This window comes from Camelus bactrianus, chromosome 18 (genome assembly GCF_048773025.1).
Source record: "Camelus bactrianus isolate YW-2024 breed Bactrian camel chromosome 18, ASM4877302v1, whole genome shotgun sequence".
Taxonomy (NCBI): domain Eukaryota; kingdom Metazoa; phylum Chordata; class Mammalia; order Artiodactyla; family Camelidae; genus Camelus; species Camelus bactrianus.
The window spans coordinates 36669998-36814176 of NC_133556.1; the positions used below are offsets into that span (position 1 = coordinate 36669998).

The 144179-nt window shown below is 41.3% G+C and overlaps 2 protein-coding genes across 16 annotated transcripts; both read left to right on the top strand.

The window, feature by feature from the left end:
• Positions 1 to 3661: 3661 nt before the first annotated feature.
• Positions 3662 to 19245, top strand: LOC141573277 (uncharacterized). Of its 3 annotated transcripts, none has more exons than XM_074346846.1 (7): positions 3662 to 4104; positions 5710 to 5804; positions 5908 to 6051; positions 11073 to 11168; positions 16846 to 17045; positions 17520 to 17700; positions 19107 to 19245. In XM_074346846.1, the coding sequence occupies exons 1-5, from the start codon at positions 3752 to 3754 to the stop codon at positions 17007 to 17009; spliced, it is 852 nt and encodes a 283-aa protein (XP_074202947.1). In that variant the 5' UTR covers positions 3662 to 3751; the 3' UTR covers positions 17010 to 17045; positions 17520 to 17700; positions 19107 to 19245. The 3 variants fall into 3 exon arrangements, with proteins under 3 accessions (XP_074202947.1, XP_074202949.1, XP_074202948.1); XM_074346848.1 differs by lacking the exons at positions 17520 to 17700; positions 19107 to 19245 and adding exons at positions 6958 to 7014; positions 8430 to 8553 and having other exon boundaries at positions 3664 to 4104; positions 16846 to 16864; XM_074346847.1 differs by lacking the exon at positions 16846 to 17045 and adding an exon at positions 17089 to 17207 and having other exon boundaries at positions 3684 to 4104; positions 17520 to 17652; positions 19107 to 19244.
• A 4806-nt stretch (positions 19246 to 24051) lies between these two features.
• LOC123617864 (ankyrin repeat domain-containing protein 26) lies at positions 24052 to 119843 on the top strand. Of its 13 annotated transcripts, none has more exons than XM_074346832.1 (37): positions 24052 to 24375; positions 25899 to 26003; positions 37008 to 37079; positions 50140 to 50229; positions 51505 to 51635; positions 52420 to 52543; positions 55180 to 55256; positions 58264 to 58350; positions 66677 to 66791; positions 66954 to 67127; positions 70685 to 70791; positions 72096 to 72233; positions 73684 to 73766; positions 75847 to 75966; positions 76576 to 76627; positions 76997 to 77066; positions 79712 to 79772; positions 79860 to 80047; positions 81329 to 81458; positions 81865 to 81926; positions 84410 to 84503; positions 86643 to 86897; positions 88493 to 88566; positions 92517 to 92671; positions 93166 to 93336; positions 95709 to 95742; positions 96016 to 96157; positions 98310 to 98520; positions 99670 to 99853; positions 100691 to 100825; positions 102262 to 102774; positions 104224 to 104376; positions 110692 to 111054; positions 111635 to 111837; positions 113434 to 113647; positions 118368 to 118413; positions 119570 to 119843. In XM_074346832.1, exons 11-37 carry the CDS (start codon positions 70733 to 70735, stop codon positions 119662 to 119664), a joined length of 4005 nt encoding a protein of 1334 aa, XP_074202933.1. In that variant the 5' UTR covers positions 24052 to 24375; positions 25899 to 26003; positions 37008 to 37079; positions 50140 to 50229; positions 51505 to 51635; positions 52420 to 52543; positions 55180 to 55256; positions 58264 to 58350; positions 66677 to 66791; positions 66954 to 67127; positions 70685 to 70732; the 3' UTR covers positions 119665 to 119843. The 13 variants fall into 13 exon arrangements, with proteins under 13 accessions (XP_074202933.1, XP_074202944.1, XP_074202945.1 ...); XM_074346843.1 differs by having other exon boundaries at positions 93169 to 93336; XM_074346844.1 differs by having other exon boundaries at positions 88496 to 88566.
• Positions 119844 to 144179: the final 24336 nt, after the last annotated feature.

Below are 144179 nucleotides of genomic sequence, written 5' to 3' on the forward strand. Positions count from 1 at the left end.
GGCCTGGCCCGGAGCTGGTCGCGGTTTAGGTTGGGTGCCAGGACGGGTAGGTGACGGGATGGGGGTGTTAAGGATGGAGACCCGGTGGGGCGGGTAAAGGGATGGGCCCCCCGCCCCACTGCCAGGCCCTTGCCCCCAGCCCCCAGCCCGGCACCAGTCCCCACCTCCCGAACAGCAGGTGGTTCCAGCCCGAGCGTCCGCGCTGCGTGCGGGAGGAGGAGGGGCGCGCATGCGCGTGTACGCACAAAGTCGCCTACCGGACCCGCCCGGAGCGTGTGAAAGCCGGGCGGGAGCCGAGTGCTCCCGGACCAGCTCCTGGAGGAGGAACGCGGCCTGGGGTCTGGGCCGCCGCCCGCTGCCGCCGCCGAGCCGTTAAGGGGGCGCTTGGTGGGGGCGCGCAGGTCGGGAGCCGGCGGTTGAAGCCTGGGCTGCGCTCGCGTCTAGCGGTGCGTAGGTGAGGCCCGGGCCTCGCGACCCGTTAGGACCCTGAGGTGGTTCGTGGGCCACCGCGTGTTTCGTGGTGCCCGCTTCTCCTTCCCGCTCATTAGTACGGGCGCCTCTTCTTTGCCGCTTATACCCGGGGGATAGCGTATACCGCCGCCCCAGGAGGTGGGAGGGCACGGGACGGCCAGGGAGCACGTCCGACTGGCCCTCAGGCCATGGCCTGTTCCAGGAGGCGGGTGCGGTGCGGTCAGGGTGCGGGAGGGGGGCGGCGGCGGCGGCGGGAGAGGGGTCTGCCCTTGGGAGCCTGTGAATTTGCCCCCATCTCTCCTGCGTCCTGTCCTGGGGGCAGCTTTTGGTGTTCAGATTTGCAGGGCCTATGTTGCAGGTCATTTCTGCCCCTGGGAGACGAGGAGGTGCTGTCAGGGTGCAGGAGCGGCGGCAGCGACAGCGGGAAATGGGAGCAAATCCCCGCTCTAGCATGGGGTAGACCAAATGCTGCCATTGCTGCTGCTGCTGCTTCGCCCCCCCCCCACACCCCGCCTACCTCGCAGGAGCAGGCTGACAGGGAGAGATTGTTTCCAGGAAGCCAGGGCAGCAGAGGCTGCCCCCCAGGCCAGGCATCCGGGGGAGTTGGGAGGAAGTTGAGTGGCTCTCCCCGGGCAGCCCCCCTCCCCGCCTCTGCGTCTGCTGCTGCCTGCTGTCCATTCTGGGCGGGGCTGCCCCCTCCCTGCCGGCAGCACCATGAACCACCCAAGGCCCACTGGCGAGTGGTGGGCACCCTGGTACCACCATGACTCATCAGCTCAGACGAGGCTCTGGGTGTGTGGGGGGGGGAAGTGGGGTGGCGTAGGGGTGGGGGCAGGGCGCCCGGGCGAGAATTGGAAGTGCCTCCAAGCCCCGCCCGGGCCCAGGAGCCTGGGACACAGGGCTGTGTGCCAGCACTCTGCCCGGGATCCCTGGCTGGCTGGCTGGCTGGCTGTCGCCATGGTGATGGGAGCCCAGAGCATCCTGCCCCCGCTGGTTGAGGGGTGAGGGGTTGAGCTGGGGTAAGGTTGCACTCCGGGTGTGGGGGGATCGCGTGGTGAGTGGGCACAGGCTGTGAGGGGTGAGGAATCGCTGGGAGTGGAATTGACCCGGCTGAGGGGTGAGGGGGACCATCTTGGGATGCTGGGGGTCCTGCAGTGAGGCATGAGGGGTGAGCTTGTGGCGTGGGGGCCATAGGGTACTAGCGTGGTGGAGTGTCGTTGCGGGGACCTCGGTGTGAGAGGAAGTCCCATTTCGGGGGTCCGTTGGGAGGCTTGGGGGCTTGGCTGTACGTGGGGGGGGGCGGTCACGGGGTATGGGAGGGAAGGCGAGCAAGGGGAGAGGGTCTAGGGGGTGTGGCCTGGCCCGGAGCTGGTCGCGGTTTAGGTTGGGTGCCAGGACGGGTAGGTGACGGGATGGGGGTGTTAAGGATGGAGACCCGGTGGGGCGGGTAAAGGGATGGGCCCCCCGCCCCACTGCCAGGCCCTTGCCCCCAGCCCCCAGCTCGGCACCAGTCCCCACCTCCCGAACAGCAGGGGGTTCCAGCCCGAGCGTCCGCGCTGCGTGCGGGAGGAGGAGGGGCGCGCATGCGCGTGTACGCACAAAGTCGCCTACCGGACCCGCCCGGAGCGTGTGAAAGCCGGGCGGGAGCCGAGTGCTCCCGGACCAGCTCCTGGAGGAGGAACGCGGCCTGGGGTCTGGGCCGCCGCCCGCTGCCGCCGCCGAGCCGTTAAGGGGGCGCTTGGTGGGGGCGCGCAGGTCGGGAGCCGGCGGTTGAAGCCTGGGCTGCGCTCGCGTCTAGCGGTGCGTAGGTGAGGCCCGGGCCTCGCGACCCGTTAGGACCCTGAGGTGGTTCGTGGGCCACCGCGTGTTTCGTGGTGCCCGCTTCTCCTTCCCGCTCATTAGTACGGGCGCCTCTTCTTTGCCGCTTATACCCGGGGGATAGCGTATACCGCCGCCCCAGGAGGTGGGAGGGCACGGGACGGCCAGGGAGCACGTCCGACTGGCCCTCAGGCCATGGCCTGTTCCAGGAGGCGGGTGCGGTGCGGTCAGGGTGCGGGAGGGGGGCGGCGGCGGCGGCGGGAGAGGGGTCTGCCCTTGGGAGCCTGTGAATTTGCCCCCATCTCTCCTGCGTCCTGTCCTGGGGGCAGCTTTTGGTGTTCAGATTTGCAGGGCCTATGTTGCAGGTCATTTCTGCCCCTGGGAGACGAGGAGGTGCTGTCAGGGTGCAGGAGCGGCGGCAGCGACAGCGGGAAATGGGAGCAAATCCCCGCTCTAGCATGGGGTAGACCAAATGCTGCCATTGCTGCTGCTGCTGCTTCGCCCCCCCCCCACACCCCGCCTACCTCCCAGGAGCAGGCTGACAGGGAGAGATTGTTTCCAGGAAGCCAGGGCAGCAGAGGCTGCCCCCCAGGCCAGGCATCGGGGGAGTTGGGAGGAAGTTGAGTGGCTCTCCCCGGGCAGCCCCCCTCCCCGCCTCTGCGTCTGCTGCTGCCTGCTGTCCATTCTGGGCGGGGCTGCCCCCTCCCTGCCGGCAGCACCATGAACCACCCAAGGCCCACTGGCGAGTGGTGGGCACCCTGGTACCACCCTGACTCATCAGCTCAGACGAGGCTCTGGGTGTGTGGGGGGGAGAAGTGGGGTGGCGTAGGGGTGGGGGCAGGGCGCCCGGGCGAGAATTGGAAGTGCCTCCAAGCCCCGCCCGGGCCCAGGAGCCTGGGACACAGGGCTGTGTGCCAGCACTCTGCCCGGGATCCCTGGCTGGCTGGCTGGCTGGCTGTCGCCATGGTGATGGGAGCCCAGAGCATCCTGCCCCCGCTGGTTGAGGGGTGAGGGGTTGAGCTGGGGTAAGGTTGCACTCCGGGTGTGGGGGGATCGCGTGGTGAGTGGGCACAGGCTGTGAGGGGTGAGGAATCGCTGGGAGTGGAATTGACCCGGCTGAGGGGTGAGGGGGACCATCTTGGGATGCTGGGGGTCCTGCAGTGAGGCATGAGGGGTGAGCTTGTGGCGTGGGGGCCATAGGGTACTAGCGTGGTGGAGTGTCGTTGCGGGGACCTCGGTGTGAGAGGAAGTCCCATTTCGGGGGTCCGTTGGGAGGCTTGGGGGCTTGGCTGTACGTGGGGGGGGGGCGGTCACGGGGTATGGGAGGGAAGGCGAGCAGGGGGAGAGGGTCTAGGGGGTGTGGCCTGGCCCGGAGCTGGTCGCGGTTTAGGTTGGGTGCCAGGACGGGTAGGTGACGGGATGGGGGTGTTAAGGATGGAGACCCGGTGGGGCGGTTAAAGGGATGGGCCCCCCGCCCCACTGCCAGGCCCTTGCCCCCAGCCCCCAGCTCGGCACCAGTCCCCACCTCCCGAACAGCAGGGGGTTCCAGCCCGAGCTTCCGCGCTGCGTGCGGGAGGAGGAGGGGCGCGCATGCGCGTGTACGCACAAAGTCGCCTACCGGACCCGCCCGGAGCGTGTGAAAGCCGGGCGGGAGCCGAGTGCTCCCGGACCAGCTCCTGGAGGAGGAACGCGGCCTGGGGTCTGGGCCGCCGCCCGCTGCCGCCGCCGAGCCGTTAAGGGGGCGCTTGGTGGGGGCGCGCAGGTCGGGAGCCGGCGGTTGAAGCCTGGGCTGCGCTCGCGTCTAGCGGTGCGTAGGTGAGGCCCGGGCCTCGCGACCCGTTAGGACCCTGAGGTGGTTCGTGGGCCACCGCGTGTTTCGTGGTGCCCGCTTCTCCTTCCCGCTCATTAGTACGGGCGCCTCTTCTTTGCCGCTTATACCCGGGGGATAGCGTATACCGCCGCCCCAGGAGGTGGGAGGGCACGGGACGGCCAGGGAGCACGTCCGACTGGCCCTCAGGCCATGGCCTGTTCCCAGGAGGCGTGTGCGGTGCGGTCAGGTTGCGGGGGGGGCGGCGGCGGCGGGAGAGGGGTCTGCCCTTGGGAGCCTGTGAATTTGCTCCCATCTCTCCTGCGTCCTGTCCTGGGGGCAGCTTTTGGTGTTCAGATTTGCAGGGCCTATGTTGCAGGTCATTTCTGCCCCTGGGAGACGAGGAGGTGCTGTCAGGGTGCAGGAGCGGCGGCAGCGACAGCGGGAAATGGGAGCAAATCCCCGCTCTAGCATGGGGTAGACCAAATGCTGCCATTGCTGCTGCTGCTGCTTCGCCCCCCCCCCCCCACACCCCGCCTACCTCCCAGGAGCAGGCTGACAGGGAGAGATTGTTTCCAGGAAGCCAGGGCAGCAGAGGCTGCCCCCCAGGCCAGGCATCGGGGGAGTTGGGAGGAAGTTGAGTGGCTCTCCCCGGGCAGCCCCCCTCCCCGCCTCTGCGTCTGCTGCTGCCTGCTGTCCATTCTGGGCGGGGCTGCCCCCTCCCTGCCGGCAGCACCATGAACCACCCAAGGCCCACTGGCGAGTGGTGGGCACCCTGGTACCACCCTGACCCATCAGCTCAGACGAGGCTCTGGGTGTGTGGGGGGGAGAAGTGGGGTGGCGTAGGGGTGGGGGCAGGGCGCCCGGGCGAGAATTGGAAGTGCCTCCAAGCCCCGCCCGGGCCCAGGAGCCTGGGACACAGGGCTGTGTGCCAGCACTCTGCCCGGGATCCCTGGCTGGCTGGCTGGCTGTCGCCATGGTGATGGGAGCCCAGAGCATCCTGCCCCCGCTGGTTGAGGGGTGAGGGGTTGAGCTGGGGTAAGGTTGCACTCCGGGTGTGGGGGGATCCCGTGGTGAGTGGGCACAGGCTGAGGGGTGAGGAATCGCTGGGAGTGATTTGACCCGGCTAAGCGGTTAGGGGCAATTGTAATGTTAAGGTTGAGGGAATCTCAGGTGAGGTAGGCGGGGACAGGTTGGTTTGTGGGGGCTGTAGCTTAGTAGGTAGTGGGGTGCAGTCTGCTGGTGGTAACTTATGTGTGAGGAGGAGCCTTGTCTTGTGGGGTCCCATCGATCCAGTACCGGATCAGGGCGTGGGGTGTGGAGGTAGTGACTGGGTTGGGTTCAGCGAGCAGAGGGAGTTCTGCTGGGGGTGTGGCCTGGCTCAGGCTTGTTGGCGGTTCTAGTGGGTGCCATTATACTTATGTTAGAGAACTGTAAGTCGTGAGTATTTCACAAAATTTTGTTGTAGGAGTCTTGGCAAGAAAAGGTGAAAGTCTGTTTTTTATGACATGTATCTGAATGGAAATTTCAGCAACTTGGGAAACTCTTGATTATACTTGGCAGTAGCTAATATGACCCTTTGTTAAACCGTTACATTCTCGCCCCAACTCGAGGCAGCACGTGGAAGGGGAGACCTCAAGGTGGAGGAGGATGCTCACCCATAGCCCGGGAAAGGGCGATCCCTTCATCACTGCCAGGCTTTGGCAAGGTGAGATGTGTCCCTCTGGGCAGCACCCTCCCCAAGGCCGGAGCTGTGCTGAGGGGAGAGCCCAAGCAGCCTGTGCCCTTCCTGCTGAGGCTTTCTCCTCCAGGACAAGGAGAGCTGGACGTGCTGAGGGGCCAGCAGCTGACGCTGTGCATCCTGAAGGCGGGCCACGCACTGCTTTCTCTCCAGGACCAGCTCAGGCAGCTCTTGTCTCAGCCAGCTGTTCAGGAAGCTGCAGCTGCTCACACGGGTGACTTTCTAGGATCCTTTATAGACCTGTAAGAAAGGCAGAAACTCCAGTAGAAAACAGCTAAGGGACATGTATGGGTGGCCCATAAAAGGAGAAGGAGAGATGGCTGACCCTACAGAGATGCTCTCTCCTCAGGACCCATGGGAAAACACTCATGCCATTGTTGGCCAATGTAATCATGCCAGCCAATCCACCCAAAGTGTTACTGACCTGAGTCCCTGGACTCTAGAAACTTAAGAGACCAGAGAAGGAATATAAGTGAGGCTTTATTAAGTCAGAGTTGAAGCCACAAGAGCATGAGACACAGGGATGTTATGATGCTGATAAGTGCAGAATATTTTTTAAACAATAATAATTTTTTGGTTAACTGCCACATGACTTGCATTTTGTATTCTGACTGGATAAAAGTTTAAAGATTTAATGAGTTATTTAACATTATAGAATGTTGGTTCAGTGAACTAGCACTTCCTTTGTAAGAGCTTAATTCAAAATGTTTTTGTCGTCTTGAAGTTGGACTGCACCTAACCACTGATCTTCTTGTTCCGTAAGAGACTGGATACTATTTATTCATTAAGAAATAACATGCCTTCGATTTTCAGACAGTGTGCAAAGGTGTAATAAAAAGTGTCAGATCTAAATGAGCTTAAAATAGGCTAGAAGAAGACCTGCAAAGCATAGTATTATATTCACATTTTATTCAAGCTCATGTTTACAGTGCCAACCCTAGTGCCTAATGCATTTACATTAATATTTCTTAAAGTGAAGAAAAATAGAATGGCGAGTGTAAGGTCTTGCTAACTCTTCAAGGCCAATTAGCCAGCAATTACAGAGTATTTTAGGGTATGGCATTCTTGTCGGGCATTGAGGAAACAACATTTGTCTTGAATTTGTTTATGAACCTTGAAGCACCACCTGAAGTTGCCACTGGCATGTTGAGAAGTCTGAGAGCAACTGCCGCTGTAGGTACTGAAGCTGCTTTTCCTTTCTCTTTTTAAAAAGAAAGTAGCTGTAGTATTTAATTTTGAGGGGGTGGGGTAATTAGGTTTATTTATGTATTTATTTTAGTTGTGGTACTGGGGATTGAACTCAGGATCTCGCGCATGCTACTAAGGAGCACGCGCTCTACCACTGAGCTGTACCCATCCCCCCTTATTATTTAACTTTAAAATTAATACATCTTCATTATAAAAATTTAGATAATAAAAAAGAAGGTAGAAACAATTTTTAAATGTAACCACTCTTTTTAGTGTATAACCTTGAAAAATGTTTCTTTGAATTTAAATATAACATTAAATACATGCAAACTGTTTCACACGCCCACATGCACACACATACACTAGCATCGTGCGTGCCTGTGCAGATCCCTGTCCTGCTAAGACATCAGTCGTGGCCTGATCCCCTAAGGCTTTAGTTAGCTCTGTCCAAGTTCCAGTGTCATGGACAGGGACAGGCTTCAGCCTTTCCCTTGGTGTCTGTACATTTTGGGGAGTTGTTCGGTTACACTGTTTCCTGCTTTCATGCTTCTTTGTGATTGTCTGTTGTTCCTCTGAGGTTACATAATATCTTGGCCGCAAAATGTCACCTCTTCACAGGTTCTTACTGAGCATTTGTGATTGATTTACTTATTTTACAGAATTTATGTGGCTTCAGGTGGTCTGTGTGCACAGTCGTATCACCGAGCATGCCCCTCTTTCCTCCTTACTCCCCTCAGCTCCCCGTTTCTGAAGAAGAAAATTTCCCCTTTTGGCTCAGGGAGAGCCGTCTCATCCTTATCAAAGTTCTTGAGGGTGTGTTTCTATCCCAGGCATTTCTCAGGACACATTTCTCAAAAAGTCAGCTCTCGTTATCTTAAGAAATACTCCAAAAACACAGTTTCTTCATTCTGTGCGTATACTTACGTGGAGTATATACATTTACTTCACAAAAATGGGGCCATATTCTCAGTATTCCTTTGTAGTATTTGTTACACTGACCTCTGTATTGGGCATCGTTCCTTGGCCGTAACTGCAGACCCTCCCCAGGTTTCAGTGAATGTGCACCACCCTGCTGCAGGGATGTGCCATCAGTTACTCAGCCCACACGCACGATGTTCCCAGTAGTTTGCTGTGATAAATGGCGTCGTGATGAGCTCCCGTGTATTTCTCTCTATACTCTTCTAATACTTGAGAAACTTGCTTAACTGATTTCTTCATGACTAACTTGCTGAATTATAAGTCACATACCCCATTTATCTGTAAGATATCCTCTGCACGTGCACACATACATTCATAATGTTCACAAGGCATTCTGTTTTACTGAGTTAAAATTTTTTGGTAAAAAATACATACATTTTTAAAGTTTGTCGAGATAATCATGTTTCATCTTTGACTTATTAACAGATTTCCTAATGGATTTCTGTCTTACTGGAATAATGAACCCTCACTTGAGTTAATGCTGCCAGCTCACTGCTGAATGATTTGTCAATACCATCCTTGTATAAGATTTCTGGATCTGTATTCATAGGTGAGCGTTCCCTCTGGTTTTCTTATATGCACACTGTCTCTGTTAGGCATTGACATCAAAGGTATACAGTCTGTAAAATAAGTAGGGAGGTTTTCTTAGTTTCTTTACTTTGGAACACTTTAGTATAGAAATGACTTCTTTCTTAAACAGAAAAAAGTGTTTGGTCTTTGAGATACTTCTCAGTACCACCCATGGTTTGTTATTCTGTTCAGATTTTCTCCTTGGGGTTAATTCTGGGTGAAAAAATACATATTTGGAGACCATCCTTTTTCCTAAACGTTCAAAAATCCAGTATAGAGATATATAAAGTGGCACTTTGTAATTCCTTTTTCTCTTAATTTTGTTCTTTTTCTCTTCTTGGTTAAAATCGTTGGTTCTTAGCTCATATTTAAACAGAGTCCTTGACTATGTTGATCAGTCCTACTATTTCATCTTACTACATAGATCACTTCTACCATTTCCAGTGTATTAATTTCTACTTTTATTGCTATTTATTTTTTCCAATTCTACTTATTTTTTATATTTTCCCCTGTAGTTTGAAAGGATGTTTAGTTAACATTTCTCACCCTTTTGCTTAGCACTCAAAGTGTTAATTTTTCTCTGACTACAGTTTTGACCATCTACCATTGTTTGTGTAAGGCAGCATTCCTATTTTTTTATATTTTCTAGGTATTCTGTAAAGGTGATGTTGATTCCCTCATTCACTAAAAAATTAATTAGGAGAGATTTTAAATGTTTATGTGCTCAAGTTTTATTTTTGTTTCTGCTTTTCTTACTAATCTCAAGTTTCATTACTTTGTTGTCAGAAAGCATAGCCTAGGTACCATTTCTGTTTGTGGTAAATTTAGTGTTTTCTTTGTGACCTACTGTGTGGTTTTCTTAAATATTCCATGGTTTATTAAAACAGCTTATTTGTGCATTATTAGTTTCCTTCAAGAATTACCTTTTCTCTAACATTTGACCTCTAGAAAATATTTAATATCTTGCATTTTAAAATAAAAAGGTAAAGTTAAAGGAATGGGTTAAATTTTAAACAAATGAAATTCAGTGAAGATACCAAAACATCATGTACTTTACCCCAGTTGCTGTTGTTCTAAGTCAGGAACAGATACTTACATGTTAAAATTAGAAATCCCGCTGAGCATATAGGACTCCTCATTCCTCCACTACGCCTCATCCTTGACGTGTGTGTGTGTGTGTGTGTGTGTGTGTGTCTGTGTGTCTGTCTGTCTGTCTGTCTGTCTGTCTGGCTTTTGTTGGGGGCTGCTGGAGAGCCAAAGTAATTCAGTGCATCATCTTTTAATATTTGTACAGATGTTGCAGGGACTCTGTTTACCAAAGAGCTTTTCTTACGCTGTTATAAGAACCGAAACCTTCCTGTCCTTTCTGTCGTTATTTCTTTTCTTCCTCTCAGGTCAGATAACAACTTTTTGGGGAGGAAGGAGGAAATGTGAAAGGAGTCTTTAAGCCTGATTGAACTCCGTAGCTATTGGGTCTCTTCTGTTTTGCTGTTAACGAGATAAACGGGGTATTCTCAAATCTCAGGTTTTCAAACTGCTCCCTAGCACCAGCAGATTTTAAATGGCGATTTTTCTTACAGCAACAGCTTTTTCACATTAAGCATCATATTATATAAAATCTCACCAGCCTTTTATAAACAATTATATTGTTTCTGGACAATCTTGTGGATGTACAAGTAGAATTTATGTAAGATATCACATTTGCTTTGAAAGAATGGAATGATTTAGAAACAAGTTTTAACTGTAGTGTATTAGTTGGATTGAAAGATCAGAAGGGTCACATAGGAATTTCACGTAAGATGGGTTCTTTGGTCAAAGAAGTGCAGGAAACACTAGGTTAAGCAAAGTTTAAAGGAGGTGGCTTGACTACAGGAGTTACTTCTTAGAGTCTTTAGTGTGCATTGTGAATTTCTACATGGAAAAAAGAGATACAAGGGGAAAAGGTTTTCACACTTGTTAGTCACTGGCCCTCCCAGCCTCTTTCCCCTGTAACATTTAATTACATCTCTTTATATGTCTGTTATAGTTACTAGTCATACCTAGTAGTATTTTATGCTGCATGTTCAGGAGAAGTGGTGTTCCCTTAACTTCTTCATTACACAGGTGAGAAAATTGAGCTCTAGGGAAATTAAATAATTTAGTCTCCCAGCTGATTAAAAGCCGTGTGACGACCCAAGTGAGGAAATCCCCAGTGCACTGGCTCCCACTGCCCTGGCTCCCACTGCCCGTCAGTATTTCTTCCCAGTATGGAGTGTAGCTTTCTCAAAGCACATTCCTTCTAATAAGCAATATTTTTTCAGTTCTCAGTAATGAATACCAATTCTTTTTTTTAAATGTCTCAATTGTGTGTATGTATGTATGTGTGTATTTGTATAAATGTTTCAGGTATAAAGTAAAGGTATTTTGTTTTTGAACCAACACTTTCCAGCTACTACTAGCTTACCTTGCATTTTGAACTAGAAAGTTATGGAACTGAAATCTGCTTTTTTCCTTTTGCAGCGGCTCTAATTAGAGGAAATCGTAAAAACTGTGCTCAGTTTTCTGGCTCCCTCGACTGGTTGATCAGCCAATTGGAAAGACTGGAAGCTTCTTCCGGTATGTTTTCCAGTTACCTCCTTATTATGATATATTATTTCTGTTTTCTTCTGTTTTGTGTCCTTTCAGACATAAAAACAAACAGATTTAGTGCAGTATGAATGTTTTCCCTTTAATAGGTTAAAAAGTTTATTGACTGATAAAATCATTGGCACTTTCCTGAGGTGTTTCTAGCAATCTGACCATATCCTCTTCATTTGCATTTAAAAAAGAATGAAGTCCTGAAATCCACTACCAGGTCAGAATTCCCATTCTTTTTCAAATCAGTTACTCTGAATGCAGTATGAATGCACTATACAAATGAAAGGATTGGTCTGGGTGAAATGTTTTTGCTTTTGTTTTAGTTTTAGTTTTAGTTTAAGTAAATGGAATTTTTTTTTTAAAGGATTGATTTGAAATTCCCATTTTTAACTTGTGTTCAAATGATTACTTCGCCTGATTTTGGAAAAAAAATTTATCTTTCCAAATCATATATAGCACAGTAGTTTATTTTGAAGGGGTTTAGTAAATACTAATAAACATCGTTACGAAATATCTAAAGGCAACAGGTCTGATGCGTCTGTGTCTAACAAGCAGTATTACTTTATGCCGGCGTTGTAGGGACGTGCAGGTGACTACCAAGCCTGCCTGAGCTCTGGGGCTCTGCAGGTGCCTCGGGGGTGCCCCAGGCTTTGTTAGTTGCTCCCCCATCTGTCTGCATAACATTCCACAGCGCACTTCCACAGCACTGATGTCTTTTCAGTTGCTTACTTTTCCTTTCCGTCTCCTGCACTGGTAATGAATTCCTTGAAGGTAGGGGTCTGGTTTTATTCATCTTCGTAGTCTCTGGACATGCCATACCATCCGGCACCTAGTAGGTGCTTCATGGCATTTGCTGAATGAGTGCAGTAATGAGTGTTTGAATTCACTTCAGAAAATACCTGTCAGTACAGAAATAATTCCATTATTTTCACAAAAAGACCCAGTTAGGGGCAGATTTGTTGGAATCAAATGAAGATGGAAAGAAGAACAGATGGTTGTGGTCAAAGGAGTTTACTTTTAAGTCACAGCGAAATTTCAGAGTTTAAGATGTTAGGAACCTAAAGTTAAGAGAAATTTGAGTAACAATGAGTTCTAAGGCATTGCTGGGTTGTTGGGAGGCAAGAGGAGAAAAGGAGATTGTTGAGATAAAAAAGCTCAGGAATTAAGAGATGAGGATTCTTAGGGCATCACAGTGTGACTGAGACAACTGAATCAATATATAATGCACTGAATAAGGAAAAACTGAGTAGCTATTGGAAGGAAGTGATCAGATTAGTGCTAGCAGGATGACGGTAGAGATGCAAAAATGGATCAGTTCTTGGGTCAAAGCATCTAGAATTGTTGGCAAGCTCCAGTAGATATAAAAAAAGTATGCTGGTCCCTTTCCCTGGCCCAGGAAGTATCTAGAAAGAGAGAGGAAAAGAGCAGCCTTCAGAATGGACAAACGCTGGACAAATCAGCTGCTTCACTTAAAAAAAAAAGCACAGCAAAAATGCTTAAAGTGTGAAGGAAAAACGGCTGGTCTAACAAGATAACTCACAAGTCTAGGAATGTGAAGGAGAGGCTGGGCCGGGCTAACAAGATACCTCACAAATCTAAGTATTGGAATACTGATCTGAGTTCTGCTGGACCAACTTGTATATCTAAGTTAATTAGTGTTGGTTTGCTGTTCATGTTTTTTGCTAGGCAGCTGGGTTTTCAAAGATACATATCTGGCTTTGGAATGTTGGTTTGCTGCCTCCCCGCCCCCACTTTTGTGATGATAATGCTGCTAAAGCTGTTCCATGCCTATTGGCCGAATACCCCAAGCTTGTACTTTACCCTGTAAAACCTCATGTGCACATCTTGGAGGTGCTCAGAGCTTCGGAGCAGAAGCCCCTCTGAGCCGGCTGGCGTAATACATCTGAGTACTCTGACCCTCCGAGTGGTGCTTGTTTCTTGACTGGCCCGTCTTTTCCGTAACAAAAGGAGAAGAGGAGAGAGAGAAGGAAAGAGTAGAGCTGAGTGTTCTTCAGGCTCAGCCACTCAGAGTCCAGAGTTTAGTCAGAAGCACAATTCCACTGGCTGCAAATCGCTACCTGCTGTCATCCTGTCTCCATCCAGCTGCCGCCCAGGCATTTCTACCTCAATTAGCAGCCCTGTGCTTGGAGGAAGCAGAGTGAAATTCTGAGTAGAAAGGACCCTTAGAGGATGCTTAAACTAACGTTCTCACTGACAGAGGAATAAATCGAGGCGTAGAACATTGAAATCACCGCTTTGAGATGCTAGAATTAACTTCCGTAGCCAAGACGAAAACCAGCTCCCTCGTGTCAGGCTTGAAATATGTCCACTGTACCTTGTAGCCTCCTAGTTTTTAAGTATTTAAAGTATTTTTCACCGAACAGTTTTCTTTACTGTAGTTACATTTATGCTTTTTGTGAATGGCTTTTTATCCTAGAGGAAGTAGAATGTTGTTTAGTTCTTAAAAGAGACAGTATCAGTAATGATAGGCATCTATAATGCACACACACAGTAAAAGTGAAAATGTATTTCAGTCGTGCTTCACTGTTTACTTAGCGCTTCCATAGGCATCATCTGATCTGTCTGATCTGAGGCTGTGGACCACACCCTCCTCTGCTCAGTCCCCCAGCTGTGTGAGTAGCTTGGATGTGTCTGAGCAGCAGAGCAGAGGGGGGCTCTACAGACTCTCAGTGCCCTTGGAAAAGGGCAGTGGGCACAGCTCAAAATAAAGCCCTGCAGACTTAGGGAGAGATCAACGAGGGTGTGAAGACAGTCAGCAGAGGGGTGTGCTGATTAGGCAGCTCACCTCACCTTGGGGTCCACCAGAAGTAGAAGGGTGGGCTGATTCAGGACCTGAGTGGACATGAGACAAGGTGGAGGAGGAAGGGTCCAGACAGGGTATGTTTATAAGTTACCCCACAGTGTCTGGAGCTATTTTATTGGGGGAAATTCTGCAGAGAACACGTGCCTTAGTGACATCCCACCTGCAGGGTGAGGGAGTCGGAAGTGTTTGTAACCAACTTCCCTTCTGTCGTTGGGGTGGTGCTGCTCCCAGGGGCTTTCATTCTAGGACTCCTCCAGCTGCCACTGTGGGCAGAGCAAATCCTGAAGCAAAGGGATGCAGGAGCTGGTGGTCGGGAGTCTGCAGTGACCCTTGCCAGGGGCGGGAATGGGAGTTACAGCAGGGCCCGGCAGTGTCTGCACCCCGCCAGCTGCTGGTTCACTACATGACAGAGAGCCTCAGAATGGGCAGCTGGGTTTCCTTTCCACATTCTGCATCATCTGAAGTCGACTGTATATATCACCACTGCATGAGGCCTTTTTAGATTCTCTGACCAGTTTAGAAGAGCAGCCACTGTGGATTTCTTGGGAGGGAAAAGGGGAAGTTAGACATTGTCCCAGACTTCATGTGGACTATGTCTGGGCCAAATTTAACTGAAAAGACAAAAGAGTTGTATGAGCAAGAACCGTTGATTGAGTTGATGTATTTCTGAAGACTGGGTGTTTCCTTAGGATGGTTTTAGCCAAGCTTTAAAAATGCAAGCTTAAACTTTTTTCTTTGAGAATCTGACCATAAGTGTTACGTACTGTTGCAATTTCAAGGTCTTAGTGAATTTATAATTTAATTTTCAAATCATCTCTAATCAGCTGTTGCCCTTATAATGTTAAACACTTTCTCTGTCTCACTTTTCACCTAAGGTTTTGAGCATACATCAGGATAATTTAAATATACACACAATGTGGTAGATCTAGCAAGTCTTTATTGTTTGAAAATGACTCTTTGGGCATTTCCAATTTGTTTTCCTTTAGGAATTTCTTACTATAAAAAATAAAAGCAGTTTATTCCAACAGCTAAAATTAAAAATAGTTTTCTCTGACTTTTTATTGTCAGAATTAGAGTTCTTTTCAACTAAGTGTTTATTTGTTGGATCTGACCTGGTCCCATTGAAAAAAAGTTTTAATGTTAAACCCCAAACTCTGAAAGCCTTCTATTGCAATAGGCTGAATATGAGAAAAATCAAGAGGTATATTTTTGTATTGCCATTATTAACAATTTACAGTCTCCATTGTTCTTTCCAAAAGTCTAATTTTTAATTTTTCCTAATTCATTGAGGTTAATGAATATTTATTTATGAATGTTTATTTACAAAAAGAATGTATTTTTCTTGATCTTCTACCTGTTTTCTTGGTAATGATTATATGTTATAGCAGAGATTGGCAAACGTTTCCTGTAAAAGGCCAGATAATAAATATCTTAGGCCCTGTGGACCAGAGGGCTTTGCTGCTGCAACCACTCAGCTCTGACTTTTTAATGCAAAAGCACCATTCCTAGATTCCTCTTGTTTTGCTAAGAAACATTTTCTACTGTGAACTCCAGGAGAGTGTGTAATGATCTCTACTGGTTAGGATGCAGTGTTGCAGGGTCATACTTTTAGTGGCTAGAAGATACGTGAGCGAGCGGGCATGTACGCACAGTACAGCTTTAATTATAAATACAGGTGTCCGTGTGTTCTGTAGTGATAAGTTCGGGGAGAAAACAAACAGAAATCCCACATCAGGATAACATAGGATGTTGTCTGTGAAAATGCTTTTCCCTTTCTGTTATTTTAGTTTATTAGCTTGGAATGAATGAGTCTATTTTATTGCTTAACTTCTTAATCATAGCAGAAATAGTTTCCTTACCTTTATATAAAAGTCATCTTTAACTTACCCATCAGTCTCTAGTATTATTATCATTATCTGCTATCTTTAATTTTTAATGGACACAAATTGTTGAAACACAGCAACATATTTCGAACCACACCAGAAACTTACCTTTATACATTTGTATTTCAAAGAATTAAGTCATTGGTTAAGAAAGTAACATTAACAGCTCTTGTCTTGTAACGGGGTGGGGTCTGGATGAAGCGTGGACTGTGACAGCTGAAGCGAATTACCTCTGTGCTCTGCCGTCTGTAAGCCTGAGCGCTTTACACTTACCTGCTAAGAAAGTGAGCTCCGTTTGGAAGGTGTAAACCTTTCTGCAAGGTTCCTCTGGGCCCCTTCTCAATACAGCACTCTCCGACAGACATTGTGTTTTATGAATGTTACGTTTAATTGATACACATGAACTCCATTCTCATTGCTGACAAGGCAGGCTTGCTCTGAAAAAATACACACGTACCCATTTAGCTTTCCAAGTTCACACTAAAAATTCAGATAATGAGATTTATTTTCTAATCTCTTTTTTAAACTTTAAAAAAGGATCTGTTCCATTTTATCTTCTCTGATAGCTGATACCTAGGAATATCACCATTCTTACTCAGTTTCATATATTGTATATTTCTACTTATTTTTGTGTTGTTTTGTGTATTTCTTTTGTTCTGCAAACCAAGAAACATTTCCTACTATAACCCTCCAGGAGAATGTCGTGATCTCCATGGGTTGGGATGCATTGTTGCAGGGTTAGACTTTCGGTGTCCAGAAGCTTCATAAGTGGCCCTATGCCACCTGTCCCAGCCCATATTTGGTCTGGACCCCAGGCACATCAGGTGTGCCTGCCATTCAAGACTTCGCTCAGCACTTTAGCACCCTACTTTGCTGTCTGGAGAAAATCACGAAAGAGTTCTCTAAGGCCCCACTTAATTGCTGCTTTCTTTCATATGTCTACCTGCAGAATTACCTGCTCACTCAGCTGAACTGTGTCTTTGCCTTGTCCTCATTCATACCATCATCTCTGATCATCAGCCCTGCCTGCCAAACACCACCAGCCCTATCACAGTGTCCTATGACAAATGCATCGAGCGTGTGAGAATTGTACTATGTTCACTCAACACCTGAACAAATGCATAAAGAAGAGGAAAGACACTGTTGTAGGTGCTTAATTATATTCTTCCCCTCTTTTTCTTTTCTTCTTTAGGTATTCTTGAATTTGTACACTGTGTGTTAGTAGAAAGTCCAGAAGCTCTAAATATTATTAAAGAAGGGCATATTAAATCCATTATCTCACTTTTAGACAAGCATGGAAGAAATCACAAGGTAAGGGAACTATTTTATGGCCAGAAATGAATTCCGGAATAATTTAAAAAATATTTTTGAAAAAAATCATTTTTAAAAGGGGTGTCAAATTTTGGGGGAGTGTTATCTACCTTTTAACTTCAGTCAGGTCACACTGCTTCGTGTCTGTTCATGTCATCAGTGGGAGGACGAGCGGTCCCCGATCTGTGTGTGAAGGAGAGGCATGAACGCAGTGGGCGCTGCTGCTGTGTGTGAAATGACTGGGCCAGCGGTACCTGGAGGGGATTGTTTGTGTCTGTGGGAGTTTTACCTGAAAGCAGTTTCTCTTTTCAGGTCCTTGATGTCTTACGCTCTCTCTGTGTTTGCCATGGGTAGCAGTCCATTCTAACCAGCATCTCATCTGTGACAATCTCCTGCCAGGAAGAGACCTGCTGTTGCAGACCCGCCTCGTGAACCATGTCAGCAGGTCGGTTCAGATAGATGACATCACCAGATTGGTAACGTAACAAACAATGTATGTTCCAGCTTTGTAGCAGAAACTTCTTATGGTCTATTTTGTTTTATTAGTGTCTTTTACGTATTTCCCCAGTGAATGGTATAAGAATTTTTCTACCAAATAGATGAACAAAGCGAAATGCACATGTGTTACCAAAAAATGTCTAAGAGCTCTCCTTCACATTCTTGTGTAGCTGAGGTACCACTGTTGTCTTCAGGAGCAGACTGACCGTCGTACAGGGGTACACTTGTGTAGACTTACATTTTACACCTGCTTAGAATGTAACTGAAAATGCTTCAGTGCCAATGACGAAGTGCCTGCTACGTATAATAAAGGTCTTGAATTCAAATATCCACAATATAATAAATTCCACAAGTAAGCAGTGGAACTATTTTCAGGTAGGTCTACCTTCCAGGTGTCAGACATTTGTTGAGTACACATGCCAGCCACAGTGCTCAGGGCTTGACAAGCATTCTACACTGTGTCTGCACAGACTGTTACTGGGAGCCATACTTAACAGATTACGGTGTGGAACTGGAAACGAAACTCATGTCTAACTCTGAAGATGGAGCTCTTCACCACCATGTCACAGTGCCTTCTGGGAACAAGATCATCAGCATAGAATGCAGCTTATGATTAAGAAAATGTTGTGTGTGATAGTGATAACTTTGATATACAGTGTTTGGCAGCTGTTCAGGAAATACTTCCTACTTCACTCTGTTTCAAACAAAAATGTACGGTTTGGTGTATATTTTTATGATGTGTTTTTTAAACAGGATTGATTTGATTTCCTTCGTGGTTCCTTGTATAATAGACCTGCTATTTATGAGCTTTATTTCCTGAGACCTTCACACATTCTTGATATTAACTCAAAGTCCCTTCATAAAATGCAATTAAATATAACTAGCTAGAAATCCTTCTTTAGAAATCCTTCTTTTCACAGCAAGTCATAGAGAACAACAAAGGTTACTGATCACCTTGGTTTTGTCACTGAGAATATGGCTTTCTTCAGCCTTCTACCCTGTGGGACACAAAGTTTAGCTTAGAAGGTGCCTCTGTGTCCTTGATTGACAATAACTGCATTGATTCTCAGGGTCTGCTCTGCCGTCCTGAGTGCCTCACCTTAACCATGATTAATGTTTAAAAGAAGCAGAAGTGCAATTAAGAAAAAATAGTATCAGATCCTTGAGTGATGTCGCTAAGTAATCCAGAAAGCAGACACCACTCCCTGAACGTTGCCTGTAAGTCTGGCTGTCATGCATCCTGCCTCGGTGATCGTTTCAATAATTTGTTTTACTTAAGGAAACACACATTTTACTTGTATCTTTGCAAAGCAGGACTCCTGTTCAGAATAGCACAATGTAGATTAAAATGATGAAAGATTTATTTGGACTTTCTCACATGCTGTTCCCATCTCTTTAAAGCATGAGGCCCAATATTTTTCTGGGTGTCAGTGAAGGGTCTGCCCAGTATAAGAAGTGGTACTATGAGTTGATGGTCAACCACACCAAGCCGTTCGTAACCGCTGAAGCCACTCATCTGTGCATGGGCTGGGCTTCCACAGAAGGCTGCTCCCCCTACCCTGGAGGGGGCGAAGAGTGGGGAGGCAATGGTGTTGGAGATGATCTCTTTTCCTGTGGATTTGATGGCCTTCACCTCTGGTCAGGTAAGTGTATCTGGCTTCTTTTACAGTGTTCTGGAAGGTAATCTTACGCCCTCACCTTCCAGTCCTGAAAGTGCTTGATGTTGCTTGTATCAGATGCATTTGTGATTCAGAAATCTAACACTGACGTGATGAGTGAGAGGGTGGAGTGAAAAGCAGAATTTCACTAGGGGAGAAAGAAACCTCATACAATTATAGTACATTTCCAGAAGACTTGAGTTTGATTGCCGATGAGCGGTATGTTTCAGAAGTAGTGTTCTGATCCGTGAATCAACCGGAAAAACATAAGCATTTACTACTTACTTTAATTCATATGTACGAAGCTTAACTTTCGATATAAAAAGGAATCAAAAACAAATCCTGGAAAATAATTGGAATGAATAGACTTAGTTCCACCTCCTGGTAGATAATATAATGTCAAGAATTGGTAATTTGTAAAGTGTATTGTGAGGAGTCAGTTCGTAATCAGATGATGCTTTGTTTCACAAGTGTGGAACTGTTTAAAAATAAATGTATGGGGGGAAGGTGGAGCTCAGTAGTAGAACTCATGCTTAGCATGCATGAGGTCGTGGGCTTAATTCCCAGTCCCTCCATTAAAAAAAAAAATGTATAGTTCATTTCACTAGCTACCAACACTAAGCTTTGATGGTTGAGCACACATTTAAAATGAGTAATATATAAAAATAAAAATAATACTCTTTTCTGATTTATTAAAAGGTGGGTTTTGATTGGCTCTATTTTAAAGTGTGGCTGTTGATTATGTAGATACTGGAATTCATCTGGATTCTGCAGACATGTGCTCTATTCACAGAGCTGCATTAGAATGAACCTGATGTTTATAACACATTTATGACACATTTAGCATATAGAAAATACAGAGAGGTTCCTTGCATTCCAGAATGCTGAACCTTGCCTATTATGGGCAAATCAGGTGACATTCATTTATTATTGCTTTATAGGTCTTATAAATTATGAAAATAAATTTTAAAACTAAATTAAACCTAAGAGTTTGAGCTACTGAGTTTATAAATAAAAGCACTCCAGTTAGTTGTATCTAACAGTAATACCTACTAAATTTTTCCTTTGTTCATTGTTCAGTGCCAGTAGCTCAGTAGCCTGGAAGAGATGCAGGTACATTTTGGATATTTCATGTCACCTGTGGGGCACTGGTTGGAGCTCAGGTCTTAGGGTAGCATGTTTTACACACAGGTGTGCTGTGCTGGTCACAGGAGAGTCACAGTGTCCATTCCAAAATTTTCTTAGGGCTCTTTGCCTTTATTGGTTAGTAAGAAAATTTTGGAACTTCAGAAGACCTGACCAACAAAAAGTAGGGTTAATGTCTGTTTTTTCTCATGATGCATTTTAATTATTATCCTCTCTCTCTACTTTTGAGTATCACCCCACACAAAATGGAGTGAATGAATGAGGTATGTTCACTTGTTTTCCCCTTACAGAGAGATTAGGTGGAAAAGAAAACAAAACAAAACATTACTCTGATAAAACAGTGCTGATTGCTTCTAATTGTTTTAGCCACATAGCACTGCGTCACCATTCTCATTTTAGCATTTAGTTTGAAACTTTTTACATCAACACAGAGAAAGAGCCCAGGGCTTATGGAGTGGAACTGTATGCAATATGCCTTTCAGGACAAGGGATTTGTTAGTAGAACAGCGAGAACAACAAAACTGTTTGGTGAATCTGTGCACTTACCACAGAAAGGAGAATCGGATGGGGAGTTTCAGGAGAAAGTCATCTTGAAACTTTATATCACGAGAAAATGTCTGTTTTTTCAAATGGCAAGGAAATATACACACTCTCTTGCCTGTAGCTAAAATCTGTGTTCCCTCCAGCCACTGGGATCTTTTGCAGATTTTAGATTCTTGATCAATAAAGACATCTAAATTAATTGGCTTTTGACTGGCTGACCATGGTAGAATTAATTGGAATTCGCACAATCTTCTTGGGTTCATTCTCCTATTCTTTTTCTTTTTAATAGTTGAAGTAGAATTTAAAATACCAGATATCTGTGATTTCTGGGCTAGGGCACATTCTCTGCCATTTAACTCTTTGTGATTGGAGAGCAGGTATGTTCCAGAGGGACCAGCATTGGGCTCGTCAGCAAACATTTTGAGCTCTTCTTCACTTATTCTTCCCAACTTCGTCTCTGCCCAGTGTTGCTTTGTTTCTCCTCTGTGAATGAGAATTGAATTTGGGGCATCCACATGCCATGTTTGTAAGGGCCAAAAGTGTGAAAAATCTTTTTTAAAAACATTTTTATCAGCTACAGATCTTGTGACAAACAGGGATATAGACCTTTATCTGTGAGTTGTATTGCTTTTGCATGATTTTTTGGTATTTTTTTTTAAACAAGCTGCCTTTATTATATTCAGGGAATTCTCGAAGAATCACTTGGTAATGAATTTATTACTTGCAGATTTGAATATTGATAAAATAAAAAGTGTACACATTTTAAAAAGTGGCTGTGCTCCACTATTGGTATTTCAAATATGCTATTGATGAAAATCTTGGCATACTAGAAATTTTTTAAAGGTGCTATAAAAATGCAAAGCCTGTGTAATCAAATCTATTTTTGTCCAGCTCAAACTGAGAAATTTTGTATGTTTGCATTTGTGGGCATGTGTGTTTGGGAGAACCTTACCGTCTGGTCTTCCAGTGTGCCCGTGGAACTAACCAGGACAGGAGTTCTGACATAGCCAAGCATGGGTGTAGGTCACAGGTATGACAGGACAAGGTATGACATGTATCAGGTATCATTTTCATGCCTCGCTGGTGTCCTTCTGTGTCCTACTTAAGAAGCCAAGATCCTGTGTGAAAGAAATCATAAAATAACAAATCAGTTGACATGTGTGGTCTCTCAGTAAATGTGCAAATGATCACATTTTCTGCTTTCATTATCTTTTTACATTTGTATTTTATAAAGTAAAGGGGACTTAATCTTTAAAAAAGGGTCTGAGATAAATACCTGCTATGTCTGATTCTCTTCTTTTAAACCATTAATTTAATCATTGTAATAGCTCTACAAGGTGTTGCTATTTGGTTTATAAGAAATCAAGATTTATAGAGGTTAAGTAATTTGCTGATGGTCATACAAGTAGTGGGTGATAAAGTTACCATTTCGCTTCAAGTCCTTCCCTAGGGACTTCCCCTGACATTATATTATCATCAGCTCTAAAGTGGTATCTTCTTCAACCAGCATTCTCCTGCATGCACAGACCTCTACACGTCAGAGGTTCATTTTACAACAAAGATAGCTGCATGGCTTCTGGAAAAAGCAGCACTGTTTTGACAAAGGATGTAACATAAACCATTACTGTGCATTCAGGATTTATTCTGGTCCAGTCACTACCTATTCAGATCTGGGACTTTGGCTCTGAAGGTGATTCTCTGAGATAAGAACGCATGACCCTCCTTAATGTCTCTCTCCATAGGGTGTATTGCTCGCACTGTCAGCTCACCAAACCAGCATCTGCTGAGAACTGAGGACGTCATCAGTTGCTGTTTAGATCTAAGTGCCCCAAGCATCTCATTTCGAATTAACGGACAACCTGTTCAAGGAATGTTAGAGAATTTCAACATTGACAGACTCTTCTTTCCAGTCGTCGGTTTCTCCGCAGGAATAAAGTTAGTATTTCTGTATTTTTGGTCTGTTTGCCTTCTCACATCTCGTACGTTCACAGTGGACTTGGCACTGCCACCACCCCTGCTCCACCCACCTCCTGTCTCACTCCTGGGCATCTGTCTGCTGGGCATTTTGTCTGTTCCTTGAAGGATGGAGGTGAGAGTCACCCAAGAGGGGACTCTCAGGAGGCTGAATGCTTTGTACACGTATCCAGCCATTTACACGTACTCAGTCAGCTAACTCTCCGTGTCCAGTGTCCTGACATATTCCAAGTCCATATAAGTCCACTTTTTTGTTTTATCAGGATAATTCAGCAAGGTTGTATCAAAGAACCAGTTATTTTCTCATGTTTATTTTCATTAATTTTTCTTTCCTCTTCATGGTATTATGCCACCCTACTCCAGACCCCCTCATTTCGACAGAAACTGCATGTTTTTTGGCTTCTTCACATGTCACCGTCTACCTGTTCCACTTGTAACTCGGCTCTGGTTCTCAGCTGGGCCAGCATGGTTTCTTCTAACCCTTCACTTTTTTTGCCACTACCAGGTGGAAAGAGAAATTAAAATAACAGTTCAGCAGATGGAAGTATCATTCAATCCCCTTTAAGGGATTTCACTGGGAAACTGGACACCGGTAAGTGACTTTTTTGTTTTTTTGTTTTTTTTTTAATCAAATCTCATCCAGCTCCGTACTTATAAGTTCATAGATACTTAGATCATGTCTGTTCTTTCTCTGTTGATTATTTGGGCATCTCAGGACATTAAATGACCAAACACTACAGACAGGTATTTCGTTCCCATAGGAATATGATGCATGTGCTTTTGTTATTTCTCCAGAGAGTGGTAGGTTTTTGCTGAGCCATTAATTTAATCAGGTTTTACTTTTATGATTAGAGGCTTGTAAAACTAAAGTACTGACAATAATGTTACTTAGGCCAAAAAAATGGGGCATCAGGTAATGTTAACTTTGTATTAGTAATTTATTCCTTATATTTTGTTGATTAGGAAACTTTCCTGTACACCAGAGATATAACTGCCCTCCTCGATGTGCATTTTTTTTAGGGTACGCTTCCTGCTTGGGGGGAGACATGGAGAATTTAAATTCCTCCCCCCGCCTGGCTATGCTCTGTGTTATGAAGCCTTTCTGCCAAAAGAAAAGTTGAAAGCGGAACACAGCCGAGAGTATAAGCAAGAGAGAACTTACACACGGGACCTGCTGGGCTCCACGGTCTCGCTGACACAAGCCGCCTTCACCCTGATCCCTGTGGATACCAGCCAGTACCCGGATCAGCCAGGGTGGCAGCAGCTGCATTGAGGTCCTCCTGAGAAGCGGGCTGCAGGCTGTTGGCCGAGACCCGCAGGGATGCATTTCGCAGTAATGCAGTTTACAAGTAAGACACGTTTCACAAAATAGTGCTCCTCTTTACCACGTCTGCTTACCCACCTGCTAGTCTGTTCTGTTTTATTTTCTAAGTGTGGTTTCAGGCCACTAAATTGGTTTTATAACATCTAAATGGGCCACAGCCTGAGGTGATGCGTACTAATTTCAGAGTGTTTTTCACACAGGGTAGTGGTGGAGTTTTCAGTTTCTTCTCCCATCTAGATACACTTAGTGTGCTGAAGTGACTTCGCTGACTTTTATCTTGGGTAGAGGTTGAGATCATGGGCTCCAGACCAGATGTCTGCTGTGGGACCTGAGAGAATTACTCATTATGTTGACTGGGGTTGACGCGGTCGGTAAATAGCACACCGGCACAGTGCTTCGCAAATTGGCACCCACGCAATGTTAGCCATTATTCTTGCTTTCCTCTTGCGTAGATTTGGAGATAGCCGTAACATTGACAGTGAATTCAGTATTGGTTTATTTTGGTGGTGAAGTAACTGTAGTCAGGTTGGTTAGATATTCATAGTGTGTCCATTTGTTTTTAAAGATCAAAGGCATTGCTTCCAAAGTCTGAAGCAGAATTAATACTGAGCCTCAGAAGCCTCAGTTCTTAAGTTCCTTAAACCATATTTCTGGTCTCTCCATGCTGGCTGTTTATAGTATGAAGTAAAACAAGCAGATGAGCTTTCTTGGTGGCTGAAATTCAGTTTGTGTTGTTGGTTGGTGGGACATGGCAGGATGGGTGTGGTGCCACCACGGTTGAGCAGTGAATGCGATTGGAGGACAGAAATGGGCTAGGTGGACAGTGGGGTTCTGCAGCATAACTAGCACATTTAGGGTTCCAGAGACCTGGATAACCTCTGCTGTCTGGAGGGCAGGTGGCAGTGCTGGCCTGCTCTGGTGGAAGCCCTGCCGTCCAAGGGCGTTGTGGGCAGTTGTGGGCTCTACGTGGGGAGGACTAGTTGTGGGGGGACATCCCAGATGTGCACAACCAACCGCTCCCCTCGAAAACCGCTTTGTGTTCTCTATGAGGAGAACATGTGCAGATTCCCCCAGCCCCCGAGGCTTATATTTGGAAACCACCAAAGTGACACAGCTAAGGGAAAATGCAAAGCACTGCCGTCAGGTATTTATAGGCTCAGAGAGCTGATGGCTTATCTCTGGGCACTGAGCCGTCTGCGCTCTGGTTGTGGATGCTGGCCGGGCTGGCTCAGGAATGTGGGGGTGAGTTCTCTAGTGAATGGTGTGTGCTCATCTGTTCGACCTCTTTCTTCAGGAAAGAGCGCTGTCCTCACCAGTACTCTTTTCTTGCTCTCTGACTTTTGCTCGTAAATGCCCCGAATTTACCTAACAAATGTTTCCGTACCCAGCCATCCAAGCTGAGAGTAGATGGGTTGGAGCCTAGTTACACAATTACATTTTAATGGTTGATGAGATGGCTTTATTTTGTTCAATTCACAGTGAGGACAGTTAGCACCCTGTTTTATTACATTTGTTTCTGATGTGTTTTCTTTCTCTCTTAAATTTTAGATCGTGTTGCCTCCGCATCTAGAGAGGATAAGAGAAAAACTGGTGGAGAATATCCACGAACTCTGGGTCATGAATAAGATTGAACTCGGCTGGCAGTATGGCCCGGTACATAACTGTATAATTTATTTTCAGATTCTGTTAATGCATCTTTCTGAAAACATACCTTTTTCCCCCTCATCGTGCTGTGTGGTGACAGGAATGGGTCAGATTGATTTTTCCCTACACATTAGTGCTCGTGCGGTTCTTCTCTACAAGAGGGAATGACATTGGTGGGTTCATTGAAGGATGGCTTTGTGGCCTAGACAATTGAAAAGCTATCGCTCTTCAGGCTGAAAGTTACATTTTAAAATCAAGGTTCCCATATAGAGACAATAGGCATTGGCTTCTAAGGCACTTAGGAAAAAAGTCTTTGAAATTGAAAGTGAAAAGTGAAAATGGGAAGAAGTCAGTGTGCTTCCCCCACTGACGTTTCCCTTCTCTCAGTTCCGGGTGTCCGTCCTCTGGGCAGAGGCTCGCAGTTGGCCTCCTGAGTGGAGGGTCAGCTGAGGAATAATGATTGTGTGTATTTCCAAGTGACTGTATTTTAGAGAACTTAGTTTACAGTTTCTCACTAGAATTTAGATGAACTAAAACCAAGATGACTTCCCATGTAATCACAGTGTATCATATACCTTTTTTTAAGCAGGACTGTGGCAATGCTTTCAGTTTTTAAAAATGTTGTTAGTCGGCAATGCTTTCAGTTTTTAAAAATGTTGTTAGTCTGTGTATCCCAAAGGTTGTAACACCCTCTTATATTTGACTGTATGTAGAAGTGAGTGTATTCACCCCAGTCATAGTTTACTGCACTGAGCTTTGAATAATGACATTTATTACTAGTGTTAATGGTAATGTGCTATGATACTTTATACTAATTAGTATATTACTACGTTTATTGAGAGCTTTGCCTTTTACATGTATCCTCACTCACAGGCATAGGTTAACTGTTCACAACAGCACAATGGGCTGTGCTGTTACTGCAGTTTACTAGTGATGACAGGGCTGAGGGTCCTCAGCTGTGAGATGCCTGGGCTGCTGGTCAGTAACTGTGTGGGGCTGGGGCCAGGCTTTCTAGCGTCTAGTCTAGACCCAATTCTCACTGTAAGACTTGCTGATGCCTCATCAGAGAGTGGGATCCTGTCATTATCTCAGTAATGGTTAGACAGAGTCAAATCAGGAAATACCTATGAAGTACCCAGTTTTGTGCTACATTCATTGACTTTCAGAAATCAAGGAAAGGAAGAAATGCTAAATACAAGATTGAACCATCAGTTAAAGTCAGTAAGAGGAGAGATGTTATAAGGGGAGGAGTGACAGACAACATTTACTAAAACATTCAAGATGAGGGAAAGATGATGGGCAGGATTCATCATACATTTCAAGATGAGAGGAAGGGTAACGGCAAGCTAGGAAGATTTAAAAAGATCTCACACAAACAAAAGCCCTTCAGAAACCCCGTATAGTAACAGGAGCTGTCTGGTGGGATTACACACAGGAAGGTGGTCTCTCTGCCAGCGTCTAAGGTTACCTCATAGATTACGTTCCATGGTGAACTCTTAGTTATGCTTCTTCTTTAAAAGGGAGGAAGATAGGAGGTCTCATTATTATCTGTTCTCCCGGTAAAAGTCAGTTCATCTCAATACCAGACCTGCTGTGTTCAAAGCACCCTTGAGTTTCCAGATACTGAGAGTGCGGTGCCTCAGAGCCGTCTTTCCCACAGTTGCTGCCAGTTATCCTTTACCTGCTCCAAGGCTGAGAGTAAAGCAACATTGGGCTTTGTGTGCCTTAAGGGTGTCAGGATGCTGACAGTGAAGGAGGAATATTTACCTCTGTCCTGGTAAAATCAGAGAAGGCTTCCAGGAAGTGCTAAATATTTTGATCTGAGCTCTGCAGTTAGTGTGGAAGAGCAGCGAGCCTGGGGACAGAAAAAGGGTCAGGGAGAGGACTCAGGTGGCCCAGGTGAGTTTCCCCACGGTGTGCCAACCGTGGGGATGGAGAGACGGGACTGCAGGAGATGTTTGAAGCTTAAGTATGGGATGTGGTAAGAAAGGGAAGGAAACCTGGACAGATTTCTGGCTTTAGCTTGGACACCCACACTGGAGGGTGTGGTGTCAGTTACTCATGGGTTTAGAGAATACGAGGGGGAGGGACAGTTACATGAATGCAGAGTGAGTGACCTCAGGGCTTGGACACAGTCATGTTTACTTTTATGTTTAGAATCAGGATTAAATTTTATAACCCTAGATTTCATTTCCAAAGTTAGGTACTCAAATAAGGAAAAAACAACTGTAAGCTTTTATGTAAGTCCTGTTTGTTTGTAATGATCACCAAAAAGAGAAAAATAGATACCTTGTTTTTAACTTGGTGACTCCTGAAGACTTTAAAAAAATCATGCGGGTGTTTGCATACTTTTTGTGTGGCATTTATAAAACCTGGTAATTATCCCCATGGGGTGATTTGTTCCCTGACAGCATGTGACTGCCTTCCAGGTGCCAGCGTGGCAGCACTGCCAGTGCACTTCAGGTCTCCAAGAAGGTAGAAAGCTAATCACTAGTGCAGGGGTGAGGAGCATCCTTCTCATTAATTCATTCCTAAAAATCTTGAATTCAGTTTATTCTGATCGCTGATACACATTTTCAAGGACGAATATGAAAAAATGCCTGTCTCATGTTAACTGACTTCGTTAAGGCAGTGGAGTGATTTGTGAGAGCAGGAAGTCATGTCCAGCAGGTGAGATGAACAGCTGGAACCACCTCAAAGAGTTTCTGCCAGTCTGTTCTGATGCCAGTTGAGGTCTCCAACGTGTTTGGCTCTAAACACGTATAAATTACTACATGTCAAAATTAAGTCATTCCTACACCTTCTTACCTAGAACTCATTTCAATTTACAAAGCGTTGGTCGTGCGGCTGCCACGTGCCAGGTGTGTTCTAGGTGCTGGGGACACATCATCAAAGAGCAGAAGAAGCCAGTCCCTGTCCCCTTGGTCTTACATTGTGTTGCCACATTGGGCAGGTGGGCAGTATGAGCCTCATTGAGAAAGTAAGGATTAAGCCAGTGCCGTAAGTTGCTGAGAGAGTGAGCGTGTGGGGTTTGGGTGGGGCTGGCTCGGAGGTTGGAGGTTTGAGGAGTTAATTCAAAATGGCAGGGTAGACAGGAGACTGAGAGGGACTGCAGTGTGCTCTGGGAATGGCATTATTCCAGAGGGACAAGGGGCAGGATGGAAGAGGGTTGGGGACTGGACAGGAGGGCGTGGCTTGGTCGGCTTTTGAAGCGGCTGTTGTTCCTTTCCCATGGGCTGCCTTCTACTCTGAGGTGGTTAGCTAGGAGTGTGGGGATGGGGGTAAAGTGATCAGATCTCTTTGAAAAGACAAGTTCTAATGAACCAGAGGAGCTTAGACAAGAGGTGGAGATTTTGGATCAGGGAAACCAGCTGGGAGAAGGCCGATGTGGTCATCCATGTGAGACAGAATGAGAAGCTTACCCTGGGGAGTAGCCATTGAAATAGGATTGCCTGGCCCAGAGACATTTCAGGCAGGTGCACTGGCTTAGGAATGACTAGATACAGCCTGGGAGACAATGTGTCACATTTAAGGGGAAGAGGGATGGTGTTCCAAGATTGTAGATGTACAAATTTGGTACCAAGGACTGAGTTAAATTTTGGACACTGGTGAGAACAGAAGGTCTCTGGGACATCAAGCAGGAATTGAAATTTTTGAGTCTTAAACTTAGACACAGTGTGGATTGGATATAAATCACAAGTGCACGGGGAAGGGTTGAAGTAATGGCAGCCCTGGATAGAGAGGGAGGAGCTGTGCTTAGGGGCATGTGTGTCTCAGTTGATAACAGCCGCAGAGCCTTGGAATAGACCAACCAGGGAGGAGACTGAGGAAGGGACCTTGGGAAAGCTGGTATTTAGGACATGGGCAGGCAAGGAAGAGTCACAGGAGATCCAGAGTGGTAGTTAAATGGAGAACCAGGGACGTCAGCTGTGGAACCCAAAGGAGGATCAGGGTGTGGATGTGTTAAATGTATAAGGTGTTCTGAGAGACTTAGGATCAAAAGAGGCCTTGTCATAGGCTTTTGGGTCTTTGTTCTGTGATTTGTTAAATGAAACACTTCAACCAAGTGATTCTTTGAGCCTTTCTACTCTTTCTACAGAAACTCTAGGCGTTTGTAATGAAGGGACTAGGCTCTAGAACTAGACAGACTTGGGTTGGGTCATCACCTCTGCCACTTATGGGTTGTGTGACTTGTGCAGGGGACTTAATTTCTTTAAACATTTTTCTCCTCTGTAAAATGCAGCTTAGATATTAGCTGCTGCTTCATGGGATTGTTGTGAAGATTCAATACAAAAATGCACGTAAAGTACTGGATGCAATTAAGGGATCAACAAATTTATTGTTGTTTCATCATTGCTATTTGGATAGAAGAGCAGCATTTAGTCAGATATGGAAAAATCTGAGGGACCGTGGGCATGTGGGTGGAAGTGTGGTGAAGCATAGACTTGGGAGGAAGAGAGGCTGAACTATATCAAAGAAATTCTCTCCTCTGTTGAACTGAGTGAGGTGGGGAGGGGCTACTCATGCTTGCTAAGTAAGCTCTATGTGCTAGGAACGGATGAGCATGGTTTTTGAATAGTTGGATGTTTTCATTTTCAAGTGAGAATATTCGGCATCAGATAGATCCCATATCTCCTCGACTGAGCTCACTGGCACTGACTGCAGGTTTCCACCTCTCCTGGGCATTCTGTATGTTAAGTAGGTGTTTTATTAAACATGACACTTGAGATCAGGTTTCCTGCTAATTCTTTAGGTAGCTGGTTATTATTACAGAGAAAACTAGGGGAAATTTCAAATACACTTTAATATTCTGGGTCTACTCTCCCATTGCATGCATATTGAAGACTGCTCCATCCCCAATATAATTTCTGATTTAATGTTGATAGTTTGTCTGTCAAATTAGTCTCAGAATGTGTTCAGGTCAGCATACCGTTGCTCTTTCAGGTAGTCATGTCAGTAAGAACATCCTGGTTCGTGCCCCTTGTATGGCGTGTTCGACGGGTGGAATTAGATTTAAATGGTTGTCAGATCATGACTTGAGGAAGAACATGAGTCAGAAACAGGCAGCAGGAGCCTGAGGGATGCTACTGAAGAAAGAACAGTTGTTTACATCTGTTACATTGTGAGATGGAGCAATCATTTGCATATAATGATAGAAATAGTTCCTTAAATTTTATATGTATAGAACACTATTCTTTCAAGACTTGTTAATATCACTGTGTAGAAATGTCTTCATCTCCATCTGTTCTCACCCTAAGACATTTCAGAGCCTTAGAGAGCAAGGGGAAGGCAAGGGAATGACAGGACAGCCAGGAGGCAGCCTTTCTTTCATTGATATGAATCTGTCCTGGAGAGAGACACATTATGATAACCTAAAAATACATTCATTTTTGAAAAAGGAGTAAAAATAATTTGACTTTTGGACAGTGATTTGAAAGCTGCAGAAGTTCCAGGGAAATACGTTAACATTTCTTCTGTCTCATAGTTCTTTGCTGTAATTATGATGTGACTGTCCTCAGTTACATTGTTACTATAGTGAAATAACTAAAGTCAGATCAGGTTGGTTATAAGAAGTAGTGGAATTGATTAAGGACATGGCCAGAAGTGACAGTTACTTCTGAGTAATTTAGGAGCATTTTGGTCATAAATATTCCTAAATGGATTTGTCAATCTGCTCATGCCTCATTCCATTGACAGTTTTTGGATATATGTAATTATAATTGTAGCAATTGAAAATGCAGTTCATTGATGGGTCCTGTAATTCGAGGTACCAGTGGAGTGATGGAGTGATCTTTAACTTCCCCTTCCCACTTAGATGTGTATGCGTAGGTGATTTCCAGTGCATTCTTATGAGAGTATTAGTCAAACTCCCAGGATGAAGAGTGTATAGTGTCCCATTCAATTGGAGAGAGAGCCTACCGAAGTTAAACTAAGTATATTCTTCCCCCACACATCCTGCTCATGTTGCTTTTATGGATTGAATTCTGACATGTTCGTGAAATAAAGCATTGCTGTTGTTTTATTTTAAATTTCTTGAGATTCTTCCAGAATGAGGTATGGCTCTAAAACTACCAGTATACAGCTTGTGTACACAACACCAGAAGGAGTGAGAATGTGGTCTGCAGAAGTTGTGAGCAGTCAGGTGAGAGGGAGAAGTGTGCTGAGCATTAACTGCAGGATTATGCTTTCTTAGTTCTTACACTCTTCAATAGTGAGACAGAATAAATTAAGGAGAGAGGTTTTGGTAGTTGGCAGATTTGTCAGATGCAACATAGTTTTTAAATTATTGCTTTAAAGATGTGATTTCATTCTGGAGGCTTACAGTTTGATTACCAATTTTCTTTCAACCCTGAAATCTTTTATATTGGGAGTATTTTCTGTTCTAGATTCTGTCTCTGGATTGTATCCTATTACTTTTGTCCATTTTTATGGGAATGTAATAAAATACCAACAAAGGCATTTCCTTCATGTGCACACAGACTTACTAATGGATTAAGGATGCACTATCTGCATGAAGTTTGTTATACTTTTAAATTAATGCATTTTAAAAGGGAATATTTTAAAAATATTTGTTAATATTTATTTACTAATTAAAATAAGTTAGGGAAATATTATTCAGAATTATTATTTGGGATCTCTGATTTGGAAACCAGTATTAGGGGAACATTTTTCGAAAAGCATTATTTGTCTGTTAAAACAGGTTTTACCACATAGCTCATAAGTAGTTTTATTCATTCAATAACAGTTTGTGGGATGAGTATCATGTTCTGGGTGCTGGGGTTAATGTAGTATCTGAAATGATACAAAGTCTCTTTTCTCAAGAAGTTTACATCCTAGTGGGGATATGTGACAATACAGACATAAATATGCTTGTTTATAAATGCACACACAGATCATGCATGCATAGGTCAAATACAGTAGGTGATGATGAGAGCTATGGGTCAGCGTTCGTGGTTCCTGTGTGTTAGAGACAGACACAGAGAGAGAGCACAGGCGCTTGAGTGTGAGGGAGGCTGTCCTGTTTCCGTCTTGTCTCGGTGTATGCTTGCTCTGTCCTGTTACTTCCAAGTGCAGGACCGTTAGGTCATTGCTCCTAATGATGTCTGGAAGTAAACGCTGCGCTTGCGTTCCAGAATGTGACTCAGCAGGCAGAGCCATGCCGTATGGAAGCATGACAGTGCTTTTGCCTTCATGCCCCTTTAATGTGATGATTTAATGAGCCTGAGTTGTAAATAATTGATAAGGCGCAAGAGGGGTTAATACAATGAATTCCATGTCTCAGTCTGGCTGAGAAGGTGGTGCATGGGGTATGTCTGTGTTCACGTTTGGATGACTGATGTCCTTGCAGGGCTGGTATGCCCACAGTCACTGCCTCGGAGCAAGCTTGTAAAACTCTCTGCTGTGCTCCAAAATGGTCAGGTTATCTTACAAGAGCTTTTCTTCCCTCTCTCCCCCTTCAGGTCCTGTGTATACCTTTTTAGCCTGGGTCTTGGGACTAGGCTAGCTTTGCTGAACAGTTTTGCAAGAGTAGGTCTAGGAAGGAGAGCTGTTTGTTTTCTCCTCTTTGCCTCTTCTCCCTGGAGAGAGATTCAGTCTCTCTCCCAAACTCAGCCTCCCTGCTGATTGCAGAGAGCACGGTGGCCTTGCTTCTGTCTGTCATCACTTAGCAGCATGACTTAGTCTAGAGCTTCACACTCAAGAAATGACTGGGCTAGAATGTGTTGTTTTCAAAAATATAGCTTTGAAGGCAAAGGATTAAAAATAGTCACAGAAATTGGAGCCATTGGATTTCAGTGAAAATGAAAAAAACAATTGAAGTGTTTGATGCGCTTAGAGTGAACTGAAAGAGATAATAGGTTAAAAATCAGTGGTGAAGGGAAAAAAGAAATCTCTCGATTATTTTCTTCATGAAAGTGTAAGACCATTTTCACTGGTCCACGTTTAGTTTATTAACTTTAGAAGTAAGCAGTATCTTTCAGAAAAAAAAGAAAAGAAAAGCTTCCTCTTCTTTTTAATTTCCAAATGCCTTTGTGATTGTGTTATATTCTGTGTGGAGTGGAAAGTAAAAGTAACAATGTGCTTTGTTGTTTTTCTGCTCTAGTCCGATTTATACGATTCTTTTAGAATGGAGTATGAGGATTTGATTGTTTCAACCCATGATGGTTCATTTACATTTTATGCAGACGTGTCATCTCAGAACATACCTGTTTCCCCTTGTGCAGCAACTTAAGTAGAAATATCACAGACTCAGCCCTGAGTAAATAGGGGGTGCTTCTGTACATGCTGTTCAGACATGTACTTCTGCATTTCTCTGTTACTATGAAGAGATTCCTGACAGCTTGCTTTAGCGCCTGCCTGTGGCCCAGCTGCTCAGCCAAATGCCCCCATTGGTACTTAACATAGAAGACTGGTGTCCAAGCAGAAATTCTACTGCAGAAATATGTAAACTGAAGCACTTAAAATTTCTCTCTGCAATAACCTTTTTAATCCTGGGTCTACTTATCAATCGCTTTAACTCAGTTCCTTTCATGTTTATTGAGAGCTTGTGTGTCCTAGGCATTTTGGTGTGTGCTGGCTATGAAAAAGTGAATGAGAGCCAGCCTCTGTCTGTAAGGAACTCGGTCTGTTAAGATCTCAACAGCACTATGTCCAGGAAGAAGTGAGTGTTAATTTGGGAGAGGCCAGTCACAGTCTTTTTAAAAATTAGCTTGTAGAAAACATACCTTAACTATTCTGTCCTTTGAGGAAGATCAGTCAAGGAGGACTCTTTGTTGACCTTAGATTTTGAGGTGATGCTTCTGTTAGCCTATAAGTTAGTCAAACAAGCTTCTTGTCCCAATAATTGCTTTGAAACTGCCCTTCTGTATCAGCTCTGAATGGAAATTGTGTGTGAATGTGTGTGTGATTTTCCTGTTTCTCAGAGGATTCATGGGTGGATCCTCAATATATGGGGGCTGGACTTACTCAGTTAGGACATGTTGGTAGTAGAATGTCCCCAGCTGCCCCAGAGTAGTGGTGTCACGCACTGCCATCCATTATTCTTGCTGGTGGTGCATTCATCTCCTCTGTGTAGTTTTCAGCCAGGACTGTGTCATTCATTCTTGTACCCCTTTTATAGTGACATGTATGTGGGAATCTGCACCCAGATGCTCACTGTTTTGTCCTTGTGAAAGGAGTAAATGGAGGGAAGAAAGTCATGCACTTCATTGTAGGTTGTTTAAGGAGAGCAGTGGGATGCCTGCATTGAGAACCATTCTGGTTAACTCAGCAGAGTTTGAGGGCCCCATTTGTATTATTTTGGTGAACTACTGAAAGATTATTATTGGCTGGCAAGTCAAGAGGTAAAGAAAACTCAACTAAACCAGCATACCAACCTGAGTGCACAGAACACTGTTTTGAGGCCTATAAGTCCCACATCCTTGGCTGAGAGCCTGCTCTGCTGGAAGCACCTTGACCTCAAGTCTCTCTGCAGGGGAGAATCCCTACTCTGATAGCAGGAATCTCTGTCTTGAAGACGGTGGTTTTAAAACAAAAAAACTGGTGGTGTGGTTTGGGGTATCTTTGACAATCTGATGTATGTAATAGATTCTTCATAGAAAATGCACTTAGTTGCCAATATGCAAACTTCTGCCTGTGGGGTAATTTTTGTTAGGTTAATTTATGTTTTTCTCTCAGTATTTTTCCTATTATTTCCCCCAGTTTAAGCAGCTAGCATTCCCTTTGCTTTTTTCTTCTCAGGGGAGGTGTGAGACTTGGCAGAAAGCTTAAGTTGTCTACAAGGCCCTTCCCTTCCAGACTTTTATTCTCTAAAGAGTAAATCCAAGGAGGTGGTTATGCTTCGTATCTTGGACACAAGGGAGAGAGAGATTGCCTCTGACTGAAAAAGAAGATAAGAGATTTTTTTCCCCCAGACTTAAAAGACATTCTTATGGAGCAAATGGATGCCCACAGGGGGAAAAAAGAACAAAAAGAAAAGATCAAAAGAACCGCAGCCTAAGCCTCACACTTTATACAAACCCTAATTCAGATGGGTCATTTGTGTAAATGTAAAACATAAAACTATAGAACATTTAGAAAAACTCTTTGAGATCACAGTTTCAAAACTTGACATAAAAAACATGTCCATGAAAGGAAAACATTGATAAACTGGATCTCATCAAAATGAGAAAGTTTTGTTCTGTAAAAGCCCTGTGAAGAGGATGAAGTGTGAGGCCCAGTGGAGAGGGAGGCAGTGGGTCCTCGGGAAGTAAGCGGTACATGCATAGCAAGCTTTGGTTTCCTTAAAGCAACCTTAAGGGATTGGTACAGAGACCAGTTTGAGTAAAGTATGTACATTACTTAGCATCATGTCTGACATATTAACAGCCTGTTGTAATGAGAGCTTTGGAACTTGGGTCTGTGTGATGCACATCCAGAGAAGTTTCTCTTTGTGTGAGACTGTTCTGTTGATATTTATATTTTTCTGTCTCACCATTTAGCAGATTATTATATTAAAACATTAAAATTAATGGGTTCTTACATTTCTTCTAAATATTTTAAATATCTGGAATAGAATTTAGAACTTCAAATAACCATATGCATGTGTTGAAATATAATATATTAAACTATACCTGAACTCATAGCTGAGTGCTTCTGTGGACTGAAATTAGATGGGTAAGGTGAATGTGTTCACTGGAGGGAGGGGAGAGGGAAAGAAAGAGAGTGAGGGAGGGGGGAGGCAGGGAGGGAGAGGAGAGGGGAGAGAGAGAAGGCCAGGGGGAGGGAGAGGGAATGAACGGGATTAGAGGGAGTAAAAGAGGAGAGGATGTGTTTAAATCAAATGTGTATTCAGATCACTGTTGTTGTTATTTTGCTATTTTTATTTCCAGTTATATTCTCTCCTACCAAAAAGTATAGCTTTTTCTGTTTATCCAAAGACTTCCCATTTGTTCCTCTCTTTAATTGGCTTGAATAAATAGAGTCCAAGAATGAAAAGTTAACGTTTTGTTTTGTTTTGTTTTGTTTTAACGGAAGTGTTCACTACGAAGTTGGTGCTGTATCTGTTCACGCACGTTCCCTGTGGAGGCTGGAGACACTGAGGGTTGCGTAAGTAGAGCTTGGTGCATCCCATGCTCTGAGGGTGCAAAGTGCTTCTGCTGCTCTTGTGCTTTTGTGTAAAATGGCCATGCTGATGGCCAGCTTAAAGACTTAAACATGTAGACAAGACACTATAAACCTTTTAGAAGAAAACATAGGCAAAACATTACCTGACATACACCTCAGCCATGTTTTCCTAGGGCAGTCTACCCAAGCAATAGAAATAAAAGCACAAATAAACGCACAAATGGGACCTAACTGAACTTACGAGCTTTTGCACAGCAAAGGAAACAATAAGCAAAGTAAAATGACACCCTATGGAATGGGAGAAAATATCTGTAAATGATTTGACTGACAAAGGCTTAATTTGCAGAAAATATAAACAGCTCATAAAATTTCATAACAAAAAAAAACCCAGTCCAAAAATGGGCAGAAAACCTAAACAAGCATTTCTCTAATGAAGACTATAAATGGCCAATAGGCACATGAAAAAATGTTCAATATCACTAATTATCAGAGAAATGCAGATCAAAAGTACAATGAGGTATCAGCCCACACCAGTCAGAATGGCCATCACTCAAAAGTTCATGAATGATAAATGCTGGAGAGGGTGTGGAGAAAAGGGAACTCTCCTACACTGTTGGGGGTATGTAGTTTGGTGTAGCCATTATGGAAAATAGTATGGAAATTCATTAGAAAACTAAAAATAGACTTACCCTATGATCCAGCAATCCCACTTCTGGATATATATCAGTAGGAAACTCCAGTGCAAAAAGATACCTGCATCCCAGTATTCATAGCACCACTATATACAACAGTCAAGACATGGAAGCAACCTATAGAAGCAACAGATGACTGGATAAAGAAGATGTGGCGTATTTCTACAATGGAATACTACTCTGCCATAAAAAGGGATAAAATAATGCCATTTGCAGCAACATGGATGGACATAGAGATCGTCATTGTAAGTGAAGTGAGCCAGAAAGATAAAGAAAAATACTGTATGATACCACTGATATGTGCAATCTTAGAAAAAAAGACACTAGGAACTCATCTACAAAACAGAAAGAGACTTGCAGACTTAGTAAACAATTGTATGGTTGTATGGTCACCAGGGAAAGGAGGTGGGAAGGGATAAATTTGGGAGTTTTTATATGTGGTGGCTAACATTTACAAATGTTAACCACTATATATAAAAGTAGATAAAAAAAAATGCTTCTTCTGTATAGCACAGAAACATATGTTCAGTATCTGGTAGTAACCTGTAATGGAAAAGCTGCTACAACCACCAACTGAGGAAGCAAGAAAAGAAAGGAGAGGTAGTTATCCTGGGCTAGAGCCCAGTCCTGGGAAAGTCCTTGACTGCCGCTGATGCTGCCCCCTCAGTGCACTGCACCCTCCTCCCAGGAGCAGGCTGACATGAAGACATGCATCCTGTGAACCTGGGGCAGCAGAGGCCGCCCCCAGAACAGGCCCTAGGACAGATGGGAGCTAGTCCACCTGCTGAGGGAGGGCAGCACCCGTCCCTGTAGCCGTCCTCTAACTGCATGGTGCCTACCTCCCCGTGGCCTCTAACATTGCTTTTGGTTTTGTTTTGCCATAGGAAGAGCTAAGCATCTCCCTTCTGGCTGTGGCTTCACACTTAGAACAGCAGTGCCTACCCCAAGATTATGCACAGAGTTACTATAGTTACTAAAAGGGCTTCATTTTGTGCATCTCATCTTTAATCCATCTGGATTTTCCTCTCAAAATACAAAAATGCGAATTCATGTAAAAAATAATTCACCAGTTCCTGCTTCAGATATGTAGGCAGACACAAAAAGCCACCTTTTATATGATTTCTTTGATAGGGAATCTCCAGGATAGGTGGAGAGACAGAAAGAGAATGGGGATTAAGCCTTGTCTTGGGCTGGGGGAGGGAGGTCATGTGTTGTGCTTTGGATACAAGCTTTTACTTTGAGGAAGGAAATAGTCTGAAACCAGACAGTGGTGTTGGTCTCACTGCATTATAAATGCACTTAATGCTCTTGAATTGCACAACTTAAAATGGAAAAAGGCTGAACTTTATAATTGTAAACTTAAACCATAAAAATAGAATATACTGTAATAGAAAATAAGAAATCTGACTCCATATTAAATATGCTCTTTTGGCTTAAACACTGCCTTGTTTTCTAGGCTTAGTCTTGCCAGCTCTGCACCTTTTGTAAAACAATGTTGCCTTTAGCCTGAAATAGACAGGAGAGCCTATTCTCAAGGCTCTGACCTTTAAGGAATTTAACCCTTTTGCACTAACATAAAGACAACCATTTGAAAAATAGAAAATAATATTTATTTTGTTAGAGGTTTTACAGGGCCAGCATGACCTGACCAATGTGGACAGCTGCAGACCAAGTTAATGGCAGACTTAGGTCCTGGAGAACCATCTTCCCCAAGTCAGACTTCAGACTCCTTTTCTAGTAAAAGGGGGAGGGGATGTGGTTGGCTGTTGCAAACTTCTTGGTGTAGGACTTTTCATGTTCTTGGAATCCTTTGCAGCTGTCCACATGGGTCAGGTCCCCGTGCCCCTGTAAAACCTCCAACAAAACAAAGGTTATTTTCTATTTTGCAACTTGTTATCTTTATAGGAGTGCAAAAGTGTAAATATCCTTAAAAGGTCAGAGCCTTGAGAATAGGCTCTCCTGTGTATTTCAGGCTAAAGGCAACATTGTTTTACACAAGGTGCAGAGCTGGCAAGACTGAGCCTAGAAAACAGGACAGACTGTTAAAATGAAAGGAACAGATCTAATACGGAGTCAGATGTTTTCTTTTCTACTACAGTGCCTTGGTGAGAGGTAAGAGGGTATTTCTGAGTGGGTCCTCCTCTGCCCCAGGCTGGGGTTCACGCAGGAGCCCTGCCAGGTTCACCATGACTGTGGACCTGATCTATTATAATTACCTATCAAAGTCCCTTCAATTGCCTGTAAAGTACATGGGGGGAGGTGGAGGCGACGTCTCATTGGCGGGTGAATGGTCAGTCTCTCTGTAGGCAAAGACCAGCGTTGTGGAGGGTTCCAAGGTGGCCTGGCTAGTGCAGCTGCCTGCTTTGCTCCCTGGCCTTGGCTTGGACACTTTCGAAGCTCCCATCCCTCTTCCCTGGCGTGAATAAACAGGGTCCCTGAACCCACCAGGATTGAGCCCAGGCCATGAACATAGCCCACCCACCTGCTATCTGTCCCCAGGTTCAGCTGCACCCTCCACACCACCCTCACTCCTGCAGGTCCACGTGCCCAATGTCTCCGTCCTAGGGGTCCTGATCAACATCAGGGCCATCAACGAATCATGGCCCACAGGCCAGTGGTGGGCAGCGTAGGACCACCCTGACCCGCTGGCTCAGAGGAGGCACAGAGCAGAGAGCAGGGGTCAGGGTGCAGGGGCAGGTATTGTGACCGGCTCCAGCCTCACCCAACACACCCTGTAGCCTCCAACACTAGCTGTGCAGCAGCACTACAGGCCTGATCCCCGCTGGAGGCAGTCGCCAAGGAGACCAGAGCGCAGACCTCCATGCCCTATACGCAGGGTATTGGGTGAAGGGGTCACCTGGGATAGGGATGCACTGGGAGTGAGGGGGATCCCACGGGGAGGGGGGACACGCTGAGGGGTGAGGGGCCGCTCAGAGTGGAATTGACCTGGCTGAGGGGTGAGGGGGACCATCTTGGGATGTTGGGGCTCCTGCAGTGAGGCATGAGGGGTGGGCTTGTGGCGTGGGGGCCATAGGTTACTAGCGTGCTTAAGTGTTGGGGCGGTGACATCGGTGTGAGAGGAAGTCCCATTTCGGGGGTCCGGTGGGAGACTTGGGGGCTTGGCTGTAAGGGGGGGGGCCGGTCACGGGGTATGGGAGGGAAGGCGAGCAGGGGGAGTGGGGATAGGGGGTGTGGCCTGGCCCGGAGCTGGTCGCGGTTTAGGTTGGGTGCCAGGACGGATAGGTGACGGGATGGGGGTGTTAAGGATGGAGACCCGGTGGGGCGGGTAAAGGGATGGGCCCCCTGCCCCAATGCCAGGCCCTTGCTCCCAGCCCGGCACCAGTCCCCACCTCCCGAACAGCAGGGGGTTCCAGCCCGAGCGTCCGCGCTGCGTGCGGGAAGAGGAGGGGCGCGCATGCGCGTGGACACACAGACTCGCCGACCGGACCCGCCCGGAGCGTGTGAAAGCCGGGCGGGAGCCGAGTGCTCCCGGACCAGCTCCTGGAGGAGGAACGCGGCCTGGGGTCTGGGCCGCCGCTTGCTGCCGCCGCCGAGCCGTTAAGGGGGCGCTTGGTGGGGGCGCGCAGGTCGGGAGCCGGCGGGTGAAGCCTGGGCTGCGCTCGCGGCTAGCGGTGCGTAGGTGAGGCCCGGGCCTCGCGACCCGTTAGGACCCTGAGGTGGGTCGTGGGCCACTGCGTGGTTCGTGGTGCCCACTTCTCCTTCCCGCTCATTAGTACGGGCGCCTCTTTGCCGCTTATACCCGGGGGATAGCGGATACCGCCACCCCAGGAGGTGGGAGGGCACCTGACAGCCAGGGAGCAAGTCCGACTGGCCCTCAGGCCATGGCCTGTTCCCAGGAGGCGGGTGCGGTCAGGGTGCGGTGGCGGCGGCGGGGAGAGGGGTCTACCCTTGGGAGCTGTGAATTTGCTCCCATCTCTCCTGCGTCCTGTCCTGGGGACAGCTTTTGGTGTTCAGATTTGCAGGGCCTATGTTGCAGGTCATTTCTGTCCCTGGGAGAGGAGGAGGTGCTGCCAGGGTGCGGGGGCGGCGGCAGTGACAGCGGGAAATGGGAGCAAATCCCCGCGCTAGCATAGGCAGCCTCAATCCTGCCACCGCCGCCGCCCCTGCCCCCTGACTTCACAAGCACAGCCTCCGTCTTCCAGGATCAGGCTGATCTGAAACTTGAGTCCTGCGAACCTGGGGCAGCAGAGGTTAAGGCCAGGACAGGCCGCTGGGGAGTTTGAAGCATTCCACAGGCTCGCAGAGGCGGACCCCTAAACCTGCCGCTGCTGCCGCTGCCTCTGACCACACCGCGCCCGCCTCCCAGGGGCAGGCTGACCTCGGGAAGTGCCTTGGGCAGCAGAGGCCGTCCTCAGGCCATGCCGCGGGGGGAGATAAGGGCAAATCGATTAGTTCGCCAGGGGCAGCGCCCCTCTCGCTGCTGCCCGAGTTTCGCAGGACACTTGTTTCCAAGTCAGTGGGTTCCCAGGAGGCAGGAGAGGTGCGGTTAGGGGGCGGTGGCGGGGAGGGGTGCTGCGGTCTGATGGGAGGGGGTGGGACTTACTCCTGTCTCCCCAGGGGCCTGTTCTGGGGCGGCCTTTGCTGCCCAAAATTCACATAGGAAGCATGTCTTCGTGTCAGCCTGCTCCTGGGGGAGGGCGCAGTGCGGTCAGTGGGCATCCTCAGCGGCTGGCAAGGACTTTCCCAGGACTGGGCTCTCTAGTCCAGGATAACTGACTCTCCTTTTTTCTCTTGCTTCCTCAGTTGGTGGCTGTAGCGACTTTTCCATTTTAGGTTATCACCAGGTATTGAACGTAGGCTTGTGTGGTATACAGAAGAAACTTAAAAAAAAATCCGTTTTTATATAGTGGCTAACATTTGTAAATCTCAATCTCCCAAATTTATCCCTTCCCACCCCCTTTCCCTTGTAACCGTAAGATTGTTTATCAACTCTGAATCTTTTTCTCTTTTGCAAAGTAGTTCACAGTGTCTTCTTTTTTGTTTAAGATGGTGCGTATTAGTGATATCATATGGCATTTTTCTCTTTCTGGCTCATTTCTCTTAGAATGACAGTCTCTAGGTTCATCCATACTGCTGCAAATGGCATTATTTTACCTTTTTTATGGCAGAGTATTATTCCATTGTATAAATAATACCAGAACTTCTTTATTCAGTCACCTATTGCTTCATTTCAGTTGCTTCCAAGTCTTAGCTAATCTGTATAATGGTGCTGTTATATACTGGGGCGTAGGTTATCTTTTTGCATTGGAGTTCCCTCTGAATACATACCCAGAAGTGGGATTGCTGGATCATAGGGTAAGTCTATTTTTAGTTTTTTGAGGGATTTCTATCCTGTTTTCCATAATGGCTGCACCAGACTACATTCCTACCAGCAGTGTAAGAGGGTTCCGTTTTCTCCACACCCTCTCCAGTATTTATCATTCATGAACTTTTGAGTGAGGGCCATTCTGACTGGGGTTTTGTAGTTTCGATCTGCATTTCTGTGATAATTAGCGATACTCGAGCATGTTTTCGTGTGCCTGTTGGCCATTTGTGGTCTTCATTGGAGAAATGCTTGTTTAGGTTTTCTGCCCATTTTTGGATTGAGTTGTTTGTTTTTTGTTATTAAGTTTCATGAGCTTTTAATATATTCTGGAAATTAAGCCTTTTGTCAGCCGAATCATTTACAGATGTTTTCTTCCATTCCGTAGGTTGTCATTTTGTTTTGCTTATGGTTTCCTTTGCTGTGCAAAAACCTTGTGAGTTCAATTAGGTCCCGTTTGCTTCTTTATTTCTGCTTTTATTTCTGTTGCTTGGGTAGACTGCCCTAGGAGAACATGGCTGAGAGGTTATGCCAGGTAATGTTTTGCCGTTGGTTTTCTTCTAAGAGATTTATAGTGTCTTGTCTGCATGTTTAAGTCTTTAAGCCACTTTGAATTTATTTCTGTGTATGGTCTGAGGGAGTAGCCTGACTTCATTGATTTACATGCAGCTGTCCAATTTTTGCTACATCTTTTGCTGAAGAGAGTGTCTTTACTCACTGCAAGTTCTTCGTCGAAGATTGATTGACCAGAAGTTTGTGGGTTTAATTCTGGGCTCTCTATTCTGTTCCATTGATCTGTATGTCTGTTTTTTTCCCCCCTCCTTTTCCAGTTTTATTAGGTAGAATTACTACAGTTCAACTACACATACACATTATATTGCATGTAGATACGTACATACACTATACTGCACTAACTTTTAGTTTACCTCATGTACTATTTATCATTGTTAGGAAGAGGTTAGATTTTTAAACTTAAACACAGTTAATAAAGGAATGAAGCCAACTACAAAGTAAGAATCAACAATGTGGTGATCTAATCATGGACAGTCAGATGTGCTTACACATGTTCAAGAAGTCAAAATGATAATTAAGTCCATTTGTGGCCTTATTATTGCTGTTAGTATTGTTTAGATTCCTCATATGAGTGATGTCATATGGCATTTTTTTTTCTTCTCATTCTGGCCCACTTCACTTAGAATGACAGTCTTCGGATCCATCCGTATTACTGCATGTGGCATTGTTTTATTCTTCTTGTGTGTTTGAGTAGTGTTCCGTTGTGTATATGTACATGTTCCTTATCCAGTCATCTGTTGATGGACAGTTGGGTTGTTTCCATATCTTGGCTATCGTAAATAGTGCTGCTGTGAACATTGGGGTGCATGAGTCTTTCCCAGGACTGGGCTCTAGCCCAGGATAACTACCTCTCCTTTCTTCTCTTTCTTCCTCAGTTGGTGGCTGTAGCGGCTTTTCCATTTTAGGTTATTACCAGGTATTGAACATAGGTTTCTGTGCTATACAGAAGAAATTAAAAAAAAAAAATCTTGTTTTACATATAGTGACAAACATTTTTAAATCTTCCTTCCCACCCCATTTTCCTGGTAACCATTAGGTTGTTTACTAAGTCTGGAAGTCTGTTCCTGTTTTGTAGATGAGTTCATAGTGGTTTTTTTTTTGTTGTTTTTTTTTTTAGATTGCACATATAAGTGATATCATTTGATAGTTTTCTTTCTCTTTCTGGCTCACTTCATTTAGAATAATGATCTCTGGGTCCATTCATGTTGCTGCAAATGGCATGATTTTATCCTTTTTTATGGCAGAGTGTATTCTATTGTATAAAAATATACCACGACTTCTTTATCCAGTCATCTGTTGCTTCATTCAGGTTGCTTCCATGTCTTGGCTGTTATATTATAGTGGGGTTATGAATACTGGGGTGCAGGTATCTTTTCGCATTGGAGTTCTGTCCAGATATATACCCAGAAGTGGGATTGTTGGATCACAGGGTAAGTCTGTTTTTAGTGTTTTGAGGAATTTCCATACTGTTTTCCATAATGGTTACACCAAACTGCATTCCCAGCAGCAGTATAAGAGGGTTCCCTTTTCTCCACACCCTCTCCAGCATTTATCATTCATGAACTTTTGCATGATGGCTGTTCGGACTGGGGTTTTGTAGTTTTGATTTTCATTTCTATGATAATTAGTGATATTAAGCAGTTTTTCATGTGTCTATTGATCATTTGTATTTCTTCCTTGGAGAATTGCTCGTTTAGGTATTCTGCCCATTTTTGGATTGGGCTGTTTCTGTTTTGTTATTAAGTTTTATGAGCTGTTTATATATTCTGGAAATGAAGGCTTTGCTAGTTGAATTATTTATAATTATTTTCTCCCATTCCGTAGATTGTCTTTTTGTTTTGCTTATAGTTTCCTTTGGTATGCAAAAGCTTATAAGTTCAGTTAGGTCCCATTTGCTTATTTTTTCTTTTTTCTTTTTTTTCTATTGCTTGGGTAGACTGCCGTAGGAGAACGTTGCTGAGATATATATCAGGTAATGTTTTGCCTATGTTTTTTTCTAAGAGGTTTATAGTATCTTGTCTATATGTTTAAGTCTTTTAGCTATTTTTGAATTTATATTTGTGTATGGTGTGAGGGAGTAGTCTGACTTCATTGATTTGCATGCAGCTGTCCAGTTTTCCCTACACCATTTGTTGAAGAGACTGTCTTTACTCCATTGTGCATTCTTGCCTCCTTTGTCAAAGATTAGCTGACCAGAAGTTTGTGGGTTTACTTTTGGGCTCTCCATTCGGTTCCATTGATCCATATGTCTGTTTTTGTATCAATAGCATGCTGTTTTGATTGTAGCTCTGTAGTATTGTGTGCAGTCTGGGAGGGTTATTCCTCCAGCTTCATTCTTTTTCTTCCGTAATGCTTTGGTAATTCTGAATCTTTTATTATTCCGTATAAATTTTAGGATGATTTGTTCTAATTCTGTGAAAAATGTCCTGGGTAATTTGATAGGAATCTGATTAAATCTGTAGATTGCTTTGGGTAGTATGGCCATTTTAGCAATATTAATTCTTCCAATGCAAGAACATGGGATATATTTCCATTTCTTTTAAGTCCTTTCTAATTTCCTTAGTCAGTGTTTTGTAGGTCTTTGCATATGTCTTTCACTTCCTTGGTCAGGTTTATTCCTAAGTATTTTATGTTTTTGGGTGCAGTTTTAAAAGGGATTATTACTTTCGTGTAAAGAAATGCCACTCATTTCTGTATGTTGATGCTGTGTCCTGCTACCTTGCTGAATTCTTTCACTAGCTCTTACAGTTTTCGTGCGGAGCCTTTAGGGTTTTCTGTGTATAGTACCATGTCATCCGCATAGAATGACAATTTTACCTCTTTTCTTCCAACTTGGATCCCTTTTCTTTCTTTTTGTTGTCTAATTGCTGTACTAGGACTTTCGATACTGTATTGAATAGAGCTGTTGAGAGTGAGCATCTTTGTCTTGTTCCAGATTTTAGTGGAAAGGCTTTCAGCTTTTCACCGTAGAGTATTATGCTGGCTATAGGTTTGTTACAAATAGCTTTTACTATGTTGAGATATGTTCCCTCTGGACCCACTTTGGTAATACCATGGGCTCATTGCAGTCCGGGGGCTGGGAGGATGGTAGCAGCGGAGGCAGCAGCGACGGGAGGAGGGGCCTGCCCCTTCCAAGCCAGTCATTTGCTCCCATCTCCCTGTGGTCTGGCCTGGCCTGGCCTGGGAGCGGCCTCTGCTACCCCAGGTTCACTCTAGGCAGGTCCCCAGGTCAGCCAGCTCCCAGGAGGTGGGTGTGGTGTAGTCAGGGAGCAGGGGGCAGCTGGGGGAGGGGGCCTGCCTTGGAGAAGCTGGCCTATTTGCTCCAGTCTCCCTTGTGGCCTGGCTTGGGGGTGGCCTCTGCTGCCCCAGGTGGGCGGGGGGGCGGGGGGTCACCTGACCAGTACCAGCTGACCCCATCTCACCAACCTCCAGTAAGTAAACTGGGAAATACATGTCCTGCCACCGGGGACAGCAAAGGGTGCCCACAAGCCAGGTGTTGGGGAGACAGGGAAGCCTGGGGCAAATCCAAAGACTTCCCCAGGGCAACCCTCCTCCCCTTGCCATTAGCTCTGTATTCTTGCTGGATTTTAAAATTTTGTCAATCTAGTGTATGTGTAATATTTCATTATATTTTAAGTTTACGTATTCTTAATTATTCATGAGATTGGTAGCTTTGTTATATTTGTTGGCCATTTAAATTTCCTTTCTGTGCTTGTTCAAGTCTTCTGCCCATTTTTCTGGTGGAATGTCTCTTGTCTTAACTGATCTGTAGGAGTTCTTTATGTAGCTGTATGTTAAGTCTTTTTGTCAGTGACACCTGTTGTAAATATCCTCTGGCTTTTTCCTATGGTTCTTTTTAATAAAAACTTTTTTTCTCAAGTAGTCAAAATAATTTTTTCTTTCCATATCAAAGGAAAAGTACTCCTATATTATTATCTAGAAGTTTTCTTTTTTTTCCCATCTTTAAATCTTACATCCATCTGAAAGCAGTTTTTGTATATGGTTTGAGGTGGAGAGTCATCTAATTTAAAAAACATGGATGCCTAGCTCTCCCAGCAGCAGTTATTTTGAAAGGTTGCCTTTCCCCATGCTCAGCAGTGTGGCCTTACCATGAGTGTAGCAAGGGTCTACATGCTTGGTCTGTTTTTCTGGGCCCTCTTCTGTTTGATTGATCTTCGTCTCTACATCAGTACCACACTGTCCTAAATATTGTTACTTTATTGATGTCTTTAAGAGAGTATTGACTATTCTTGACCTTTGATACTTCCAAATACACTTTAGAATCAACTTGTCTAATTCCACCCCAAAACGTTTTTAACCTTCTGATTCTAATAGGGGTTGCACTGAATCTGTCATTCAATGTCAGTTTAAACTGACATCTTTACATCATGAGTCTTCTATTTAGTGACCATTTGGCATAACCCTTTATTCAGTTGTCTTTCTATAAAGTTTTTAAATTTTCTCTAGAGATTTTTCATCTTCTAGATTGTTAGATTTACTGTATATTTTTTAGCACAGTAGTGCTATTGTTAATAATTAAAAATTTTTTACTTCTCATGTGTGCAATATTTACCAAATAGTTTTTATGGAAGTCTTTTATTTCTAGTATGCTAACAGTTTTTCTCAAGAATAAATTTTATTACCTTTTCTCCCTTACATTTTCTTATGAATTTTTTTAAACATTTTTTATTGATTTATAATCATTTTACAATGTGTCAAATTCCAGTGTTCGGCATAATTTTTCAGTCATTCATGGACAGATACACACTCATTGTCTCATTTTTTTCTCTGAGTTACCATAACATTTTGTGTATATTTCCCTGTGCTATACAGTGTAATCTTGTTTATCTATTCTACAATTTTGAAATCCCAGTCTATCCCTTCCCACCCTCCACCCCCCTGGCAACCACAAGTCTGTATTCTCTTTCTATGAGTCTATTTCTGTCCTGTATTTATGCTTTGTTTTTGTTTGTTTTTGTTTTTGTTTTTTAGATTCCACATATGAGCGATCTCATATGGTATTTTTCTTTCTCTTTCTGGCTTACTTTACTTAGAATGACATTCTCCAGGAGCATCCATGTTGCTGCAAATGGCATTATGTTGTCGTTATAAATTTTATTGATGTTAAACCACCCTTGAACTCTGGATAACCGTAACTTGATCCTAGTATATTATCCTTTTTATACATTTTGTGTTTTGTTTTTATTTAGGATGTTTGTATCGGTGTTCACGATAAGATTGATCTGTGATTTTCCTTTTCTTTCTTATCTTCTGTTGGGTTTAGGTATCAATTTTGTTAGCCTTTTACAGTGAGCTGAGGAAGTTTCCCTCTTTTCTGTTCTTTATGGATTTAATGTTGGGAATGGTTTTTCCTTAAATGATTGCTAGGACTTAAGAGTGAAGCTATTTGGGCCTAGAGTGTTCTATATGGGAAGATTTTTGACTATTTATTCAATTTCTTTAGTGGTTAAAAATTAGCACAGCTTTTCCATTTCTTACATCAGCTTAGTAAATTATATTTTTCCAGGAATTTACCCATTCAAATTCTCAACATTAATTCATAAATAGTTTCTTCTTAATGTCTGAAGATCAGTAGTAACATTTTCTTTTTTGTGATACTACCTTCTCTGTTTTGAGATGTATAAAATGGTATAAACTAGTTATTTTTATCAGCTAATTATTATTCATCTACAAATACTATCATAAAATTACTAGATATATCATAAGTTTTGCAGTCATAATAACTTATTTTTACTTGGCAATATAATATGTTGATCTGTAGCCAATCTTTGCATTTTAGCAATAGAACATGCAATTGAAAAGGTGTAACAGGGTCACAGAAACGAAGCACCAAGAGAGTTTCAAGAAGAAAAGAAGAGCCAGTGGTACTGAGGAAGGTTCAAGGAGAGGGCAGATTGGAGGTCTTAGATTCAACAGAAATAGGCCTTGCCTAAGAGCGGTCAACCTCTTAGAGTTATGACCTTAAGTTCCTTTCTTAAGATACTTCTGATTTCAAAATCCACCAGGCATCAAAAGTAAAATTTCAGAATTATTAGCCAGAGGAATCGCAGCTATATTCCTTTTTTTCATTTCTTTAAAGTTTCGGCTCTAAGATCAAGGATGAAATTCCCTGAGGGGAGTTTGGGGAGGTGTTTTTTCCTTTTCATCCTGTAGGTGTCGTCACCTAAGTCCTGAATGTTTAGTGCTTTCATTTTCTAAGGATTCTGAATTACCTTTTATATCAAAATCAGGTTTTCCACATGGTACTTTTTTAAAATTTTGCTTATTTGCAGTATGCCTTTAATTAAAATTGAGGCCCTGTGTTGAGGTCTCCTGAAAGGCAGTGTAGAAGCCCATGAAAATTTTGAAGGAGGTGATCATGCTTCACAAAATCTGTGGAAATTCTATTTAAATTTAATGTTAAAGATCATTTTATCTTTGCCTTTCATTCCAGGAACTTGTGTCCCTGAAGCCTGGTAAAGCTGCAGAGCTGGTTGCTACTCACTTTTATAAACAGCTTGAAACAGTCCTTAAAAAACTTCAGGTAAATTTTGCACTCACCCTAGACATCATAACCACAGAGGCCCCCCCCGCCCCACCCCCCGTATCTTCTGCTGTAGTAGCTGCAATGGTATTCTCTTTGGGTTTCATGTAATTTATTCAGACTTTTGTCATCCTCACATTGTGTTAATGATGACTAGAATTTTTCTTGGAAAATCTTAATTGGAATATAGCTGTATTAATGTTGAATACTGAGATGCTCAGTTGGAAGTACTGTATGTATCATGGAGCTAGTATTCCATTCACCACCACCACGGCACTGCTGGGAGAGTGCTTTGCTCACTACCATTATGGCCACTGAGTGGTAGAGATTATGGCCACTGAGTGGTAGAGATAGGGAACAGGACAGTGACAGGGACACGTAGCACAACCCAGGGTCCCCACATGGCAGTAATAATAGTAGGAGTCACGTGCACAAGATGAAATCCACAGCAGTGAGTGGGAGGCAGCTGACGTAAGAGAGATACGGAGTTCATTCACTGACACGCTTCATTTTCCCAATACTGTGCCCCACCACCACAGTATGGTGGGCTCTGGGGGGCACAGATAAGTGTACAATGTTTTCTTTAATTTTTCCATACAGAGCAGAGAAGCACTTGTATAAGCACAGTACAGTGTTAAAAGCTCTACACCAGACATAGTAAAAAAGTGCTGCAGGAACAAGAGGAGAGAGGGATAGACTGTGTCAGAGAGTCAGACAGGAGTTCCTAGATAAGCGCGAACTGGGCCTAAATAATTGGTATCAGTTGTCTAGGCAGAGAATTGGGCAGGAGTTCTAGATAAAGGGTCCTGGGTGTGCAGAGACTTAAAGGCACAAAGCGTCATGCATTTTCAGAGGATGACATGGGGGCGATAGCAGAAGATGAAGCTATAACTATGTCGGGGGGAGGAGTTAGAAGTATAGAGACTGGAAGATAGGGTTTGGGGGCTTACAGTGAGCAATTTAATATGTAAAGCTAAGAAATAATATACTGAATCCTATGTGTGCTGGAGAATTACTAAGTGTTTTACGCAAGGGAACTATAGCATTAGATTCAATTTATAGAAAGTTAACCCTGTAGTGTGAGTATGCCTTAGAGGCGCCGCCACTGAATATTGTTACTGAAGATTGTTTTTCCACTTAAATGAGAAATACCGTGATTTAGAAGGTCTCTGATGTAATTTGCAGTTTTACCCGGCCAAAAAAGCAGTCTTGGTAACGTACTTTTTACCTGTAGCTTTAATTATAGATGTGATTACATAATGCTTTTTGTTTTAGAGAAGATGTCCTTGTAAATCAAGAATTGCTGCAAACGTCTCTGTGTGTCGCAGAGCCGTTCACTGAGCTGTTGTGTCTGTTCAGCCCCAACCGGGTTATAGAGATGCTGCCGCCTGGAAGAAAGCATTCAGGTGAGACCAGTGGTGTAGAGGAGGCAAGAGTCAACTTCCCTTAATCATTCACCATTGTATAAATGAGCAAAGGGAGACACAAATTATCTGCTTAAGTTTATACCTGGTATGTGCTAGCACCTGAGATTAAAACCCAGTCTGACTCCATGGTGCATGGGCTCCATTGCTGTGATAAATTTCTTGTGTTTATTCCAGTAAAATCTGAAACAGCACGTGTCCATTATTGTTATCAGTCAAGGTTCACAGCCATTATAGCCAACTTGATAAATTAGGAAAAGGAATACCATAAAAATACTAAGAACAAAACACACTCTAACTTGCAGGCACTGATGTTACATGGTCCTGCTGTGCTGGGACCTACAGGCTGAATGGCAGCCAGGAGCCTTAGCGCAGGCATTGCCTGGATCCTCTTTTCCTTGTATTCTTCTGTTTCCAAATGAAAATGAATGTGTGCGCACACACACGCGCGTACCTGTGTGTTTATGCATATACACGTGAACTCTAGTCTAGGAGAAGAGGTAGCACATTCCCTGTTTAAAATTTGTTTTTAGCCTCCATCAGGTCTCCTTTTCTCTGCTGTCAGTACTCATGAAACGGTAACCTGCGTTTTCCACATCCACCTCCTGAACTGCCCACACACTTAAACATTTTTAATTATGAACTATTTCAAATGTATAGAAATGTACAGAACATCAGATACATGTATACCCACCAACCCAATTTTATAAATGTGAACACTCTGCTGTACTGGCTTCTATCTTTGTTGTTTCGTTGTTTGTTTTAGAAATAAAGCACCCATTACCTGTTATGTCCCCCTGAGCTTATCACCCACGTGAAGATGGACAGTTTCTCCTTCCCATCCATGTTTTTTATTTTTCCTATATGTGCATTTACCTAAGGAACACAAGGTACAGTTTTATATATTTTAAAAATTTGTATAATGATATACTGTATGTATCTAAATGCAAATTGTTTTTTTATTAACTTTTATCTATCTTTATATGTATGGATCTAGTTCATTCATTTTAACCTTTATACAGTAGTCTATTGACTGACCACAACATTGCACACTGACTATACTTCAATAAAAAAAAGTAAATAAATAAATAAAAGCAGTCTACTGACTGACCCGCCACAGTTCATGTATTTCCCTATTCGTGGACGTTCCGATTGTCTGCAGTCCTTGGCCGTTACAAACTGCTCCATGGGACATCTTTGTGCATATCTCCTAGGTACTCAGGTGAGGTTTCTCTATGTAATGTGCCTTAATATCCCTGGAAGTGGGATTCTTTAGACAGTAGAGTAGCTTAATTCCACTGGTTTTTGCCAAGTTGATTCCTTACTTGTTTCCATTCTCCTCATCCATGTTTTTAGTTTGCTGTTTTTCCACATCTTTGCATGTTCCTAATATTTAGACGTCTTATGTCTTTTTTTATTTGATGGCGCATGACACGTAGCCTTGTTGTTTTAGACTCTTAATTTCTGCCAGTTCTGATGGTTCTCATTGATCACTCGTGACACTTCGTCTCTTTCCATGTGTTCAATGACACTTTGGGTTTTCTTGTCCCTGAACTATCTGTTCACATCACTGGCCCATTTTCCTAGTGAGGATTTGCCCTTTGTACTGATTTCTCGAAGTTCCTGTTATTTCTGGGTTTCTGATGCTAAGTGCTCTTTTATGTTGGAGGTGCCTCCTTCCATGCTGTTGTGGCATATTTTTTAAATCCGTTTTCAGTGATTTCCATTTTAATTATCAGTATTTTCCTTTAAAGTTAAGTTTTTGGGTGTGTGACTTTTATTTCCATTCCTACTTTAATGGCATAAAGGATATCCTCTTATATGAGTTTTAGTTTGGCTTTTTACAGTTTATCTGGAATTTATTTTTGTAAACAGACCAAGAGAGGGATTTATATATTTTTTCCATGTGGATGACTGATGATCCATGTGTCATTTTGTCTTTTCTTCCCTTATTTTTAATGCCATACACCAAACTCCCAAATATACGTAGATGTTTCTGAGGATTCTGTTCTTTTTTGGTTATTTTTCTTTCCTTATACTAATACCACAGATTTTAATGAAAACAGCTTTAGAATAAGATTTACTAGTTGAAAGAAAATTCTTCTCTTGGCATTCTTTTTCTTTGAAACCCTTTGGCTGTTCTTGGCCTCTTACTGTTTCATACCAGTTTAGGAATCACATTGTCACATACCTTTATAAATAATACATTTTCTAGGATTTTGATGAAAAAATGCATTGAATTTATAGATTCATTCCAGGAGAATTGACATTTAATGGTATTATTTTCACATCCAGGACCATGGTTGCCTTTTAAAAATGCCCTTTGTGCTCTTTGGTGAGGCTTTGTCACTTTATATAACATCTTACTTGTCTCTTGCATATTTTCTTAAATTTGTTCCCAGATGCTTACACTTCTTGTTAACATTCTAAAGAAAATTTTTTGAAATGACATTTTTTACTGATTACTTTTGGTGCATGTTACTAAGTTTAGCATGTTATTTTATATCTAGCAATGAGGCTGAAGTATTTTTTATTCAAATAGTGTCTAGATTTTTATTATGACCGTAATATTTTGTGAGAACCATGGTAGTTTTTTTCCTTTCCAATCTTACGCTTTTTCAGTCTCCTGTCAGAGGTCTAGGAGCTCTGGGGTTTTATTGAAAAGAGGCAATGACAGTGTGCACTGTCGTTCCTGATTTAAAAGTGAATGTGTCTACCATTTTATATTAAATACGGCTTTTATTGTAGGATTTTAATAGCTTTTTTTTTTTTTTTATTAAATTACAAAAGTTCCATTCCCAGTTTGGGTTAGAGTGTTTTATATTGTTTTTATTTTTGTCAGGAATGGGTGCTGTGCTGCATTTTATCAAATGATATTTTTCTCTTATTTATTGAGATAATCACATATTTTTCTTCTTTGATCTGTTAACCTGTTAATGTGTTATTTGTGCTTCTCTTTTTCCTTAGTAAAGTATTATTCTACTTTATTAGTCTTTCCAAAGACTAACTGGGGATTTTTAAGAACCTCTGTTGTTTCTCTGTTGATTCTGTGACATTCTCTTCTGTACTACTTTTCTTTGTTTTATCGTAGCTTAATTGCTACTTCTCATTTACTCCCTAGAAACTTAGTTTATGAATTTTTATTGAGATCCCACAAGCGAATGTGTAGTGGTTTCATTGTCATTTTGTTCTAAATATTTTGTGTGTAGTTACACTTGTCAATTTCTGGTGTATATTATTGTTTACATGTTCATGTTACCTTTTGTGTCGTGGATATGCATAATTCAGGTTCACAAACAACTTTTAAAATAAAAAGAAAAAAATGAATGACCTTGGTTCAGTTAGAGTCCCAAATGGGCCACTCCAAGACTAGAAAGTCAAATATTTGCATGTTATACTGTAAAGTAACATACTTCTAGGGTTTGAATTCATTTTTTATTATCCAGGGTTTTTTTTTTCATTCTTAATAGAATCTTCTGACTCCATGAAAAAGATCTGTGAAGGTTTGTCATTTCCTTTTTCCTAGATTACTCAGAAGTATCAGCTTCAAGAAGTCACTGCCTATTTGAAAAGATATTCATGGTGCCTTTTTTAATGCTAGAGGTAAGATTTTACTCTGTGTGCTTTGTCATGTTTCTGTCTAGCCCCCTATCCATTTTATCAGTCCCATCTTTTTTTATTTGATGTATGAAACTGTAAGTTTTCATCATTCCATCTTAATTTCTTATGTCTCAAAGTAAGTTGCAGACAGGGTACATTTTATCTGTAAGTATTTGTATCACATGTGTCATTAACTAGAGTTGCTTTCTTTGTGGCATTTTTTTGAGGTAAAATAAACATATGCAATGCACAAGTTTTAATTGTGGCATTTATTGAGTTTTAACAAATGCATACATCTGTGTAACCCTAGTCCCCAACAAAATAGAGAACATCACCTTCAACCCAGGAAGTCCCTTCACAGTCAGTCCCCACTTCATCCCCCAGAGATAACCACACTTCGGGGTTTTTTCCCATTGTGGATGAGTTTTGCCTGTTTTATTCATTCATATTAGTGGAATCATTCAGTAGCTACTCTAGTAGAATTCTCCTTTCACTCAGCGTAATGGTTTTGAGGCTTATCTCTGTCACTGCACGTGTCAGTCCTTGTGCCTGTTACTGCTGCGCACTGTTGAACTGTAGGAAGACAGCACCGCTTCGCCGTTCTCCTGGTGACTGACACCCGGGCTAGTTCCAGCTTCTGATTATTCCGAGTACAGTTGCTGTGACCACGCTTGTACGGAAATGCTCTCCTTCCCCTGCAGTCACTGCCAAGGAGTGGGGCTGGGATATCGCAGGGTAGGCATCGGTTCAGTTTTGTAAGCAATTAGCAGGCATTTTCCCAAAGTGATTGTGGCATTTCACGTTCCATCAGTGATGTATGAGAGTTGTGGTTGCTCCGCATTCTCGCCAACAGTTTGTCCTATCAGTTTTTCAAAAATTTTTTTCTTTTCAATTGTTGTAAAATAACAAAATTTATTACCATTTCAGTGGCATTAAGTACATTCACATTGTTCTGCACCCATCACCACCTTTCATCTCCAGATCTTTTTGAACTTCCCAAACTCATTAGGTAATTACTCCCATTCTTCCCTGCCCCTGGCAACCACCATTCTACTTTAGACTCTATGCATTTGATTACTCTAGATACTTCATGTAAGAGGAATTGAACAGTATTTGTATTTGTCTTTTTTTTTTTTTTTTTTGGTGGTGATAGGTAATTAGGTTTGTTTATTTTTAGAGAAGGTCCTGGAGATTGAACCCAGGACCTTGTGTACACTAGGCGTACGCTCTACCACTGGGCTATACCCTCCCCAGTATTTGTCCTCTTTGTTTCTAGCTTATTGCACTTAAACCATAAGATCTTCAAGATTTATCCGTGTTGTGGCACATAACAGAATTTCATTCATTTTTTAAAGCTAAGTAACACTCCATTTTATGTATACACCACATTTAGTTTTTGCATTCATCCATCCGTGGACACTTGGGTTGCTCCCACCTTCTGACTCGTGTGAATAATGCTGCTACGAACATGAGTGTGCAAATACTTTTTGAGTCCTTACTTTCAATTTTTCGGGATACATACTGAGAAATGATATTGCTGGGTTAAATGGTAATTCTATTTTTAATTGTCTCAGGGACCACCGTACCATTTTGCATAATGGCTGCATCACTTTACATTCTCACCGGCAGTGCACCAGGGTTTCAGCTTCTCCACATCCTCACCAACACATGTTGTTTCCTGTTTTCTTGATGGTAGCCATCGTCGTGGGTGTGAAGTGTTACGTATCAGTGTTTAAACACTGTCACCTAGCTAGGAATAGATTAGGGGTGTCCTAGTTTTAATTTAAAAAAATGGTTCCTATTGGCTTCTTGTTTTTTCCTAGCCGTATGATTGTGAAACAGGCCAGGAACACTATTCCACAGAGCATTTGTGTAGGCTCTTACCCTCTTTTAGTCTCTGCATTACCCCAACATCTCTTTTTTCCCTTGTAATTTATGTGTAGATGACATCATGAACCTAATTTTAAAGGGTAAGTAAAAGTACTTGTGGCGTGGATAGGGAGTGGAGAAGCGGGAGGTCTTCTCAGGGAGTGAGATGGCCATTTGCAAAGGCACAGGGATGTGAAGAAATACGAGCTTGTAGGAGAGGAACCGGCAGCCCTACGGGGGCACAACTGTCCACGTATAGGCAGGTGAGGCTAGAGACAGAAGTTAGGTCCAGATTTGGAAAGATTTTGTAAGACATGCTATAAAGAATTAGGACTGGTAATGATTTCACACAGGATCAACTGAAGGTTTTTAAACGAGCTGATGTGATACTATGTTTCATAAAGACTGCTCTGTGGACCCTAGGAGGATCTATGAGGGGAGGGTGGAGAAGGAGGAGGGAACACCGGAAGCAGAGAGCACTTGGGGGGTACTGCAGTAGTACAGGTGTGACCAGTGAGGACGTGAGCTGGGCGTGGCAGTGGTCGTGGAGTGAGAGGAGGTGGATTTGAGAATTTACTGATCATTTGAATGTGGTATGGGGTGAAGGAGAGGGGATTAATGATGACTCTGAACTTCAGGTTAACATGAGCCTGTGAGGAACCTCAGGGAAAGGAGCAGATTTGGGTAGAAGGGGTAGATGAAGATCAGCTTCAGCTTGTATTAAGAAGCCTTTGGAACATCATTTAAGGGGGTGTAAGAATCCAGAATTCAGCAGAGTAGGGGATCCTGCAGCTGCGTGTTGAGGAGAGGCCACACCCAAGGCTGTGCACTATGTGTCGTGATAGACCTGTCATGTCCTTTTTATTCCCACCCATCCCTCTTTCTCATAACCCAGTATGAATTTTATTCCCTTACTGTAAGTTTGGATCAATCCTAATCTTCATTGCTTTGCCTAAAGAATGTCATGATTGACTGTGGTGGCACAACGGAAGCGAAAGTGGGGCACAATTTGGTACTTTGAATCTGTTCCAGTGCAACTAGTGATGCTTTCTGTATACAGAGCAAGTCTCATCTAAATGACAGATCACTCTTAATAACTTTGTTGTTTCTTGGGTTTTATCTTTAAAATATGTTAATTCAGATATTGATGGATGAGAGATATGAAGTGTTCCTTTCACCTCCTAGAGACTGCAAAGCAAGCTTCCAGAGAGAACACATCAAGATGAACGTAAGTTCTTGAGTATAATTGATAATTTGTTTTTCCGTGGACCCCATGTTTTAAAAAATGTTGAATGATAGCTGTATCTGTTAAACAGTAATTACATTGACCTGCATAATTACTGTTTATCCACTTTAATAGTGATCCCAACTTTGTCTTTATTTTCAAGGGCTTCTAGTAGGAAGTGAAAGAAACCGTTGTGATTTTGTGCTGCTAAATGTCAGGAGAGGTCATTGTACAGGAACTTAGGTGCTCTTCACTGATCCTGATGAATTTTTTGGCTATGTTTTTGTACTTGTGTTTTGGTTATTATAAATGAGGTACCTACTAACACCCTAAAAATTACTATAATGTGCTGAACAACAGCAAAGTGGGCTTCTAATCAGTAAGTAGTAGCCAGTTTTTCTGTGTTGAATTTATATAATTTTAGCACAATGCAGCAAAGTTTTGACAGTTTAGAATTTTGTCTTTGTCACAGATATATAATTTCCATGACATTACTTGATAGCAAAAATTACTGACTTTATAAAATTGTGGTACAATATACATAACATAAAATCCACTATTGTAGCCATTTTTAAATAGTCAGTTCAGTGGCAATAAGTACGTTCACATTGTTGTGCGATCCACCACCATCCACCTCCAGAACCATGTCAGCTTCCCAAACTGAAACTCTGTGCCCGTTACACAGTTACTCCCCATCCCTCCTCCCGACGCAGCCCCGTTAAGCATTCTCCTTTCTAGATTCGATTATTCTATGTATCTTGTATAAGTGGAATCAAGCCATATTTGTCCTTTTTTGTCTAGCTTATTACATTTAGTATTACATCTTCAGCATTGGTCCATGTTGTGGCACATGTCATAATTTCATCCTTTTTGTTTTTTTTAAACGGAATGATAGCCAGTTTACAATATTGTGTCAATTTCTGGCATATAGTGTAATGTTTCAGTCATACATATACATAGGTTATTTTTCATATTCTTTTTCATTATAGATTACTACAAGATACTGAATATAGCTCCCTGTGCTCTACAGAAGAATCTTGACACTTACTCTATTTATCGAGTAGTTAGTGTCTGCAAGTCTCGGACTCCCAGTTTATCCCTTCCCACCCCTTTTCCCCTTTGGCAACCATAAATGTGTTTTCTGTCTGTCTGTCTGTCTTTTTCTGTTTCGTAAATAAGTTCATTTTTGAAAATGATTTTCATTCATTTTTAAGGTTAAATAATAATCCATTTTATGTATATACCACATTTTGTTTATCCATTCATTCATCCATCCGTGGGTTGCTTCCACCTTTTGACTATTGTGAATAATACTGTTAGGAACATGTGAGTGTACAAATATCTTTTTGAGTCCCTGCTTTCAATTCTTTTGGGTATATACCGAGAAGTGGGATTGCTGGATTAAGTGGTAATTCTATTTTTAATTTTTTAAGGAACTACTGTATCATTTTCCATAGTGGTGTATCATTTTACATTCTTGCCAGCAGTGCACAAAGGGTTGCAAGGCTCTACGTCTTCACTGACGCTTGTCATAGTCTGTTTTCTTGATAGTGCCCAGCCTAGTGGGTGTGCGGTAGCATCTCAGTGTAGTTTTGATAGGCATTTCCCTAATGATTAGTGATGCTGAGCATCTTTTCTTGGCCTTACTGGCCATTTATATGTCATCTTTGGAGAAATGTCCATTAAAATCCTTTGCCCGCTTTTGAATTGGATTGTTTTCCTATGACTTGATGTTTTCAAATAGCCCTCCAGAGGTTCAGAGAATCACTTGGTAGGTGATTTTTGGATTGTTTTACCCTTTTAACACACTGACGCATTTCTTGGACTCCTTAGCCAACACATTCCTTTAAATACCTTTACCCTAATTCTGTGTAGATTGTTTTTGGAACTTCCATAAACGCTTGGTTGGCTTTTTCATATTTAGTTCAGCTAAACCTTAATTATTATTTTTGTAGTGTCAGTATGTGTTCAGCCAATTTGGCTGTTAGGTTTGTTGCATTTATTGCATTTTTATTTTTCAGTTTATTGTTATGAAAGTAATTTCTGCAGACATTACATGAAAGATTGAGGGAAACATAGGAAGAATGCTTCCCCAAGATCACTATAGTGATTTGTGGGTGAAATGTCTGGAGAAGTCAGTTCGTTGAATTCCAGTGAAGATAAATTTCTCAGTAATAGTCTCGTAATTACCATTTACTGTCAGATCCAATTCTGACTGTACACTTTAGAGTTCTGGAGTATTTGCTTATTACAGGACACTGTCCTAGTTCCTAAAGGTTACACACAGATGGCTAAAACACAGTCATTACTCAAAGAACTGCAGTCTCTTGAAGGAGACAGATAATGTAAATTAAAACTTCTAATGCAGGTAGAATTGTTTTACAAAAGAGGTACAGTGAGAGTGGCAAAGGATTGTGGGAAATTAGGGAATTATTTGTAACTGATGGATCAGAGGTACTTTCATGGAAGATGTGACGTTGAAACTAAGACTGGAATGATGAATAGGAATTTGAGAGGCAGAAGCAAGGGAAGTGTCCTGTAGGCTGAGGGGAATATGATTGTGAAAGCGCCTGGCTGGTCCCCTCAGGGGGCAGGAGATGACCCAGTGATGCAGGAGTGGGAAGTGAGAAGGTGTAGCGGAATGTTTCCTGTGTTTACTTAGGGTCAGAGGTTGGCTGACATTCTGCTTTTAAAAAAATAGGCGTCTTTGATGGCTTTTGTGAGTGAGACTGATGTGTTTGGCTTTGTGTTGGAGAGAGCTCTAGTATTGGTATAAAAGGGAATGAGGAAGGCACGATTTGGACAGTGTAATGAAGGGGCAGCTGCAGGAGTGCAGTCGAGGTGTGGAAGGGCCCCTGGGGTGAAAGGAGTGGGCGTATGAGAACACGGTGGTAGAAGTAACAGCATGAACAGTTTGAATGTGCGGGTGAGGGGCAGACAGGAAGGCGTCACAGATGGCGGAGATTTATAAACTGGTTGACTTAAAGTGTTTACCTGTTAATATGTTACGTGTGCTTCTCTTTTTTCTTAATAGGAAAGTATTATTTTACTTTACTAATCTTTTCAGAGACTAATCAGGGAGTTTTTAAAACTGCTGTTTCTCTGTTTCTATGATATTCTTTTCTATACTACTTTTCTTTGTTTTATCGTAGCTTAATTGGCATTTCTTCTTTACTCACTAGATACTCTCAGTTTATGAATTTTTATTGAGGTTCCACAAGCTAATGTGTACTGGTGTCATTGTCATTTTGTTCTAAGTATTTTGTGTATAGTTACACTTGTCAATTTCTGGTGTATACTATTATTGTTTATATGTTCATGTTACCTTTTGTGTCATGGATACACATAATTCAGGCGCATAACAACTTATAAAAAAATGGAAAAAAATGGTGACCCTGGTTCAGTTAGTGTCCCAAATGGGCCACTCCAAGACTGGAAAGTCAGATGTTTGTACATGATACTGTAAAGTAGCGTACAACTAGGGTTTGAATTCATTGTTTATTACCAAGCTTTTTTTTCCCATCTTACCAGGATCTTGAGACTCCAGGAACAGGATTTGTGAAGGTATATCTTTTACTTCCTAGATTACCCGGAAGTATCAATTTCTTGAAGTCACTGCCTTTCTATTAGAAAAGAAAGGAGATGTTCATGGTGCCTTCTTAACCAGGAGGCCACCCATGCCCAGCTCCTGCTGTGCCTAGAAGGCCTGTCAGGAAGGACACCAGGAGGGGACTGCAGAACAGTGACCGACCTTGGGTCACTGCTGGGCCCAGGCAACAAGAAGCAACGAGTCCCTGTGGGCAGGAGGCCGGCATGTGCACGGACAGCAGAGCAGAGGTGCTGGCACCAGGAGTCTGGGCACTGGGGTGCAGACTTCAGTCTCCCTTCTCCACCCGCTGACCTAGCTCTGCGTGGGGCGATGGCCAGCCAGGGGGCTTTAGGGAGGATGGAAAAAGTGAAGTTAGAGGCAGAAGGAACTTCCCAGGGTTCACGTGGGGGTGAGTCCAGGGTGGGTGGTGCTGGCTTCCTGAGGCCAGGACAGCTCTGCTGCATCCCCGCTCACCTGGGCCAGGAGCGCCCCCCCTCCCGGTGTGAGCGGTTGGCACACGGCCAGCACCCTCTCCGTGAGCAGGGCAGGCCACCCCAGGGTCATGAGATTGGGGTCAGTCTGTGAGTTCAGGGGTGGGTACTCCCGCCTCCTCACTGTGAACCTGTCTGAGCCTGTTTCTTCACCTTGAAATGTGGGGAGGGTAACAGTGCCAGCCTGGCCAAGGCAGGAGGCAGAGGTGGGTCCAGGCTTTAGCTCCAGGAGAGTCTGGAGGGGTTAAGGGAGGAAGGGAGCTTCCTGGCAGGAGTGCAGGTGGGAGATTGAAGGGGCACCTGAGGGGCCATGTGACAGGCAGCAGGGTGGGTGGGGCAGAGAGGAGGCAGTTGGATGTCAAAGTCACAGCCAGAGACTGAGGTCTGACCCCACCCTCATCCTCCAAGGAATAGGTCACTCTAGATGTGAGGAGGCAGAGGTGGGAGGGGTCTCTGCACTGACATGGGCTCAGGTTCAGAGAGTGGGGCTGCAGGGAGCCTGGGAGATGCCTGGAATGACCTTTCTCCTCTGCCCCACTGTCCTGCATCCCCTCTGGCTGGGTTTGTAGATCCTTCCCTGAAAGATGGGATTGGGGAGGGGTGAGTTCAGAGAGGTCACAGAGGCCCAGAATGGTAATGACCACCATGGCCACCATGGGGCTTGCAGTCCCAGAGCCCGTGGGGCCATGCCAGTCTGTCTGTCCAAATGGGCACAGCCGAGGCTACTGTTGCCTGTGGCCCCGGCCGGGGCTGCCCACTGTTCCCACCCAGGCCTAGGTGGGAGAGGGCATACCGGGCCCCTGACTTCCTGTCCCCCTTTGAAATGTGAGGTCTTGGCTTCTGTTTCATTCAACAGGAAGTGGTTAGAGTAGTTGAAATCCCTTTATCTCCCAGTCTGTACATTTAGTTCCAACCTAGTCTTTGTCCCTGAAAGATCAGCATGTAACCATAGCTCTGAATGGAGCACTCTTTTTTTTTTTTTTTTTAACATTTTTTTATTGAGTTACAGTCAGTTTACAGTATTGTGTCAATTTCCAGTGCAGAGCACAATTTTTCACTTACACATGAACATACATATATTGTCACATTCTTTTTCGTCCTGAGCTAACATAAGATCTTGTATATATTTCCCTGTGCTATGCTTTATAATCTTGTTTATCTATTTTGCATATGCCTGTCAGTATCTGCAAATTTCAAACTCCCAGTCTGTCCTTTCCTACCCCCCACCCCCTTGGCAACCACAAGTTTGTACTCTATGTCTATGAGTCTGTTACTGTTTCGTATTTATTTATTTTGTCTTATTTTTTTAAGATTCCACAAATGAGCGATCTCATACTGTATTTTTCTTTCTCTTTCTGGCTTACTTCCCCAGGAGGGAGAGGGCAAGATGAGGAAAGGGCAGGCCCAGGAGAGGGCAGGCCCAGGAAAGGGCAGGCCCAGGTGAGGGGAAGCCCAGGAGATAGTGGGGAGGACCAGGTGAGGGCAGGCCCAGGAGAGGGCAGGTCAAAGGGCAGGACCAGATGTGTTCACAGTTGATGGCAGGCACAGGAAAGGGCAGGTCCATGAGAGGGCAGGCCCTGGTGAGGGCAGGAACATGAGAGGGCCGGCCCAGGAGAAGTCCTATTAAACTTCCAAGAGATGACGTTGAGAGGCAAAATGGGTATTTGAGTCTGGAATACAGGAGGGAGGTCTAGATTGGAAATAGCAGTTTGGAAGTTGTCAACTTCTAGAGAATACATAAAGCCCTAAGGCTGATGGGGGCAGCAGCAGAAAGTAGTAGAGGCCAGAAGACAGCCTAAGGGGTGCTGTGTGCCAGCACTCAGGGGCTGGGACTGAGAAGACCAGCCAGGGCCGTGGGAGGAAACCAGAGCAGCATGAGACCTGGGAAGCCCCGTGAGGAAAGGGCTTGAGGAAGTCGGGGAGAGCAGCGGTGGGAAGTGTGGCTGCCAGGCCACGCAAGGAGAGGACAGAGCTCCCCGTGGAGTCAGCACCTGGTGGGTGGTGGGTGACCCTGTCGTGAGCAGTTGCAGTGAGTGGACATGCTTGCTTGGATGGAAAATGAGAGGAATCAGAGGAAGTGAATGGGAACAGCTCCTTTGCAGGGGCAGGAGGCGTGTCCCGGAGAGCAGAGAGATGGGGCCACAGCTGGAGGGTGAACGCATTTTTTTTTAAGACAAGGGAAATAACAGTGTATGTTAATAGAAAAGATAGATTAAAAGGGTAAATTAGTAACACCACATTCACTTAGGTCAGGGGAGTTGCAGGTGACGGCAGGTGTGGGTCCAGAAATGCCCCTGAGAGAGTCAGCTTCAAAACACTTGCCAAGTTGAGTCCACTCAAGACCAGCTCCCAGGAGTGTCAGCCACTTAGGAACTCTACCACCCCCTGCAGTTTTGATCCTGGCAGGGCCAGAAATCATAATTAGCCAGCTGAGGGAGGAAGGATGGAGTTAGACAGGAAGAAGAGGCCTGCCCTGCCTTTCCCCCCTCCTGCCAGTGGTCAGCCAGCAGCATGGCCTCGCTGAGTAACTGACATGGTGTTTTCATAGTTACATGAGTAAAAAGTTCTCAAATGTTATACCATGCTCCCAAATAAATCTTTGATTGATTAAACATTTACTTGGTGGAAATAAAAGCAAAAAATAAAGTGAAGAAAGCGTGTAAACATAAGGCTGAGCCACAGAGCAGGGTCAGCAGACATGCGTAAACACGTTTTCATTTCATCTGGAGAGCGTGTATTGGTTCCTCAAGTTTGTACTTAATGATACATATTGCCACAGTCTCTGAAACCATGAAAACAGCTTTTTGCTGTTTGCATCTGCTAAATTCCATGGAGACTGGCTGGGGCCCAGAGGGATGTGGAAAGGAATGAACTGAGGGATAAAGAGATTTAGAGATTTTTGGTGGGGAGCTCTCTGGGGGACTAGGCCTTCAGCATCCTGTGGTTCCACCCCACTCTAACCACAGTTGCGTACAAACATGGCTTTCTCAGGGGCAAGCCTTACTTCTGGAAATGTCCCAAAACACTCAGCCACCTAGCACCAATGTTTGAAGGGAATCCAAAATGACCCACAAGCAATTGCAGAGTTTTGAAATGCCTTAGGCTCCCACATGCGCACCGGGCACACTGGGCCTCCGGGCCTCTGTGCGCACTCACAGGGACACTGGTTCTGGAGGGACAGTTGAGGGACAGTTGAGGGACAGTTGAGGGTCAGTGCTGTTGCTAGGCTACGACTGTTCCGGACGAAACATTCCGAGCCGCTGAGCTTTGCAGCCAAGGTGTGGCAGCGAGACCTCTGTGGCTCTTCTGTAGCGCCAGCGCTGAGATCGGGAGGTGGCAAGAGGCCAGGAGGGAAGTGAGCGGTGTCGGAAGGCGATAAGCCAGATGAAGAAGAGACTCGCTAATTTCGTGAGCTGGGTGGGCTTCAGCGCCCGTCAGAGAGAGCGCAGGGTTTGTGAGAAGCCCGTGCCTGGGTATCGTGTCCATAAGAGTGAGCTAAAGGAGTTCCACAGAGCCGCGTATTTAGGTGCCAGTTGTACAGTGGAGGACTTGCTGTCACGTAAGAAAAATGTCGTAGACAGCAGAGACAGGAAGAACAGGTAACAGCGGCGGGGCGGGGTGGGGCGGGCCTGGGAGGAGCTGCCAACTATGGTTGTAAGACATGAATTTTAAATTGCTCAGTGTGAGACAATGAGCATGTTAGAATCATTGAAGTACAGTGTTCTCTCATCCTTGCAGCAACAAAGTAATACACAATCATTTTACTTAATGGAAATGTTATCTTTGTAAAATAGTAACGGTAACAATTATAGTATTACCTAACAATTATTGAGCTGTTATTTTGTGCAAGGAACTGCCAGACACCTTGCATAGCTTTTCATTTAAGCATCACAGTGGCGTCCTGTAAGATAACTACTATTTCATGCCCATTTTGTTGATGAGGAAATTGAGGCACAGTCAGGCTAAGTGAGAGCTAATAAGGGACAGTGTTAAAGTAGAAGTCAGACCCAAGTTGAGCTGAATCTCAATGGCATGCCCTTTCTATTCAAACAGGTAGTTCTTCCATTAATGTGGTGAGTAATAAGAGCTAATAAATACTGTTCTTTCCCCATAGAAAGAACTAAGATAAGAAGACTAAATGTTAGTTTTAAAGGGGTAGGAATAGCATGCTGTTGAATGTTTACCATTACGTGAGTAACTGTATCTTTGGTATGCTCTAATTTCCTAAACAGTCCTCTTACTTTCGCAGGACTGCCCTACACTTAGCCTGCACCAGCGGCCAGTCATCAGTGGTGGCTCTCCTTATCCAGTGGAAGTGTGATCTGGGTGCTCGTGACGAGGAAGGCAAGACAGCTCTCATCAAGGTGTGTAGCAGCCAACCGTGTCCACGTGAGATTGATTTGATTTAATTGCTTAGAATAAAAATGAATTTGTCTGTTTTAAATATAATGAACTGCTGGAACTTGAGGAATGTTAACTTGGAATGCCTAGCACTTACAGTCTGTTTCTTGGCATGATACCAACAGGCCGTACAATGCCGGAAAGAACTATGTGTCACTGTCCTGCTGGAACACGGTGCTGACCCAAATCTTGTGGACGACTGTCAAAACACTGCTCTCCATTACGCCGTCTTGGCTGAAGATACGTCAATTGCAGCAAAGCTGCTCCGCTATAAGGCAAATATCGAGGCGATAAACAAGGTATAGCTCAACTGACTTTATTTACAAGATATTTGAAATACAGGGTCTTTCCTAGCTATGGGTGTTTTACTTATAGTAATATGTGTACTGAATACAATACATCAGGCCCTGTTATCATGGAAACAACTTCAAAGCCAAGGCCAGAGGCTAGAGGTTGTGCCCACGGAAAGGGCAGAGCTCTGTCTCCCAGCCGCACTTGTACCCCAGAAGGAACAACGTCCCATTAGGAAGTGCCTGGGAGTGGGTGGTAGGCTCAGAGCGTACAGAAGATGAAGGCTTGCGGGGAGTGAAGTGATGGCAGGGGCTGGGTGCCTGCCTGGAGATGGGTGGGAGGAGGAAGGAACCCAGTACCCAGCAGGGGGAGCTGGGTGACTGCACCTGGGCAGGGGAGGCAGCAAGCCACAGGCCCTGAGCACCCCAGGATCCCAGGTTCTAGAATCTGGGCAAGTGAGGTCAGGTCCTGTTTGACAGCCAGCCAGCAGGGGCATTCACTTGTGCTGGTGGCCACGTGGCCCTCCACGTACACCTTCACCTTGGGGTCTTCCACGCTCAGTCTGGTGCAGCTCCTCTGCGGGGCTGTGGCTGTAGGTGGGGAGCAAGTGATGGCGAAGCTGGTCCTCCTGCTTTTCCTCCTGGTTCTCCCCTGAAGATTTTGATTGAATAAATGTACTCAGGTCTAGACACAGGTATTTACAAATACTTCCCTGAGATTCTGATACAACCCTTGGTTAAGGACTATTGAATGGATTCGTGTAATACATGTAAATTCACAGATCTCAAAAATAAGACATCTCTGGAAGAGCGGGGGTTTGATAGATGCTACTGCTTTCAGTGCTCTGCTTTCCAGCCGTGTTAGCCTGACTTTTATCCATCTCTTCCTCTGTGATTGAGGAGTTTATTGGCAATATTACTGGCAGTATCTATTGCCTGGAAGAATAGCTCCTTTTCCCTTCTAACCACTGATCATTCAGTGGCACTCAGACAGTCTTAGAAACTTGCTCGTGGTGAGTGATTCAATAAGTAGAGTCGGACCCTTTAAAGATTTTGCACCTTTTGTTCCCATCCAGGTCATTAGGTCAACAGGGTTTTTCTGATCGCAATAATAGGAAATCATGAGCCTTCTTTTGGTTAAAGCTGTGTGACGGACTCTTTCAATATATCTGTTAGATTCAGTGAGCCCTAGCATAATCAAGATGACAGCTTTTTTTAAATTAAAGTCTAATTGATTTACAGTGTTGTGATAGTTTCTGGTGTACAGCAAAGTGATTCAGTTATATATATATATATTCGTATTCAGTTATATATATTATTCAGTTGTATATACATTCTTAGTTACATATATATTCTTATTCAGTTGTATATATCCTTATTCAGTTATATATATTATTCAGTTGTATATACATTCTTAGTTACATATATATTCTTATTCAGTTGTATATATCCTTATTCAGTTATATATATTATTCAGTTGTATGTATTATTCAGTTGTATATATGTATATTCTTATTCAGTTATATATGTCTGTTCTTATCCTGTTATATATATTCTTATCAGTTACATATATTCTTGTTCAGTTATATATATATTCTTACTCAATGATATATATATATATACACATATTCATATTCCTTTCCATTATGGTTTATTACAGGATATTGAGTATAGTTCCCTGTAGTATATACAGTAGGACCTTGTTGTTCATCTGTTTTATATATAGTAATTTGTATCTGCTAGTCCGAAACTGCTAATTTATTCCTCTCCCACCCCCTTTCCCCTTCGGTAACCATCAGTTTGTTTTCTATGTCTGTGAGTCTATTTCTGTTTTGTAAATAAGTTCATTTGTATCGCATTTTTAGAATCCACGTATTAAGTGATATCCTATGGGATTTGTCTTTCACTTTCTGACCTCACTCAGAATGATAATCTCTAAGTCCTTCCATGTTGCTGCAAATGGCATTATTTCATTCTTTTTTATGGCTGAGTTGTATTCCATTATATATAAGTATACCATGCAAGATGGCAGTTTTAAACATCAAGACCCATGACATTAGTAACAAATTGGAATTGTTTTAATAATTTAGTTTCAGCCATCTCATGAACTAATTATCCACTTGATTAACAATTGGGGAGAATTAGATACAGGTAGATTGTAGTTTTAGTAGGCACTGGAAAAATTCTTGAAGCGGGTATTATGAGCCTTTTTAAAATGTATTTATTTTACAATATATTTTTTTAATTGAGGTATAGTCGATGTACTATATTATGTGTTACAGGTATACAGTTGAGTGTTTCACAGGTTTTTAAGTGTTAAGCTCCACTTATGGTTATTATAAACTATTGGCTCTATTCCCCATGTTGTGCAGTACATCCTTGTACCTTATTTTATGCCTGTTTATACCTCTTAATCGTAATTATCCATTTGATTAACAATCAGGGAGAATTCGATACAGATAGATTGTAGTTTTAGTAGGCATTGGAAAAATTCTTGAAGTGGGTATTATGAGTCTTAATCACAATTTTTATTACATGTTGGGGCCCAGTGTTTTTGTGTGTAAGATGTATGCTTCTAAAGAAAGGCAAGGTTTTACATACAAATACTTGATTTATACCCAACTGTTTGGAAACACAGCAAACATAAAAACACAAGTGGGCTATAGACTAAACATGGCCCTGGATATGTTCAGTTTGTCTCCACACATTGAGTCAACATTTCAAATTTAGGAGACTTGTGCAGAAATCTACACTTCAGAACTTCTCCTAAAGAATCAAATCTGGTCCCCCTTGAGCCCAGGCTCCTATGTGGTCTGCTCTGCAGAGGTGGCCCCTTCTCGGTGGGGCGTGTGTTCTCCAGTTTGCTGTCCTCACTTGTGACCTTCACTTACTCGGGCCACCTATGTTGCCTCTGTAAGCATTTGAATTTACAATTCCTGTGGTATATTTTGATACATATTTCAAGATTTTAAAGACAGTCTATGTTAATTTATAGTCTACTTCATATTTTATAATAATCCCTTAAGAGTGGGATGGAATTGTTCAAATTAGAATTTATAAGTTGGTGTAAGAAAAACTTTTTCTTTACATGCAAGTAGTCATATTCCCATTGGAATGTCTGCAAGCTTTATGAGATTAGTCGTAGTTGTAATTGGATAGGTTATGCATGTTGCAGACAGTATGGTATCTTTCTCCTCAGCATGGCTCCTTAGAAATGTAGTTGATTCAGTAGCTGAATGGCTCTCTCTGGAGCAGTGTTTAGAGTGTCAGGAGTAGTAGTTGAGCAGTAAGGTAATTAGAGGATGCCTAATACTGTGATAGAAGCGAAGGTTCTTGGAACCAGCAAATGTCTGAAGTGAGTTTCAGAGAATGACTTCACAGGGAAACTTTGGATGAGGTTAAGGAGGAACCTTTTAAAGAGAAGGAGCACAGAGGGGCAAGGAGGAAGGGGCTACTTTTTATTTACTTTATAGTGTATGTTTAAATTCAGAGACTTAAGTTTTTAAACTCAGTTTGAAATTTATATGTAATTTTACACATTGTCAACTGTTTTTACTATTTTACAGTATAAATACACACCACTTTTACTCGCCATCAGGGAGAACAGAGAAGAAATGGCCAAATTTTTGATAGAGAATGGGGCAAATGTACATGCAGTCGACAAGCTGCAAAGGTACAATAGTGTGTTCTCTCTCTCTCTCTCTTTTATTTTAAATCTTAATGTTGTTCTAAAGTAGTAACAGCCAATCAGAAAGGTTAACCTAATAAGAAGAGGATTAACTTAGAATCAACACATCATCAGTTAGGTAGAAAAGCAATTATTCTGCCTGGTGTCACGAAGAACAGTATGCAGCAGGATTCACCTTCCTTTATGATAGTGACTGATGTCATTTGCAACCTGATTTTTTTGGTCTTACGATCTTAAAATAGTTCAGGGGTTTCATTTTAGTTTTATTAGTATGGACTCTAGTTTTAATTTACCTTATGAGACAGTGTTGAATTTCTTCATTCTTTTATAATTTGTTTTAACCTCTTCTTGGTATATATTTTTTTCTTAAAAGATGCATATTAAAGAGGAGTTTGTTTTGCTTTTTGGATGACTCTGCTTTAAATTACTTTCTTTGAAGGATACTGATGTTATTAGGTTATCACTGAGTGAGTATCACTAAGAGACTAACTATGACCAGATACTGTGGGCTCGTCAGTTTTTATCCTTTTTCATTTCTAGTACACTTTGATGTTTTTATTTTTAATTGATAATGGTAGAAGGAAGAAAAATAGCTTTAATTATTGAATAAACATTCCCTTTAAAGAAGACAAGTCATTGGTGGATGATAAAGAGGAAAGAGCTGGGCTTTAGAGTCAGACGAGGTTGAATTCCCAGCTCTCCTGCTGGCCAGGTGTGTTACCTGGGGGACATGACTTATCACCAACCAGCATGCTTCCTGACACGTAAAGGAGGGTCGTAGTACATCAAGGGGGGTTGTGCCTAAGAAAGACCATGTGTAGACTGTTCAGGTTAGTGCCGGGCACATGCTTCTCAGCGTGATTAACTGCAGCCGTGACTGTTTTTATTGCCATTTTTATTCATATTACTGTTTTCAGCCTGCAAACAGCTTCTCCTTACCTGACCTCTAGCTGATTTTAAAGTATTATATTTCAGACGAGGGAAGAAATGGGGAATCCTTTATTTAAATCTTTACCTACTTCAGATAAGTGACTTCAGCATCCTTTCTTCTCCATCAGAGGGCTTTAAATTAGCAACTTCTACTGTGTGCTACCCAAGTAGGACAGGAGGCTTCTTTTCTGCCCCTCCATTTTGGCCTTGGAGGTAATTTGCAGAGATGAGCACTCAAGCATGTAAATGGTCAGTTCTCCAGGGGTGGGCAGGATATTAACTTGGTAAAATAGATCAAATTAACTGTCTAAGTTAAGCTAACTAAGTTCCTAAGGGTGAAGCTGTCTCTTTTATTTTAGATCAGCACTGATGCTTGCTGTGTTTCATGACTCACCGGACGTAGTCAAGCTGCTGCTTGAGAAACATGTTAATACCAATTTGCTAGATTTACACGGATGGTTTGCTGGACGATATGCTTGTTATTATGGTTTTGAACAGTAAGTGTTTACATTAAAGTGCCAGTTCTCTCTGAACTGAGGTTGGTAATGACCTGTTACTTGTAATGTGACAGGTGACAGTTCCTAGTTGGGAGCAGGCACTTTGGGGATGGCAGTGAGACCCTCCACATCATCAGCTGGAAACCAGCAAAAGGCCAGACTAGTGAGATGGAGCAGTGGGCACTGGGTTCTTTATCTCAGGGTTTGTAAGACCTTTATCCTTAGGGTCCTACTGTTCTCCATTTTATTCCAGTGTAACCCCTATGCATGGGGTACAAATAATGTCACATATCTGATTTTTCTAACTAGTTATTTGGGTTTTGAAATGTTTAGTAGAGCAGAAAATCCTGTATTTTCCTTTGGAGACTTTCTCCTCTAATCGTCCTCTTGAATTTTCCAGGAACCTAAGGGATTCCCTAAGATCACAGTGACAATCCTCTCCCAGAAGGCATTGGGGCAGGGCGAGGGCATTCTAATCGTTCTCTTGTTTCCCTTGATTCTGTTGCTGCAGCGTTGGTACTAAAACTAGTTTTAACAGGATCTCCTTGGCAGCTGAGTCTGGGGTCTGGATGTTGCTGTCTAAAGACCTTTAATAAAATTTTAAAAGAAGAAAAGGAAAAAGAAACTGGTCCTGCAGTCGGGTCGTGATTGACCTCTGCTCCCGGGATGCCTGTGCTGATCCAGTTTCCGCGGTCTTCCTGGCGATGGACACGTAAACTTCAGAGTGACAGCTTGTTTAGTTCTCATACATATGCTTGTATGAGGTCATATATTTATAAATAAGTTTAACTACAAGTTATATAGTAGCTGAGGTGCCCTGAATTATAAACCAGGAAGAACAGCTAGTCACTGTAATTTGTAACATTTTCTGAAAACTGCCATATTTAAATGTTACACCTATGAAAGAAAAAACACATTGGGTTTTATTTGGGATTCTCAAATAGTTCCAGCATTTAAATTCAGGAAGAAATTATTCCATTCTGCCACTAATTCTCTGAGCATCTGGGGGATAAGTTATCTCATTAAATCTTCGTAATACTTTTACAAGTATTAATAACTAACTGCCCAAGACAGTAAGATCCCAGTTTTATAAAGGGAGACTTTGAGCTGAAGAGAAGCAACTTTTCCAGGAACAAATAGCTGTTGGTTATAGAGCTGGGACTTCTGAGTTCGAGATACTTTCCACATGTCAGGCTTGCTGTGGTTAACTTACTGAGCTGTACTGCCCTCAGTTCATGACTACTTCACCTTACTTTTTTTTCTTTTTTAATTATACATGCTAAATTTAAAAGTTTGTAGATTGTACAAATTTGAAGTATATGGGACAATTGAAGGTTTGCTATTACCTCTGATATTGTCTGAAATAAGCTAAGAATTTAATATATTTGGTCATTGTTTTTATATTAGTATTCAAGTAGTAATATTTATTCATCACTGTTTTTATACGTAGCATTTACCAACTGATTGTCGACTACAGAGACGGAAAGATACCAACTACTCCCCCTCAAAATAGCGACCTAGGACAGAGTTCTGGTAATAAGTTACTGTTGTTGGGCCTACCATAGATAAGGAAGTAAGATTGAGGAACTTTTGATAATGAAAGGGCAGTGATGAAATCCAGTGTGTAAATTTCATGTATGTTTTTATTTTTTAATTAATTTTTTCTTAATGGTCTAGTATTCAGAATTATTTGAGAAGTTAATTGTAGGTAATTTAAAATCTGGGACAATGTTGTCTGAAAAGAAATTCATATATTTAATCATGGCCCCTTAAATCCCATATTGTATCTTTGTGTAGATATGAAAAACAGGCTTTTTTACTTTGTTGTACATTTCCTGTAACATTATAACAAGTTGGCCTTGTTACAGAACTGGATCTTTAATTTTTACAGCAAATGGATTACATTGGGTAAATGAATGCTAGTTATTGCATAGTGATTAGCCTCACTAAAAAGTGATTGTCTTTAAAACTGGGAGCTCAGCAATACCTTCCTGGTGCTATAAACAAATGGCCAACAATTAGAACTGCACAGCTGGGCCAGTGTGCAGCATACTAACAAGAGATTGTTTTTTAAAGATACCTAGTGATAGTGCAGAAGTCAGGAAAGCAGTGCCTTGTTGAGAAGCACTGGTTACTTTTCGCATCATTACACCAACAGGGTCTCTCTTACCGATTTCATTCCTCAGAAGTGCAAACAGAGTGCAACATGTTGCCTTCATGAGAGTCAGATGTTTTCTTCTCTTTTTTGGGATACTTGTCATGAAACTATAATTTTGTTTGAACAAGATTTTCTGTTGCCATTAGTTAAAGGATTGTGATAATAAATACTCAAATAGCACAACTCAGGACTCAACAAACTGTAATAAAAGCACAGAAGTGCTTCACATAAAAACGAAAAGAAGACTGTGTTGCCTAGGTGTGACCCCTCGTGTGCTGTTCAGTTTGAACTGTATGAGGGCACCTTTAACTTGGTAGACCTTGATCAAGCAAAGAACGTCTGTTGTAGGAAATACAAAGATGGAATAGAGAGTTTTGGTCTTCAAGGTGCTCATAACACAACAGAGTTGCCCCTGGTTAATGTCTGTTTTTTTAACAGGACTTTCAAAGAAAACATTCTTATCTGTTAATTCATCCACTTAACAGATGACTATCAAGTGTCTTTTAGGTAGTAAGCACCACTCTGACGTTACAGAATGCAAACAGGTCAAAAGCACAGTTCCTGGCCTCTGGGAGCTTGTTACTGTCATCACCATTTTTATGATTGGCTTTACTTTATTCTGTGCTTACTGTGTCCCAGAGCCCACGAGGACTTTGTAACTGTCTTTATGTATTTTTTATTGGTATTTAACATGTGCCAAATACTTCAAGTCCATGGTGAGGAAAGAAGTTTTTTAAAAGTGGGTAGGATGTCAGGTAAGCCATGCAGAGCGAGTAGAAGTTTGCCAGGGAAGGAGGCAGAAGGGCAGTGTTTGGTGGGTGGAACATCTTTGAAGATTACACTTGGCAGAAAGGACAGCGGTGCAAAGGCTAAGATGTGCCAGTGAACTTTGCAGGATCTATGTGAGTTTCATGTTGGTGGTGCAAAAAGGATGCTGTAGGAATGGTTGGGAACGAGGTGACTACCTAGCTCAGGCACGCTTCTGAAAGCCTTTCTAGTACTATAGAAAGGAGGAGGTCTGCTGAAGACCTTGGGAAATTTGTCAGAATGCTTTCAGCTGCAAATAATAAGAGACCTAAGTAACAGTGGCTACAGCAGCAAAAGTCAGGATTGTTTAGAAGGTTCGGTGATGTCATCAGGATCCCAGATGCTGTCCCTCCTTCAGCTGTGAGGCTGCTGGTGTTTGATGTTGCCTTTCCTGGTCTGCTGATTAGCAGCAGGTCCAAGCATCATATTCTCCCATGACAGTATCCGCAGGCGAGGAGGGCTGCTTCTCTGCATGTTTTCTATTAATTAGGAAGAAAGCAGAGACGCTTCCGGTAGACTTCCCCTAGCATCTTATTGGCTGGGCTACATCACGTGCTCATTCCTAAACCAGCCACTGGGAAAGGAGATGTAGTTACTGTGATGACTGTAGAATAATCATTTCTCTTTACCTTTCTTCTCATACTGGAGCAGAGAACATCCAAGGAGAGTTGCAATTGTCCGGCAAGGACGACGAAGAAGAAATGGTTGTTGAGTTGGGAACCAGCAATGGCAGCTGCACGGATTCACCGAAGAATATTGAGCAGAAGAGTAAGAAGATTCAATTTGAGTCTTAGGGTTTCCTGTTATGACATAAAGCAGGGATTCACAAGCTTTTTCTGTAAAGGGCCAGAGAGTCAATATTTTAGGCCATGTGGTGTCTGTCACATCCACTCATGTCTGCCATTGCAGTGTGAAAGCAGCCCTAGACAGTATGTGAGCGAATAGGGATGACCGTGCCCAGATAACATGAGGCTGACAAAGCCAAATGGCGGGGTGGGTTTGTCCCGTGGGTGTCGTCCAGAAACACCACGCTATGTGAGCTTGACGTTGTCAGTTTATGATGCTGGTTCTACTAACGATTACCATTTTTTGTGAGTCTCATAAAGTTTGGTTGGGATTTTGGTCCCTGTAAACAGCAGTTCATTTTAAGATATCAAATTTGGATAAACACCCTTTTTTTTGATAAGTATGAAGGAGGGGAAGTGGTTTTTATGCATTAATTACCTACCAGGAGTATACTCAATATTCACTCAAGTGTGTAATCTCCAGGTGTGGTCCCAAAGGAATGCTTTTTAACAAAACATTGGTCTTATACTTTTAATACTCTGTATTTTTCTATTGCTGATATAGAATCTATTTTACTTTTTTCTTTAATAGCGGATTTAGTGGTTGAGTTTTCACCGAGGTTTGGAGACATCTCTGCCATCGGGTAGGATTTTACGAATTTTTAAAAATATGTTGACTAAGGGAACACAGAGAAAAGAAGGCTTGTTGAGTGTCCTACTCTGGGTTAGACATCGTGTTACGTACTTGACATTTGTTACCTCGTACAGTCACCACAACAGCTTTGCAGAGTAGCTGTGCTGTTACAGCTTACTGTTAATTAGACAGCTGTGGTTTAAGGAGGTGACTAGTTGACCCATGATTCCATGGTTAACAAGTAGTTGACCTGTGACTTAACCATCAGGCAGCCTGGCTCCCAAATCTGCTTTCTTATCCCTCAGCATAGACTTTTGTCACTTTTGTTTGTTTAAAGAAATGAACTCACTCATTTTTGACCTGTATTTTTGCTCCAAAGTATTTCACCCAAACATGATGTTGATGATTCAAGGCCTCCATCAGATGGTGACTTAGATCTTGCTCCCAAGGTAAAGTGTTTTCTTGTGAAATTAGTTTTTCTGCTCTGAATTTAGTTTTACATAATATTTACTCTTAAAATTTAGAAGTGGCCTGCCTATCGTTGTTTTACGTTTGTATTAGAAAGTTGGTCAGAGTAAACCATTTTATAAAAATATGACAGGTTGAATTTTTTTCTTTTTTTACTTTGGTAAATACTGAAGATGAGGCTGAAGCAAAATGGACTAGAAAATAGATCGTGACGGGAAAACTGTACTGTGAAAAGGTTTCCCACAACAGAGGAAGTGTGAAGCTTGTCCAAGGATAAGGATTCTTTGACTTTTAAAACCACACTGACGGCACTTGTATAATACTCGTGCCTCAGGGACATCTTCAGTGCACAAAGCTACTTACTGTGATAATCATGGCCTCTTCCTGGGGCCTTCCAGTTCCAAAACTACGTAGCATGTATCTTTTTTTTTTTCCACTTGGACACTTTTTATTTTGGTATCAGAGAGTTGTGAGGAAAGAGGTTTTTTTTCCCCTTTATTTCTATCTCTGGTTCTGCATTAAGACTAAAATAATAGTTGAAATTATAGAAATTTAGAAATTAAAATTCTATTTCTCAAAATCCATGTTATAAAGAGATTCCTCTGTTTTCTAAATTATCTCATTTTGAGTATATTCAAAACTTTTCATCTAACTGAAGAGTACATGTTTTCCCTAAAATAACAGTCAGCTCTCAAAGTAGACTCTTAATAACTACCATATGATAAAACCTACTTCAGAATTCTTTGTATTATAGTTTTAAAAAGTATGTCCAGTCCTCGTGTCCCATTCTAAAACTTCAAGTTTCAGATATTTTGTAGTATAGTTATTTAAAATACTCATTTTATAGCCCCTGCATCAGTATACACTGCTAGAGATTAGGGAACATAATTGTGCGTTTCCTGGAGCACCGAGAATGAGGTCTTAAATGTAAGAAGCATTTTATTATTTTTTGAATGTGAATGCATGAAGAGACATGGAATTCTGCATCATGCTGCAGGTACTATAACATGCACACTCTATCATAATGAAATCTGTTTGATGGTACAGGTAATATAATATGCGTACTATGTCATAGTGAAATCTATTCAAATTCTAAAAATATGACTTGAATTTCTATTCCCTTTATTTAGGCTGTAAAAGTTCAGTTGTTATGAGAGGAAGTATGTCATAAAATGCTGAGGAAGTAGATAAGAAGTATATGATAAGTAGGAAAAGGTTACAGTCTGTTTTTCAGTATCCACCAACTGTGAGCTTAGAATTTGAGATGAAAAGTTTTTAACCTTCTTTTAGCCCCCTCTCATGTTCCATTAAATATACCTTTTCAAGCTATATATTATCCTTAGAATCCTGATTACCAGTTCTTTGTCTAGGTGGAAATTTGATATGTTAGGAACTTTCTAAAATCTATTTTTCTCTCTCTCTAGTAATAATTTGCAGCGTTCAGGTAGTGAGAGACGACCATGTTCAATTGAGTGACTGAGAGTGACAAAATTTAACTCTCACTTATAGTAGTATTTACAAACAAACAGTTGTAGAGTAATACAGGTCAGCATTATTGGGGATATACTATGAACAAAGGCCTTTGTTTTATATATATGTTTTATATATCATGTGTTTTGATATTTTTATAAAACTTGAAGAATAATATATATACTTGTATATATGACATATATTTTTATATATATAATAAAAAGGTAAAACAGAGGCTTCCACTCATAGTATATATATCCGTAACAATACTGATACATCCCTGATCCATTATACATAAATGCTGAAATATATGTATTTCTCCACATGCGTTGTTATACTTACATTTTCCTTTTTTTCTTGCCTGAAGTTTGTACTTGACTAGTCGTGTCTCACTTTTTCTTTTCTTCCTCCTCCCCACTTTTTTGTTTTAATGGTTTGTCCCAAATGTAATATTTCTCTGCAGAAAACACTTCTTCGGTGTCTGTTCTTTCAGTCCATCTCACTCTGCCTCTGTGAACATGTTTAGTGACAGCTTTCTGTTTACTATGTGTGTGGCTTTCACTCATGAGTCATTGCCCCTTAGAATTTCTTTTGTTTTTATTCCTCTTTCTTAGAAGTAGCTGAATTTGAAAAATCATTTGTCTTTAGCTTTTTGGCGAATGGAATAGAAGTAGCTTATACTGTTTGCTGTTCTAACTCATCCAAATAAGATACTGCTAAAAAGTGAACTCTCATATTTCCCCCATGAGAGATCATTCACACATGTATAAATCATGCAAGCACATTTCAAAATATAACAATCACTTTAAATTTCTTAATGTTAGTTTTTTCAATAGGACTCTAAACTATCAGGGATAAGTTTTTGTTCTAGATCATTTTGGTCAAGAAAGTCTTGTAGTGGTTACCATAGTGTTTGTATAATAATCAATGAGGGGTAAAGAATGTAACATTTTGGGACCCCTGAGGTCATCTGTCATAATCCTCACCCCATGAGAAGATGTAGGGTGGTAAATGACAGACCCAGGACTTGAATCCATATCTGAATGACTCCAAAGCCAATGCTCTTTGTGTTAGATCATCTAGGAATGGGGAATGTTATAATTATTTTATTCAATTTCATATTTGTTGTTCTTAAAGCTGTTATTTTCTTCTCTAGAAAGTCCGGCATCCAAGATTCGCAAAGCTAATTCAGGCCTGGGAAGAACCCATGATAAACAGTAAGTTATTTGAAGACTGTCTTTTTGTATTTTCACTGATGAGAAATTATAGATAATTTCATCTACCATACCTTGTTGTCACTACAGCAGAGGCAAAAGATGGTGTTTTGAAACCAGGAACTAGCACCTTCTTTGAGGACAATAATTCTAATAATGAAAATGAAGATGTGGTTAGAACCTTTTCCCAACCATCCACCGAAGTTTCAGGCTTTTCTCATCCTGCCTTCCCAGCACCGGCACCTCTCACGTCTTCAGCAGTCCTTGGTGTTACAGAGGTAAGTCATTTTGTTTTTAACTTTTTCTTCCTGTGCTTTTTCACTTACCGTCCCCGATTCTCATGGGATGAAAAGGATCCTACACAGAAATGGAAGTCCTCAAGATCACAATAGAAAACAGTGTGATAACAAGAGAGGTACACGTGCAGGACTGAGATATTTGTAAAGGTTGGTGGCAATAAATGGTTCTCAAATATGCCATTAAGAAAAGGAAGAGTAAGAGAGCAACTGGAAAGAACAGCTGGATGAATATGAAGATGGGCAGGGGTACAAAGGGGAAGATTTCATCTAATAAGGACAAGATGAATATAAAGATAAATGAGTGTCAAAATGAGAGAGATGATTATACAGACACAGCAGAAATAGTGGGGTTAAGTGAGAGCAGGAACTCTATAGTACAAATTATGATAGAAATTATCTCAAATTCAAATTAAGAGAAGGAAAAGTCAGCTCATGTAAAAAAGTGCTCAGACTCTTCTGAAGGACATATAGCTGATTTTATGAACAGCAGAAAGAAAATTTGATCCTCACCTTTTTTCTTTTTGGTTATAGAAGTTTGTTTTTTAATTCAAATGTAGTTGATGTACAGTATTGTATGAGTTACAGGTGTGCAGTAAAGTGATTGGGTTATACATATCTATGTATATATCTAATTCTTTTTCTTTCTTTTCCATTGTAGTTGTTTGTGAGATACTGAATATAGTTCCCAATGGAAGTTACTTTTAACTTGAAGTTATTTCTTTTTTTAGAAATCCTCACATTTAAATTGATGAAGTGATGTCTTATATTTAATCTAGCAAATTTTGTCTCTCCATTCCGTCCCCAGTAACTGAGTTCTAGTTTTCCATGTGACTTCTCATGGTGTTTCACACCTCGACCTTTTGCTCCGGCTGCCCTTTTTAGAACCCCCTTCACGTCTGCTCTTTGCACTGGGTCTGTCGTTTAAGACGCAGTCTGGTCTTCCTAGCGTTCCCGGAGCTATTGACAAGCAGCAAGTCTCTTCTCTCCTTTGTGCCCTTACTGTGTCTGTTCACTGCAGGTGTAGAGCTGTTGAGTGATGCTTGTCTGTGTTGATTCAATTTCATGTCTCTACCTCCCCTAGAATATAGAGCAGAATCTGTCTTTTATATATATTGCCAGCTTCTCCCAGGATAATGCCTATGATTTGATGGATACAGTAAATATATGTTGTCTTCCTGACTGATTGATTGAATGACCAAGTGTAGGAATATGATGTTTTCTGAAGTTGGGTTTTTGTTACATTTTGTTTTGTTTTTATAGGAAGAAGCAACAAAGCCAAAAACTGGGGGAAAAGAGAACAGCACTGGGACTATTAACAGTGTTGTAAAGGAGCAAGCAGATTATAACAAATTGATTTCTAGTGACGGAGCACACAAAATTGACAAAGGTGGTAAGTCAATGAGCATCTGTGGGTTTTCTTCTCTGCTTAAAAGCTAGTGTGGTTGGAGGGGGGAGGGTATAGCTCAGTGGGAGAGTGCATGCCTAGCATGCATGAGGTCCTGGGTTCAATTCCCGGTACCGCCATTAAAAAAAAAAATGCTAGTGTAAAAAACCTGAAGTGTGTAGATCCAAGTATGATATCCATTTCTTCTTAAGTGTTTTTCTTTTGCCATCTTTCTTAGTAAATATCCCAACTACGACCAAGTTTTCTTCCAGAAAATGCTTCAACCCTCTGAAATTCTTTTCTGCCACTTAAATTTATTGACATATTCATGAATCGAGATAGACTTATATATATATTTAAACTTCTCAGTGGTATGTGTCCTCATTAATGTATCTGTGACTGCATTTTGTAGATGCAACACCAGCATTAAGATTCAAAGAAAAGAAAGATGCAGAATCATCCTGGGTTTTTGAGGTACTGTCTTCTATTATTATTATTTTCAAATATAAGCATTGCGTGATGTTGAAACGTAAATGGAGGGATGTTTTGACTTCACTTTCTCACTTTTGCATTTGCCCAGCAAAATCTTTTCCTCATTTTAACCCACGCTTAGTAAAGTCATTCCGTGCTACATGTCATACCACTGCAGAGTGCACTTCTGTTAATTTTTCAGGCTCACGTAATGAAACTGGTGTATGTAGTGCAAAAGCCAAGGCTTAGAAAGTCACAGGGAATCGATTTGGGTTCTGAAGTTACCTTTTCTAAAAACTGAAGAAAATAATTCTTGGTCAGCCCGTGACCAGATGTTTGTTTCTTTTTTATCAATGAATGTGTAAAACTCTTAGTGAGATTCAGAGAGAAACAGGTTGTAGTTAAAAAAAAAAAAAAAAAACCCACCAAAAAATGGTGTTTTTGTTTGTTTAACCGCTTTGTCCTTGAAAAGACAGTGCCTGTGACTTGAAAGTACTATTATATTTGGATTGTCAAGTAGATCTGCAATGAACATTTCAGGAGAAGCAAAAGCATAGGGAATAGTAATAAGTATGTGGGGTTAAAATACCAGCAGTTTGGTTTAGTGATGTTTTACGGAGGACAGCCCATTTTGGGTAGGGAAAATAGTGTGCACTGAGAACCTTATGGCGACCGGACTTGAAGGAAGCTAAGTGCAGGGTAGTGATGACCTATTCCAAGGTGACAGTCATGGAAAGAGGTAAGAAGAGCCTGAGCCCTTGGATCTCGGCAGCTCCTGCCTAGTGGCACAGCACTGTATTTGAAGTCAGCAGACATAGCATCCTGGTTCTGACCCACTGTGGGATCTTGGAAAAACTTGTCTGACTTAGTTGAATTTCAGTGACCTCGTTCAAAAACATGGTACTGTTACCTACCTCTCAGGGTATGTGTCATGAACAAAAACGTGGTAACAAATGTGAAAACACATTGTCAACTGTAAAGGGTGCTATAGAAATGTAAGACAGAATGATCACAGTGGCCACTAGGGACCTAGTGAAATGCTGAGGACACTTTTTTAAAATCTGAAGGACAATAAAATGGGAAGGTTAGAGCGGGCACGGGGATTTCTCATTTGGGCTATGTTGAGTGTCAGTGGACTATTATTGGACATCTCCGATAGGTATATAGTGCTTTGGTACTTGAAGCCCTCTGGGGAACTTAGATGTTTTGACCTTAAATAAATTCCTGTTCCTGAACACCAGCTATGCACCAGGCAGTTAGACACTGAATGTAGCAGTTGAGGGGTTAGGCTGTAGTGGCAGGAACAGAAGAACAAGTAAACAGGAACCCTTTATCAGGGACAGTAAGTCCTTCATATAAGGAATGTGGAGAGCGTTAGGTTAGACAACAGTGGGGGAGTTTGTAGTTAGGACGGGGGTGGAGTAAGGGTGGAATTTAGGTAGTCAGAAAAGAGCTGAGTGTGACCAAAGCTGCCAGATGATGGACAGGAAGGAGCCAGTCACACGAAGGTCCAGGGGAGGGATGTTCTAGACAGAACAGCGGGTCCCGTCTGCTCATCACAGTGCTCTAGCATCTTGGAGTGGTCAGGAAGCAGCGAGTGTGTAGAAAAGAGAATGTGCATCATAAGGGCCTGGCACATGCGGGTGGTCGCTAAACAGTGTTCTTATTCTTCCCTAAGTAAAGTAAAGCTTATGGTACTTTTTTGAAGAGCTGCATAGCTACATTTAAAATTTTTCTGCTTTTAATTTAAACATAAATGTTTTTCTTTCTACTTTGGTACTTTATTCAACTATTTTCCCTATCAAAAAAGTTTTATCAAATAATAGATTCTGCTAAGCCTTTGTTTACTGAAATGTAGCAGTTTCCACAGTGTTCTGTTAATATTCAAAATGACAGACTCCCAAGGCTTCTTTTCATGCCACGTATGTTATTTTAATACTAAGAACAGTATATGTCCTAAGAAACATTTTAAATTTATAGCACATATACTTACTAAAGAATATATTTAAATATGTATATTTTTAATTTTATTTTTTAGTGAAGTGTAGTCAGTTTATGATGTTAGTTTCAAGTGTACTGCAAAGCAATTCAGTTATACAGATAAAAATATACCTTTTTTTAAACGTCCTCTTCTTCTGTCGAGGAATGGAAAATGGAATTAGCTGTTTTGAAGTTAATTTTTTGTTGAAATCTGCATGTAAGTCAGTATTTTGTGTGTGAAAATATTTGCTCTGGCTTTCCGTGCTCAGTTTACAGAATCAAAAGCCAACTGAAGATAAAAGATAGACTTGCTCTAAAGAGTGTATATGAAATTTTCTATTTAAATGTTTGGGTTTCCAGGATACACTTATTTTGTTTTTTAAGTCTAATTGCTTTTAAAGTATGAAATAAAAAAAAAATACTGATAAGGTAGGGAACGCAGGTATTTTCTTAGAAAGGGATCAGGAAATCTTTATGTAACTCATTATTAATATTAATTTTAACAGCGTACCTCCGAGATTCAACTACCGAACTATATTGATCATTTATCTGGAGCTGCAGGTCTAGGAGAAAAAAATACATTAAATGGACAAATAGAAAGTAAGCACTGTATTTTATAAAAAAGTCATTTGACAGAATGTTGATTTAAATCATGGATTTGGATCTATTCTCTCAGCCAAAGAAAATCACCTGTTGAACATATAGTGAGAAAGAAGAGGAGAAAAGGAAGTAAATTGTATATCTTACCAGGTGTCAGCAACAGATTAAACTAGAATGCTGTTTAAGGAGCTCAGTTGTTAGCTTTCTTTCAAGATGCTCTGTGACCTGAGGACAGTCAGGAAACCAGGAGGAGGGAAGGAGGGAGTGAAGAATGAGGGAGGTAGAGAGGAGGGGAGTAAATGAAGGAAAAGGGGGGGGTCCCTGGCAGGAGGTGGTAATGTAGAATAGTTCTTTAGAAGAAGGAAGAGAAGAGTGTTTGAAATGAGATGGGTATGAAGTGAGCTGCTTCCAGCACCAAAGCTTGTCCGGGAGGCACAGCAGGATGTTCCACCCCCCAGTCTCCCCGACCGTTAGGAAGGTGGCGAGGACGGCGGTACCTGATCACGCAGAGCTGGGTGTGCCTGCCGTGGGTGAGCACAGGCATGTGTGGTCAGCTGTCAATGTCTGGACCTTCGTGTCATGCAGCGTGTTGCTGCCTTACAGGATGGTGTCTCATAGGCCAACAGAAGAGTGGGAAAGAGGAAGAGAGCAGGGTGCCTTCCGGGGAGGTCAGGGGAGCTGGAGCCTGGTAAAGAGTCCACTGAAAAGTCTGCAACTCCTGATGCAGCTTTTGGGGAAGTGTTACAGTGAGACGCGTGTGGCTGGATTTCAGAAGGATCAGTTAAGTCCGAGTGCTGCAGAAGCAGACTCGGTATAGACCAGAGTTTTTCACATCTTACTCAGTCACCTGGGGACCCAGTGAACTATTTCCCTAGCCCAAAGATCTTATGTCAACTGGATGTTTTGATTAGCTGTGTGTGTGTGTGTGTGTGTGTGTGTGTGTGTGTGTGTGTGTGTGTGTGTGTGTGTGGTGTCTTTGATTATTAAAAATGATGGAAGTAATTAGTCCTACCTTCATATTTGGTAGACATAATCTTTTAAAACAATAATTCTAGAAGTTTTGGGGTTTAGGATATTTTTTATATTATTACAAATTGAGAATTCTGAAGAACTTTTAAGTGGGTTGTATCTATTGATGTTCAATATATTAGAAAGTAAAACTGAAAGATTTAAAAAACAAGCACACACAAACATTTCATTTGCCATTAGAGCTGTGATGTTACCACATGTCATGTATCTGGAAACCTCCACTGCACACTTAACAGAGAATGAGAATGAAAATAGCATTCAGTATTATTGTGAAAATAGTTTTGACCTCCTGGACTCCCTAGATGGAGGGAACTTAGGGCTTCAGGGCTTCTCAGGTGACACTTGAGAACTGCTGTTTTAATCAGGGTTCATGGATGTGAAATAAGTGGGCTTTAAAGTTCACTTCTACATTTCCTGCCTTTTTTTCTTTAACTTGTCTTAAAAAGTTTGAAGCTGACAACTTAATTCTTTTTTAAAAAAAGGAAAACATTTTTGTTTTATATTTGTCTCGTGGCACTCTGTACTCTTTGGACCTAGTTTGTACCTAGATTTACCCTATTTTTATATGGAAAAAATTAGTCACTCAAGGCTATCCTTCCTTATATAAATTTATGATGTTTATCCACGGCTTAAGGTAAGAATTCTGAAGATATTGGTACATTGAGGAAAGACTGTCTCATTGTAATTTAAGTAGTACCATTCAGTAAAAGTTTTCTTAAAGCCATGTCTCTAGGACACAATACTGTCATGCATATTTAAATGTCCAGTAAATGGCTGGTTAGACATACATTTTGTTAATGAAAAAATTCACATGTTGAAGAAATAATAATTATTCATAAAGCTCTTATGGAATATTGACTGTTTTATAGAGAGTGATGAGTGAATCCAAGTAAGTAATACTAGAAAATTAAAACTAGAAAAAAGAGAGACAGTGGTTCCCTATGTGAACAGCAATGACATGTAAAGTACAGTACAACCAGCTGGGAAGGAGCAGTGTGTGTTTGTGGGGAGAGGAGGACGTGGGGCTGCTGCTCTGGGAAGAGAATCCGTACAGGTTATTCAAGTTTGTAATGTTATTCACATTCTAATAAGTGGAAGCTTTGTTTTCAGGTTCTTCAGACTGGGATTCTACTAGTCTGCGCCTCAATAATAAGGCTGGTCAAAGAGCTGAGCATTTGAAAGTTGACAAATGTCCGTTGGTATCACAATCGGTGACCACAAACCAGTCAGCACCCACAGAACTGAGGCAGACGGCCCTAGTAGTTAAAAAACAGATGAATATTGGAGCCGTGTTTCTGTCAGAAAATGCAGCGCTCCGTGGCCTGCGTCAATCACAGCTGCCGGAGAAGAGAAGCAGCAAAGAAGGTAATAAAGCAGCACAGAGAGCTAGCCATAGTCCACCTGTGCGTGGCTTCACCACACTCTGACTTTGCAGAAATCACTTTGTGGCAGGATCTCCTTTGTGTTTACTCCTTTTATGCAACCTGCAACCAGACAAGACCTTTTAGCACGACATTTAGATTCATCCTCTGACCAAAGCAGCATATTAAATAGCAAAGAGGATTAGGAGAAAGTAAGTTCATTCAGACTAGTATTTAGCACACTCCTGGGAGTGGGTAGGAGGATGATGTCTAGAGCTTTGTGACTAGTTGGGAAACCTAGGTGGACATCCAAAGATTCCCTTCTGAAAGTATGGTTTCTTAGCTTTATTTTTATCTAGCTCTGAATTTATATGGATTAGTTATAGCTATATTCAGTGTAACTGAAAAAGCACCTCTGCAACTAAATACCAAAATATTTCTAGTATATTCTCTGCCTTTCTGTATTTTAGAAGTGGCTTTCCCAGTGGTAGTGGCAGTCATTGGGAATTTGCTACACAGGACCTCCTTCTTAACTGTGTCCACATAGTATATCAGCTTGTTTTATTATTTTTAATGGACTGATAGGTCGAAAAGGGTATTGGTTTTAAGGAGTGCTTTAGCACTTAAGAATAATATATGGAATATCAATTCTAATTCTTCTAGGATACCTAGTCTGTTGATTAACCACATCTAATATGTGTTCTACTTTATATACCAATTAATTTAGTGCCTTAATCAGTGATATGATCAGAGCTGTAGTAATAAATCATTCAATATTTTTTATGCTCCTGTTTTATCTTTTCTTTCCTTACCTGCAGAATTAATGTTGTGTTTACAAAAGATTCTCAGTTATCTCCTATAGTAGTGACTACAAGCTCTAAACTCAGTTTTTCTAATAAATAAAAACTGTTTATACAAAGATACTTTTAACAGTTTGTCCTCCACAGCAGAGGAGCAAAGAGGACAGACATGTAAAGAAATAGTTTACAGTTCAGCTGGTGAAGACACACTAGAAAAATCTGTGAGGTACCAAGGTAGCTCCCAGGTAGGAGATCCCTGTGTCTCCGTGGAAAGACAGCTGCAATCAAGGAGGACTTCACAGAGCAGCTGAGTCTTCAAAGAGGAAAAGGAACTTGTCAGAACAATAGAGGGAAACATTTCAGGTTAAGGAAAGATAAAAGCATAAAAAGTAACAGTAATTTTGGAAACCATGAATAACATTGCTCTTGAAGCTTCGTATGTTGTTAAAAAGGTACTGTTAGGAGGTAGAGAATAGAGTCTACCGTGACTTTGTATATTTCTACTGTATTTTTAAATGTTGTTTTATTTCTCTTTGTTTTGTTCATGTCTGGTGAATCAATTTGTGAATGAAACTTTGAGATGTTTGTATGCCTTTATCTGGTAACATCTAGTATTTCCCAAATAGTTTGTTGAAGTTTTAGATAGTTAGAAGTAGTTCTTAAAGAAGTAAATATCCAGCTAAAGATTAAGCTTAATTTAAACTGTCAATTGATGAAATGTTTATGTTTTTATAAAGATGATGCCTTTTATCTAGCTGTTCGAAGTAGTGAATTTTAACTAAGCATATTCATTTTTCAGCAGGCCTAGACTTACAAAGGGCATCTGAGGAAGAGCAAGAAAGACTTGATGGAAGTGAAAATAACCACTCACAGGTATGTAAAAATGTAAATTTAAATTTCTGGTTTATATTGTTTTCTGTGCTTTAATAACACAGTTATTCAAATTCAAAAGAAATTGCCTTTCAAACTAGACTTTTAGAGTCAATAAATAATTATTTCATAGTTTTTAATAGCATTTTGTCTAGTTACAAAACAAAGTATTGTTAGAATCTATAATAATTTATAGTTAAACATTATCCTTGGAATTGAGGCAAAAAACCTTCCTGAATATTGTTTACTTCTTCCATTTTTATAGCTTCCTCACATGATAAAGAAGGTGATATCAAATATTAAATCATGTGATTAAGCAGTTGAAATTGCAAATAATATAGCAGTGATGGCCACCGAGTTAGTTTCATGTAAGGAACAGTCATTCCCAGTGGTCCAAAATTTGCAGTTTCAAATTGCAAGTCATTAATGCCAAGATGAAAGATTTCTTCTGTCTTGTGATCTCTATGTAATCGATTTCAGAATCTACAATCAGGGAGAGAATAGGGGTCATAGAGTCAACCCAACTGCCTAGTAAGAGAATCAAACCTTCCAGGATTAGACCTTTGCTGTTAGGGAGCAAACAAAAACGTTCTGAATTACTTCATTTCAGGGTAGGAAATTAGTTAAGTATTATTAAAAATTCTTTTATTCACTCTCACTAGTGAATGTTAGAGTATAATGTAACTCAGATGCAGAGAATACATATTGAGATAGATCACTATGTATCGTTTGCACTTAAACTCAGGAATTTGTTCCTCTGATTGATGTTAATTGATTTTGGCACCTAATAATTTGCAGTTTGCTTATTCTCCAGTTATTAGTCCTTTAAAAAAATCTTTACATGCACTGGAGGGGCTCACTATTTCAGGTATGTGAGGTGAAATATTTTTTAGTGAGGAAATCTTTGTAATGTTAAAAATCTAATCTCTAATTCTTGGTAGATTTGACATGTATGAATTGTTTAGTTCAAACAAACAGTGACAAAGTTAGGTTTCTGAGTTCCTGTTTTTCTTCTATTTCAAGGCTAAGGCAAGTTATGTTTCACTTCTTAGTTTGTGAGTAGCCAAACATAGATTAAGAAGTTTGTTAAATTTTAGTTAGTTTTTTATTTTTCTTTATCCATACTTGAGTACGAAAGGATACATGTGTTTTATGAACATGTACTGTGAAAGAAAAGACATCTGAAGATCAAAGACATCTGAAGATCAAATCAAGCGGATTAATCTTTCACTTGTGCATCTGCAAAAAACGCCTAGAGAAACAGAAGTGAATAAGGAACATGACAGAAAGGATGTACCTGTATCTTCAAAACATTCTTGTGTGGAGAAGCATGAGGACATGTGGGTTAAACAAGGCAAATTAGACTGGAAAAATAATTCCAAATTTATCACAAAGAAGTCAAATCAGAAAATCAGTAAAATCCATGAAAAATGCAAAATTACTTTTCATCGTAAGATGGAGTCACTACATGACAACTCGGGACTACATGGTGACTCAAAGGAACTACCTCCCAGTGTGACAGATAGTATATTTGATTGTGAGGAAAAAGATGCACTTGGAGCCTCTGTCTCTGTAGGATCCCAGGCATTCTCTGAACACAAAGAGCCCAGTCTTGAAAATGTTTTTCCATCTTATTCCAAGTCTGAGTCAACAGCGTATGGTTGCCAGTCATCTTCACAACTTTATTTAAATGAAAATAAGTTAGGTGAACATGACAAGCCAGACACTGAACATGTTTTTAACAAAAATGAGGAGAGTTTTTATAATAGAGAAGTAAGGAACCGAGTTCCATTTACAGTGAACGAAGACCAAGAATTTGCTACAAAAAGAAAACCAAAAAGGAACCAAAATACTCACTGGAAATCAGACATTGGATGTGCATCTCAGGTAAGTGACCCAAAGAGCCTTTTTGGTTTGTGGCTTGACCGCTCCAGTGAGATGAAACACATGATTCAAATAGAAAGTCACAATATGTCTGCTGTTTCAAATACTTACAAGAAGACCAAACCAATGCAAGACCAGCTCCAGAAGCCATTGCTTGCAAATAACTGCGGTGCTAGTAACTCTAAAATCATGGACCCTGAATTAGGAAATGTGAGTTCTTCTCCATCAAATGGTAACAGAACATCCAAAGTATATCTAAAAGAGTTACACCAAGATATGCAAAGGTTTAACAATTAGGCATGTTAGAGGTAGAATTCCTGGCTTTGGAAAAAGAAAATTCAGCTTCAAAAAGAGGTAGAGGTTCCTTTGCTGCTACTCTGTTTTTTTTCTCTTTATCAATAATCTCTTCCATTCTGATCCATATTTGATCTGATTTTCCACTTACGAAAATAGTCTATGTATAAAATGGGGTCATCTAAATATGTAATTATGTAGAAACAGACTATTTCTGCCATCTAAATAACAGGAACTCAGGGAAGCATTTTCCTGGGTTTTGTTCCTTAATCAACCTAAGTCTCTGTGCCAGTCTTTCGTATGAAGTGGGAAAGTAATTCAGCTGTGTGCCACGTGACCTTCTGAGCCGGAATAAATGCGAGTGAAATAGCTTAAGAAATATAATAAGCTCAAGGGTTTTGTTTTTTTGTTTTAATCTGTTGGCTTAAATGTAAGTTGCACTTCCATAGAATGGGAAGGAAGCAGTGACTGAGAGAAGGGATACATAAGCACGCGCTCTCACTAAACTGATCCGTGTATTGTGCGTTAGCGAGTGCAGGCTTCTTTGTTTTACTGATCACTGGACACTTAGAATTCCATCATGGCCACTTTTAGATATTTTTAAGAATACATGTGCTCCCACATACTCTTGAATCACCACTTCCGGGTGTTTCTGTTGAGACAGACACTTACATTATATTATTTAATAAAATGTAGTAAGTTTTGACATGTATGATTCTATCATCTAGGTAGTATGAACCCTCAGCAAAAAAAAAATTCAGTATTTATCTCCAAAGGAGAAAACTTGAGTTTTGAAGATGCACTGAATGACTTTTTTTAGTTCTAGTAATAGATTTTTAAAATGTGTGTGTTCTTTTGTGTGAGGTGCAAAGAGTGTTAAAGATGGAAATCTGAAGGTGTTCTCCTTTAATAGAAGAAGGACATGAGCCCTGCCCCCAAGTTTGCCAAAGTCACACTTTTAACTTATCTGATCAATTTGATGAATTTATTTGGTAGCTTATTAGATTCAGTGTTACAGAATTGTATCATCTCTTTTGACACCGTAAAATGCTGGGGAATACTGCTTTAGGGAATTTGGACAAATCACTTAACCTTTCTTGGTTGTGTTCCCGTTTTCAGTAAACAGTGGGGTAAGGTAGATCACTCATTACTCCTATGCAGTCTAGCTATAAAATGGCCATGGTTATTGAATGTGAAATTGGGAAACATTATTCCTTCTGCAGAATTCCACACTAACTGGCAATTCATCAGTTTCACTCTGCTCCTTTCGGTAAACTTGGGTTTATATGTTTTATTAAACACCACTTTTTTGATACCCCAGGATCCAAATGAAACAAGAATTATAAGAAGTAGTGGGGAAAGGATAGCTTTAGCACAGAAAGAAGAATGTTTCCTTTCTGTTACTGAAGCACCAAGGTGCGAAATCTTCTAAATCTGGCTGTTTAATACAAAATCTTGGTGGTAAAGACAGAAGAGGACAAATTTTATGCCTTTGTCTTTCTATTTCTCTGTCTCTGCCATTCACATGGGGAAGAGTGGATGTAAGAGCACAACATTCAGAAAGTCCTTTTTGAAATTTTGGAAATTGTTTCTTTTCCTCAAACAGAAAGAAGCAGAATTTACAAACATTCCAATGACTTGAAATGATAAAAATTAAAATAAGCACAAAAATATTTTAATCAATTGAAATCAGGGCAAACTCTGAGTCAAATGATAACAAAGTCTTTATAATGAACAAAGTAATAATTACCCTTTGTATCAAACTTTCACTGAAGGTTGAAGTAGAAGAGAACAGGAGCAAAAGTGGTGAATTGAAAGGATCAGAAACCGTATGTGATGACAGTTATCATGAAGGATTAACTCAGCAGAGGAAGAGGGGAAAAACTGATGACCAGCAGTTTCCTGCTCTGCAGAAAGGAGATTCTGATAGGTAAGCCTATATCAGTATTCAGCAGTAGGTAATTATTCTTTTCCTAGATATTGTTCAGAATTTCTTCCCAGACTTATCTCTCTACTTGCTTCCATATATTTTGTACTCTTCTTTCCAGGTTCCTAGGACACACCTAAATGCCATGTGCCTAATCTTTGTGCTCACATTCTAATCTCTTAAGTAGAATAATTTCCTCCTGTCTCTTTTGCTCATGACTTCCTGTTTATTTCCCCTCTTCTGTAAAGCCTTCCTCATGCTCACTTTACTTTCATATGTCAGCTCTTGCGTATCACATTGTATCATAATTGTATATCTGTCTTTGAAGCAAGAATTTGTGTTTCCTTGCATATGGTTGGCACTTGTTAACCATTTTGTGAATTAATAAATGATTGAAGATGGGTAAGAGTTGGAATTTTACAAAAATTGGGTTTTTTAAAAAAATTTATCAGTAGAATTTTTTTTAAAAATTGGCTTTTTTATGGATTGTTTTAAAGTAGCTGTCCTGGCTTGCATATGATGGGAGTAAAGAAGAATGAAAGTGGAAAATGGACATTAAAAGCATCTGTGACTTCACGTGTATTTGCGAAGACTGCCTCGCTGGCTGGTGGTCTCCTACACATGAATGAGAACAGCAGTTTAAGTGAAGGAGATCAAGGTTGTGGCAGGTAAAACCTACAAATTCTTTATTTCTAGCTGAAGACGTATTAGCAGTGATTACCTTCTCTGGAAATAGAACAGCAGCATATAGTGCAAAGGCCAAGGCAAGAGGATTCTCAACTGTGTCGGAAAAACACTGCTGAAAGGCTAAGATGAGGACAAGTGCCTTTGACCAGAAGTAGTTTCAATAATACATCCCCAGGGAAGCCGGGCTGCAGGGAATCAGTGTGAACAGCCCCTCAGAGGACATTCCCTGGGAAGGCAGGAGAGGACTGGGTGATAAGTGAAGGGGAACGTGGGGCTTGTGGGGGTTCCCTTTCTTTTTTTAATGATGAGATGATAGTTTGTAGGGGATGTCTCTGTGCTGTTGGATGTGATTCCATAGAAGATGAGTTTTTCAATTTAACTTTGTTTGGATTTCTGATATTAGAAAGTGTATTGATTGTACTATGTTATCTTTAAAATACTGTAGTAAACTATTCATGTATGGTATTGTTGTAAGGGCTTATTCATTTGTTCTGAAGCATAATATTCTTACACAATTGAATATGCAGATAATGACTTTAAAGTTACACCATTGTTCATAGATTTTTTAAAAATTGTATACTCATAATAAGTATACAAACACTTAGGCCATACTGAATAGGGTTTAATCATTCCTTGATGATTCTAGATTTTATAGTGTCCTTGACAGTATCATCATGATTGGCTATGGTTTTGTATGCTATTGCAAAATACCAGATTATATTAACTTAATATTTGTTTAGATTCTAGGAAGAAGGGGAAGATTTTGTTTATATACAATAGAATAATAAACTATTAACAATCTATCACAGATGATTACTTTTGGATTAGTAAGTTCTAAATTAAAAAAGCCATCATGCTCCATAAGGACCTGTCAAATGCATGAACAAAGAGCTGAATGGATAATGAATGCCCGCTGATTAATGTCTTTAGCAAAAGCAAATCTTTATTAAAAGTAGATTTCCAGTATTGCCTAGGTCTAAAGTCTTTTTATTTTTAAAAAATAGGTGTTAAGGTTCAGAAATTATTATTATTATTTTAACTTTTTTTTATTGAATCATAGTCGTTTTGCAATTTTGTGTCAAATTCCAGTGTAGAGCACAATTTTTCAGTTATACATGAACATACATATATTCATTGTCATTTTTTTTTTTGCTGTGAGCTACCATAAGGTCTTACATATATTTCCCTGTGCTGTAGAGTATAATCTTGTTTATCTATTCTACATTTTGAAATCCCAGCCTGTCCCTTCCCACCCTCCACCCCCTTGGCAACCACAAGTTTGTATTCTATGTCTATAAGTCTGTTTCTGTTTTGTATTTATGTTTTGTTTTGTTTTTGTTTTTAGATTCCACATATGAGTGATCTCATACGGTTTTTTTCTTTCTCTTTCTGGCTTACTTCACTTAGAATGACATTCTCCAGGAGTATCTATGTTGCTCGAAATGGCGTTACGTTGTTGGTTTCTATGGCTGAATAGTATTCCATTGTATAAATACACCTATCACCTCTTCTTTATCCAGTCATCTGTTGATGGACATTTAGGCTATTTCCATGTCTTGGCTTTTGTAAATAGTGCTGCTATGAACATTGGGGGCAGGTGTCATTTTGAAGTAGGGTTCCTTCTGGACATATGCCCCAGAAATTATTACTTATAATTATACCTAGACATAGAATAATAATAGAGATTCATTTACTACATTAGTTAAAAATGCTTAAAAGTAAATATTAGTTTCTTAGCATACTGTGAAATGCAAGTATTGAAGCCAGATTGCCTGGGTTGGAATTCTGGACAGACATAGGGGCTTCAACAAATGACTTAGACTTTCTGTGCCTCATTTTCTTCCTGGGTAAAGTACCTGATGTATTACCTACCTCCCAGGATTGTTGTGAGGATTAAAATGTCTTTAAGACGTGTAAAGTGCTGATAATAATGCACAGCAGTTGCACACTAAGTCCTCAAAAAAGCTGATGTCATGGTTATTAGAAAAGGGTTTCTTTTGTATAAGGACTTAAGTAATACTTTCCAAATAGGTTTTATTGCCATAAAAGCCAGTTTTTGTTGAAAAAGACAACAACAAGAAAATCCTGGTATATTCTTTCCTATCAAATAATACAAGTAATTTTATGTTCTTCCTTTTCCTTTCCTTGTCTGCTTGATTTAAATTTAATACTTTGTTAATAATATAATTGGTATGCTTTCTTTGTCCTTTAATGTTAGTTTCCATTTTTTGTTTAATCCCTTTTATTGAAAATTATCAATGCAAAGATTTTATATAAAAAATAGATTTACATACTTCTTGTATTTTCAATATTTAGTATTTGGCTTAAAGGAATTGCTTTTTTCTTTTTTCAGGTCTTCAAAGAAAATGTCTACTAAAAAGGACAAGGTATAGTAAAATATTAATCAAAAATATTTTCCTGTAGTAAAAAAAAGTTATAAAAGTGGAAAAACAGAAAATCCTTCTTTGTTGTAGAGACATTTACTTAAAAATAATTTAGAAACATTATTGATAAAGTTAGCCTTTTGACAAAAATCAGTTCTTTCGAGAAGTGTCTGTGTTTTTGCTCTCATAAAAAGATGGATATTTATCACCTCTGTACACTGAGCATATTTTACAACTATGTTGGAGACACTGTGAAATAGCATTATTTATTTGTAGGTCACAGAGCAGGTGAATTCTGTGGATGACCTCGATGACTTAACTCTGGCACCGGAAACAGCTTCTGAGGATCGCAAGTCGCTTTACCCTAACTGTAAGAGTACCCTGAGGCTAATCGAACAACTTGGCCCGGAGAGTAAAGGTAGGACCCCCGTATGACTACACAGCCTTTTTAAGTATCTCGTGGTAACCTGTGCACACCTAGTACTGCCCCAGGGAGCACAGCTCCGTTACAGTCTGCTGCGTCTCAGAAACCTGCTTTGTGTCAAAGCAGAAGCAGACGTGTTGTGCGCTGCCAGCCGGGGGCTGTGACTGTTCCCACTCCCTGTGCTTTCTGTTGACTCTGCTGCTCCTACGCCTTCACCCAAGGTCAGGGTATCACTGCTTCCCTCCTAGAACGCTGAAATCACCTCAGGACTTTTTTCTCCGCTGTTCCACCTCCTGGAACCTTGGTCTACACTGCAAGCATGATTACTAGTTTTTAAAATTCAGGTCTTTGTTACCTCCTTGCCTAAAATCCAGCTCCTGCTTCTCGTAGCTCCATGGTTAAAGGCCACAGTCCTCTGGCTTCATCTTGTTTCCTTTTATTACCCTTCTTTCCACATGAATTTTAGAATCATCTTGTCAATGTAAAAAAAAAAAAGTCTGCTAGTGTCCTGGAAATGAGATGTAGATTATGTTGAATCTGTAGATTAATTTGGGGAGAATTGACTTCTTAACAAAATGGAATTTTTAACCCCGAACAAAGTTCATTTCTCCATTTATATAGGTCTTCCTTGATTTTCTCAGTAATATTTTAAGAGTTTTTAGTGTCTGGGACTTTCCATCTTTCATGTTTACCTGTATTTCTTATTTTTCAGTGCAGTTGTTAATAGTGTATTTTTATTTACTTGTTTGTTTTAAAATACTACATTTTAAATTTTAGTTTCTGATGATAGAAATATAGCTGATTTCTGCATACTGACTCTGTGCCCTCCAACCTGGCTGAACACATTTATTAGTTCTAGTAGCCTTTTTATGGATTCTCTCAGATTTTCTATGTAACCAAAGGTGGTCAAGATTTTTCTTCTTTAAACTACTGTCTTACTAAAGATAGTTCACATTTAAGACTTGCAGCCAATAAATAGATTCTCTGTCACAGCTAATCAGCTCTGTCAGTGTTGCAACAAGAGTAGCCATAGACAATACACAAGTTAATGGACGTGGCTGTATTTCAGAAACACTTTATTTACCAAAGCAAGCAACCCAGCCCACAGGTTGGAGTTAGCTGACTCGCATCATGTAATCGTATTCCCCTCTGATTAGCAGACAGTTTTACCTCTTCATTTCCCATCTAGATGTCTTTTGGTTCTTTATTTTGCCTGATTGCACTGGCTCCAGTACAGTGCTGAATAGAAGGAGTAAGAGAAGCCATTCCTGTGTGGTTCCTCACCTTCTGGGAAAAGCGTTCCGTTTTTCACTGTTGCATATGGTGTCAGCTGTAGGGTTAGCATGGATCTTTGTCATAGTGAAGACGTTCCCTCGGTTCCTAGTTTGCTGGAAGTTTTTATCAGGAATAGATGTTGAGGTTTGGCAAGTGCCTCTTTTTATCCGCTGACACGATCATATGGTTTCTTTTTTAGTTTGTTAATATGATGAATAACATTGATTTTTACGTGTTAACACAGCCCTGCATTCTTGGGATACACCCCACCTGGCCATGATGAATTATCCTGTATTGTTGGATTTAATTTGCTAATGTTTTGTTTAGAATTTTTACCTCCATTTTCGTAACATTAGTTTTCTTTCTTGTAATACCTTTGTCTGGTTTTGGATTCAGGGTAATGTTAGTTTTATAGAATGAGGACATAGTTCTTCCTCTTCGTTTTTCGAGGAGACTTTGTGTGGAATTGGTATTAAATTTTCCTAAAATATTTGGTAGAATTCACCAGTGTAACCATTGGGACTGGAATTTTCTTTGCGGTAAGGTCTTTAAATAGGACTTTTGTTTTGGTTTTTAAGATATAGGGCCTTTTAGCTTATTTGTTCTTTCTTAATTGAGCTTTTGTAATTTCTCTCTTTCAAGGAATTTTACCCACTTCATCTGAATTGTCAAATTTATTTGCATAGTGTTAATAATATTACTTTGTCATTCTTTTAATATCTGCAGAGCTTAGAAGAATGTCTTCCACATTATAGATGCTCAATATCCATTTGTTCAATGTGTGGATGAGTGAATGTGAAAATGCACAGTCCTTTATACACAAAAGTTATTCATATATTTTGTTTCTATTTTTGTTTTCTTCCTAATGCAGATTCTGATAGGTTATTGAAAGTTGAGGATCCAGTTCATTCATTCAGATCAATAGAACTTAAAGAATCTGACTGTGAACTACTTAGAGGAGAAAATGAAAAAAAGGAAAGTAAGGTGAACTGGCTACACACAGAGCTGTTAAAAACAAGAGAAGCAAAATCACAGTTAAAACTTCAAAATGTGGAGTGGGAACAAGAGCTCTGCAGCATGAGGTACTGAATTTCTTGGTTTTAAAGAAGTATTTGAACTCCTTATATTTAATACTGTAGGTATGTAGGAGAAGTCTTACAATTGCTAACTTACCTTTTGGGATTTTACAGGGGAGAAAATTTCATTAATATTGTGGAATATGAGACTCTTGGAAATAACACAGCTATATATATATATATATATCCTCATTCTATATTTCTTTAAAAAAGACCTTTGATCCTTATCTCTCAATTGTCCTCCAGGAAGTTTATATTACTTTACATTCCCACTTGCAGAATTATGAAATGACCATTTTTCTCAAGGCAGAAACTTTAAAAACAATTTATGCAGTTTGATTCTTAACATATGAATAGATGGACTAAAAAGTAAAATGGAAAGTGATTACTGGTTAGTTTCTTCAGCATCTCTCTCATGCAGAGATAAGATCAGTTCAAAGGTCTATGCTGAAAGCACAGATTACTCTTTATTTCTTAATTACTTAATATGGATCCTGCCTCGTACCAAAAGGGATTTAAAAATGATTTACTACATAAATGATATTCAACAAGGTAAGTTCAAAGTGTTGCAAAAGAAGAAACATAAAGTGTAGGGCATCAGGGAGTAGACTCCCCAGCCTCGCCTTGGATTATGCTAATTAGTGGATCTGTGTTCTGGAAAGACGTCTGCGGATGTTATCTTCCGCTGGAGATCATGTAGGAGTCCCTGTAATAGCTCATGAAGTTGAAATTTTGTCCCTCATGAACTTATAAACTTGTTTCTAAATAGCAACTTCTCTTTTAACTAGTAACTTAATTCTCTGTCCTAATGGAGTAATTTATGACTATGTGGGGAAAAAAGGGTAATTTTCAATTCATACTTAACTGAATAATTGCAAAATTTCTTTCCTACACTATTCACCAGAGTTACTCTTGACTGAAACTCAGTAGCATTATGTCTTTTCATTGCTACTTTTCAAAAAAATATATATATAGGTCTCTCTTTATGAAGAGACTGAAGTGAGGAATTTAAAATGTGAGACTTAGAAATGAAAAAAAATTGAGAACATAGAAATTCCATTGGGGTAATAAATCAGCATGTGAAGAACCAGATCATAAAATGAACTTTTTATTTTCTAACAAAATAAATTTTAAGGTAAGCATATTTCACTGCAGATTCACATCAAAACAAGAAACAAAGAAGAAGAAAAATGCTTATATATTATATGGTAAAACTAAAGATGATTTAAAAAGAAAAGAGAAAGAATGCAATGAGCAAGTTTCCACGAACCAAGAACTTGAAAGCACTGCCCGAGCACTAGAATGCAAACTGAAGAGCATAAGGAATAAACCAAATCAGGTAAATTAGTCTTAGGTGAAAATTTCATATCTCTAACACTGTTTCATCAATATTACTTATAATATTGTTTTGAATTCATCTACATTTTCATTTAAAACAAAAGTTATCTCATCCTAAATATGAACTATGACATTTAGAGCTTAACTTGCTAATTTCTTGGTGTTCTTGGCATCTAATAGATGCTCTGTGTCTTTTCTGAATGAAGGAATGGAAGTTAAATTGAGCTTAATCATTAACATAAGGATTGACAGTTTTGGTCCATTCAACAAAGTAATAAGTCTTAATTCAAATCCATGTGTTAATTTTGGCTTTTTGAAGTTAAAATCCAGGCTAAATTGCCTTGAGACTGTGATGGAACTGGTTAAATGCCTTACAAAGAAATTATTTTTCACTGGGATTTCAAAATTTGTAGATACTGACAGGCATATGCAGAACAGATAAACAAGACTATACTGTATAGCACAGGGAAATATATGCAAGATCTTGTGGTAGCTCACAAAAAGTCACAATGAATATATATATGTTCATGTACAGCTGAAAAATTGTGCTCTGCAGTGGAATTTGACACAACATTGTAAAATGACTATAACTCAATTTATATAGTGTTAAAAAACTGTTTCTTTCACGATACTACATCCCATGTGTTTTTGCTCTGTGATAAATTTAGCTGTCATATATATTAGAATTTGAGTTATGTATGTGCATTAAAGATCCCTGTGCTTAAAAAGGCTACTTCTTTTTAACAGCTTTAAAATTTTTTTAAAAGATTCCCCTCCTAAGCTTTTTTGATTTATTTTCATGGTATAAAACCCAAAACCTAATGAAATATGTCTCCAGGTTTTAGAAGCACAAAATGACGCTCAGAGACAACTTTCTCGAGAGCAGAATGCCAGAGTAATACAAGATGAAATCCTGGCCCATCATCTTTCCCAACAAAAGGAGGCAGAAAAGGCTAATAAAATGAATGCTGAGGTATTTCCTTTAGTCATTTTCAGACGTGTGTGTATGAATTTGTATATTTACATAGTGTAAAAACCAATACTATAGATACAGAAAGTATAGAGGGTTTTAAAAGCCTATATATGTAAATATATTTTCTGGGGGTTTCATTTCTGGTCCATTGGATAAAGCAATATTTTGAATTCAAATCCATCTGCCGGCAACGGTGACGTAGTGACATTCACAATGGCCTCATCCAAGGAGAGGCTGTTCATACTTTCCATAGGAATTGATGAGCTTTCCATTATCTCAAAACTGTTGCTACTAATGGCAGGCATTCTAGTTTCTGGCAGTGATCTCACTCTTTTGATAGACGAATGGAGAGGTTACTTTATCATTTCCACTGATGGTAAGGGGGGAAAAGTAGCCAGTTCAGAAACCGTAGTCTGGGTGTCATTCTCCTACGTGTGATAAAAAGTAGCGCTCTGCTCCATGTGGTATCCGATTTCAGTACAAGGAGCTTTTGAATATAGCGATAGATATGCCATAATCTATAATTAGTGATAACTTATTGATCAGTATTTTATTTTTAATAAAACAGTTCACTGTATTTCCCTGCTACTTCACATCCGTTACTGTTATAAACACCATGAAGAAGAAATAAAAATTATTGCAGAAGCAAATAGTCTCCTGATTTTCTAAGAAGAGCTCTGTAAATTTGACCTTCTTTACCTTTAGTGTATTCACCATTAGGGAAGTAGAAGGCTTCTCTTGTGTTTATATATTTGTCCTAGAGAAGTAGCTTTGGTTTGGTGTAAGAGAGAGTCAGAAGCCCTGGGGAAAACCCTGCAGCTTGCTTGTGTTTTTAACCCTTTTTTTTGCGGAATTGTCACAGCTAAATGAGTTAACTGGTTTGTAGACGTGCTTAGTACAGTGCTTAGATTAATCATTTATCCGTAGATGTAATTCTTATAACTTGCTCTAAAAATGTTAGAAAGGGAGAATATTTATGGAATATTCTCAGGAAAAAAATTTTTAGGAAATTTAACCTGTCCCGATATATACCGAGCTAAGGCTCTTACTTTGGGGGTAGCTGTAGAGGTTAGATGTGAGATATAATTTTTAAGTGTAGTCAGATTTATTCATTTTTTATTTTAAGCCTTTTGGGTTTGTTGTATTTCAGAGAAAGAAAGACCTTCCCAGTTCTAAGCTTCTTAAACATCCTTTTGTGGTTTCTTTTTTGCTTTCATGGACTCACTGTCTTTAATTAAATTTTTGAACTTCTAGGGATTTCTGCTTGTTTAAAGTTTGAGATTTGTATCCACCTTAAGTTTTTCCAGTTGGATACCCAGATATTGCAAACTTTTTGTTGTATAAACTTAGAGGAAATTTCACTTCAAAGGAAATAATGATATGTCAGTTTATTGTGTACAGTTCAAAGAGTAAGAGATGAGGGGTTTCACTTACAGGACACAATGGATTTTGAGCTGTCTGACCCAAAAGATAGCAGCGAGGTGCTTCCTCAGCAACTTCCTGAAGCTGAACATCAATTCCGTGGCCAAGAAATTGAGCTCCATCCCAGGAGAGATGCTCTTAGACAAACAACGTTGGTATTAGAATGTGTGCATAGAGACCGAGGCCAAGCCCAGCGTTCAAACAAGGAAACTGAACCCTTGTCTCAGAGCAAACAAGGGAAAGTCAACAAATACATTGGAAAGCAGGCATTCTTGAAGGAGACAATATGTAAACTACAAAGTGAAAACACGTTGCTTCGACAGCGACTGGAAGTTGCTCAAAATGAAGCCAGAAGTGAAAAGACAATACTTAATATCCCAGAGCCGTTTCTGGATCACATGGGAAAACTTGAAGCCATGAGCAGACGAGTTCTGAAGCTGGAGGAAGGAAACAAGGAGTTAATCAATGAATGCCAACGTACAAAAGACAGACTGTATCAGTATGAAACTGACAGAACAGAAATGGAAGTAAGTACTCAGAAAGAGAAATAATTTTCAGACTTCCTCAAAGAAAATTCAAAGTAGTATCTGATGGAAGCTAAACATTGAAACTAGTTGAATATAAAAAATGTGCGGGCTATAAATATATACACTGTAAAGCAGCCTAAAAGCATATCTTGTATCCAGCAAACAAAAATTGGACATGAGAGGTGCTTCACTTTGAGTAAAGATGCCGTGTCACCTGAAATTTTAAGAGGTTAAGCTATAAGTTGTTGATAGATACAGGAAGGTCTTAGTAATTTACTCTTACAGTGCCCAAATCATTTTAATCTTTCTGTCGTCACATTTTAGTATCGTGACGAAGCAGATAAATGAAATGCTCAGACCTAAAGTGAGTGTTTTGAAATTAAGATTCAGTTGTGTGAACAAAAAAAGTAAAAGAAAAAAAAAAAGAGAAAAGATTCAATTGTGTGGATTACCTTGACAGTCCAATCCAGATTTCCCAGATGAACTGATGTGTAAATGCTGTATTTTGTACTTTTCATTAGTAGCTTTTCGTTTATTTTTAGTTGGTATAATCTTACTTTTATTCATTTCAATTGGAATTAAATTTAGAAATATTTCCATCTCAAGTCATGTATTGTTAAGACCTTGCCACTCCTTAAAGGCATCTACTTTTCATTCAGTCATAATTTGGGACAATTCGTAAATTTTAGCAAAACTGTGTTTGACTTAGTCTCCCCTGTTCTATTTATAATTTACTTTGAATATTTTTTCAAATAATGTGCTCACAATTCTCATTTCAAGGCTCAGTTACTGTCACTTGGAACTAAGTTTGTCCAGTACAGAGGAACTGGAGCGCTCTGTGATGTATGAGTTTGGCACTGGGGTCCCATTTTCAGACTGAGGAGGAGCAGGCAGAGTCCTGAGTGGCAGGAAGGGAGTGAGTGGGAGGTGTCGGGGGAGCTGTAGGAGCTGCAGTCCAGGAGGCAGGGGAGGCCAGGTTGTCTCGGGTCCCCAAAGGCCATTGGAATAACCTCATTTTTTATTGTGAGATAGGAGTCTTTTGGAAGGATTTAAACACCAGATTGAATATGTGAAGATCTCTGAACTTAAGCCTCTAATAAGAGGGAGAATGTTCCACAGTGTGGAACTTACCGCCACTCATCCCACCTACACACCCCTTTCTGTTTGAGACTTCAGTGGGGGTAAAGCTTGGCCACTTCCTGGGAGGGGCAGGGAATGGCTGGTGGGGCTGCATCCATTGTCTAAGTTAACTTACTGTCAGTAAGGCAGGAGGGTCATGCCTTCTGTGTCTTTAATGAAATTCAGTAAACAGGAATGTGTGCCTATGAGGAAAAGGTGAATTGATGTCTGTGGGGATAGTTCTCAAAGTCCATATGTTGGAGTTATATATTATTAATGTAACTTAATGATAAGGTGACTTAAAAATCAGTAACAGATTTACCTTTTTAGGCCTGTATGAGACAGCTTCAGCAAGAGCTGACTGACACCCGAAAGAAAGTGTCCATGTTGGAAGCTTCCCTGGAGGTGACGGCACATCATCACACTAACTCAGAAAATGAGAAACAGGAGTCAGAGAGGAGGTCACATCAAACTGCGAACCCAGTACGTGTGAAATCTAGCATGTCGGCCGTGAGTGTGCAGCGCAGAGCATTGCAGGACACTAGCTTTTCAGGGACAGCTTTCTTCTGTATCTTCATTATAATTACACTTTTATTATCTTTATGATGTACTTGTTTCTTAAACTTTGACTTTCATTCTGCCATTTCTTTATTTTTCTCTTATATTTACCCTTAGATAAGTTGAGAATTATACATCTTTCTTAACAGAAGTTAACTTTTTTTTCCTACTTAACAGTATTTTTTGGTGATCTCTCACCACAATGAGGCAAGCTAGATAAAATCAGAGGATAATGTTTCATGGCATGGTCCAGAAAATTGTCATGTCTCTTCGCTTTTGTGAATGGATATAGAATCTGTGTGTATTGATTTCATGGATTTCAGAGTAACTTGTGCAGAAAGGTCATTATACAAACCAGTTGAAGTTAGGCATTGCCTTCATTTTCTCTTCATTTTACATATGTTGTCAAAGCATGGAGAAGTTCAGATGACGTCTGTACACCCAAAATAGAGAGTTAGGAAAATTGTCTAGATCCTGCCTTTGGATTTTTTCTTAACTTTATTGAGATATAACTCACATATTAAAGGGGGGATTGCATAACTCAAGTGGTAGAGTACATGCTTAGCATACACAAGGTCCTGGGTTCGATTCCCTGTACCTCCTCTAAAAATAAATAAAACCTAATTACTTCCTGCCACCAAAAAGAAAAAAAAAAAATTCACGTATCATATAAGTCACCCATTCAGGATGCATAGTTAGTATCTCCTAGTATATCCAGAGATGTGCAGCTGTCACCACAGTCAATTTTAGAACATTCCCATCACCCCAAAAAGAAAGCCTGCATCCCTTGGCCATCACCCCCAGCTCCCGTCCCCCTCAGCCCCCGGCAACCACCAGTCTGATTTCTGTCTCTACAGATGTGCCTGTTCTGGGTGTTTACCATGGATGGAATCACATGCTGTGTGGTCCTTCATGATTAGCTTTTTTCACTTGACAAAACGTCTTCGAGGTTCATCCATGTTACAGCTCTTGTCAGTATTTCCATTTCTGTTTATTGTCGAACATTACTCGGTTGGGCTAAACTGTTTATCCATCCGTCAGTTGATGGGCCTTTGGGTTGCCTCTTGGTTTTGCCTATTAATAATGCTGCTGTGAACATTTCTGTGCAAGTTTTGGTGTAAACATGTTTTCATTGGGGAATAGACTTAAGGATGGAAATGCTGTCATATGGGTCATATGGTAACTCTGTTTAACCTTTTGAGGACCTGCCATACTGTTTTCCACAGTGGCTGCACCATTTAACATTTTTATCCAAAGTGTGTAATTCTCCCAGTTTCTATGCATCCCTGTCAACACTGGTCATTAGCTCTCCTGGTGGGTGTGAACTGGCATCTCATTGTGTTTTGATTTGCATTTTTCTGATGACTGAGAATGTTGGGGGTCTTTTCATGCGCTTATCCATTTGTGTATCTGCTTTGAAGACGTGTCTGTCCAGGTTTTTGCCCATTTTAAAATTGGATTGTCTTTGTATGATCAAATTGTAAGAGTTCTTTTTGTATCCTGGGTTCAAATCTTTGATCAGATGTAGGATTTTTGAGTATTTCCTCCTATTCAGGAGATTGCCTTTTTACCTTCTTGATGATGTCTTTTGAAGACTAGAAGTTTTTAATATTGATGAAGTTCAGTTAATCTATTTCTGTCTTTTACTGTCCTAAGAAACAAGTGCCAGGTCCAGTCACGGAGACACACACCTGTGTTTTCTTCTAAGAATTTTGTAGTTTCAGTTCTTTCATTTTGAGTTAGTTTTGTATGTATTGTATGAGGTAGAGGTCGAATTTTGATCTTTGGCTTGTGGATATCCAGTTGTCCCAGTACCATTTGTTAAAAAGACTATTATTGTCTCATTCAGTTATTTTGACACTCGTATTGAAAATCAGTTGATCGTAAATGTGAGGGTTTCTTTTAGATTCTCAGTGGTGATGCGTTGATCTGTCTGTCCTATGCCAGTACCAAGTCAGATGTTATGAGAACTCTTTCCAAGTCTTCTTGCATATTACCAGTTGTTTTACATAGTAATAAAAAGTCAGTGTCGTGGAATGTCTGTAACTCCACTTTTGTGGAGACCTGCTGCTTCCTGAAGGGGCCTGTGGCCAGCTTATGCCTTGCTGACTCTGTGACATGACAGAAAGTTGGCTTGCAAAGATAAAGTCCATTCCTTCCCCCCCATTGAGACCTTTAGTTTATCACCCAGTGCCTCCCACTTCACTCCAGTTTCCATCAGATCATGGTCACGGGATCTGCTGACTCAGTCTGCAATATACTTCATTATGTTGCACTTAGTATAATTCATAGAGTCATCCATAGATTTCACTATCTAGAGGCAAAAGATTAAGCCTGGAAAAGATTAATTCAACCTTCCTCTTTGGAAGCCTCTCTAATCCATCATCTTGTGGTTCACGATCAAGTCCTCTTTTGGCTTGGTTCTTGTGTGTAACACTGGTGCCAATCTTGTTCTTGGTGTAGATCCTGCACTCTCAGCTCCCTGTGTCTACCTCCTTTTACTTAAAAAGAGAGATGCCTAGCTGTATTCTATAGCTGAATGCATAATTAATGAAATAAGTATTTCATCCCATCCAAGGAAAGTTTTTCAAGAGTACAGCTGTTAAAAATTAGATAATATTCAATCAGTTTATCAGAAACAGATAACAGATTAGTAATTTGAATTTCAAAAGCTCAAAGCCACTCTGTGTGATAAGGAGAAGCATTGTGCTACAACATGAAGCTGAGACAGTCCTACCTTCCCTTACCAACCAGCTTTGAAGTAAGGTAAAGGAAAAATTGTATTTAATTTAAATACTGCCAAAGGAAACTACATTTATGGTTCCATAATATTTTATTTTCTCTCTGAGGAAAGGAAAATGAAGAGTGAGTGCTAGATTAATAAATTCTCAAAGCTGCCTGTCTCTTAGAAGTTCAGTTAATTGAAATGAAGTAAAAAGGCTGATTTTGGTAAACTGACTGTTTCTAGTTTTTCAGTTATTAGACTTCAAATCCTATGTCTCCTTGCTTACCAGTCTTCCTTATCCTCAAAGTTGAGGGGAAATTGTGAAATAGATGCCAATTTGTAAGAAACTGTAATTGGAGGGAACTCCGAAGTACCTTCCTTCTCACTAGTTTTTAGGTCTTTATCTGCTTCTTCTCATCAGCACTTTCCCATTAATAAGTGAATCTCAACGTTTGTTACTTTCCACTTTATAGGAGACCAATTTCTACTATATTCAAGTTACATTACTTACTGTCTTTATTCATCCACTTTTCTGTTTATCTGTTTTTGCCTAACAAACTCCCCAAAGTTCAGTGGCTTAAATAAGCATTTATTTTGTTCACAACCTACACTTAGGAAAAGTGTGGCCAAGACAGCTGGTCTCTATTCCTCTCAGCTTCAGGTGGGGCAGCTTGAAGGCGGGGGTCTGGAATCACTTGAAGATTCATCCATTGATGTCTGATGGTTGATGTTGGCAGTGGGCTGTGGCTTTGGTGGGGCGGGCAGGTGGACCACCTCCCCTGGAACACCTAAGCTGTCTCTGTGGCCTGAGCGTGCCCACCTGAGACTGGGTTCCAGGGTTAAGAGCGAGGCAGAAGCTGAACTGCCTTTTCAGACCTGCCCTGCAGTTCACTCGGTGCCCCTTTCACCGTTTTCTGTTCTTTACGAGGAGGGCACTTAAGGTTGGCCCATATTCTACCTTTTTTATGGAATTAACTTTGAAAATTTATGGAGACATTCAAAAACCAGCATAATCTACTCACTAGCCACAATGTTTTCTTACTGCGTCCATATGAGAAATCCACTTATCCCCACTCAGTCCCTGAGCAGGTCTCGGTCGCAGTGGTGGTAGGCTCAGGCTCCAGTCCAGGGTCTTACTTTCCCATCTTCATCAGGTCCAGGTGGGGCTGAGGTTCCTGGGCGTGGTTTCTGGAGTGCAGCCCCTTGGGTACACTCCTCTCAGTGCTGAGGCTTGAGGATAAGGAGACACAGGTTATTCGCCACCACACACCCAACATTCTGCTAAACTGCTAAGGACTCCCTCACTCACAGATGGAAGATGGGAGGCACACTGGTACGTAGCAGTTCTGAAATGCAGCCTGATGCTGCCAGCTCTTTGATTAGGACTTAGTCCTAACCCTGGGAGGGGTTCTCCTTCGCTGCCCTCTCTGAGCTCTTTGTTCTGTCCCTTTCATGAGCAGTGACCTGTGTTTGCAGCTGAGTAGTTCTCTCAAGCCAGCTTCCTCCTTGTAGACCTTCTAAGAAAAACCCAAAGGCCTCTTCCCATTTTGCACTTTGTCTCTTTCAGTCCAAGCTAGCAAGCAGTGTTTTTGCTACCACAGTTCTCTTTAAAACTTTGAGTTTCCTGTGAATTTTACTGGGTTCATGCCATTGGAAAAGCTACTCTCACGTCTTCTTGAGATAAACTCTTCACCTTGGGCTTCCTGTGAAGCTGTTGTGGGGCCATGCCTTTGAAATTCTTATGCTTTTAAGATCTTTAAAGGAATTTGAGGCGGCACCTTAAATCTTTCCAAGGTCTTAACAGAATCTTGGCTTTGTCTTTAGACTGTTTTCCTGGCAGCACCCTAGATTTGATCTTAGCCCGGAAGCCATTTCTCTGCTTACCCATTATGTGACAATTGGGCATGTGGAGATGCTTTAAATGGGATACAGATATTTGAACCCTGTGAGTCCTGGTTCCTTTCTATTTAATAATCTTTTTGTTTGTTTGTTTTAGCTTATCTCTCTCATCAATTTTACTTTCAGCTGTTCGGTAGCAAGAGTCCCGTTTCCTCCAGTTTCAGTGTCATTTTCTTCCTTGGCCTAGAAGCCGTCACTCTCAGCCCTTCAAGGGCCCTCAGGCTTCCACTCACAGTCTCAGGGACACTTTGGATTTTCACTCTTACTCTTCTTTACATCTGTTCAGGTTTCACCTACCTCCAGGTGCAAAGGCATCCCCACATTTTGGGTTCCTTTTTAATGGCTGCGCCCCATTTTTAATATCTGTGCCAGTTATTTATTGCTAATAATTTATATAATAAACTGCCTCAAAACCTGGTGACTCAAAACAGCATCTGCTTGGTTCACAAATCTGTATTTAGACAAGGCTCAGTGGAGCCAGCTCATTTCTTCTCCACTTGGCATCAAGCGGGCACTAGAATAATCTAAAGGCTTGTTCATGCTCGTATCTGGAAGTTGGAGCTGGCTTTGTTTAAGGACATTCCCTGGGGTCATCAGCTGGGACAGCTGCATGTACAAAGACTCAGTAGGTGGCCTGGGCTTCACAACGTGGTGGCTGGGTTCTAAGGGTGAGCGTCCCTACAGAGTGAAAGTCAGAAGCCATTTAGCCTTAGAAATCACACAGCAGTGCCCCCACATTCTGTCCCCTAGAAACCAGTTGACTGAGGCCAGTACATACTTCAGGGGAGGGAATTTCACAGGGGAAGTGTCAAGGAATTTGTAGAGTTGTTTTACAACCACCATCTCTGCCTGCCTTGTCTTACCAAATAATCCTTCTGTCTGAAGGAAAGTAGTTCTTCCAAGTCAATGTCACTGAAATTCCAGCAAGTATTTCTGTTTGTCTTTGTTGAGTATGTTCTCTTGTTTTGTGGAGAGCCACAAAGGATTACAAGAATTAAGGCTTTTTTCTTTAGGAAAATGTATGGATCACCTTAAAACCACTACACTAGGAGATGGGTTTCTCCTTAACTCTGTGAATCACTCATTGCTCCTTGGAATGCAATTCAAATAAGCATAAAATATTTGTGGTTCAGAGAAAGGCTTATGGCATTAGAACCCATATTTGTAAGATGTATTAACTGCAGTCTTTTTTTCAAAGTCTTGTTTTGGGAGGCATTTATTAATTCAGCCCTAAGTAACTCAATGTGATCTCCCTAAAACTTTAAAAGTCATGGAGAGTTAAGACTTGGGGGAGGAAGGGGTAAGAGACTTTCTACGAAGAGGTGCCTTGTAGTCATTTTATGTAGGAAAGACGTGTACCAATTACAGAAAAATAAGAGTGTAAAATCAAGTACAAATGTATAACAAAGACGATGACAGTAAACAGTATATTTTTGTGACTCTTGGTGGTTTGAACTTCTTTCTTGATTCTCTGGGTAATTTGAGTTTCTCCATTCCACAAGGCAGATACCATTTTATTGTAACTGAATTTATTTCAACCTTTGATGCTGGTTTAGAGTTAGGCTGTTCTTAGTCTGCTAACCTCATTAGCAAACAATTTTATCTTCTTCATGCAGAATGCTGATCTTCCAGCAAAAGTGGAATCTACATCTTCAGTACTTCTCCATCTGAGTGCAGAAACTCAACGTTTTCTAAAGGAGTTATTTATGAAAGAATTGCAAAAGAAATCTGACACACTGGAGGAGAAGAAAAAGCAGTTGGAAGAAGAAGTAGTGCACCTCAGGCATCACCTGGAAATGAACCCAGTGGAACACAGTCCAGTGGAGCAGTACCAACGGGAGACTGAGGATCAAGCAAGACGGGATGTAGTAGAAAAACTGAAAGAACTCAGTCAAGTCATGCGGTACAAACAGGAGACTGAAAAGCAAGCAAGACAGGATATTGCAGAAAAATTGGAAGAAATCAGCCAGTTCTTACAGGTGAAGCATTGATCTGTAACGTGCTGTAATTCACTTCGCTGAGAATTACAGTTCAGATGTGTACATTTTATGTGTTTCCTCTACTTCCCATATAGTGGTTTGTTTTGTAGATTTCTGGAAGGAAGGCCGCATTTGTTACTCCCTTTAAATAATTCAGTTTCCATCATTACTATCACTAAATTGATCTTTCAGAACATCTCTCACTAGAGAATCACTTTTAAGACCAATTGGTGTAAATCAAGACGACTAGGAGGAAAAGAATATATTGTGATTCAAATACTGTACCACACTCTGGGATTACTGTTAGGTTGTATTGTTCAATTGTTAAAATTTTAAATTGATCCTATTATTCTTTGAACTATCACATTCCATGAGTACTAATGTAAGAGTGATTCAACTTTAATTTCGTAATTCAGATTTAATTCACTTGACATTGATGATAAGTATTTTAAAGTTCAGCTTTTTTTCACACTTAAAAGTTGCTCTCTGAATCACTGAATCAAAACTAAAGGGGAAAAATGTACTGTAATTACTTAGGTTATAAGTATTTTTAAAATTGTATCCTTTTAATTTGCTGTAGGCCCAAGCAGCATCTCAAGAAGACTTAAGAGAGTATAAACGTGCTTCAGTAAGTCAGATGGAACACAGAGTTAAAGGTCTGGAAACTGAACTGAAAAGTAAAACTTTTCAGTTTGATTGTAATGAAAAAGAATTGGAAAAATACAGGCAGCTGTACCTGGAAGAGCTAGAAAATGGAATGTCATTGGCAAGCCAACTAAACTCGTAAGTTAAAACGTTGAATTATAGAAAACAATTTAGCTCATTAACTTGCCTCTAAGGCATAATTTTTATTGAGCCAAGTTCATGAAGTGAGTAGCAAGTGAGAGCTGACTAGATAGTGTCATTTTGGGAAATGGTGTTAGTAAATGAACTCCCCTTTAAAATGTCAGTCCAGGGCAGTTTGCATCTCGCTGCCTTTTGTTGCTTTTACATGACTTTATTTTTTATATTTGCATATATTTAACCTGATCTAGTCTTTAAGCTAGGGGTTTTGCAAACTTTGTAATTTAGATAGCCATATTATCACAAAATTTCTAGCTGGAATTCCCATAAATAGAAATGTTAATGAGTTTAAGATTAACTTGTGTTTTGGAAGAGTACAACTTAAACCCAAGGGGCCCCATTCTGGCGTTTGGTGAATTTACTTTCTTGATTGTGATATTTGGTGTCACTGCTCGTGGGCACCGAGATGAAGTACTGTATCCTTCTAAGTTTGTCTCCGCTACGTAAAGGCATGCTTGGGAAACAGGGAAATTAACATCGGGGTGAAGGGCAGTATAGTGGTTCACAAAGTGGCTAAAAAGAATATGGTGGCCTGCCCGAGAGGGTGTGTGGAAGACAGAAAGGGTAGGTCCCACCTCCGGTGCCTGAATAACAGTATAAGCTACAGGTCTCCCCGCTACCCAAAAGGAGAGTGTTTCTATGAAAGTTGTCAGTGTAAAGCAAAGAGGCAGTTACATTAGGACACGTCTTGCTGGTGGATGCATAAAATAAATATGCATAAAGCACAGGCGCTCACACAGTCCAAAGCTGTGGTGGCGTGATGCCGGGATACTGAGTGTGGTTCTGGGGAAGGAGCTCGGTGGGGCCCCTCTCGCTGCTCGGGGTGCTCTTTGCCCCTCTGATGGCTCGGGGTAAAACAAACACCCAGTGCTATTCTGGCTTTTTGCTTTTTTTTTCATAAAAGTGAAAATCCGCTTGAGGTTTTTTTTGGTTATGGAAAACAGGTGCTGATGTAGGCCTCTAGTAAAAGCGAAGTAACAAAGTGAGCTTTGGGACATTGGGGGACACTTGAAATTGCCCCTGGCGCTGTCGTAGTTCTTTCCCACCATCGACTCTGCCGCCTGTTGCCCCCCAGAGGTGGTGTCTCTAAACTGTTCCTCAGTGCCGCGTGCTTAATTTCTCCCAGGTAGTGAGTGAAATGTGTGTATAAGGGGGGTGAAAGCAAATGCTTGAAAATGGCTTTGAGGGATGGTTTAGTTTTTATTTCTAAACTGGTTTCCTGAGGGTGAACATGTCTAGATGCAGCCAGTGCAGAAGGCAGCTGGGATCCTCTGTGGGGGCGTCTCCATCTCTGACTCTCCCCACTTTGAAGTACTTGTTAGTTAAGGGCCCCCCAGGCATATACGTCCTTCTTTAGGACAGTTTTAAACTGTAATTGTTTACAGTAGGTCTGCGCTGTCGTATTTTTTGGTGTCAAAACAGTTTAATGGGACAATCTGTTTACTATTATAGCAACTTAAAAAATACACATTAAAAATACACATCACTTAGGAAGAAAATGAAATGAATGAAATCTGTGCTTTGCAATCCTCGCAGGGCTAATGAGAGGCTGGCAGCAGTGAGCACTGAGCTTCAGCTGGAGAAGCAGCACAAGAGTTCTCTCCTCGGCTCTGTTCCCGCACGGCCTGTTGACGGACCGCCTTCTGATGAAAGTTCTAGTACTAGCGTAGAGACCGAAAGGAGTCTTACTCGAAGAAGGAACTTCAGGAATTTTTCAGACCCTTCGACTAGCATAAGCGATCTGTTCAGGGTTAGTTATATTATCTTTTTTTCCTTGGGTTTCAGATTTCTGATACAATTCTTGTTTTTAATTTGATGAAATTCTGAGTTGTTTATTTGACTTCTGCACACTAAGTAAAAGCCATAATTAATTGTGTTAATAAAGGAGACAAATTTTATAATTTTCTTTAAAGTCCCTGGACTTGTAATTTTCAAGAGATACCTGTCATTAACTTTATTCAATAAATGCAACTAAACTGACAAATTTTAAATTTTTAAAAAGCTCCATTTTAAACTCTAGTTTAGAAATTAAGTATTATTGCCAAATAACTAGAGATCCACTTTCCAATGTTTGGCTTAGCTTCTGATTGATTTCGGTTTGGCATTGGTTCATAGTCATTTTCAAGTTTGGCTGCACCCCAGTTTTTCTACCCCTAAGCATAAGTAAATGATTGGCATTGAGCTACTTAACCACATGCAGATGTTTTATATTTAAAGGAATCCAAGATATATTCTTTTTATGAATTCAATAAACTTGTAACACTAAAAACATTAAGGTCTGTTTTTAAGTTTAAAATTTTTATCATTTTCTTCTGTAAGAGTACATCCTTAATTGCTATTTTACTTATAGCATTTTTATTTTAATTGCTATAAAATGTCTTACTGAGAAATTGTAGAACATTTCTAAGTATGTAGTCAAGTAAAGCAAATACTTAAATTTTTAAAATGAAGTTCACTTACATCTCTGTCTTGCCCTCACTAGGAATACCGAGGTGGCAATGATAGGGAGTCTTTAAATTACAACCAGTTTTCATTGTGTATCATTGTTGTTAAAATACCCATTTAAATCGGTGCGTGTTGGTTTATGGTTTGATGGTGTTTTCATGATCTTCTTGATGCAGGGAAAGGTAGCACAGGCCCTTGTTAAGTGAGGTGTCAACCTGTTTCTTCTCACTTGGCTTCATGTCATAATAAATCGAAGAAGAAAAAAGCTCAGGTTTCATAGACAGTGTTGTGGGTAAATTGAGTCTAAGTGCTTTAGAGTCATGAAACCAGACTGCATGGTGTTAAAAAAAAATGCATGGCTAACACTTCTGTCAGTGGCTAAGCATGATGCAAACTCGAAATGTTTTCATTAGTTGTCACCAAAAAATCGACAGTGGGTCACTTTACAGGATGATGGTGGAAGAGTGTGAGTGCAGCAATGCAGGAGAAGACTCCTGAGGACAGTTGTTTCCTTTGATGTTTTTGGAGGAAAGAGGTGTCTATTTTTTAGTACTTCTAGATACACTGGAAAATGATTTATTTTAAACTCTGTTGTAGCTCCAAGGTACACGTAGTTCTTCTGTGGGGCCGTGGGGCCGAATCATGCTAGGTTTAGCAGGGAGGTTAACAAGCCCCATTCTGTCCAGGTGCAGAGACACGTCTCCCTCAGCACTGCCGGGCGCCTCATAGGAGTTACTGTACAGTTACTGCTTACAGATTTCTTAGTCAGACTTAGAGAAAGAAGATGCCTTGTGAAATTGCTAGGGATGTAATTATTTCTGCTGGGAAAACATAAAGTAATGCCATGAGAGGTGTGAACATACTGTTTAAAATGACAGGAAGGGATGGGTTTTTGCATGGGGCTTAACAAAACAACAGACTTCCACAGCTTTTCAGCTATGGCTCTAGAAAGCAAAATGTTAAAAATGGCATTGGGATTGAATTTAACATTCTCCTTTATGTCAAGGTTTTAACATTTTGGACTGTTCTTACTGTGAAGTTCCAGCTTACTCCGCAGTTTTTTCTAACTTGACAGAAGTATTGCTCTAAGTCTGTGATTTCAGTCGTGCTGGTTGTCGAAGCAAGTTTTTTCCAGTTCGTAACACTTGGCTTTATTGCCTCTCTTACTGCTGCATGAAGTATACTTGTCATGTGACATCGTTGTAGTGGTAACAGATGGACCCCGTATCTGTTTTGCTAATTTTTACCCTCAGATTTCACATTCTAGTTTATTTCTGGGATTTTTGTCCTACATGTCAGAAGCAATTTTACAGTTTTACTCAATTGTGTAATTTAATTATATTACTATAAAATACAAAAAAGTTAAAATTACCCTGAGCAGATACATCACTGTTAGATTTTCTTGCACATAGAATTTTTTTCTGAGAACTGAAAACTTAAAAATGGATTCCAGACAATATTATAACAGACAAAATTTCTCTGTTTTAGAGTTTTTTTTATGTTCAAGAGTTTTTAAGTATTGGTGTGCCTAACATGAAGCATGGCCACAATAGTTAATAAATGTCCTTCAAATCTATTTTAAATAGGAAGACTAAATTTTACACTCATTGATTTTGGACTTCTGGTGTATTAATGACACTTTCAAACATTTTCTAATGATTTATTAAATTTCTCAAATGTCCATTCAGTTTAGCAGCCCTTTTTCTAAATGGGAATATACCAGTGCACCAGAGCTAAAATGATTAACATTCTAAGAATTTAACTTTTTACATGACACAGTACTGCATCTCAGCAGAATCTGCTCATGTTCCTTTTAAAAATTAGCCTTCCAAGGCAGGTCACATCCACTCTGAATTTTAATTTGAATCAAACTATCACATTAGTTAAGCTCACTTCTCATAAGGCGGAGATAGAGTTCAGTAACCTTGTTTCTGATATCAGTTCTCTACTCTGAGGACTCCCTCCTGCCCTCATTTCATTTTGTCTGAATGGACAAATGAGGAAGCACGTTATCTTTTGAAAGACAATCACTCAACTTCTTCCAGTTCTTTTTCTTTCATTCACTTTTTTCTCTGTACTTAATTTTTTAACTCCTTGATCAACAAATTCTTTCTCATTTTTTTTCTCTGCAGCAAAACACATGTATTTAATAGTTACAAACTGACAAGTGTCATTTCCTTCATACATTAACCTGTTTACAACAGGATAATGAATCAAAGTGGTTAAATGACTTGATTCTATTACAATCCTGGAATTGTATTTATTTTTATAACATTTAAAATAAGAATGGTACCAAATTTTAAGTGAAAAGTATCAATAATCTGAAAACATATTCACTTTGGAAATGAATGTGTGTGTGTGTACGTGTGTGGCAAGTGCGTTGTTATCAAACTGATCTCGGAAAGAGAGGGCAGCATTATCTTCTAGCCTGTGACCTCAGTTTTGACTTCAATCCTGCAGTGTCCCCAGTGGGACCTTCCATTTCTATGGGACATATTCTGCAAACTGCCAGTTATGAGAGAATCCTCCTAATTAAAAATTATCAGAATTAAAACTTGCTGATACATTGTCTTCTGGTGTATAATTTTCTCACCTTTGTCTTCAGGTGTATAACTTTCTCACCTTTCTGTGTTTTTGTTAAATGGAAAAGTTTAAGTAAAACTGCAGGCAACTTCTTATTAATGTTGGACTTCAGACCACTTCCACCATCTGGACATGGGGGTCCTCACCTAGAAATAAACATAAGGGTCTCAGAAGTACCTATTTAGGAAAATAGCTTTGCAGAGGAAAAGATAGTAATCTTACATTCAACTCATGTAAAAGTGTGATGTACATTTTGCATAGTGTTTATTAACGGTTATATGAATTTATTTCAGTTAAGTCTTCTCCTTTCATCTGTTACGCGTTTTTCACTTCACAGGACCCACCTGGCACTGTTGTCACGTTGTTGATGGCAGAAGGCCTCTCTAGAATGCTCTTGTCAGACAGTGTTATGGAAAACAGTCTCTGAAAATACTGGCAAATGGTAGCCCCAAATTTTGTCTTAGCACCTAACGTTTACAAAGGCCTTGGCTCTTGTGTCACTGTTGTCACCACAGTGTTTATTATGTCTGGTGTACTAGTTTAGACCCTGTTTAGTGAGCGGGTGGCTTTTATAAGAAAGATTTTTAAAAGAACACGCTAGGTGGGAACACTTGTAGTTTGAAATGTCCCAACACATTTCATAACTAAATACGTAACTAATTAAGTCAAGTTTCAAAAAGTTGGCCCTAATTTCTAGAATGGAAACAAAGTTACAGTTAAAGAATTACATATTGTTTTCCTTACTTCTAACTCAAGGAAGTTGTGAATCAGAAACCAACTTTTGAAACAGGTGCTAGCCTCTCCTTTTTTTTTCTTCAAGCAGATTTTCTGATGTAAATATTTTAGTCATATACAGAGAGCAAAATATATTTGCTTAACTTGTTTGCCAGTAGAACTTTCACTTGACATTATAACAGAACACTTTTCTTCATTTTATGCATCTACGATTCTGTGCTAAAAACATTAGCAAGAACAGACCTTAAAATTTTAGTTTTCTAAAAGTGCAGGAATTGAAAGCTCATTTTAAGGAAAAATCCATTAACGTTAAAAAATAAAGTTTTATAAAGGGCAGTTTTTCTGAGAATGGCAAAGTAATGCATTCAGTGTAGAACATGACTTAATTGTTTAAACTCTGTGCTAATAAGATCAGGCATCGCCCTCTGAGATTATGTGTATCCGACAGGGCAGTGTTTACTGTGCTTTCCGTCAGGGGAATCTAAATAGCCTTACATATATATGTTCTGTATTATCTAAAATCAAAGTAAGTAGGAATTTATTTTATTTTATTCCTGTGATTATTTTTTCTATGTAAGCAATCCCCTAGTTAGGTCAAGTCTCTAAAAGTATTATTTAAAGGCCACATTTCATAAGCTAGCTGTCATTCCTATGATAGTGTTTTTTGTTTAACTTAAACATTAAAAATAATATTTGACTTATTTCAGATGCGGAAGAAGTTGGAGAATAATATAGACAGAGAATTAAAAGAAGGTATGTTGCCAACATTTCTGAATTAAATTTAGACATTGATTTCCGAAATACACTGTGAACAGTAAATGGAACCTTTTTCTATTGTTTGAGTAACAGATAGTATGTTAAATTTTTCCTTACACGTAGCTAATGAAAAATGAGAAAGCATAATCTCATTCATAATGATAAGTGTACTTATTCCTCATTTATTCATCAAGATCCACAGCTTTAAAAAAAATCTCAAGAAGTCTGTGTTCTCTATTTCTGGCTGTGCCCTTCCTCTCCTGCTGTCCCCGTGGGCCTGTCACCTGCACACGGACCTGTTCTCAGAAAGCATGGAGGTCATCAGCTTCTTGAGTTTGGTAGTGACTGAGGCCAAAAACCCAGACTCAAGCAATCACAGTTCATGTACCTGTCCCCTGGTGGATGACAATTTCCTGTCATTCACTTTGTCACTGGTTAACCTTTTGCCCTCAGGGAAAATCCCAAATTCCTTAGCTTGGAAGAAAAACACCCACATCGATCTGGCTCTTGCCAAAGTCTTCAGCCGTATCTCTTTACTCCCCTGCCCTGCCCCTGTGCTCCAGCGGCTGGTCCGACTGCGTCCAGCTCCACGGGCGCCCTTCCTGCCTCCGCTCTTTGTGCTTGCTTCTTGCCTCTCCCTCCCACACTTTCTCCTCCTCCTTCGGGTATCTACTTACACATCACAGCCACCAAAGAGAGGACAGAATTGACACAAAGCTGGACGTCCCTTCTGAGTGTTCCAACTCTGCCCTCTTTTATACCTGTCATGGCATTTATGTCTCTGTACCGAAACTGCCTGTACATCTGTCTCTCCAGTTTACAGTACAAGATCTTTCAGGGTGGACTCTGTCATCTTCATCATGTGGTTCCAGTGCTTGTCACAGTGCCTTAGCACATGGTTGCTGAGTAAATGAATGAAGAGTGAGAAAACCAGGCGCTCTGATCCTTAGCCACAAGAGCAGTTAATTCAGTGTGCAGCCCTGGGCAAAGTCTAGAGTAGTAATCTTGTGTTTTGTGTTGTAATCGTATGTAGGTATTTTTCATTCTTCTTAAAACTTAGAAGAGTCTCAGCTTTTCTTAAAAAATAAACTGACATTTAGTTACCTATGAAGTATTTTAAGTAAAGAATCTAATTCTTTCATTTTCTTTCCAGCTATTACTGAACTTGAATCTAAGTCCTACAGACTCTCTTGTAGGCTCGATGGACGAGTCAAGTCTAAGTCCAGATCTGGTTTTGAAAGCACGTGAAGAATTTGTGAAGATTTTGAAGAAAAACTATATGGTCTGCAAGATAAATAGTAAACATTTACCTGCTGGGCTGTTTGCCTCACATTTTAGTTATTTCCCACTAAATAAGATACTGACAACGTTTGTTAAAAGGAAATATTCTTGTATTATATATGCATGATTAAAATTGATGTATTTTACACCACGTTTCTCTGCATCTCATTGACTTTTAAGCAGATTTGGGACTAAAACCCAGCACTTTAGAGTATTATATACTCAAACTGAGCCCGGATGCCAGCTGTTTAAGCAGCACCCAACCACCCACCAAACTTGTTGATATTGAGCCGTGTTGATTGATAGCTTTTTTTGAATTTTCCAGCGTTAATCACTGTTTATAGGCCTAAAGATTTAGACCGACAGCGTTTGGATCTGCTGTGGCTGTTTCAGTGTTCTGATGGATCACAACAATCGTTACAGTGCCACCAAGCTTTCTATATGTTACCTTAAACACTTGATTCACAGATGTTTTCTCATGGAGAAACGAAATCTGCCTCAGGCTTTTCATTTTCTCTATTTATTTACTTACTTTTTGGAAACAGTCTTAAAATTAGAAACAAGTTCCGAGCACCAGACTCGAATGGACATTGTCACAAACCTGCCATCTCTCCCATACATTCTCCTAAGGCATTATCTATCTTCCCTAAATGTCACTTGTTCTACCATTAGTGCCCTTTCTCTCCCCTCTCACCAAGAAGTCATTTTTCAGAAAATGCCTTTCTCCTTTTCCTGTCACTTATTAAATTGTATATAAGCCCCCACTTCTAGCCACCCCTTGAAATCCCATTGCTTTGTGAACTCTTGCATGTATTCATACGTAATTTTTTTCTCACAGTAATCTGCTTTAGTCAATTTAATTTGCAGGTTCCCAATCACTGAATGTAAGACAGTAAAGGAAATACTCCCCTCAACAATTTCCAGGAGCTGAATTTTTAATAACTCCTACTTAGATCCTTTATTCCCTTTTCTGTCTTTTCAGTGTGCTTACTTGGCAAAACTCCCAACTACACAACAGACTGATTCTCATTCTTCCCCCTTACATCCCCCCAGGCATCTAAGTGCTGCTGAAGAAAGTCACGCACTGCCCAGTGATCCTGCTACTTTTATTTAGTTAATTTGCACCTTCTTCCTCCTCAGTGATGATTTTAAATTCCCCTCTCTGTAAACACCTCCGTTTCTTGCCTCTCACGTGAACCAGTCTTACTTATGACAAACTTCCTGAGAGATCTGCCTGCTTCCCCACCAGCAGTCCGTCCCCACCCACTCTGGTGTGTCTTCCCTTCCTCCATTCCCACGCAGCGAGTCACTGATGACTCCCACGTCTAAATCAACGTGACACCTTTCCAGCCCTTGTCTAACTGAGCTTCTCATGCCTCCGGGCATTCCATGTAACTGACCTCTAACTGACCGCTGCCTACAGCTTCCTCTTTAGTCTTTAGCTGAAGATGATGTTGAAGGTGAGGGCTGCAGCCTTCTTGGTGAGTTCACTCCATTTACCCTGGCTGTCTCCCATGGGTATACACAGGAAATATACATGTTATTCAATTTTTATTTTTCTCCTGTTAGTCTGCCTCATGCCAGGTTAATTCTTAGACCAGCCAGGTGAGCCTAGAAGGGTGGAGGGACGCTCCCCGCCCCCACCCCAGCACAAGCCTGAGCACAGGTAGCTGTGCTCATTCACAGCTGGCATGGGCGCTGCCGCGCCTGCAGGGAAGAGATCGATGGCAAACTCCGCTATTCCTACAGCACTAGCCAGTGAGCTGAAGCTCACCTGAATGTCCTCCAGGCTGAGCTGGGGTCACTGCTCCTGGCAGCAGAAGACTGCCTTTGTGAAAGAAAAATAAAAATGGAGTCTGCATTGCTCGAGAGGGCTCACTAAGGAGGTGTGACTTACGCACATCTCAGCCCACAGAGAATCCGGCCCTGTGAGCATTCATTGCCCTAATGAAGTCATCCGGAACACCTGCCAGAAACTTCAGCTACTTACTGAGCCACTATCCTGAAATAACCTGTGATTCCTTAAGGACATGTGTCTCCTGACTGGCTCACGTCAGTGTCAGTCACAATCCTCATCAGGCGACTTTTGACAGCCTCTTGGCTTTTTGTCTTTATAAGCCCCTGACTCCTGTCCTTGAAACACTCAGTTTTACCCAAATCTGTGTCTCCCAAGTCGCAATTTATTTCTTCCAGTTTTATTGAGAGTTAATTGACATGAAGCACTGTATTATAAGTTTAAAGCATACAGCACCAAATTCACACCGCCCTTGGCCGAGACCCCCAGCTTACCAGCACAGGTGAGGCAGAGCACCGCACAGGCCAGGGACAGGGGCTCAGGGCTGGAGTGGCAGAAAATCTGAACTTGTAGAGGCGGGCCCAGGGTCAAGCTGATTGAAGCCAGGAGCCCTGCCCCCGAACAGGTCTTGGGGGATCTGGCAGGTAGGGGAAGAGACCTCAGGAATCTCATTGCGCTAAAGTTGGGTTTACCACCCTGACTTCCTTTAGCCTTCTCTGTGCCATTTATTTTTCCACCCCTCAATTGCCCCATCTGTAAAATGGAAACTATATGTGAGGGACTCCATGGAGACCTGCGTCCCGTTGCTGCCGACGACCACTGTGGGGTCTGGGCGAGCCTCCGCTCCCCTTTGGGTCTCCATTTCACCAGCCATAAGATGAGGGGTTTGGATGGGGCAGGCTTTAGGGATTCTCTCTTCAAGCTGGGATTCAGATAAGTCTCAACTTGAGCCCAGGAAATGTGGATTCTGTGACCTTGGCCAAGGCCCTTCAACTTTCTGAGCTGCCTCAGTTTCCTCACCTGCAAAATGGGGATCACACAGGTCCCTACCTCAGAGGATGGGCGTGCAGCTCTGAAACAATCCACATAGAAGACTGATCCCACAGGAACTGCCCAAGGACTCCCAGTTCCTGTTAGTAGAGGGAGTCAGTGCAGAGCTCAGGAGTCAGCCTGCGCTGGGATTCAGAACCCACCAGGCGAGGACATCCCTGGAATTCAGTTGCTGTTCTCACCGGGCCTCAGTTTCCTTAGCTATAGAGTGGGGATGATAACGTTTCCAAAGGGTTAATTTCAGGCTATGAGGATGAAAGGACCACGTGACATGCCTGTCATGGTGCCTGGCCCACAGCAGGCACCCAGTACCTGCCAGAGGTGAGGCTGAAGATGCGGGTGATGAGAAAGAAATTCCGGGCAGAGACAGCAAAGCCCCTGTGTCCCCCGGCTCTCCACACGGACATTCCCTCCTGCTGTGGGTCCCTCAGCTCTCTGGCTCTGATGTGCTCATCTCAGCCAGAAGGTTCAGGAGCTTGTAGGGGCCACACCCCCCTCAGTCCTGGGAGCCCCTAAATCCTGTGGTTATTAGACCCCATGTGCCAAGCCCCAGCAATGATGTTCGCCGCAGGCAATTGCTTGGATCTTGGCCAAAAGTGGGGGAGAGGAACTGAGGACCCCCCGGACCACCCTCCTCAGCCCCTGAGATCCTTAGGGCCAAGGAACTTAGAGCACTCGGGGAGGAGGCCGGATTTGGTGCTGGAATAGGAAAGCTTGGATCTGCTGCAGACTGGCGGAGTGCCTCCAGTGGCCTCAGCAGCCTCACCTCTGAAGTGAGGAGATGCTGCCCTCCAGCTTGAATAGTCAGAGAGTTCTGCGAAAGGGCCCAGCTCACAGTAGGCACTTAAGTCATGTCAGCATTCTCCACTCCCCTAGAGGGGGAGGAAGGGGAGTCAGCTCATGTCCAGAGCTCTGCCCTGGTGTGTGTGCCTGGTGGCACTGGGGATGTTGGGGAGGACCAGCTGCCAGTCTGAGGTAGGTTTGAAGGAACATCATGGTGTATCAGGAGCTGAAACTCTGGCCCTGAGCTCTGCCTTCAGAGCCACTCATGTGGGTCAGAATCCCTGCAGGGTAGCTGAGCAGTGATGCTGAAAGTCCAGGACCACAAGCTTCCCCGTTGCCCCCTCTCCTTGCAGTCAGTGCACGTGCTTCTCAGTTATCCTGGTCATCACAGTGCAGATTGTCCCTGTCACAGATCATCAGCAGGATGGCTCCAAACCCACCAAGCCCCCAGACCCACTTCTGCTGCCAACGGCAGAGCAGAGCTGGTGGTGAGGTCCCAGACCAACCAGCACCCCTCCTCAGTGTCCCCCTGGCCAGCCTCTGAACCCCATCTGTTCACCTTCACCCCACCCTCTGAGGATAGGTCCACTCCTGCTCAAGAAATGGAAATGGCTCCCTAGTGCCCACACAGTCAAGTCTAACTACACAGCTGTCTTTCATGGATGTCCGTGTTACGTCTCCAGCCAACATCCTCTTTCCCTAGGCAACTTCCTGACTGTAAGATCCATTCCTCCGTCCAGGTCTTGTTCCTTGCTGTCCCCGCACCTGGAATGTCGTCCTTCTGGCATCGCTCTGGAGCCCAGCTTAAGTGGACTTCAAGTGAGTCCTTGCTCACAAAACCCATCCTGACCCTTCTCTGAGCTCCCAGGGCATTAAGTGCCAGCACAGTCCAGCCCAAAGCTCGTAGTTTCATCCTTGGTAGGTTTCCCTTTTCACCTACATCAGGGGCTTGACATACTACTGCCCAAGGGCCACATTTGGCTCAGCCACTGCCTCTTTTTCTAAGTGGAGTTTTATTGGAACACTGTCACATCCCTTTGTTTCCGTGTTGCCTGCGGCTCTGTCATCCCACAGTGGCAGAACCAAGTAATTCAGCAGAGTCACCATGGCTCTCAAAGCCTCAAATATTTACTAGCTTGTTCTTGCAGAAAATGTTTGCTGACCCTGTCTAGACTGAAAATCCAGAAGGAGTTTTCCCTTCAAAGGAAGGTTTGGGCACCTGTGTGCCTGAAAATTCTTGGTGATGATTTTTCTCCCAGTGAATGGCCCCCAGCCATGCCTGGTTCCTCTTTGGCCCCCCCCGACCTCGGCATCAGCCGGGAGGCAGGGGGACACCTGAGGGGCCTCATCCCTCTTAACTCAGCCTAGAGCAGCTCCAAACTCCATCCCCCATTCTGGGCCCAGCCAGAAAACCCCCTACCTTGTCCACAAATCCCCTATCCTGCCTGACTTCACAGCTCAGGTCGCAGTCCAGGGCTGTGTCTGCAAGGGGAGGGCAGAGGGTAAGTCACCACAGGGTTCCCAGAAGCCTAGCACAGGCCCATGGCCTCCACCTTCTAACCTGTCTCAGGACCCATCTGGGGCCAGACAAGTCATTTCCAAGAAGACACTGCCCAGAGGTGAGAGCATCTGGAGCCCCCCCCATACTGGGCTAGGGGCACAGGGGCCTTGGGGAGGAAGAAGGGTCAGAGCAAAGGTCAACTGCTGCCCCCTCCAGGAAGTCTTCCCTGAACTCACTCTCTTCTGCATCCCTACAGTCCTCACTGTCTGGGGTGTGCCCTGTATGGAGCCCGGATCACCCTGGACGCCCTTGGTCTGTGTGAAGCTGCTTCATCTCCTTGGGATGGGGCAGTGAGCCTGGACTCCGGTGTCAGACAGTCGTGGATGTGAATCTGGGCTGGCACCTGCTGTCTGTGTGGCTTCTCTGAGCCTCAGCTTCTTCCCAATTCCCAGCCCACTTCCCACCTTCTTAATCTTTCTCCCTAGAAATGTGGGGAGATTTTACAACACCAATGAGACACTGAAGGGAGAGAGAAGATCCCCAGCCCCCAGTACAGAGAGAATTTGAAATGATTTTTAATCGTGTGAAATGACACCCTATCACCATGCAACAGGGCATGAATCTCACAAACACAACATGGGGCAAAAGGACGTGTGTAATATGATTCCATCCATAGAGAATTCAAATATAGGCCAAAATAGACTGTATTATTTGGGTGTGACCACAAGATAGTGGTTACCTCTGCGAGAGGGAGGGGCTTATGATCAGAGAGGAGCTTGGTGGCAGGGTGTGATTTGGGGAGCTGGTCACATTCCGTGTTCTGTTTCTTGACCTGAGTGATGGTTGCACAAGTGTTTTCTTGGTATCTATTCATTAATGTGTGTGTATGCACGCACATACACACACGTAAAATAAAGCTTTGTGCACATTTCTGTATGTGTATATTCTTTTTTTAATTAAAAAAATTTTAATTGAAGTATAATCAGTTATAATGTGTCAATTTCTGGTGCACAGCTTAATGTTTCAGTCATACATGTACATACGTATATTCCTTTTCATATTTTTTCATTATAAGTTACTACCAGATATTGAATATAGTTCCCTGTGCTCTACAGTAGAAATTTGTTTTTTCTGTATGTGTATTTTCCAGTGAACAAGGATGTGTATGTGTTCTGGGAGGGGGAGGCAGAGAGATACCTAGCCTCAATCCTAACAAAAGGAAGGCAAATTAAAGCAACAGTGAGAATCTGACCTCTCAGATTGTCAAAAATGAAAAATGGTTGATAATGTACAGTGTTGGCAAGGCACTCTCACCAAATGCTGTTAGTGGGTGTATAAAGTTGTATGGTCTTTTCTGAAGAGCCATTTGGCAATATCTACCAGAATTTTAAATGTATATCACCTATAACTCACTGAAATCTGCTTCTAAAAATGCTTCCTGCACACAGAAAACAAAACATGGTTACCAAAGGCACAGGGTGGGGGAGGGGTAAATTAGGAGTTTGGGATTAACAGACACACATGACTTTATATAAAATATATAAACAATAAGGTCCTACTGTAGAGCACAAAGAATGATATTCAATTTCTTATAATGACATATAATGGAGAAAAACCTGAAGAGAAGAAATATATACATATTTATATGTATAACTGTATCACTTTGCTGTATGTGTGAAACTGTTACCGAGTCCAAACTCTGCTCACTGCAGGACAGGCCAATAAATCAAAAGATGAGGTGTTGGGGCAAAGAATGGCAACTTTATTAGGAAAGCCAGCCGACTGAGAGGATGGCGGATTAATGCCTTGGAGAACCATCATCCCCCAGTCAGAATACAGGCCCATTTTATAAAAAAAAAAAAAAAAAAAGGGTGGGGTACGTGTTAGTTGTTGTAAACTTCTCGCTGTAGGAATTCTTTGTTCCCGCAGCTGTCCACGTGCGCCAGGTCATGGTGCTCCTCCAAAACCTCCAACAAAACAAATGTTACTTTCTAGTCTGCAGCTTGTTGTTATAGGAGTGCAGAAGTGCTGACAGCCTTAAAGGTAAGAGCCCCGAGAACAGGCTCTCCTGTCTATTTCAGGCTACAGGCAACATTGTTTCCCAAAAGGTGCAGAGCCGGCAAGACTAAGCCTAGAGAACAGGGCACAGGGTTAAAGGAAAAGGAACAGATCTAATGTGGAGTCAGATTTGTTCTTTTCTATTACATCACCAGTATTTGTTATTGTCACTATTTTTTAAACTGCACATGAAAAGATGCTCCCGACGGAGAAGATGGCGGAGTAGAAGGACGCTCGTAGCTCACCCTCTCCCACAAATACACCAAGACCCACATCTACAGACCCACTCAGCCAACCAGAGCACCTGCGGAACTCCAACAGAACATCGCCCTCTTCAAAAGATAAAGACGCCAAAAATCTGTTAGGAGAAAAGGAAAAAAGAAAGAACAAAAGGCAAAGCAGCGTGGGACGGGTCCCGCGGGGAGGGAGCGGCAAAGGAGGACTGGCGCTCGCTCGCTGGGTCTCCCCTCTCCAACTGAGAGGCCAGCGGGACGGAGGGGGAGCCTCCGAGGCTCGGATCTGTACAGAGCAGCCCTTGTCTGACAGAACTATGTTAAACGGGCACAGAGCGTCCCCCCGACACCCAGCCTGAGACGCGGGCCGGCACTGGCGGGCAGGGCCAGGCTGCCCAAGCCGGGCGGAGGATGGGGCGGCTGCACGGAGGCAGCCCTGGGGGACTACAAGGGGCTGCGCGCTGTGGCTGTGGGTGCACAGGGCAGAACAACCTGGGCCCGCCATAAAACAGAAAGGTTGATGTGCTCTCGGGGGAAGGGTGCACACCCCCATCTCTGAAAACCCGCGGAAAGTTTTCGGGGGAAGAGAGGCGGGGCTCAGGCACAGCCGCCATATCGCTATATCCTCCGTGCTTAGCACCCAGGCGGGGGCTGGGGGGAAACCTGCATCCGCACGGAAGGGCTTAGCAGCCTCAAAGGCCAGACTGAGACTGGCCTGCAGCCCGGGGCAGATAGGATCCTTCCATCCTGGTCCCTCAGAGAACTTGCTCCGCAAAGACAAACAAGGAGCTGGGTTTTGGCTCGGAGCAGGGACAAGGCTGTCCCTCGGTCTTCCCCGAGCCCACCTGCGGAGCGCCGACCAGGGCGGAGCGCACAGCCGCACAGAGCAGCGGAGCTACCGGCGGCGGTGCAGGTAGAGGGAGAGCGCCCCTCCCGCCTTTCGGGCAGGAACACAGCCCCTGACCGAGGTGCTGGGAAGGGGCACGACCCGCCCTCCTACCCTGCCAGTCTGCAACGTCTGACTGCGGCATCCGGAGGGGCAGCGACCCGCCTGCCCACAGCAGAGAGTTGCACCTGACCCAGTGTTAGGAGGAGGCGCGATCTGCTTGCAGACAGGTGCTGGGAGCAGCACAGAAGTGGGCGCCAACGGAGGGCCTCTGAAAACAGCAAGCTGAGCTTCCAAAACAGGACGAAGACAAAAAGACTTCACATTAAAAGCACACAGACTCCAGGAGAACACCGACAACCCCCCTCTTTTTTTTTTTTAAATCTGTTTTTACCTGTTCTATTTTCTATTACTCTCTTAATTTTTACTTCTTAATTCATTTCTATTTCTCTTGGGTTTTGATATCCTGTTATTGATTAGACACAGGTTTCAAATACATCTATTCATCTCCCCCCCCCCTTTTTTAAGGGTTTTAAAAGGACGTCTCAACCCGATTAATACTCTGCTTCAAATCGCTCTTCTATTATTCATTATACACTGTTTTCAAACCCTCTTTCTCCCTTCTTTTAAAATTCTTTCTCTCTCTCTTATTTTTTTCTCTTTTTCCTAAGTTCTATTCCTAAGTAGGCATTAGACAGATAAAATCCTTAAGGACCAAAATAGACAACTGATACTCCATAAACCACAGTGCCAGAGAGGTATGAGCAAGATGAAGAAGCAGAGAAACCTTTCCCAGTTAAAAGAACAAGAGAAATCCCCTGAAAGAAAGATCAATGAAATAGACATCGATAGACTACTAGATCAAGATTTCAAAAAAGGAGTGATCGAATTGCTGAAGGAATTAAAAGAGATAGTGTTTAGAGATATAAAATATGTCAAAAATGAAATTGAAGCTATAAAGAAGAGCCAAGTAGAATGGGTAAACTCATTGACAGAGATGAGGAATGATCTAATAGCTGTGCAAAGCCGACTAGATAATGCAGAGGAACGAATTAGTGGTCTAGAAGACAGGGTAATAGAAAGCACCCATTCAGAAAAACTACAAGATAAGCAAATAAAAAATAATGAAAATAGCATAAGGGACCTATGGGATAATATAAAGCGTCCCAATCTTCGCATAATAGGGGTCCCAGAAGGGGAAGAAAGATCAAAGGGGATTGAAAAGGTTTTTGAAGAAATCATGACTGAAAACTTCCCAAACTTAAAGAAGAAATCAGATATCCAAGTACAGGAAGCTCAGAGGGTCCCAAACAGGAAGAACCCAAATAGACCCACATCAAGACATATCATAATCAATATGGCCAGAGTCAACGATAAAGAAATGATTCTAAAGGCAGCAAGAGAAAAGCAAAGAGTAATTTACAAGGGAACCCCCATAAGGCTCTCAGCTGATTTCTCTACACAAACACTACAGGCCAGAAGGGAGTGGCAAGATATATTCAAAGCCCTGAATGAAAAAAAGATGCAGCCTAGGATCCTTTATCCAGCAAGGCTATCCTTGAGGATAGAAGGAGAAATAGTTTCACAGACAAAAAAAAAAAAAAAAAAAGCTGCAGGAATTTAGCAACACTAAACCCATGCTAAAAGAAGTATTGAAAGGGCTTTTCTAAATAGAAAAGCAGCAGGATGCTACAGAAATGAGAAACTCACAACTAGAAAGGTGATAACTCATGAGTTACAAATAAAGTAAACACGAAATTATAAAAGAAGACATACAAATCACTGAGAGTGGGAGAGGGAGGCAGGGAAATATAGAATATTTTTTTCTTTCTTTTAAAAAAATTTTTAACAGTAGGATGGGTTTGAGATCATGTTACTATCAGTTTAATAAAAACAGTTATAGTAATGGGTTAATAGATTTACAAAAAAGGGTAACCACAAGCCAAAAATTTACAAGGGAGTCACAAAAATTAAATAAAATCCATGATAATACAAAGGAAAATTACCAAACCACAAAAGGAAGAAGAAAGGAACAAAGAGGATATACCAATTCAACTGCAAAGATAAGTTCAAAATGGCAATAAACACACATCTATCATTAATTACTGTAAATGTTAATGGACTAAATGTTCCAGTCAAAAGACATAGAGTGGCAGACTGGATAATAAAGCAAGAACCTTCAATATGCTGCATACAAGAGACCCACTTTAGGGAGAAGGACACATATAGATTGAGAGTGAAAGGATGGAAAAGATATTCCATGCAAATGGAAAAGCCAAAAAAGCAGGTGTTGCAGTACTGATTTCAGACAAAATAGACTTTAAAACAAAGGCCATAAAGAAAGATAAAGAAGGACATTTTATAACGATTAAAGGAATGATACAAGATGAGGATATTACACTTGTTAATGTACATGCACCCAATATAGGAGCACCTAAGTACATACAAGAATTACTAACAGAGATAAAGGGGGCTAATGATGAGAATACAATCATAGTTGGAGATTTTAACACTGCATTAACATCACTAGACAGATCTTCCAGACAGAAAATAAACAAGGCAATAGAGAAATTAAATACTACAATAGAAAAACTAGATTTGGTGGATATTTTCAGAGAATTACACCCCCAAAAATAGGATATACATTCTTTTCAAGTGCACATGGAACATTTTCCAGGATTCATCATGTACTTGGGCACAAAAGAAACCTCAACAATTTTAAGAAGATACAAATTATCTCAAGCACCTTTACTGACCACAATGCCATGAAACTGGAAATCAACAACAGAGAAACAAAGGAGAAAAAAAGGAAAACATGGAGATTAAACAATATGTTATTAAAAAAACAATGGATCAATGAGGAAATCAAAGCTATAATTAAAAAATACCTTGAGACAAATGGTAATGAAAGCACAACCACTCAAAACCTATGGGACACAGCAAAGGCAGTGCTAAGAGGGAAGTTTATAGTGATACAGGCCTTCCTCAAAAAAGAAGAACAATCTCAAATAAACAAGTTAACCCACCACCTGAATGAATTAGAAAAAGAAGAACAAAAAGCCCCAAAAAGCAGCAGAAGGAAGGAAATAATAAAGATCAGAGAGGAATTAAATACAATAGAGATTAACAAGACCATAGAAAAAATCAACCAAACCAAAAGCTGGTTTTCTGAAAAAGTAAATAAAATCGACAAACCTCTGGCCAAACTCACAAAGAAGAAAAAAGAGAGAGCACAAATTAGCAAAATAAGAAAGGAAAATGGAGAAATTACAACAAACAAAATAGAAATGCAGAATATCATACGAGATTATTATGAAAAACTATATGGAACCAAACTGGATAACCTAGAGGAGATGGACAAGTTTCTGGAAACATACTGTCCACCAAAACTGAATCAAGAAGAAACTGAACACTTGAACAATCCGATCACTAGAAAAGAAATAGAAATAGCAATTAAAACTTCCCTACAAATAAAAGTCCAGGACTGGACGGCTTCACTGGGGAATTCTACCAAACATACAAAGAACTCATACCAGTCCTTCTCAAACTCTTCCAGACGATTGAAAAGGAGGGAATACTCCCAAACTCATTTTATGAAGCCACCATCAACCTGATACCAAAACCAGGCAAAGACACCACAAGAAAAGAGAATTATAGGCCAATATCACTGATGAACATAGATGCCAAAATCCTCACCAAAATTTTAGCAAATAGAATCCAACAACACATAAAAAAGATTATACATCATGACCAAGTGGGGTTCATCCCAGGGACACAAGGCTGGTTAAACATATGCAAATAAATCAATTTAATACATCACATCAACAAGAGAAAGGACAAAAACCACATGATCTCAATCGATGCAGAAAAAGCATTTGATAAAATTCAACACCCATTTATGATAAAAACTCTCGCCAAAGTGGGTATAGAGGGAACATATCTCAGCATCATAAAAGCTATATATGACAAACATACAGCCAGCATAGTACTCAATGGTGAAAAACTCAAAAGCTTCCCACTAAAATCTGGGACAAGACAAGAATGCCCACTATCACCACTCCTATTCAACATAGTCCTGGAAGTCCTAGCCACAGCAGTCAGGCAAGAGAAAGAAATAAAAGGGATCCAAATTGGAAAAGAAGAGGTTAAAGTATCATTATATGCTGATGACATGTTTCTATATATAGAAAACCCTAAAAGGCCCACACAAAAGCTACTAGAGCTGATTGAAGAATTCAGCAAGGTAGTAGGTTACAAAATTAACGTTCAAAAATCAGTTGCATTTCTTTACACTAACAATAAATCAATAGAAGAAGAAAGTAAAGAAACAATCCCCTTTAAAATAGCACCCAAAGTAATAAAATATCTGGGAATAAATCTAACCAAGGAGGTGAAAGGATTATACACAGAAAACTATAAACCACTGATGAAGGAAATTAAAAAAGACTTTAAAACATGGAAAGATATTCCATGCTCTTGGATTGGAAGAATCAATATTGTTAAAATGGTCACACTGCCCAAGGCAATCTACAGATTTAAAGCAATCCCTATCCAATTAACCAGGACATATTTCACAGAACTAGAACAAATCATAATAAAATTTATATGGAACCATCAAAGACCTAGAATTGCCAAAACTTTACTGAAGAGAAAGAAAGAGGCTGGAGGAATAACTCTCCCAGACTTCAGACAATACTAAAGAGCTACAGTCATCAAGACAGCATGATATTGGTACGAAAACAGACTAGAGACCAATGGAACAGAATAGAGAGCCCAGAAATGAACCCACAAATTTTTGGTCAACTCATCTTCGACAAAGGAGGCAAGAATATACAATGGAATAAAGACAGTCTCTTCAGCAAATGGTGTTGGGAAAACTGGACAGCAGCATGTAAAACAAAGAAGCTAGAACACTCCCTTACACCATATACAAAAATCAACTCAAAATGGATTAAAGACTTAAACATAAGACAAGATACAATAAACCCCCTAGAGGAAAACATAGGCAAAACATTATCTGACATACATTTCAAAAATTTTCTCCTAGAAGAAATAAAAGCAAGAATAAACAAATGGGACCTAATGAAACTTACAAGCTTCTGCACAGCAAAGGAAACCAGAAGTAAAACGGAATGGGAGAAAATTTTTGCAAGTGAAACCGACAAAGGCTTGATCTCCAGAATATATAAGCAGCTCATACGACTCAATAAGAAAAAAATAAACAACCCAATCCAAAAATGGGCAGAAGACCTAAACAAGCAATTCTGCAAGGAAGACATCCAAATGATCAAAAGGCACATGAAAAAATTCTCAATATCACTAATTATCAGAGAAATGCAAATCAAAACTACAATGAGGTATCACCTCACACTAGTCAGAATGGCCATCATTCAAAAATCCAGAAGCGACAAATGCTGGAGAGGCTGTGGGGAAAGGAGAACCCTCCTACACTGCTGGTGGGAATGCAGTTTGGTGCAGCCACTATGGAAAACAGTGTGGAGATTCCTCAAAAGACTAGGAATAGACTTACCATATGACCCAGGAATCCCATTCCTGGGCTTGTATCCAGAAGGAAATCTATTTCAGGATGACACCTGCACCCCAATGTTCATAGCAGCACTATTTACAATAGCCAGACATGGAAACAGCCTAAATGTCCATCAACAGGGCACTCGATAAAGAAGATGTGGTATATTTATACAATGGAGTACTACTCAGCCATAAAAACCAACAACATAATGCCATTTGCAGCAGCCTGGATGCTCCTGGAGAATGTCATTCTAAGTGAAGTAAGCCAGAAAGAGAAAGAAAAGTACCATATGATATTGTTCATATGTGGAGTCTAAAAAAACAAAACAAAAACAAAAAGAAACAAACAAAAACAAAGCATAAATACTGGACAGAAATAGACTCACAGACAGAGAATACATACTTGTGGTTACCAGGGGGGTGGAGGGTGGGAAGGGATAGACTGGGATTTCAAAATTGTAGAATAGATAAACAAGATTACACTGTATAGCACAGGGAAATATACACAAAATGTTATGATAAGTCACAGAGAAAAAAAATGTGACAATGAGTGTGTATATGTCCATGAATGACTGAAAAATTGTGCTGAACACTGGAATTTGACACAACGTTGTAAAATGATTATAAATCATTAAAAATGTTAAAAAAAAAACTTTGATGCTGTACAACTAAGAAATAAATAAATAAATAAAATAAGAGAGAAATTCTCACTGCTTTGCTGTTTATCTGCTGTTTGACACCGTTTCACTACACCAGGTGAGTGTAATGTCGCCCTCAGCATGTGTCTTCTCAGAGCACCAGTGCCGGCTGCTTCCCGGGAGCTTATGGTGTTTGGGCAAGGCTGCTGGGGGGAGGGAGGCCAAGGACAACCGAGCAAATAAAAATAATCGGGTGAATAAGGAAACAATGTCAGATTGAAATGAAGGAAATAACACAGTGTTGAGATGGGAGACTTGGGGGGAAATGAGTCAAGAAAGCTATCTTTGAGTAGGTTACATGTGAGCTGAGATGGCGATAAGGAGGCTGGACTTTGAGGATCTGGGATAAGTCACCCCAGGAATAGAGGCAGCTTGTCCATTGGCCCCGAGGCACAAATGTGCTCAGCAGGTTTGAGGAGATACTGGAGCCAGCGCTGGTGAGAGTGACGAGACGCGAGGTTTAGAAGGGCGTCAGGAGCAAGGAAAGGAGTGTAGACTCTAAGTGCAGTGAGAAGCAGTCATGATAGTTTAAGCACTAAAGTAATTTTCTCTCACTCACATTTTGCAAAGATACTGTGGAGAATGAATTGCAGGGACCCAGGAAGCAGGGAGGCCGGGTCCGAGGCCCTTGGACTGGGCCAGATAAGAGATGGTGGGAGCCAGGGAGGAATGCGTTTGGGGAGTGGGGCTGACAGGATGCAGTTATGGGCTGGCTGTGGATGGTGAGGAGAAGAGGAGGGTCAAGGTAGCCCCAGGTCGGCCTGGAGCCAGGTGCCTGTTGCTTCTAATCTCAGTGCCCCATGCAGGTGCCCACCTACTTGGGCAAACCTCTTAACCTTGAAAGTGAGGGTTTTAAAACACTGAAGTCTTTTTGTTTGTTTCATATTTTATGGAAAGATTCAACATGTACAGAAGTAGAGAGAACAGCACAGCCAGCCTGCCTGTATCAGTCACCCAGCTCCAGAATTATAAACTCAGAGTCACTGTTGTTGCAACTTTCATCGCCACCTCCTCCCCTCCCCCACTACGGGATCATTTTGAAGGCAATCCTACATAGCTTAACCTTTCATTAGTGAAATGACAAGGTCTCTTTCAAATACAATTGGAATATTCCTTTTTTTTTTAGGGTTACAAAATAATTCCCTGATTGTCACAAAAATACACTTTTAAGTAGTTTTGGGGTTGAAATCAGGATCCAGACTAGGTTCACACATTGCAGCTAGCATATCTCTCAAGTGGGTTCTAATCTATAATTTTCCTGTTTCTCATTTTCCTTGAAATTGCTGAGGGGTTTCTCTATTTACTGTGTGGCTGATTTCATTCTCCCCTGTGGTGTTAGGCTTGTTTCTCCATCCTATGTATTGGCTTTAGCTAAGTGATTTGATCCTCCCCTAAAAGCTTGATCTGACTGAGGTTCAACTCTGTGCAAGAATACTTGTTATGTGAAGTTTTATACTCCTGTCACAAGGTACATTTTGTCCAGTTGACTCTCTTTTTTGTGATGACAGCCGCCAATAATGATTGTCACCCGGGATCATTATTTCATAAGGGATTTTATTTGATGTGGTCATACTCTAATTTTCTCCCTCAATTATCAGCAGGATCACAGTCATGAAGAGGCACTTTCTCATTAACCTGGGTTATCCTGTAGAACACAGTTTTAAAAGAGGATGTTTGTATATATGTAAATATTTAAAGTTGATACATTTTTCTTTTCTTTTTATTTTTTTTCTAATGAGGGTACTGAAGATTGAATCTAGGTCCTTATGCATGCTGAGCACACACTGTGCCACTGAGTGTACCCCATCCCCCTTGAGATTCATATTTATATGATATTTTCCTTTTGTTATTTTTATTTTATATTATACAGTATTTGATGGCAGGGCTATGGGTTTGAAGGCTCTTTAATCATTCTTTATGGGTTTTGGGGTTTGTGTGTGTGTTTGTGTTTCTAAAGAAAACAATTTTCCCATTATTTTAAGTATGTTTTGCTAAGGAAAATATGTTGATCTGTTCCCTGCTCCTGGTCCATGTGTTCCCTTTGTTGCTTCCCACTAGTGGCCCCTTGAGCTCTGTGACAAGACTAGCGTGTCGTTAATCCAGGTTGAAGGAGATCTGAAGAGATTTATTCAAGGAGATGAAATTTGTAGACAATGTATTGGAAAGTATTGAGAAATTTATTCATTAGGAGAAGTTCTGGGGTTGAATTGCTAAGTGCACAGAAATCTAAGCTATGAGCCACCAAGACAATTATTAACTCCAGGAAAAACAAAGTAGGGAAGAAAAAAGTAAGCCTAGCAGACAACTTGCTACAGCTGTGAACAGTCTGTACAGAGTCATAATAATGTAAAGCAAGGATACTGAGCTGATCAAAATTATAATGTAATTGTATCAAAAGCTTGGAAGAATGAAGGTTTGCGTGTGTAGATGAGATGGGGTTTGAAAGAGAGCTTAATCCTCATTTTCCAAAATAGAAGGTTAAATAGGTGATACATAAAGCTGAAAAAGTCAGTAGGCTGTGTTACAAGGACATTAGTGAGAGAAAGGGAGTAATTATTCCAAGAGTCAGAAGTAGGAGCTGAACGTGGTTGCTTCTGGCCAGGAAATGGGGCTGTTGTTGGAAACTGCTTCTTTTTACAATCGGTGTTCGAGAACTGTTTGACTCTTTAATGAATGTATGGTATAACTTTGATAAAAAGAAATCAAAGCTGAATTTTAAAAAAATTGATGTTAAGAATTGGGGTGTTTTTCACAGAGAGAGATAACAATCAGACAAAACTACATTTGAAGGGATCCTCATTATTCCTAGCATTTCAGCAAGGACTAGGGGGTAGACATCTGTTTAAGGTTCAAAAATTCTTTCTGACCTTCTTGCCGACATGTAACCTTTGGAAGTAATGAACTCCCTGTCACTGTAAATATGCAGGCAGAGGCTGCCTGACCAGCTCTCTAACTGTAGCAGGGTGTGTTTACCATTGGGCAGTTGAAGCAGGCAACTTCTAACATTCTTTCAGTTTTGAATGTGGCATTTTCAGGACGGATAGTTGATTAGAATATATTACAAAAAACTTAACAAGAAAGAGTCCAAGACATCTCAAACCCATTGCCAGGGTTTTCTCTGCCAGACACCATCCTGAGCCTGCCATCCGTGAGCCAGGCCGCAAAGCCCAGTCACATGAAAATGAACACACTTTGCCCCTCCTATCTGATTTGGCATCGGGCTCAGCCCTTTTCCCCATGGAATGGTCCACGCCCAGGTCTCTGACGATGGAGCTGGTCTCACAGCAGCCCTGTGAGCGCTGGTCCAGCCCTAGGGGGTTCCTGCGTGAAGTTTCCCAGGACTCCAGGCTGTTCTCAGAGCTGAGTCCCCTCTAGGCTAAGCCCACAGAGCTCAGCCCAGCTCCAGACTGAGCCAGAAGCCTCAGAGAGAACTCAGAGCTGAGGAAATCCACAGGTTTTACCCAGCATTGCCGAGTCAGCAGTGAGCCAGCTGAGGGAAGTATCAGCGACAGCAAACACACCTGAGCCGCCGTCTCATTGTTCCGCCTCATCCCTAAGCCCTCTGCGTCTGCCTGTCTGTGTCTGTCTCCCTTTCAGGACCAGCCTGGCACCGCTTCGTGCCCTGCCTCCTTTCTTCTAATCTTGCCTCCCTGGCCTGTTCCATCTACTCCAGATTAACTGAGAAACATTGAAGAGTTTTTAAAACCTAAGAACAACAGACGTGCTAGATACAAAGAATACAGGGCAGTGCCTTCCTCAGTCACATCCCTCCTGCCCTCTCCCATTCCCACAATGAGTTTTGTAAATATTTTGTCAGAGAGACATTGCACTCCCAGTTGTTATCATTATCAGCCATTTCCTTATTATCTGTGGTTTACGATGCATTTGCTCCCGAGACGTTCCCGAGATAAGGCAGGAGAAGATGACTGAGCCATTTGTTGATGTCCACTTGTGTCAAGCCTGTTAAGAATGATCTTTGGGGGGATTTGCTGAATGTGCCAGACTGTCCAGTGAGTGGTGATGATCCCCTGCATCTGCTCCGGAGTCGGCCTCGTCCCCTCCTTTGCTCTGTTCTCATTTATCTCTCTTCATCAGGTGAACCAGTGATCTGTACTTCTATGATACATAAAATACTTCTTATTTCACGGTAGAATTTGGGGGCTGCTATGAAAACGCATATGTTTTAAGTGTGAATTGAGTCAGAGGTTTAAACTTAAAGCCCCCTTGATTTAGAATCAGAAATTAATATGATGGAAAGAGGGTATGGCTCAGTGGTAGAGTGCATGCCTAGCATGCATGAGGTCCTGGGTTCAATCCCCAATGCCTCCATTTAAAAAACAAATAAATAAACCTTATTATGCCCCCCAAAAAAACAAAGAAAAAAGAAATTAACATGAGGATGAAGCTACAGATTGATTATGTTTGTCTTCTGAAACTACCTTCTGTCTTTCTGCAGGAAATTCTATGGAGAGAAAGTCGGAATCTACTTTCCTTGGCTGGGCTATTACAATCAGATGCTCCTCCTGGCAGCAGTCGTGGGGGTGACTTGCTTTCTGTATGGATATTTTAATCAAAATAACTGTACCTGGAGGTAACTTCTCTTTATTCCTTGTTACCATGCTTACTTAACTTAGAATGACATTCTCCAGGAGCATCCATGTTGCTGCAAATGGCCCTATATTGTCAGTATTTATGGCTGAGTAGTATTCCATTGTATAAATATACCACTTTAACTAGTGATCCGTTGATGGACATTTAGGCTGTCTCCATGTCTTGGCTATTGTAAATAGTGCTGCTATGAACATTGGGGTGCAGGTGTCATCCTGAAGTAGGGTTCCTTCAGGATATATGCCCAGGAGTGGGATTCCTGGGTCATATGGCAATTCTATTCCTAGTCTTTTGGGGAAACTCAATACTGTTTTCCACAGTGGCTGCACCAAACTGCATTCCCACCAGCAGTGTAGGAGGTTCCCCTTTCTCCACAGCCTATCTAGCATTTGTCATTTGTGGATTTTTGAATGATGGCCATTCTGACTGGTTTGAGGTGATACCTCATTGTAGTTTTGATTTGCATTTCTCTGACAATTAGTGATATTGAGCATTTTTTCATGTGCCCATTGATCATTTGTATGTCTTCCTTGGAGAATTGCTTGTTTAAGTCTTCTGCCCATTTTTGGATTGGGTTATTTGGTTGTTTCTTATTAAGTCATATGAGCTGCTTATATATTCTGCAGATCAAGCCTTTGTCAGTTTCATTTGCAAAAATGTTCTCAAATTCTGTAGGTCGTCTTTTTGTTTTACTTATGGTGTCCTTTGCTGTGCAGAAGCCTGTAAGTTTAATTAGGTCCCATTTGTTTATTCTTGCTTTTATTTCTATTGCTTGTGTAGACTGCCCTAGGGGAACATTTCTGAGATATATGTCAGATATTTTGCCAGTATTTTCTTCTAGGAGATTTATTGTATCTTGCCTTATGTTTATCTTGCTGAAGAGACTGTCTTTATTCCATTGCATATTCTTGCCTCCTTTGTCGAAGATGAGTTGACCAAAAGTTTGTGGGTTCATTTCTGGGCTCTCTACTCTGTTCCATTGGTCTATATGTCTGTTTTTGTACAAATACCATGCTGTCTTGATGACTGTAAGTCTATAGTATTGTCTCAAGTCTGGGAGAGTTATTCCTCCAGCCTCTTTCTTTTTTTCTTCAGTAATGCCCTGGAAATTCTATGTCTTTGATGGTTCCATATAAATTTTATTGTGATTTGTTCTAGTTCTGTGAAATATGTCCTGGGTAATTTGATAGGGATTGCATTAAATCTGTAGATGGCCTTGGGCAGTGTGACCATTTTAACAATATTGATTCTTCCAATCCAAGAGCATGGGATACCTTTCCATTTTTTACATTCTTGTTTAATTTCCTTCACCAATGGCTTATAGTTTTCTGTGTATAATTCTCTCACCTCTGTGGTTAGATTTATTCCTAGATATTTTATTACTTTGGGTGCTATTTTAAAGGGGATTGTTTCTTTACTTTCTTCTTCTATTGATTTATTGTTAGTGTAAAGAAATGCAACTGATTTTTGAACATTAATCTTGTAACCTGCTACCTTGCTAAATTCTTCAATCAGCTTTAGTAGTTTTTGTGTGGACCTTTTAGGGTTTTCTATATATAGTATCGTGTCATCTGCATATAGTGACACTTTTACCTCTTCTTTTCCAATTTAGACCCATTTTACTTCTCTTACTTGCCTGATTGCTGTGGCCAGGACTTCCAAGACTATGTTGAATAGGAGTGGTGATAGTGGGCATCCTTGTCTTGTCCCAGATTTTAGTGGGAAGCTTTTGAGTTTTTCACTGTTGAGTGCTATGCTGGCTGTAGGTTTGTCATATATAGCTTTTTTGATGCTGAGATATGTTCCCTCAATACCCACTTGGGTGAGAATTTTTATCATAAATGGTTGTTGAATTTTATCAAAAGCTTTTCTGCATCTATTGAGATGATCATGTGGTTTTTGCCCTTTCTCTTGTTGATGTGAAGTATGACATTGATTGATTTGTGTATGTTGAACCACCCTTGTGTCCCTGAGATGAACCCCATTTGAGCATGATGTATAATCTTTTTTATGTGCTGTTGGATTCTATTTGCTAGTATTTTGGTAAGGACTTTTTCCATCTGTGTTCATCAGTGATATTGGTCTATAATTCTCTTTTCTTGTGGTGTCTTTGCCTGGTTTGGGTATCAGGTTGATGGTGGCTTCACAGAATGAGTTTGGGAATATTCCTTCTTTTCAATCTTCTTGAAGAGTTTGAGAAGGACTGGTATGAGTTCTTTCTATGTGAGGTAGAATTCCCTGGTGAAGCTGTCCGGTCCTGGACTTTTATCTGTAGGGAGGTTTTTTTTTATTGTTAATTCGATTTCATTCCTAGTGATCTGTTTGTTCAAGTGGTCAGTGTCTTCTTGATTCGGTCTTGGTGGACTGTATGTTTCCAGAAACTTGTCCATCTCCTCTAGGTTATCCATTTTTTTCCATGTAGTTTTTCATGATATTCTCATATGATATTCTGTATTTCTATGTTATTTGTTGTAATTTCTCCATTTTCCTTTCTTATTTTGCTTATTTGTGCTCTCTCTTTTTCTTCTTTGTGAGTTTTGCCAGAGGTTTGTCGATTTTATTTACTCTTCCAAAAATCTAACTTTTGGTTTCATTGATTATTTTCCTTATTTTTTTAATCTCTATTTTATTTATTTCCTCCCTGATCTTTATTATTTCCTTCTTTCTGCTGACTTTTGGGTGTTTTTGCTCTTCTGTTTCTAGTTCTTTTAGCTGGTGGGTTAGATTGTTTATTTGATATTGTTCTTCTTTTTTGAGGAAGGCCTGTATCGCCCTAAACTTTCCTCTTAGCACTGCTTTTGCTGCATTCCATAAGTTTTGTGTGGTTGTGTTTTCATTTTCATTTGTCTCAAAGTATACTTTAATTTCAACTTTGACTTCATCATTGACCCATTGGTTTTTTAATAGCATGTTGTTTAATCTCTATGCTTTCGTTTTTTTTTCTCCTTTGTTTCTCTGTAGTTGATTTCTAGTTTCAATGGCATTGTGGTCAGTAAATATGCTTGAGATAATTTCTATCCTCTTAAAATTGTTGAGGCTTCTTTTGTGACCAAGTACATGATCAATCCTAGAAAATGTTCCATGTGCACTTGAAAAGAATGTATATCCTATTTTGGGGGGTTGTAATGCTCTGAAAATATCCACTAAATCTAATTTTTCTGTTATATCATTTAATTTCTCTGTTGCCTTATTTATTTTCTGTGTGGAAGATCTGTCTAGTGATGTTAATGTGGTGTTAAAATTTCTGACAATGATTGTATTCCCATCAATTTCCTCCTTTATCTCTGTTAGTAGTTGTTTTATGTACTTAGGTGCTCATGTTGGGTGCATATATATTAATGATTGTAATATCCACATCTTGTATTGCTCCTTTAATCATTATAAAATGTCTTTATTTATCTTTCTTTATGGCCCTTGTTTTAAAGTTTATTTTGTCTGAAATCAGTACTGCTACACCTGCTTTTTTGGTGTTTCCATTTGCATGGAATATCCTTTTCCGTCCATTCACTCTCAATCTATATGTGTCCTTCTCCCTAAAGTGTGTCTTTTGTATGCAGTGTATTGAAGGTTCTTGCTTTGTTATCCTGTCTGCCACTCTGTCTTTTGACTGGAGCATGTAGTCCATTAACATTTACAGTAATTAATGATAGATGAGTGTTTATTGCTATTTTGAACTTATTTTTGCAGTTGATTTGGTATTTCTTCTTTGTTCCTTTCTTCTTCCTTTTGTGTTATGGTAATTTTCCTTCATATTATCTTGGATTGTATTTAGTTTTTGTGACTCACTTGTGAGTTTTTGACTTGTGGTTACACTTTTTTGTAAGTCTGTTAACCAATTACTGTAACTGTGTGTACTAAACAGATAGTAATGCAATCTTAAACCCATCCTACCGAGAACAAAACATTTAAAAAAAAGAAGAAGAAAGAAAAAAATACTCTATATTTTCTTGCTTCCCTCTCCCACTCAATGATTTAGATGTCTTCTTTTACAATTTCATGTTTATTCTATTTGTAATTCATGGTAGTTATCACCTTTCCAGTTATGAGTTCCCATTTCTCTAACAACCTGCTTCTTTTCTATTTACAGTTGACCTTTCAATATTTCTTTTAAGATGGGTTTAATGTTGCTAAAGTCTTTTAGATTTTGCTTCTCTGTGAAATTTTTTATCTCTCCTTCTATCCTAAAGGATAGCCTTGCTGCAGAAAGTATCCTAGACTGCATCTTTTTTTCCATTGAGGACTTTGAATATATCTTGCCACTCCCTTCTGGCCTGTAGTGTTTCTGTAGAGAAATCAGCTGAGAGCCTTCTCTTGTAACTCACTCTTTGTTTTTCTCTTGCTGCCTTTAGGATCATTTCTTTATTCTTCAGTCTGGCCATCTTGATTATGATATGTATTGGTGTGGGTCTCTTTGGGCTCTTCCTGTTTGGGAACCTCTGAGCCTCCTGTACTTGGGTGTCTGATTCCTTCTTTAGGTTTGGGACGTTTTCAGTCATGATTTCTTTAAATACCTTTTCCATCCCCTTTGTTTTTTCTTCTCCTTCTGGAACCCCTATTATGCATTGATTGGCATGTTTATATTATCCCATAGGTTCCTTATATTGTTTTCATTGTTTTTTTATTTGTTTTTCTCAGCTGTTCTGATTGGGTGCTTTCTGTTGTCCTGTATTCTAGGTCACTTATTGGTTCCTCTGCATTATCTAGCCTGCTTTGTACAACCTTTAGGTCAGATCTCATTTCAGCCAATGAATTTACCAATTCTACTTGGCTCTTCTTTATAGCTTCTATTTTGTTTTTGACATATTTTATGTCTCTAAGCACTATCTCTTTTAGTTCCTTCAGTAATTTGATCACTTCTTTTTTGAAATCTTGATCTAGTAGGCCATCAATGTCTTATTTCATTGGTCATTCTTTCAGGGGATTTCTCTTGCTCTTTTAATTGGGAGTACTGCCTCTGCTTCTTCATACTGCTCATATCTCTCTGGCACTGTGACTTAAGGAGTATCAGTTATCTATTGTGGTCCTTAAAGGAGTTTATTTATTTATCTATCTAAAGCCTATGTGGGAATAAAGTTTAAAAACAAGAGAGAGAGAAAGAATTTTAAAAGAATGGAGGAAAAGAAGGTTTGAAAACAGTGTATAATCTATAATAGAAGAGCAAGTTGAAGCAGATTAGGAATCGAGCTGAGATGTCTTTTAAAAACCTTAATAAAAAGAAGAAAAAAATCAAAACACAATATTTGAAACCTGTGAATAATCAATAACAGATCAAAACCAAGAGAATTAAAAATGAAATGAGAACTGTAAACGTATAGAACTGTTTAAAAAGTAAAGATATAAA

Coding starts and splice junctions, on each gene's coding strand:
- LOC141573277 (XM_074346846.1), top strand. CDS start 3,752: ATGGGCCCCCCGCCCCACTGCCAGGCCCTTGCCCCCAGCCCCCAGCTC. Junction 6,052..11,072: donor AGCTGCAGCTGCTCACACGG/GTGACTTTCTAG, acceptor TTCCTTTTGCAG/CGGCTCTAATTAGAGGAAAT. Junction 11,169..16,845: donor AAGACTGGAAGCTTCTTCCG/GTATGTTTTCCA, acceptor GTCTACCTGCAG/AATTACCTGCTCACTCAGCT.
- LOC123617864 (XM_074346832.1), top strand. CDS start 70,733: ATGGCCAAATTTTTGATAGAGAATGGGGCAAATGTACATGCAGTCGAC. Junction 88,567..92,516: donor GTGAAAATAACCACTCACAG/GTATGTAAAAAT, acceptor CTTTCACTGAAG/GTTGAAGTAGAAGAGAACAG. Junction 92,672..93,165: donor CAGAAAGGAGATTCTGATAG/GTAAGCCTATAT, acceptor ATTGTTTTAAAG/TAGCTGTCCTGGCTTGCATA.